Source organism: Vigna umbellata, chromosome 1 (assembly GCF_029865625.1).
Source record: "Vigna umbellata cultivar VRB3 chromosome 1, Vumbellata_1.0, whole genome shotgun sequence".
Taxonomy (NCBI): Eukaryota; Viridiplantae; Streptophyta; class Magnoliopsida; order Fabales; family Fabaceae; genus Vigna; species Vigna umbellata.
The window spans coordinates 47,363,717-47,469,604 of record NC_142165.1 but is presented as its reverse complement, the minus strand read 5'-3'; the positions used below and the strand labels follow the sequence as shown (position 1 = coordinate 47,469,604).

The following is a 105,888-nucleotide window of genomic DNA, read 5'->3' as shown; positions in this document are numbered from 1 at the left end:
ATGTCTTTCTACTTTAATACTACCATTTGGTCAAGACCATGATAATATGAGAGCATATGTGTTTTCCAAGTTAGCAAGCACCAAAAAGAAAGGACGATACAAGTCGCTACTACAACAAGTGTTTTTGTCACCACACACCAAAAAGAAGCACACAAATGCATGCAAGCCTGCAAAGAGGAAACAACCTGGATGACACCTTTTATTTATTATCTCAAGACTGGAGACATTCCTAAAGGAGAAGACAAGGGATGGGTAAGGAAAGTTTCCCAATACACACTAGGGGGTGACTAGTTGTTCAGAAAAGGTTATAGTCACCTCTTGCTTAAATGTATCACTTTAGAACAAGTTAAGTATAAAATAAGGAAGTTGCATGAAGATATATGTGGATATCATTCTGAGGCAAGAACCATGGCAACAAGAGTATTGAGGGTTGGACACTTTTGGTCAATTATGGAAGCAGATTGTGTCGAGTATGTTAATAAACATATACCTTGTTAGAAGCATGGCAATGTCATCCATAGTAAACAGGAAGAACTACATCATATTTTCTCCTTGTATCCCTTTGCAAAGTGGAGAATAGATGTCATTGGACCTTGCGCTCTAGGCAAAGGCCAATTCAAACTCCTTCTAGTTGGTATGGATTACTTCATGAAGTGGATTGAGGCAGAGTCCTTGGCAACAATTATTGCTCATCAGGTGCATATATTTGTCTAAAAAAATATAGTATGTCGGTATGAGTTGCCACATACTATCTTCACTTATAATGGTAGGCAGTTTATATACAAAAACCTAGTTAAGTTCTATATTACCTTGACATCAAGCACATTACAAGTTCGGTGGAGCATCCCAAGTCAAACGGACAGGCTGAGGCCACTAACAAGGTTGTACTATTAGCATTGAAGAAGAAACTAAACTCGACAAAGGGCAACTGGTTAGAAGATTTGTGGGCATAAAGGTGAACCCCTCAGTCTTTGACCAAAGAAATGTCTTTTATCCTTGTATATGACACTAACACCATAATTCTCGTGGAAATAGGAGAGTCGTCTCCTCAACGAGAACAGTGTGAGGAGGAGCGCAATGAAGATTGTCTTAATATTAGCCTAGACTTGTTGGTTGAAAAATGAGAAAAATCTCGAATTCATGAGACAACTACCAAGGAAAGGGTTTCCTGAAGATACAATTCCAAGTTACACCCAAGGGTCTTTAGGAAGGGTGATTTGGTATGACGTATGGCTAGAAACGCAAGGAAGAATGACGACAAGTTCTATACTAAATGGGAGGGACCATTCTAAATAGTTGAAGATATTCGTAAGGGAGCTTACAGGTTGGAACATTTGTCAGGACAACCTATTCCTAATACTTAAAATGTAACCTTTTTGAAAATCTATTTTAATTAGATGCTTGTAAGTAGTTGAATGCTTGTAATCTGCAGTGTACTCTTTCCTTACTCGGTCTTTTTTCTCTAAGGAAGGTTTTGGCCAAGAAGGTTTCAGTGAGACACTCGATCAATAAAATGAAGGGTTTTTACCTATACATTGGACTACTTTACATTCTCTTAACTTTTAAACATTTTGCAAACATTCAAATAGTTCCTTATTGGCTACCATGTCAGTCATGGTTGAACTCATCTTAATACTCCCCTATCGGCCACCATATTAGTCCTAATTAAAACTCATCTTAATAGTTCCTTATCGACCAATATGTCGGTCCTGATTGAACTCATCTTAATAGTTCATGTTGACGTCCATTCTGGTCCTAGTTGAACTTATCTTAATAGTTCCTTATTGGCTACTTAGGCAGTTCTGATTAAACTCATCAAATCTGTCAGCCACCATGTTGGACCTAGTTGAACTCAATTTAATAGTTCCCTCACCTGGTAGATCCGGTTGAACTTATCTTTATAGTTTTATTGTTTGCTATCTGGCTGGTCCTGGTTGAACTCATCTTAATAATTCCATATCGGTTATCTAGCCGGCCCTGGTCGAATTCATCAAACAGTTTATTGTTGGCTACCTATCCGGTCCTAGTCGAGCAACTTGAAAATTGTTAAGAAATGAACTTTAAGCCTAACGCAACCTTACAAAACCAACTTGTAAGGTGAGGTTTGCACACACACACACACACATATATATATACACACATATATTATAAATTGATCTTATCTTTAGTTGATGTGGAACTTCCAACAAAATAAATCTGGTTGAGCAAGAAAAATTACAAGTCTTTACTTAAAGTTACTATCATGTTCATTATGGTTAAAATCTAACAAAAACTAAATTATGCTCGACCCAACACATGTCAACATCAACATTCCCATAATAGAAAAACTAATAAAGTATTCATTTTTAAAATCTCGTCATTCATCAATGTTCACACACATACACACATATATAAGACTATAGAGACAGAGTGGCAATTCAAAGTTCAAGAAAACTCTTTGAAGTGCTTATGATTTCTGACCAATTAAGCATTCTGAATCAGGGGTTTAATAGTTTGATTTTAATTTATCATAGATTCTAGCCAACTAAAAGCAACAATAGACTTAATTTGGAATCTTGTTACTGTATGTATTTTCATCTGAAATATATTTGTCTCTATTTGGTTGAGGATAGTGAGTTTTGTTAAATGAGTTTTAACGTTGTTAGTAAGGTGTGTCACATGTCAAAATCTTAGCTATTATCTACCTTTGGACCCTTTTGTTTTTTTCCTCCCTCCACCTCCTACCACCTTTCACCAGCCTTTTCATATTTATCTTTTGTAGGATTCTGATTATTCATGGTTGTTGTTACTTGGGTTGGAGTAGAATGTGTTTCTAGAAGTTTGTTGATTACTATTTACTTAAAATTTGGGTTCATAAAATATGACATAAGATGTTTAATGAGGTTTTTGTTAGTATTTAGAAAGATAAAATGAGATGAAATGGTTTCTAATCAATGATGGTGAAAGGCAGTGAGATGTAGAGAGAAGTGAAAATGTAGTAAGAGACCGAAAAATGTGAAGGAAGATGGTTAGAGAAAAAAAAACATGAACTGCAAACATGACTTAAATTTTGACATATAACATGTTGAGAATAGACAACAAGATCATATTAATTCTATTTTGAAAACAATAAGATGTAAATTAAGTAAAAATACATATATAAAAACATATGTGCATAAACCTAAATATATATAAAAACTTGCTAATGTGAAATTTCTATAAAAATAATATTTTTTAATTAGTTTAATAGTTAAAATTTATAGCTTTTAATAAAATATTAAAATCTGAACTTAATTAACGCGACCCAGTCCAATTCAACTCTCACTCAATTAAGAAAAAGAAAAACAAGTGGGTATTTTTGAAGTAGATTTGGTTGAATTGAAGGCTGGAAAGGGTGGGCATGTGTTAGTAACTGAAATCCGGGTTATGTGAGAGAAATGTATGAAAAGGATATGTGAACATAAGAATGAGTTGAAGAAAAAAATAAAAAAGATAAAAAATAAAAAAATAAAGGTAGGCACTGAGATTTCCTTCTTCTCATGACACTCACCACCACCGTTCCTTCTTTCTTTCTTTTCGATCCACACTTTTCCTGCGCTTTCTTCCACCAATTCCCAACACTAACAAATCATGGGCCCCACCACCTTCCCTCTCCTGGTCCCCTATCTCCCTAAAATATTCCCCTTCATTATTATTTCTCAACTTTATTAATATCAATATTTCAAATTATTCTTCTACATTATTTTTTAACAAATAATAAATAGAAAAAATCACTCCCCATAACAACGTATGTAGCCTGTCCATGTATTTGATTGACATATCTCCTTTTTTTAATGCCTAAATGTACTGCAATAATAATTAAATTATAGATAGTAAAGAATAAGAATGAAAATAGTATTGAATGTTTAAAATGTCAATAAATATAAGAAGAAGAAATTTAAAATGATGATACTTATATGGTTTTAATAAAAAATATTCATTTTTAAATCGTTAAATTTATAAAAAAATGGTCACGTGAAAGGTAAAATAAGAAAAAAGAATGAATAAAAAAAATTCTCTATATATATGAGTTTATGAGTTTTTATGAGTATATTCATAAAATATTATTTTTTTTATTATAATATGACCTTTAAACTGAGTTTCTTTTAACAATTGTGGTAGCGAATTTTTTAGAGAAATTTTTTTATCTTGATTTCGTTAGACAAAAACAAACTTGTTTAATAAAACTGAATTTATTATATATACTGTCTTTATTTCACTACTGCGTAAAATTTATAAAAATTGTATATTCATACTCATTATTTTTAATTCGTTAATTTGCTTAGTGAATTATCCAAAAAATTATAAAAAAAAAATTCATCATTTTCGCTCCAAAATTAATCGTGCTATTTTCAATTCAAATCAATATCAGTTACAGAATATTTAACTTACGATACATATTGAACCAATACCATAACTTAAAATATAAATATCATTTAACATTTAAATTTTACCATACCCCTATAAGCAAATTCTTTCATAAATAACTACACCTTTGAAACAAATAATAGAAAAGGCAATAATTACATTATTCATCTTTATCTTTATCTTCAAAGAAATTAGTCAGTGATTATTAATAAGGATGTATGTAACATACCTAAAATGCATTAGGAAAGGCAATGATTGTTAACCCTTTTCTCTTATTTGGTTTTTAAAAAAAGTGGAATAAAAAATAGAAGAAAAGAAAATAAAAAAAAGTAAGATGTTTTTTTGAATTATCTAATATGAAAAATTGATATTAATCTTCAGTTCAATCATTGATATATTTTTTTTAATTCGATGTGATATTTTATAACACTAAAACTGATCATTATAAGACCTAAAATTTTATTAGAGATAAAGTTTCAAATAATAAAATAATCATTTCATTGAAAAAATTATCTCTTTGAACTTTACACTTTAAACTTACAAGTTTTAAAAATTCTTTTTCTTCTGGGTTTTTTTTTCCACCAATAATGTAATTATAGTTTCCTCTTCATTCATCCTCTTCCATCAATTTAACCACCAAACAAATGTAAAAGAAAGAATCTATGAATATACAATTAGAGCAAAAAAACAAAAAACATTGTTGTTGCTATTGTAAAAAAAGAAAAGTTCTGTTTATCTATTTATGGAAAAAGGATCCTTTCAAGATTCTATAGTCAAAAACCCACGTTAAAACCTAATTTTCTTCTAAAAAAAAGCAGTTCAAAGATATTTTCGTTTGACACGTTAGACAAAACATTAAAACTGAGGAAGACATGAACCGAGGATTGATAAAGTCCAAAGTTGGAAACATCTTTCTAAACAAAAACGCAGATACAATCAAATCCAGATACATACACAATAAATACACACCTTCTACCAACTATACAAGTTATTGTCTTCTTTTAGTTACATTTAGTATCATGTGAATATTTTTAAATCTAAATAAATATAAAATCATAAATTGGAATAATTTGAATTAATTAAATATAAAAACCAGATGAACTTTAGGAAGTGTAAAACCGTAAATATTAATTTTATTGATTATTATAAATATTATTAACTAAATCAAACATAGTATAGGGTTTTGAAAAATCAACCTAGACCTGCCAACCAGATACGACTTAGCTTTTAGGAAATACTTATTAAAATAATTTTTAAATTCTAAGAAATTCAAAATCCGTGAAAATTTAATTGCTTCGATTTTTTTTAAATGTTTCATTTCAATAAATCAATTAAATTTCTTATGTTCCAGATTTTTTTAAAAAGTGATGTAGTTTTCATCATGTGAAAATTTACTAGTATGTATTTATTTTGTTACAATTTCTTTACAATTATATGATGTGTATAAAATTTTTCAAAAAAACATCACAACTATAAGAGGAACTACCAATTACTAAATATGTACATATACAATTTAGACTATCATTTCAGTGAGTTGTAGTCTTACTATTGCTCACTATTATAATTTACATGATCACTACTCACGTGTATCATAGGATTAATGTAAGTTAAAGATCACTAACACAAAAGAAAAGAAGTAAATTAATGAAAATTAAAACATGTTATACATATATTATCCTCATCAAAATCAATAATTCGTGAATTAAATGTCTATAAGACAACATAATCTTCTTAGTTCAATCCTCATAATTCAATTATAATATAAATATCTGACTCTACTTTCAAAATATTCATATATTTTTTTCAAAAAACTCATATATTGAAAAAACTGAAAAACTTTACACTTATCATAACTCAATTATAATATAAATAAAATATAATATTTAAAACACGAACATTAAAAAAATTATAAGTAGGGAATTAGCAATTAAAACACGTTATGAAATACATCAATGCTTCATAATTTAAGTAATATTTTTTAATAAGATAGAGTAATTTAATGAATTGAAGGGGGCTAGAATTGGTTCTACACAGAAAGAGAATAATTGTACTTCTCGTGCTGCATGTGCACTGAACAGCAAAACTAAGCAATACAATACAGCTTATTTTAAGTTCACCAATTCCATACTTAATCATCTCAAAAGTATACATTGTACCATCAATTCAATTTTACAAAATTACTTTTTTTCTCCTCTCTCATTTTTGTACTATCTAAAGGGCGAAATAGAAAAGGTTTAAAATACCTAAAATACTTTACCTTAAGGTTCATGTCTCTCACTTTAATGTCTAGCTTAAAGGAAAAAAAGCACAAAGGAAGGAGAAAAACGTTTTTTTCTTTAAAGAGGGAAAAAAGACAATAAAGAAATATTAGGAATGTTGGGTTTTCAAAAAAATAAAAGAGGAAACCTTTTTATATTTAGCACCCTTTGTTGTCTAGCCTCATACCTCCACTTTTGATTTTAGTTAATAATTTAATCATCACTTTTAAAAACTATTCACACTCTTACTTAAAGTAAAAACACAAGTATTTAAATTTTAACACCGGTTACTAAACAAATCATTATTCATATAATAAACAATATAAAAAGTAATTTGATATTCATATAAAAAATAATTAAATAGTCCTAAATGTGATATTTGAAGTTGTGATGAGGTGTCAGATAAGCCTTTCTCCAAATTTGTGTAAGCAAGGCATGGCTCTGACCTGACCTGTCCATGCTCCTCCACCTCGTAACTCGTAACTTCTATCCCATTCATTCGCCTCTTTCTTCTCTTAATTGCACACTCATAACCACCCTCCGCGACTACCAAACTTCTCTACTCGCCTTTCTCACGCTCAAAATAGTCAACCCTCGTTGACTCCCCTTCTCTGTTTCACCACGCCAACGGAAGGGCGAGTACGCATCGTTGTCCTTACCCGACGTGCTTCTCGGATCAAAACCTTCCTACCACTTCAAACCAATTACTTCCTGCCATGTGTCACTTTCCATCTTCTTATATTATTCCTATATATACTAATTCTTTTTTCATATTTAATTATTTCTCTTCTTCTTTTTAATCTTTTTTATGTGTACCCAAGAAAAACAACTCTGGGATTTTTCATGTATACACTGTTCAGCTCGCACGTTGTTATTTAAGTAAAATTTAGTAAAGAGAGTGATCATCATCAAAATCCATAAATTAAATTCATGAAACTATATGATTAAAAACAATTTAATGTAAAACTACATACATTCTTACCATTTTTATTTATTTTTTCTCAATTATATATTATATCTATACTTTTTTTTCTTTCCAAAAGTATGTTTGATAAGGAGAAAAAAGGTAACGACATTTCTTTTTTTATTTTATGAAGAAAAAAATATACTAAATATTTCTTTTTCAACTTTTCTTTCGCTTCAAATTTAAAATTTCAGTTTTTCCTTCCTTCGTCACCTTTTCCTCCTCGTCTCAAACAAGCTTGATGTAACCCATATATATATATATATATATATATATATATATATATATATATATATATATATATATATATATATATATATATATATATATATATATTAAATGTGTAAGTCTTATTATGCTTAAAACTTTTACGAATTCCCTTATTTGTTAAACACTTTTAGTTTTAAGCTTTGACGTTGTCATATCTCAATAAAGTAATTTTTCTCTAATGTATATGAAATTGTACCTTTTTTTTTCTTCTTATAAGTCAAACTAATTTATTTATCAGAGGAGTGAAATTATTTTAATACGTTATACATGTATTGTAATTTTTAATATGTGAGACAATTTTAAAGTGTGTAATCATGGTAAAGAGGAGGAGGAGAATGAGAATATAATATTTTTACATATAAAATATGAGTTCAATGACGTAAAATAAGACATAATGATATATAAATAATTATTATTGGCAACATTCTGTAATTGTTAAAAAAAAAACTAATTTTGAAAATACAGTATAAAATAGTTTTTTTTATAAAGATTGTGGTTATGAAGAAAAATATGTTATGTCATCCCTAATAAATTATACCTACCTAAACTAAATATAAATTTCTGACATACAAAAGTCCTGTGTCTGAGGGCATAGTGACAGTCCAATTGTAAATTGCAACAAAGGCATCAAAACCCAGAACCCAATCATCTTTTATTGCAAGCTTTTGCGCATTGGAATTTGGAGGCCTTAAAAAAGATGCGATGCTACACGCAAACTAGTAGTACAAGTCCAATAAGAAAAGCAACATAGAGAGATTGGCCAATTCTCTGGCTAGCTCACATCTCATTTAACACAATTCCCTGTTGCTGATACTTACACACACTTCAATTCAAGTTTCAAACTTGCTTAACCATGGAACGGTATGAGATAATCAAAGATATTGGGTCAGGGAACTTTGGTGTCGCAAAGCTCGTCAAGGAAAAATGGACTGCTGAATTATACGCTGTCAAGTTCATTGAGAGAGGCTTCAAGGTTCTTTTTTCCAACATCATTTCTCTCCCTACCAATCTTCTTTTCTGCTTTCATATTTTCTTTTTCTATTGGGTTCTGCAGATTGATGAGCACGTGCAAAGAGAGATTATAAATCACAGAGCTTTGAAGCACCCCAATATCATTAGATTCAAAGAGGTACCAAATTCCAGACTTTTTGGTTTCAATGAGTATAATATCAAAGCTTTTAGTGCAGTTATTCTATATCCTTTCTCCAAAACCAAATCCTTTGCTTTCTTTAGCTACTTCTTACCAACTTTTGCGAAAATGAATATGCATCCAGTGCTATATGCTCCTGAATTCAGTTTTGTCCCAGAATGGAACAACTATTCCAGGCCAATTATGGGAGCATGTTTTCTTTCATTGTCCTTCGTAACTCAGCTTTATTCTCTACCATATATACAGTTCCCTCAGGCATCTCAATATTCACTCTCATTTATTTCTGATTTTGCTTATTCCGGAATCTTTTAAGGAACTAATCAACAAATCTTTTCAATTTGATTTGTAAAGATCATTTTTTTCTTACAAAAGTAATGCATACAAGTAAAACTAATATCTGGAGAAGAGGAACAGTCATTGCTCCTTTTCAATTGCAAGAGGTAAAAGTCATGTTCTTTCTTCTCCGTATATTTGTTTTCATTTTGCCATCCATCGTTTATATACATTGTTATTACTTTATTATGAGACCATTTTTTGTCTGTAACAATTGTTTCTTGCCTTTCACTCTGGTTTGAGACATCAAATGGAAATTCAATGCAGGTGTTACTTACTCCAACTCATCTTGCAATAGTCATGGAATATGCTTCCGGGGGAGAACTGTTTGAAAGAATATGTAGTGCTGGGAGATTCAGTGAGGACGAGGTAGTGCTTTTGTCCAACATGGCCATTGTATTACTTAATTTTTTAGATTCCAAAACAGTAATAAACTAAGATTGTATCAACTGTACACTCTGCATGAAACAAAATAGGAGTACTGTTTCTTCTTTAAACAAATACATATAATTCTAGTGCATGAACTTTCCAATGGCAAGTTGATGGCATGTTAGCTGCTTTTGATAATTAACATATTTTATTCATACAGTTTCGATTTTTGCATTTAACACACTGTTATTATCTAATTACTTGACTTTGTTCCTTTTATCTTATTTTATGCACAGTATTTCGAATGCTAGATACTTTTAAAGAGAATAAAATGCTGTCTTAATTTCTCCTTTTCTTTGCACAGGCAAGATATTTCTTTCAGCAATTGATTTCTGGAGTCAGCTATTGCCATTCAATGGTAACATTTTCTTGTCCAATCTGGATCTGAATGGTTTATTTCTCAACGACTGTTTCAAATTCAGTCTGATTACTTTCATCAGCTGAATTGAAGAAGTAATTTTGTTGCAGGAAATTTGCCATAGGGATCTTAAGCTGGAAAACACACTTCTAGATGGAAGCTCAGCACCACGACTTAAAATCTGCGACTTTGGTTACTCAAAGGCAATAAATAACTCATAACTTAAATTTCATTCAATATTTGAGAGTCTGGTTCATTACTCAATGTTGTTCCTTTTCTTTTTTCAGTCATCAGTTCTGCACTCCCAGCCAAAATCTACTGTAGGAACCCCTGCCTATATTGCACCAGAGGTTTTGTCAAGAAAAGAATATGATGGGAAGGTAACTTAACTTTACATCTAAATTTCCCTTTCCAATCATGTAATCGTGTATTCACTCATTTGGAACTAATTTTTTGGCCACTGGTATGTTCTTATCCTCGAGAATGATTAGGTTGCAGATGTTTGGTCTTGTGGGGTGACCTTATATGTGATGTTGGTTGGTGCATATCCTTTTGAAGACCCAGAAGACCCAAGAAACTTCAGAAAAACACTTCAGGTTTGTTCGACCAATAATAATAGGAGTTACCTTTATTTGTCCAAGTGTACACACTTAATTGTCACTGATTATCACTAATTAATCACACAATTTATTAATTCAGTTTGGATAATTTTGACAGAGAATTCTTAGCGTCCACTATTCTATTCCAGACTATGTACGTATCAGTAAAGAGTGTAGACACCTTTTGTCTCGAATATTTGTGGCCAACCCAGAAAAGGTACCATCGGTTGAATGTGGTAATAGCATATATATTTGAGTATCCTAACTATGGTTTCATCGTTTGAAGCAGAGAATTACCATACCAGAGATAAAAATGCACCCTTGGTTCCTGAAGAACTTACCAGTAGAATTTATGGAGGAGGGAGAAGGAGTGTTGCAAAATGACATGAAGGAATCGTGTGAGACTCAAAGCATTGAAGAAATACTGTCCATAATTCAAGAGGCTAGAAAACCGGGTGAGGGCCCAAGAGTTGGTGAGCAATTTGTTGGGGGCAGCATGGACCTTGATGACATCGATGCAGATGCTGACATCGATGATATTGAGACAAGCGGTGATTTTGTCTGTGCTTTGTGAACAATGATGCCTGCAATGTTTTTGCACTCTGCACACCAATTCTCCCTGAAAAGCAGTTTAAGATAAGATGTTCATTAACGAGATGGATAGGGAATCAAACAAAACCTCTCTACCATGGTTTTTGATTTTCCTTTCATTGCAAGTTAGCTTGTCTTCTTCTTGCTTTAGTGTTTTCGCACTTGGCCAAAATAATCACACTGTAAGATATGTTATATTCACTTTCTCTCTTTATGTATAAAAAATAATTTTCGAATGCGATGTCTCTTCTTTTCAATTATTATAATCCTCGAATGCAAATTCACGTTTGAATATTAAGTGATCTATCGTTGTCACTGTATCGGCATCCGTTAAAAGCTCCGAGCGATGCTGATGCATCATGCTCTTCACGAACCTCAAAAATTAAAATATTATATTTTTCTTCATTTTTTTATCTAACGTATATTAATTCAGGTTAACTTTATCTGTTCACGAAGGATGGGACTGTTAACTTTATTCTTTTATTTAACGTATATTTACCTTTTGACTTTATATTTACTAAATATTTTTAAAGTGCCTTGAAATTGTTTTACTTTTTAGTAAAGTTTGTGAATAAAAAATAAATGGTAAAAAAGTTATATGCCTTTAGGTTCAATCGATTTAAATTAGTCGAAGTTTACTATGATTTGTAAATACTGAGAATCTTGCGATAAACTTAACAAAAATGAAGGGATCCTATATTTTTCGTCGGGTGCATTAATGAACGGTAATTAATTTTGTTAAGCCACTCTGTTTTTAAATATATGTTTATTTTAGGGTTATATATTTCTATTTATTTTTATCATGAGTTTAATATGGTTCTCCATGTCCATATTTTATATTCTTTTATTATTTTGTAATAAATTTTCATATGATAAGAAATAATTTATGAACTTTTGAGTGTTACAATGAGATGCCTGACCTTATTTGAAAATATATCTTTATTATTTATAAATATAACTTTATTTTTTAATTGTAATTTATTTAACACAAAATAAATGAAAAATTAATATTGTGTGTGTTTCTTAGTAGGAAGTATTGGAGGTGAAATGTGTTTAGGAGGAAGTATTGGAAATGAAATGAGATATTAAGAGAGGTGAAAATTATTTTATAGAGATGTTTAAACGCTATTTCTAAGAAGAGAAATAAAATTGTTTATTGATATGAATAACAATATAGATTTGATGTTTTTCATTCTAATTAAAATTCATGAAAAATACGAATAAATTTTATATTATTTTGTCAAATATTCTAAGTTTATATTATATATAGAGATTTATCTTTTTGATATCTTCATTTGTTTTCCAAATTTATCTTTTAAATTAAAGTTTTTCAAATTTAAAATAATTATTTTATTAACTTTATTATTTTTTAAATTTTACTTTTTTTTTTTTCAATTTGATAGTTTATAAACTTAACCACTTTTTTTAACTATGAAAACTACCTATAAACATTATTTAAAATAAAATTATAAAAATTATTTATATTTTATATATTACTCCTCTATTCCTATTCTACAAGACTCGTGTAGTTGAACGATTCATTAATTATTTTGTAACAATAATTTCAATTAATTGAGATATTTTTACTAAAAATATTATCTAATGTCATTACCATTTTATGACGTTAAATACTCATTTTTGAAAAAAGAAAAAAAAAAAGAAAGTTCAGTGTGTATGGGAAGGAACTTGGAGATAAAGAAGTTGGGGACGGTTAAGTGCATTTGGGTCAAGCGTTAAGATACAAAGCCCAATAAGTGTTAACCGCAGGATTTGCCAAAACCCTACAAAAAACTGAACGGCGTAACCGCCCGGCGAAGCAGAAGCAAGCGGAGACGACAACCATGGGGGGTGGTGGGAGAGGAGGCAGGTCCCGCACTCAAAGAAAGCATTTCCGCCAGAGCAGAGAGAACGTGTGGAAGCGTTCCAAATCTGATCCTGATCCTTCTTCAACAGAAAACAATCCTTCATGGACTCCTTTCGCCACCGAGAACGCCGCTTTCGATTTCTACTACAAAGAGCAGGGAATAGTCGAACCGCAACAGTGGGACCAATTCGTTGCTGTTCTCCGAACTCCATTGCCTGCAACCTTCAGAATCAACTCTAGGTAAACCAACACTAACAATTTCAAACTCTCATATTCGACTATGTTCTTTCTTTTGTATTCTCTTTCTCATTCAGATGCTGTTCTCTTTCGCGATTGCAGTAGCCAGTTTTCCGACGACATTCGTTCTCAACTGGAGAATGATTTCGTGCATTCTCTTCGCGACGAGGTATGTTACCTCATACAGTTTTTCTCGTTCTTTTTTTAGTTTTAGTGTTTATTGTTTTCTTGTGGATTATTCCCTGTAGGTTGGTGAAGGGGGTGAGACTGAGGCTATTCGGCCGTTGCTGTGGTATCCTGGGAATTTTGCTTGGCATTCAAATTTTTCTAGGATGCAGCTTAGGAAGAATCAAACGCTTGAGAGGTGAATGCAATTTCTGATGTTCTATAAGTTACATGCTTTTTTTTCCTCTAGGGAAGTGTTTAGGGACCAATCAATACACATTCTAAAATTAACAAATATGTAACTTAGTTGGTCTTGTTACTCTTGAGGAAATGATTGGGCATTCTTCTTCTTGTATTATCAAAATACATGAAAATCCTACTGCCAAGCCAACCAATAAATTGAAATTTTATGTCTATTGCTGCTCTGATTATGTTGATTCTTGCAGGTTCCATGAATTTTTAAAGCTAGAAAACGAGATTGGAAATATCACAAGACAGGAAGCTGTCAGTATGGTGGGTCTCTTTATATACTCTTCCAATCTTAATGATCATACAGAATAATTTTATTTTATTTTCAGAATTTTGAATGCTTTAGTACCTGAAGATTACCATTGTTCTAACCTTTCAAGAGTTTAACTAATGTCAGTCTAATGGTTGTTGGAAACTTAGGTTCCTCCTCTCTTCTTGGATGTGCATTCAGATCATTTTGTGCTTGATAGTAAGCAACTTCTAGTGCATAAAATATTTTTTGTTGTTTTACCTACCCATTTTTTATATTGTTTAATCTGGAATTCAAACTTCAGTGTTTCTTATTGTTTAATCTTCCCTTCCCTTTTCAGTGTGTGCTGCACCAGGTTCAAAAACATTCCAATTGCTTGAGATTATACACCAATCAAGTAAATCAGGATCACTGCCTGATGGAATGGTTTGTATCATTTAATTACAAAACGTTGCTTCTGTTTCTCTGCCCTTATTCATTGTTTTTATCACGTAGTGTTTAGCAGCAATTTGAGTTTCTGGACTACAAAGTTATTTAAATCTGACCTGTAATGATTGGGCAACTACATATGCAATACTTTTATTGTGTTTTTTATTACTTTATAATTAGGTTACAGCAAATGATCTCGATGTCCAAAGATGCAATCTTCTCATCCACCAAACAAAAAGAATGTGCACAGCCAATCTGATTGTTACAAATCATGAAGCACAAAACTTCCCTGGATGCCGATTAAACAGAAATTATGAAAAGATCGAGTTAGATCACAATATTGGCCAACTATTATTTGATCGTGTTCTTTGTGATGTCCCATGCAGTGGAGATGGTACCCTTCGCAAGGCACCTGATCTCTGGAGAAAATGGTAGTTTTTATTTCTTTCTGTGGACTCTAGCTCCACTTCATCTTCTTTTCAATCACTAAATTATTTTCTACAACTTATTTTACCTTTCTGCAGGAACACAGGGATGGGACATGGTCTTCACAGCCTACAAGTTTTAATTGCTATGCGAGGTGCTTTTGAATTCTTTTCTCTAATTTGCTGTTTGGTGCTTGCCATCATTAGTCTTACATTTTTGTTTCCTTGTATTGTGCAGTCATCATTCTCATTTTACCTTTTCAGCGAGAAAGTTATTGATAACCAAGAGGGGTTGTCTCACATTGACCATTTTCTCGAAGACACTTGCTTTAGGCATTATAGTATTTCTCTAATCGCTACCTATCTCTGCTATAGTTGGCAGTCCGTCCTTGCAATGGATTTAGGATAGCCTCCCTTCACCCTGAAAATTTTGTTACCATCATAAAACAAATTGATAATAAGATCACTTAAGTCTATGATATGCTTGTTAAAGTTTTGTTAACTAGCAGATGATTATAGATTGAACTCACCTAGATTTATCTAGCTTGGGCAACTGTCAACTAGTTTGGGTTACAACTTGTTCATTCTGGGTTGAACTACTCCATACATATTTTTAAAATATTTGACCAGTATCATTGAGTGAAATTTTGTGCTTATAGGTTTAGTTTACTTTTAAAATGATTGTCATATGCTTTGTCTTAGGAAGTGAACGCCCTATGTTGGGCCTTAGGGATCAGACTAGTAATTTCTGAAGAGAAACGAGACACTGTTGAACTCAAGAATTTAGAAACACAATAGATTTTGTATTTCAGAAAATCTGGTTTTGATGATCAGATTTGTGGGCACTCAGCAAGGTGTTCCCTCCAGAGAAGTACTCTAAGCAAATAACAACTACATTGAATATAATCCACCTTCATAACTGGAACACAAACGAAATACTTAAGATTGAAAAGAAATAATTCTTGAGGGCTTAATTGATCCCTCTCACAATCTTCTATTTATAAGAATAAATTGATACACAAATACATGATAAATAGGGTAACCCTAGACACAATATAATCATGATAAATAGGGTAATCCTAGACACAATATAATCATGATAAATAGGGTAACCCTTGACACACTATAATGATGATAAAATAGGATAAATATCCTAACACTCCCCCTCAAGCTGGAGCATACAAATTGTATGTACCAAGCTTGGAACAAATAAACTCAATCCGAGGACCCCTTAATGACTTAGTCAATACATCTGCGAGTTGATCGTTTGACCCAATAAACTCAGTACATATTTCTTTGGTCAACAACTTTTCACGAACAAAATGACAATCAATTTCTATATGTTTAGTCCTCTCGTGAAACACTGGATTTGATGCAATGTGGAGAGCAGCTTGATTGTCGCAATACATCTTCATAGTATGGATGTCACAAAATTTAAGCTCTTGAAGGAATTGTTTCACCCATATAAGTTCACATGTTAATGATGCCATTGCCCTATACTCGGCTTCCGCGGTTGATCGAGCTACTACATTCTGTTTCTTACTTTTCCATGAAATAATGTTTCCTCCCAGAAAAACACAATATCCTGTTGTAGACCGTCTATCAATAGGTGAACCTGCCCAATCTGCATCACAATACCCAGAGACATGAATGCTTCCTTTATCTTCATATAACAATCCTTGCCCGGGAGCCTTCTTTACATACCTTAGAATGCGAATGAGAGCATTCCAATGGTCAACACATGGAGCCTGCATGAACTGACTAACCACTCCAACTGCAAAGGATAGATCTGGCCTTGTAATAGTGAGATAAATCAGTTTGCCAACCAGCCTCCTATACCTCTCTGGATCGGAGAATAATTCACCTTCTTCTGTCCTTAATTTCTGGTTTGGGTCCATGGGACTGTCTACCGGTCTACAATCAATCATGCCTGTTTCTTGTAATATATCAAGAGCATACTTCCTTTGGGAGATTACAACTCCATCTTTTGATTGCGCTACTTCAATGCCTAAAAAGTATTTGAGACTTCCAAGATCCTTGGTTTGAAAATGTCTACACAAGTACTCTTTTAGTTGAGATATTCCAACAGCATCATTTCCTGTAATGACAATATCATCAACATATACTATTAAGTAAACACATTTCCCGAGAGAAGAATGACAATAAAAAACTGAATGGTCTGCTTCACTGCGTTTTAGCCCAAATTTTTGAACAATGGAGCTAAACTTTCCAAACCAAGCACGTGGGGATTGCTTAAGGCCATATAGAGATCGATGCAATTTGCATACCATACCAGACTCCCCCTGAGCAACAAACCCAGGAGGTTGCTCCATATAAACTTCTTCCTCAAGATCACCATGTAGGAAGGCATTCTTGATATCCAATTGATGAAGTGGCCAGTGACGAATGGCTGCCATGGCAAAGAAGAGACGAATAGTAGTCATCTTGGCTACAGGAGAGAAAGTGTCACAATAATCAAGACCATAAACCTGAGTGTAACCTTTGGCAACAAGCCGAGCTTTGAGCCGATCAATTTCACCATCAGGGCCAACTTTAACTGCATACACCCATCGACAACCAACCGCCTTTTTTCCTGGGGGAAGGGGCACCAGCTCCCAAGTATTACTGTGCTCAAGAGCCTGCATTTCTGCAATCATAGCTTGTCGCCATCCAGGATGATCAAGTGCTTCTTTCACATTCTTAGGTATAACAACAGAGGACACTGAGGATAAAAGAGAAAAATAGGAGGGCGACAATCGATGATAGCTTAGAAAATTATAAATGGGATGAGGGTTCCGAGTGGAACGAGTACCTTTTCTGAGGGCAATAGGCCATGCTGAATCATTTGCACCAGGAGGCGTGGGAGGAGGTGACGAGGGAGAAGAATCTGAAGTAGGAGATTCACCATTGTCTTGGGGAGGTGGACTATCCATTGAGGCCCTGTGTGGGATGATCTCAGTATGTGGAGAAACAGGTGTAGAAGGATTGTGATCAAGACTTGGAATGACAGAGACAGTGGAGCTATTTGACTCAACCATTGGAATAGGAAGGACTTGCTGGAGGATAGAAACATCCTGAACAGATGGAGAGAAGTAAGGAGTCTGTTCAAAGAATGTGACATTGGCAGACATGTAATACTTCTTAGTTTCAGGAGAGTAACACCGATATCCTTTTTGAAGTCGAGAATAGCCTAAGAAGACACATTTGAGAGCGCGAGCGGAGAGTTTGTCTAGACCTGGAGACATGTCATGAACAAAACATACACAGCCAAACACTCGGGGAGATGTATGAAAGAGAGGATCATTAGGAAACAAAATGGAGAAAGGGACTTTATTATCAAGAGAGGAGGAGGGCATCCTATTAATAAGATAACATGAAGTTAAGATGGCATCCCCCCAGTGATGGACAGGAATATGGGCACCAAGCAAAAGGGTACGAGCAGTTTCAACCAAGTGTCTATTTTTTCGTTCTGCTATACCATTTTGTTGTGGTGTATGAGGACAAGTAGACTGATGTAAGATACCATGGGAACTCAAGATGGCAGAAAAGGAGGATGAGAAATACTCTTTTGCATTATCAGTTCTTAATATTTTGATTACTTGACCAAATTGATTCTTGATTTCATTCAAAAAGGATGTAAAGATAACTAACAATTCAGAACGATTTTTCATAAGATAAACCCAAGTACATCTTGAATATTCATCAATAAAGGTAACAAAATATCTAAAACCAAAGGAGGAGATACGACTAGGTCCCCATATATCAGAATGGATGATGGAAAAACTAGAATTACATATTGATTGAGACCTTTTAGGAAAGGAAGATCTAACATGTTTTCCTAATTGACATGACTCACATTCTAAAGTTTGGAGACCACTAAGTTCAGGACACATCTTTTTTAATTTGGACAAATGAGGATGGCCAAGTCGATCATGTAGCACTTTAGGATTAGGAGCAGCAACACAAGACACCCTTGGACGAGATCCAAAATGGTATAATCCGCCAGCTTCATATCCTTCTCCAATCTGTCTCCCCGAACCACGCTCCTGTATAACAAAAGATTTATGATCAAAGGTTATTGAACAATTTAACATTTTAGTCAACTGGCTTAAGGAAATTAAATTAAAAGGACAATTAGGGACAAAAAGGACTGAGTTGAGATTGAGGGAGGGAGACAAAGAAACATGACCGACTCCTTTGGAAGAAGTTTTAGATCCATTTGCAAGGGTTATGAAATGAGGTTTTTCTCGAAAGGAAATAGATGAGAACAAAGAGGTATTACCAGAAATGTGATCAGAAGCACCTGAGTCAATTACCCATGAATTTTGACATTCCATAGATTGAGAAACGCAGGCTGTTGATGTATTGGGAGATTGAGATGGTTGTGCCAAGCTGTTAGACTTTAACCTTAAATACTCTTGATATTCATCCTCAGAAAACATAGAAGTGGAGGTTTCAGTTTTCGAAGTGGAAGTTTCAGTCTTCGAAATATTGGCGGTTTTGGAAGGGAAACCATGTAAGGAGTAGCAATTCTCTTGAGTATGACCCATCCTTTTACAATATGTGCATTGAGTACGTCCCCGACCTCCTCGTCCTCCTCCGCTAGTGCCACATCCTCCTCTTCCTCGTGTGGCAACCATGACAGATGGTTCCACTAGTTCATGCGCTTCTTGAGTTTGAGATACCGGGACACGCAGAAGGCGAGTGGTCAATGTTTCCATAGAGGGAACCTCATGACTAGTTAGAAGTTGATCTCTGAGATGATCAAAATCGGGATGTAGGGCACGAAGGATCAACACCATGTAAAATTTGTCTAGTTTCTTTTTGATATCCTCTAATGGATCTACTTCCAAAAACATCCTAAGTTCTTCGACAGCAGATTGGGCTTCAGCCATGAAGGACACCATATCATGGTCTGCCATTTTAAGAGATGCAAGCTTGTTCGTAGTGTCATAGAGACGTTGAATATCGTTGGCATAAATGCTTTGGGCTTTCTTCCAAAAGGAGTGACAAGTTTTGAAAGCCCTCAAAGATACAAGAAGTTTGGGTTCCACTGATTGCCATAACAGGGTACACAACTGGAAATCTGCTTGTTTCCACTGATCAGCTTTTTCAGTAGGCACATGGCTTCCATCTCGCTCAAGGTGGTCATAATGCCCTTGGCCACGGAACCACATTTCAACAGCAGCAGACCATGATAGATAATTTTTTCCATTTAGCTTCTCGGAGGTAATTGATGGACTTCCAGAGAAGGAAAGAGTACTGCCAGACGCCATCTCTGAAGAAGACAAATAGTACTAGCGAGGAACAAGAAAACCCTAAGGGTTTAGACGAAGGAAACTGTGACAGTGATGGACGACGGTGGCCGGCAACGGCGGGCGGTGAACGGCGGCCGGCGACGGACGACGGTGGCCGGCGGCGACGGTGGCCGGCGGCGGCGACGGTGACCGGCGGTTTACGGTGGCCGGACGGTGGCCGGCGGCGGCGACGGTGGCCAGCGGTTGACGGCGGGCAGCGGCGGGCAGCGGCGGGCAGCGGCGGGCGACGAAGAGCTATGGCGCCGGATAGATATATATTACGAGACAGAAACCAGAGCGGGATCGACCCGCTCTGATACCAACTTAAGATTGAAAAGAAATAATTCTTGAGGGCTTAATTGATCCCTCTCACAATCTTCTATTTATAAGAATAAATTGATACACAAATACATGATAAATAGGGTAACCCTAGACACAATATAATCATGATAAATAGGGTAATCCTAGACACAATATAATCATGATAAATAGGGTAACCCTTGACACACTATAATGATGATAAAATAGGATAAATATCCTAACAGAAATAATAACTGTCAAACCCAAATGCAAACAACTACCAAATAAGCCACACAAATAACTGCCACATAAACCTCTTTTAACAATTCAGCAATGAAATGGATAATATATGCTGAAACCAATTTCTTTTTTCTCCTGACACATACTTCCGAGTTTCAAAGGCTCATGTCCCTCTATCAATCTCTCTAACTCATTCTATTATATACTGAAATTTATTGGAAACAATGAAATTTACTTGGCCCTTAGTCCTTAATGAACCTTCCTTTTGATTTTGGAATTTCTAATTTATTGCAATCAATAATGTGTGTTGCCTACACTTCTCATTTCTACACGTGTTATGTCTGTTATGTGTCTTCTGAAGAAGAAAGACATTCTTACACTAAGCAATAATTTCAAATTATCACTTTAAACTGATTTCTCTTTTTGCTCATTGTAACTTTTGGAGACAAATTACTGGAGTAAGAAAACCTACTCTTGATTGGCTTAGCGAATAGAAATGAACTGGGGTTTGTGATATACTGATGTTTGTTTAGGATGATTTTGTAAATCTCAACAGAATATTCATATTCTCAGGTATATCTTTACTCAAAATTGGTGGAAGAATGGTTTATTCAACTTGCTCAATGAATCCTATTGAGAATGAAGCTGTGGTTGCTGAGGTAATATACCTTGAATGCTCTTTACTTAGATAATCTGTGCTAGTTCTTATGTTTACTTATAAAATTACTTTGATATATATTAAGATCAGCAAAATTGACTTAGATACTTGCTTTCAGAAAAATGACTTGAATATAGACATGCAAAATTTGCCCAAACAGCGGAATATGGCCCAAACAGTTCTTTTCTACCTTTTCTTGTTTCTTGTCCTCTCTACATCGAAGGCATCCTATTCCTCATTGAGTAACATGGTTGTTTTTATTCTAGTGTCAACAAGCACTTGTAATGTCAATTAAGTCCATATTTGAACAAAGTTGATGGAAGAACTTTTGTATTCACGTCCTCTAGATTATTATGGGTATCTTTTGCTACCAAAACATCATCTAGTTATTGATTAACTAAATTGTTATTGATTAACTAAATTGCACTCTAATTGTCATAAAAAAGCACAATAAAGTCCTCTTGACTTACACCAATATCACCAACTAGACTTCTAAGTTACAGAATTTCTTTTACTACTTTTATAGCAATTATATTTACTTTGTTTCCACAGTCTTACAAGGCTACAATAAATTGCAAGGTCGGATGCCAAATGTTAGTACTACTTTCAATTGTCTCAAATAACCATTCAAAGACCACTTCCACTGAAAGATCATTAGCATAGCTAAGTGGCAAACTCTACTAACGTGATCAATAACTTCATTCCCTGACAAACACTAGACCTATGATATTTGGACCTCTTAATTGTATGAGAATCCACTTCACTACTTGTTGATGCGCCTTCCCTAGATTAGTCATGAGTTGACTAACAACACTCATTGCGTATGCAAAATTTGATTTAGTACGAATCATGACATTCATTAGTCTTATGGTTGGATTAGAGTAAGATACTTGTGACATGAAGTCTGCCTTTATTTATGGTGACATTTTTGTTGTTAACTTAAAGTATGTAGCCAGAGTATCATTTGGCTTTGTATTCCAATTTTTTCTTTTTCTCAACGTAATATTTTTTATATGAACATGTCCTGAGTTTTTCAATCTCACATTATCTCCATAGTCAGTATTCTTCTGTTGGATCTAAATTCTTCGTTTCAAATTCATCACTCAATTGTGCCATCACCTTGTTGATCTCAATTTAATGTTTATGTGCGATTAACATATTAACAACAAAAGGAACCAAGTAAAGGAGTTGCCAAACAAATTTTTATGATAAATAGAATTTTCTATGAATTGAATTGTTTATATCATTGTTTGAATGACTAGTTCAACCCATACAATGACTTCTTAACAAACATACATGGTCTTGTTTTTTCAGTATGAGGAACCCTTCTAGTTGTTGGGTAAAATTCCTTTACTGCAAACCACTATGGGAAAAGGTTGTTTTCACATCAGTTGTTCTAATTCCTATTCAAGTAAATGTTTCAAAGCAAGGAACACTCTAAAGTTTGATCTATGTTATCCTTAGGAGGATTGAAAGGATCTATGAAATTTCAAGTGTCTTTTCAACTGCAAAACTCAAAAGGAGCTCTTAGAAGTACCATGAAGATCACAAATCATCAAGTGAGATAAGGAAATGCAAGGGTTAAAACTGAAAATGTTAAGGAGATTTGAGATGGAGGAGAAACACACCACCTTCAATGGGAGGAAGAAGGATAGGTGCCATTGTAGATTCCCTACTAGAAAAGATTCTTCAAGATTAGAACCAAAGTGAGAGAAACAAACTCTTAAAAAGACTCTAATATCACTCTTAAACTATAGGAAAGAGAGAGACATGTGTTTCCGAGATAACACAAATACTTTATTTATATTGAGAAAAAATGGAATCAATACAATAATAGAGGACATCTGATATCCTCTAGTAATAAAGATGTTATACGGGAATAAATAAAAAATGTTTCTAATAATACATATATAATCTAGATATTCTTGATTATGTAGGATCTGCTTCTTATTTTTATGATGAACATGTCCTCTCAAGTTGAAGCATATAAGTTGTACGTGCCCAATTTGCTGCAAATATGATTGATCCTTGATCCTTTTAGAGACTTGGTGAATATGTAAGGCAATTGTTAACTAGAATTGACAAATCTAGTGGTGATATCCCTAGATTCCAGTTTTTTTATGAAATTACAATTCACCTCGATATGTTTTGTCCTCTCATGAAAGAGGATGAGAGGCAATGTGTAATGTTGCTTGATTGTCACATGCATTTGGGAACTTTCTTCAAATTGAAAATCTTTGAGGAGCTGTTTTAGCTATATCATCTCAAAGTGAGCAATGTCATCCAAAAGATTTTGGGATCAAGTCAAGATTCCAAAAATTGAAAAGAGAAATGGACAGGTCATTACAGCATTCTGCCCTTTTTCGAAGTATATAGTTGTAAGCTGTGTCGAGCCACGCTCTTTGAAAATTAAAGAGAAAACATGTCAGACATGTAATTGAGCACTTCCATACCTGTAACTTGCAGTGAAGATTACTAACATTTTGGGCACATTTTGATAAGCTTCTTAAGAGAGAACTTCTCCAGAATATGCTTTTTAGCGTTTTCAAATCCTACTCTTTCTAGTTTCTAACTAATAGAAAAGGTACTAAACTTTTAGGGACAATTTTTTCCATAACAAAGCTTTTTTTTAGAAAGAATGAATGAGAATATGAATTGAAGCTCTGCATAGTCTTTTTTATCTTTCGCCCTTTTTGTCATGTTGCAGGTTTTGCGGAGGTGTGGAGGTTCTGTTGAACTTGTTGATGTCTCTAGTGAGCTTCCACAACTTATTCGTCGGCCAGGTCTCAAGAAATGGAAGGTGTGTTTGTCGTGACTAACTTACCATTTATTTATTTTTAGGAAGTTGGAGTTTTGGAGAGAACATGTAAATTTAAGAAAGAAATTTGTACCATACCTATACATGCCAAAGTTTTAGTGCGTATCTCATCTTTTGTGGATTCTCCTGGAGACAATGCCCTATAAAATTATGTGAGTTGTCAATATGGTGGTTAGCTTGCTTATGTTTCTCTGTTCCATTGTAGTTTACTTTCTTATGGTAGCCATGGGTAAAAGAACTTGGTGTGGCCAAGCAGCTGTCTCTTCTAATACCCATTCCAAACTGCCATGCTGAAATTGTTTGCTTCATCATTTATAGATGTCATTACTTGCTATTTGAATTTTGATGGATTTGAAATGCTGTTTTACTGATTTGTTGTTTGGAAAATGACTGAAAGTGATTTCTTTCTAATCAAATTTCTTCTATTTGATTTTGATCTGTTGGATGTTCTGTAAAGTTATTCCCTCCATCAAACCCATGGTATAAAATCAAGTTTTAAACTTTTGAAACCGAAAATTTGAAGTTTATCCTACTTGAACATGTATTCTAAATAAATGCTGTTGGTTCTGACTCTGATTGAAATATGGAAGGGGTTAATTTTGTTTGTAGCTGCATGCATTTAAGGTTTTCTAAATGTGTTTGATTTTTGGAGATGCAGGTATATGACAAGGGCTCCTGGTTTGTCTCGTATAATGGTGTTCCTAAGTTTCGTAGAAGTGTAATTCTTTCCAGTATGTTTCCTTCTGGAAGAGGACATCCCGATGTTGTGGATAGTAGCTGTAATGTTAACGTAGAGGTTGGTACTAATGGTATTAATGAAAACGTTGGAGATATTAATGAAGACGCTGGAGATGGTGTTCAACCAGTACTGAATCCTGTGATGTCTGAATCTGTTGAGGAAGTTTCTGATTTCCCTCTAGAGCATTGTATGAGGATAGTGCCTCATGATCAGAATACTGGAGCCTTCTTCATTGCTGTTCTGCAAAAAGTTTCTCCTTTGCCAGGTAGTATTCTTATTATGATTTATGATTACATTTGTTTGACTCTGTCTCCTACTCTTTTATAAGTTTTCGTTTCTAATAATTCCAAGTTTTACCTTTCTTCCTTGTCTATATTCATTGTCACAGACCTTTCTTTGCTTGCCATAACAGGTTCTTAACTGTTTATTTTCTTTCAGTAATTCCAGAAAAACCAAAAGTAAAAATTCATGTGCAATATGTAGATCCAGCAAGCCAGAGTCTTAATGATGCGCAAGTACAACAGATAACTTCACCGGAAAATGCACATGAAGAAGACTTCAAAGCAGTTTCAGAGGAAAATGCAGATGACAACGAACCCAATACCCAAGATATGGAAGATGATCCTGTTGCATGTGAAGAACAAAAAACTAAGGAAAATCTAGAGCCTGATAATGTGCAAAACACGATGAAGAGGGTTCCAGGAAAGAGAAAGCTACAAATTCAAGGAAAATGGAGGGGTGTTGACCCTGTTGTCTTTTTCAAAGATGAAATAATAATCAATAGTATAAGGGATTTTTATGGAATTGACGAGCGTTTTCCATTCAATGGTCACCTTGTTACAAGAAATAGTGATACAAATCATGTGAAAAGAATTTATTATATCTCGAAGTCAGTCAAGGATGTTCTTGAGTTGAACTTCAAAGTAGGGCAGCAACTTAAGATAACCTCAATTGGCCTGAAGATGTTTGTAAGTATATTTTGTTCTGAATTGAAAGATATTGTTTTTGTTACTTTAATTTGTAAGTATATTTTGTTCTGAATTGAAAGATATTGTTTTTGTTCGTACTTTCACTTTATGTGATTGATTTATTTATCTTCCATGCTACTAATTGTATGAATGATTGATGTTGATGTAAATATTTTTTATTAGAAGCTATCCAAAAGTATAGGTAAGTGGATAATCGTTGGGGCATAGGAGATCAATCTAGTCCTGGGAGACAGATTTAGTCAGAATTTGATTAGTAAAAGTAAATTGTATTTTATTTTACTTTTGATGTTAAAAGAGGGAAATGAGATTTCAGTACCTAGGCTTTTCTAGTTTTGTTTTGTTGAGTCGGTTTCTAAGTTCATGTGATGTTGATTTATTGATCTGAATTATAGTCATCTGCTTATTTAATTTTCACATATGCTAAAAATATATTTCGATATAATAAGTACATAATGCATGTAGAACTGTTTTACAAACTTAATTTCTTCTTGTGGATCATTCTAGAATGTCCCAAGCGGACTGTATTGGCACGATCTAGACCATTTTGTGATAAAAATGGTCAGTCCCATTGATTAATTCTTATGACCCAGTGATTTCATGTTACAGGAAAGACAAACAGCACGAGAAGGTAGCTCTGCACCATGTGCTTTCCGGATATCATCTGAAGGATTGCCCCTTATTCTCCCATACATAACCAAACAGATTCTGCATGCATCTCCCGCAGACTTCAAGCATCTTCTGATGAACAAAGAAGTAAAATTTGAAGATTTTACTGATGCCAAGTTTGGTGAAAAGGCAGCAAACCTATTGCCTGGCTGCTGTGTGGTAATTCTGAGTTTAGGTATGTATCACCACGCCATAGAGAAGTTTCATTCCCATTGGCATCGACATATTTGTTTATATGGCCTTTTTGTGCAGGAAACACAGCTGCTGTAGAGTCTCTTCAAGTGGATGAGTCAACGATAGCCATTGGATGCTGGAAAGGAAGAGCGAGGTTGTCTGTGATGGTTACTGCAATGGACTGCCAAGAACTACTTGAAAGGCTTTTAATACGTTTTGACAATGTAAATGGTTCCTCTGGGCATGTCCACAAATCCTCTGATGATGAGGAAGAAATACGACCTGTGCAAGATTAAAGCAGTAAAATGATGACAATGATGGTGTGAAAGCTGCTGGGTTAACAGATATTCTTCACTCTGTTGTAACCAATATTTATGTTATTTATCACTTACAGAAATGGTGATTTGTTCTTCACCTATGAAACGTTAGTGAAAATTTATTTGTTTTTTAATTTAAGCCCGTCATTATTTCAAAGATAGATAGACGTCGGCCCATATTTGTATCAATAGAATTATTCTATAGTTTTGGTTTCATAAATTGTTTCTTCGAACTTTTTGGCTATACGGTTTAGAGCCTTGGGCTGTTAAACTTTTGAAATGTTATTCCCTGCGCGATCATGTAACTGGTCAATTTTAGACGAACTCATGCAATTTATACCTACGGGTAAAATTCAAAATTATTTAATAATTTTTCCGTAAATATTTATAGAAGAAAAGTAAAATGTTTTTCTATAAGCTATAACTTATGTACTTTGTAAAAGTTCTTTTATGTTGAGTTCTCCAAAAATTGAATTGTAATTTATATAAAGTTATTAATTTTAATTATGAAGTTTATTTCATTTATAGTTTTGGAGAACATGTCGAAAATGCATGCACCATATTAATTTATATATTGTTTTCCTGGTAAGTTTTTAAAATGCATTTTTAGAATCTAGACTTGTGTTACTCTTAGTTAAAATCAGTTAGTATTTTGGTTAAGCAGTGTAAGTAGGTTCAGTAATTTAATCTAATTATTTAATCAGAGTTTATGTATTTCTTAGTTAGCAATTACATCCAACTCAACCTAATTATAAATAGGTTAGACTAGGTTGGATAATCGGATAGAACCATTTAAATTATAAGACTGGATATTTTTTTGTAATATGTGTAAACAAAATCAATTTTTGTTTTAATCTCTTAAAGAAAAGTTTGTTTTGGTCCTCATATTTTTTAAAATTACAAAATTTGAACATTTTGATCAAATATATATTGGCATTTACTAGTGTTATTAACTTCTAATGGTTATGTTATAGTCATTTTGAATAATTTTGATTGATTTACTCATTTTTTATACCAAATGAAACGTAAAAGTTAAAACGATCTCTGTTATTGGTTAATGATTCGATATATATTGAGATATACCTAGCCTATGTTATTATTTTGAAATAACGTGACATAACACATTTAATTGCATGTCACGTTACCAATAAATGAATAATATTGAACAGAACTAAGAAATAATAATTTAAACTCATTGTATTTAGTAAACGGTCAAAGATATTAATTCTAATTCAAATTAAATGACTACGTGTTTTATTGCAATAACTGCCTTTTTAAAAGTAGTCTCCATTTATATTTATTTGTACAAAATTATTTTAAAAACACAGTTTTCAACAAATAAATGTTTTTCAATTTCAACTCTTTCAACAATTAATTTATCAAAATCTAATTTTATGGACGGTTGAAGCTATAATTGAAAAACCCATTATCTGCACATACGTATCTCATGATCGCTTTGCCGTACCAACAAAATGTAGCCATGTCAAAACTACAAACAAGAGTGATGACATTATCAAATGCGAGAACGTTCCAAGTTCCACCAATTCACCTACAAAAATCACGTATATATTGAACCACGCAATTGTTCATTTTAGTGGTTTACTCGGCAACCAAAACAAATTAAATTTAAATGTACAAAAAGCAATGCGCCAAAACCTTTAAAATTTGGTAACAAGAACACAAGCATGAGATACACTATAGAAATTAATTATAAATAAGTCAAGATGCTTGACAACACATATTCCTCCTAGCAGGAAGTTCCTGTGCAGGGCCTGGAACGATAATCTTCTGGCCAGACAAAGATGCGGAGTTACCATTTCCCTGACTTTCATCAGCAGTTAGATTCTTCTTGTTGAGGATGTTGTATATTTCTGTCAAGACAGTTACGAAGGCTGTTTCAACATTAGTTGCCTCCAGTGCTGAGGTCTCTAGGAAAAACAACCCTTCTTTCTCAGCAAATTCTTTTGCATCCTCGGTGGGTACATCACGCTGGTTCTCAAGATCACATTTGTTTCCTATCAGAATTATCACTATGTTCTTGTCAGCATGGTTGCGCAGCTCTTCTAACCACCGGGGTATGTGATCAAAGGTTTGGCGTTTAGTGATATCATAAACCAACATTGCCCCCACAGCACCCCTGTAGTATGCACTTGTAACTGCTCTGTAGCTGCATCATAAACCATTCATATATGAGGCTAAACTGACATTTAATGTACTTGTAAGTCAACCATTCCAACCAATAAATAAATAACGAGAAGAAACACTAAATAGATATAATTTGCATGCAAGAAAATATATCTCTAATCTACATGCTTCATAACAAATATGTGAGAAACAGGAAAACATGTCCAAACTAAATATGTTGGTCAGTATAATTTATAAGTGTGGAAAATTTATGTAATACGGTACCCAACATTTGTTGTAAAAACCTGACGAAATCACGAAAAAAATAATACTTCCTGATGCGTACACACTTGTTGCTGTATTGTGCAATTCTATCAAGATACAATAAAAACTTCTCATTCTTTGAGATATTTAGAATCTAATAAGATAAACTCTTAAAGAATAAATATACCCAGAATATTAGAAGAAGAAAAAAAGAAATGAGCTATGTGAGGGAGAGATAGAAGAGAAATGAGTTGAGTGATTTTGAAGGAAGCATTAGCGGAGTGGTTCATGATTGTCCAAAATTCCCAAGGTTTGCTGGAAGAAAAATCCAGCAACAACTCAAAGTTCACAACTTGCAGAAGAAGAAAAGAATCCAACAACTGTTGGACTAAGGTCTTCGACGGACGTAGCTTCCGTGAATCACGACATCAAGAATAGGGGTTTTAAAATTTGCAACTAACTGTTTGTTAGCTTTTGCAATATACTCGCAGCCCTTTATTTTACAACAACATTGGCATCCACTTCCATGGATGGTCTGTCGCAGGTTCTTCCGTGTTTATGTATGTGGTAAATATCAATGTTTAAAAACTGAGGTTTGATGTAGTTCATATTGGAAAAATCAGTTGTTATTGTAAAAGCTCAATAAATGGAGAATATTGACATCTAGTTGACTAGTTGAGAGCGGGAAGTATAACGAGATTCTATTTCTATGTCTTATAAACAAATCTAAGCAAACGCATTTCTCTAAACTCTGTAAAACATGAGATCGTATTACATTAAACAACTTATGCAATAATTCATGCACTACAATCACTCCATTCAGTTGGAATCCCTCCCACAATAATACCAAATATGTTCCAAATTCAGAATTCATTTTCCTTTAGAAAAAATTATGGTTTTATATAGTTCGAGAATATAAAATGTTAGAAATGGAGTAAGAAGAAAGTCAGCATCTTTATGAAACTAACAATCAATCAAAAAAGGCATAACTATCAATTCCGGTGAAGTTGATCTATAAATTTATCAATACTTAGACCATAACAGCGACGATTGACCAAAATGAAGAAAGACAAAGGCAGCAATGAGAAACGCAGACTTAACTAAATCTACCAGGATTACATATAGCTTTGAATTTTGCATAATAACTACACATTCACAAAACAAATGCTGCAAGACTATGACATGGTGGCCATAAACTCGTTCCACAACAGTTTTTCACGAAAAAAATACCGTTGCAAATTTAAAAAAAAAAAATCACTGGGGTAATTAACTAACAGCAACCCCACAATTTCGGCGACCAATAGCATCAACACAAATAACTGATTCTAATGCACAACCAAAACTATAAATCTAGCCACAAAATCAAGAATTTTCAGGTCTTTGCAACCATATCACAATATTTGTCCATAGTTTTTGACAGTATCAACGAGAGTGGTGACCACACCGCAGCTACTATTGGAACCATAATTACAATCCCAATATCAAGGTTTTCCGAACATAAGTTAGCCTAACATAACTATAACTCCAAACTACCGGTTTAACTGATAATGTTTCACACAAGTTAATACACACTCTTGGTTATATTTTACATTTTAATATAATTAACTAAATTGGAAATTAAGTTTTCTTTATGATTAACGAAAATCACGGTGACGAGTTATGTCAAGTGTTCGTCCAACAACACAAATTCTCTCGAATAAGCAGTTTTCCTTGTTTCGTGGTAAATTCCAGATATTTATTAAACCTAGCACATGCTCTTGAATACGGCGTGCTATTCGTTTTGCTGCTTCTGTCACTCATCAATCAGGAATCCAGAACTTGATCGTGATGATAAGCTTAGTTAATAGAGGATCGCTGGCGGCGGTGATGAGATCACGCGCGAAACGAGGCGGTGGTGCAGATGACAGATTGAAAGCGAAGCTAAAAATGAAGAAAGTAGGGAAAAGGAAAAGAGATAGCTGGAAGAGCAGTTAGAGTACCGTTCTTGGCCAGCCGTGTCCCAGATCTGAGCCTTAACGGTCTTGTGATCGATGAGCAAAGTCCGCGTCTGAAATTCAACACCGATGGTGGACTTTGAGTCCAAGCTGAACTCGTTCCTGGCAAACCTCGCTAGAATCTGTGACTTCCCCACCGCAGAGTCACCAATCAGCACCACCTTGAAGACGTAATCTATCCTCTGGTTCGCGTCCCCATACCCTCCTCCTGCACCAGCACCTGCCATTTCCACTCTCTTTCTAACTGTCTCCTTCCCTTTCACCTCAAAACTCGAATAAAAGGTGACGATCTTTTTTGTTCTTTTTTTTTCATCAATCATAGGAGAAATTTATTTCTTCATCGTTTACATTTATTGGTATTTTTTGGAGGGACACGTGTCAGGTGACACGTGTTGGAATGAGGTGGAAGCGTAGAGACGTGTTTCCCCACACCAATTAGAAGTTAGTTGGTTTGGTTTCATAAAACAGTGTTTGAAGAAGAGTGAAACGGTTGTTGAGGACAGCTCCTTCTATCTTACTTTCCTCTGATCCCACCACCATTTTACGCGTTGCGGAATAGTTGTCTCAAAAATGCATACAAAAAAATAATAATATTTATATAATGTAATAAGTTTATTACAACATTATTTCTTCTAAATAAGTTAACTTCAATTTTGTCTGGAGTTGAATAAAACAATATCCACACTCATTGAGTTATTAAAAATATTGTCAAAATAAACATAGCTGTCGCTCCATGTATAATAGAATAATTTTTGTGTATATGTCCTTTTCTTTCTAAATCAACCGTGTAATATGAAGTGTTTGTTTTATTACAACAACGAGAGACACTAGAGATCAGGTTTATGATATGATATTTCTTTTGGTTTGTTAGTTTATATATAAATAGAATACTCTGGTATTGTTTTAATAGTAGGTTTAAAATTAAAAAAAAAACAAAAAGTTTGTACATAGATTATACATTATTTTTTATTGTATTTCTTTAAATGTTATAACTCTTGGAATATAAGTATAGTTTAATTTCCATAGGTTAAGGTTTTGATATGATAAAAATAATTAATTTTACTTTGATTTTATTTATTTATTTTCTTTATTGGATGGTTGAAAAGGAAATATTATTGATGTGGAGTTGATTTTTTGGATATTTACCTATATAGTTGGGATTGTGAGAAAAACATTATAAAGAGATCGTTGATTAAAACACTCTTTAATCCAAATAACTATAGTTAATGTTGTAATTTTATAATGTAATAATTGTATATATATTTATATTATACAATATGTAAAATTTGAATATATGTGAATTGTATACATTCTTGAATAAAAATATTGTTTTGAATATATGCGAATTGCATAAATTTTTATGATTGTTTAGTGTGACTTTTAGGTCAAGTAATATCTTATTCCTTATATTCGAGTGGTATGTAATAATTAGAAACAAACCAAAAGAAATATCTAAAATAGTATGAGAATAGATGTGATTTCTAAAATAGTATGAGAATAGATTAAAAAGGATTAAAATGACATTTGTAAGTAATAAAGTATATTTTTTTTATATAAAGGTAAATTTTGTATAATTATAAAAACTAAATAAATAAGTAAACCTAATTTTTTGAAATTCAGTATAGATATACTGTCTAACTACTCACAGTATATTTGTTTTAAAGGCCTCTACATTGTTTAAAAATGTTTAAATTTATTTATAGATCGATTTTCTTGAATTTAAACAAATAAAAATAAGATTGTTATTTAATTGAATTAGACTATATTACTTCAAAATAATTTAACTTCCAAATTTATGGTTACGGTATAACCACTTCTTTGATGATCCATTATAATATTTAATTTTTTCAATCAAAAGAAAGGGATTACACTGGAATTTTAATTTTATTTTCAAAATAAACTAGTATTTGAAAAATATTTCTAAAATAAACAAATAAATAAGGTTGATGAATTTATAAACTATTATTTTAATTTTGATCAATTTTTTGTTAGTTTTTTTTATGTGGTTAGTAATGTGTCATATTTTCAAGATACATGTACAACAAACTAATGTCACATGTTTAATTTTATTATTTTGAATTAAAATTAAAAAATGCGTAAAAGATTAGTTCCTACACCCTTTTCATATCTTTTATATATCTTTTGTACACAATTTGTACACTTTTTACAATTTTCTACATCCTTGTACACGTTTTGTACACTTTTTCTACACCATTTCTATACCACTTGTACACCACTTATATATCATTTATAGAAAGACGTAGAAAGCGTGTACGCCATTTTGTACACACTTTATACACCCTTTGTAGAGAGATGTAAAAATGGTGTATCCCATTTGTACAAAGGGTGTACAAAAGGTATATATCTTTCTATATCTTTGGTAGAAAGATGTAGAAAATGTGTATAAAGGGTGTACAAATGATGTACAAAGGGTGTATATAGGGTGTAGCAAAGGTATAAAAAGGTGTACGAAGGGTGTAGAAATGATGTAAAGAATGTGTAGCAGTGTACAAAGAGTGAAAAAAATGTGTACAAATAGTGTGGAAAGATGTAGAAAGAGTGTAAAAAGCACTATGCCAAAAGGTGTAAATGTGTAGAAAGGGTTTAGGATAGTGTTAGAAATGTGTAGAAAGGTTATTTGGAGGTTGTAAGAATGATATGGGAAGACTATAGTCCCGATTTATTAGGTTGTAGAAAGGGTGTAGAAATGATGTAGAAAAGGTGTAACAAGATGTAGGAAATGTTTACACTCTTTCTACAACCTTTATACACTCTTTCTATACCCTTCTCCATCCTTTATACACCATTTCTACATATTTCTACACTCTTTCTACATCTTTCTACATCATTCTACAACCTTTCTACACCCTTTTGTAAACTCATTATACATACTCTGTATACCCTTTCTATACCCTCTATACACTCTTTATAGACCCTTTGTACACCTTTTTTACACCCTTTCCATATCTTTTGTAGAAAGGGTGTGCACCCTTGGTTTTCTACAATTTTCTAAATCGTTGTAAATGCTTTGTACAACCTCTATACATCATTTGTATACCCTTTTAAAATTCTTTATACAAATCTTGTACACCCTTTCTACACCATTTCCATATCTTTTGTAGAAAGATATAGAAAGGGTGTTCACCCTTTGTACACCTTTTTTACACATTTTGTATACAATTTCTACACCCTTTTTATATCTTTTGTAGAATGATGTAGAAAGGGTGTACACCTTTTGTACATGTCTTTACACACTTTGTAGAAGGGTGTACATGGGGTGTACAAAGAGTGTAGAAAAGTGTAGAAAGAGTGTGGAAAATATATAAAAAAAGTATAGAAAGAGTGTAGAAAGATGTTGGAAAGTTGTAGGAAGAAAGTACGAATAATGTAATAAATATGTAAGAAGGTTGTTAGGAAGGATCTAAAATGACGTAGGAAGGAATGAAAGAGGTGTGTAAATGGTGTAGCAAGGGTGTAGAAACGATGTAGAAAGGATGTAAAAATGATTTAGGATAGTGTTAGAAGTGTGTAGAAAGCTTATCCGAAGGTTGTAAGAATGATATGAGAAAACTATACCCCCGATTTATTAGATTGTAGAAAGGGTGTAGAAATTTTGTAAAAAGGTTTTAGAAGGGGGCTAGAAATGTTTTAGATAAGGTGTTGAAAGGATGTAGAAAATATATAGAAAGGGTGTGGAAAACGTGTGGAAAGGGTGTAACAAGATGTAGGAAAGTTGTACACCCTTTCTACAACCTTTTTACCCTCTTCTGTACCCTTCTCCATCATTTTTACACAATTTCTATATCCTTCATACATCGTTGTACACCATTCTACTTCATTCTACACTCTTTCTACAACATTTGTGTATCTCCTTAGATCCTTTGTGCATCCTTTGTGCACCCTTTATACACCATTTGTACACCTTTTCTACACCCTTTTCATATCTTTTGCAGAAAGATGTAGAAAGAGTGTTCACCCTTTGGTACACTCTTTCTACAATTTTCTACATCGTTGTAAACCCTTTTTACATGTTTTGCACAATTCATGTACACCTTTCTACATGTTTTGAACAATTCTTGTACACCCTTTTTACACCATTTCCATATCTTTTGTAGAAAGATGTAAAAAGGGTGTTCACATCCTTTTTACACTCTTTTTATATCTTTTGTCGAATGATGTAGAAAAGATGGTCAACTTTTGAACAAACTTTTTACATCCCTTCCCCAAAGTGTGTAGGAAGGTTATTGAAAAATTAAAAACATAAAAGTACTAAGATAAAATTTGAAATATAAATAAAAGTTATTAAATCAACACTTGATAATAAAATTTATAAGAGTTTATACAACATTTTCTTTTTGTTTTTTTCTTTTATGTATACACCGTGCATACGGAATTTGTATATTATTTATCCGTTTTTATAAATTTTCCAATGGCTGAAAAAAAAATATATTTTTAACAATATCTCAAAACTTATGTGTTTATCTTTTTAATTACTCAATTTAAAAAATATTTTTTAATTATTTGGTTATGATATATAAGTATATATAAAAATTATAATAATATGTATAAGTTGCTCATTATAAACAACTTTTTTATGTAATTGAGAAATATATATATATATATATATATATATATATATATATATATATATATATATATATATTTGTTAAGTTTTATTTTCAATAACAAGTAACAAGTTTTTGAATCTAAATTTCTTTCCACACGTTTTTTTCTAAGAAATCATTCAAATTTCTCTTCAACTCTCTATTATTTTAATTAATTTTTAACCTGATAAGATAAATATCTTGTGTCTCTTTATTCTATTAATTAATTAGACATTCTAAACATACTTCCCTTTACACATAAAAACTATGTATATAAGTAGTCAAATTAATCATTCTATTTATGTCAAATTATCTCATAGTTTATGTTTAGTTTTCTTGATATTTTTTTTAATTTACATTTTTAATTTGAATTTCCAAAGATTTTTTTAAAATTTATCAACGATAAAATTCAACCTCACATCACAAACTAAACTTTTCATCATATATAATTTTAATTTTTTATTATATATAATTATAATATCATATATTTGAATATACTATTTATTTTGACTTAATTATATGAAAATTAAATTTTATGATAAGTGCTAAAATCGTAGTAAAAGAAACACTCTAAACAACATAAGACAACACGGTGCTCTCGTGTAATTTCCCAAATCAAACACGTAAAGTGTATTATAATTATAAATAAATAATGAAGAAGTAGAAGAACCCTAATTTTCATTGCAACAATTGTGTTGTTGGCAGGGAGTGTATTTGTTGCATTTGGTTTTTCTGGAATTGTAAGATGGAGGAGGAAGAGCACGAGGTGTACGGAGGAGAGATCCCCGACGAGGGTGAGATGGAAGGAGACGTAGACATGTCCGCCGCCGACGATGACGCCGCCGTCAAGGAGCTCGACGAGATGAAGCGCCGATTGAAGGAGATGGAGGAGGAAGCCGCAGCGCTTCGCGAGATGCAAGCCAAGGTCGAGAAGGAAATTGGCAGTGTTCAAGGTTTCTCATCACATCTTTTCATTCAATTCATCAATTTTATCTCATCATCTTTTGATTAGCCAGTATTCTTTTTCATTTCGAACTGATCCTCGAGTTTTCTCATCTCGCCGTTCTCTGATCTTGTTCAATCCCTGTTATCGGTTTGGTCGCGCTTGAGAGTACTCCCATCATTATCGTTATGCAATTCTTTTGTGGAACGTTAAACTCTTTGGTTACCAGAATGCGTTTCTTATGAGCTTTGTCCACAGCTAAATACCAGTCTTCTTTAAACTCGTCCTTTATGATTATGATTAAAACCTAAAGCGTACCAGAACTCGAACAATAACCTCTTCCATCTCATCTATCGTCATTTTTCATAAAACCTAAAACTCACCAGTTTTTTTTAGTAAATTTGATGTATTGATAAACCTAAAAACACCAGAGCTTGAATAAAAATCTCTCTGAACTCGTAGTCGAGATCAAAGTTTCAAAATTGGAGTCGTGGTTCCGTCAAATTTCCTATAGTGTTTTTTGCGGTTGCCCCGCATTTCACTATTTGCCATTGACAACTGTGATTAATTCTTAGTTTCTAATCAAGTAATTTTATTTGAAGTATTCTTATTTGTATACTTGTCTTTGGTTAAAATTTTGGTAAAACATACAATGTCCTTTGCTGAACTATATTCTGTGAAATATATGGATTTTACCAAATCGAGTGACTATTGTCTAAATAGAGTTCCCACATATTGTTTTAAACTTCAAGATTGAATACCTTTTGCAGATCCTGCTAATGCAGCTGCTTCTCAAGCAAACAAGGAGGAGGCAGATTCTCGGTCTGTTTTTGTTGGCAATGTATGAATCACATCATATCCTCTTTTTTTATTTTACTAGTTTTTCAATTTGAATCATGATTTCCCTTCTCTGCCGTATTTATGTGGAAGTTTGCATTCGACTACTCTTTTTAGTTGGATACAAAATCGTTACCTTTTTCCTAATCAACTTAAATTACAGGACCTGATTTGGTTAATACGAACTGTATTTAGTACATATTTATTAGTCCTATTTAGCTCAAGTTGTGGAAGTTAAAACAGTCCGACTGGATTGATTAGTTGGACCAAAAACCAAAAACTGATCTGCCAAATCGTTAGCTCCAGCCTTTGAACTGATAGCTTACATATTAGATAATAAACTACCTAACTAAGTATAAATCGGTCAGAAGAACTGCAGGAACCGTTTACATTTTACTTATAATTTATGGTCTTTATGCATTGCTGCAAAAGAATATTAGTTTAGTTGGACACACACATAGAGACATGGTGTTTGTGAGTGGTTTAATTTCCCCATAGTGTTTTATGAAGCTTATACTGTTAAAAATATCCTAATCCTATGTTATTTGGTGCAATATAATATTCAATACACTCTTCATAGGTTCTGTAACCAAGTTGCACAATTGTGAAACACTTTATGTAATTGGGAGATTGTAACTTGCAATAACTTAACTTTCAGTTTGTTATTTATTCCCTTATAATCCCAAATTTGGTTATACATTTTCCACTTTAATTGTAACATTATTTATTTTAATCAAATTGATTAAGACAACGTGGGACGCCATGGCAGTGGTTATAATGTTTTTCATATCAAATTTAAATTTTCCAATTTTAGATATGGATGTGGTACACTAGGCATTACTCGTATGTCAGGGTCGCTTTAAATGTTAACCAATGTGAAATTGTGGAGATTATACTTGGTAATGGCATTATGTTTCAGTTTCTTTGAGCATTAGAGTGCTGCTCTATTGTGTATGATGCGTAGCAGTTATACATTGATTACATATTTAATATTTCATGCAATCAAAAAGGAATACTATTATCATCCATAACTGTTTAAGTTGGAAGGAATACTATTATCATCCATAACTGTTTAAGTTGGATAAACATATCTTCGTGCTTTTTCCTAAGACAAGTTATAGGGCCCATAAACTTTGGATCAAATTGTCCTGCCGATCCTTTGTGTTTGTATGTGATACAAGGAAAAAGTAGTGAAAAACATGCAAGAGATCTTGGTAGTTGGAGTCTATTAAATTGCAAATAGAAATAAGTCTATTAAATTGGAAATTTGAGTACCATTGAGTAGTTTCTTTAGACCTTACGGGGAATAATTTTTTTTTTCTTTCTAATCTTAATGTTTTACCAATGCTATGTTGGAAATTAGCAGTGATCTATGAAAGATTTCATATAAGGTATTTAGCAAAGCTTCTCCTTCATGCCCTTTCTGATTGACATTTGATAATTCTAAAATTTGAAACTTCTTGCCGTTGTTTATCACTGGGTATAACGCACATGTCATGTCTTGGGCTATCTATTAATTTGGCCGCTTTTAAAGCATTCTTTTATTTGTTTAGTTTTTTCAGTAGAAACCTTGGTTGAATGGGTCTTGAGTTTAATTCTAGATGTTCTTTCTTATGCATTGTATTTTTTTTATTATGATATATTTGAAAATGCATATTCTTTTTGTTTTGGAGTGTATACTGTTAATATTCGGAGACAGGGTTTGACTTTTGTCTGACTATCATCGCAGGGTCATTCTTATTACTCAGGTTCTATAATTAGCGCTGGGATGCTTGCATTGTATTTTGTGTGTGGGGCAATGTGATTGGTGTCTCTTAGGGTTGTTCTAGAGGGAAAAAAGAAAGTATGTTATGCTTATGAAATTTAATAAGATACATGAAGGAAAACAAAGACAAAAGATTGAGGAGGAAAAAACTAAGCTTCTGAAAAGAAAAAAAAGGAAAAGAATGAAAAATTATACAGAAAGAAAAAGATCATGTTGAGAAAAAAAGAAGAAAGAAATGAGTAAATAGAAGAGAAAAAGAAAATATGTTGGGGAAACTATTAGTGACATTTCATGGATGGCTGAAACTGGTACAGCTGGAGTAGAATGTGTTAAAGATGCATCAACTTCACCCTTGGAGGAGACAGCTTGTGGTTCTTTTGGAAGAACATTCTGTAAGTGCTGGGCATGCAATCCTAGTGTTAGAGCCCTATTGTTGATTGCAGTGTGGTCTGTAGTGCCTTTGTTGTGTTCCATTTGGTTAGCATGCCCATTGGCATGCAGCCACTGCTTACCTGCTGTCTTTTTATCTCATAATTGTTTTCATCTCTTTAAAATAAGAGTAACTGGTGTTTTAGGTCTTTCCTTTCTCATATTAAGTGTTTTCACAAATCATCGAGTTTCAAGAGAATGATTATTTTGCATTTTTTCCCCTTTATCCCTCTTCTAACATCATGCAAAATTCTAATAGTGAAATTTTTACATAAAAAGTTAGAATTATGACCAATATGTTTAGGCTTTTCTTGTACATCCTTTACTGGTGATGCATTACTACCTTGCCCATTATTGGGAGTAGCTTGTATGCCAGAGAAATGTTGGTGCTATTGTAAAGGCTATAAAGAGGCTGAAACCAAGGAGTAGAAGGAAAAGGGTTTTATCTAAAGTTTGAGAAGAGCCTGTAAAATGACTATGGACATAAATTAAAATTACATGAATACGGTGCATAGCTCGGTAAGGCTTTATGCTTTGGACGTCCTGTTGATAGGAATTGGTAGTTTATGGAGTTAGAAATTTTGAAATTCTTCTGATGTTTGAGGAGTTGGGAAGATGGTTGTCTCTGCATGTTGTAGTTATAAATAATAACTCTTGATCAGATTGAAAGAGTTTATGAAGTAAGAACTGGTGAGGAGTTGGTAAATACATATTTGTTAATGAGTTGCACTTACGTTTGTCACAGTAGGAAGGTGATCTGTCTGCCGTCGTTTTCAAGAGGTCTAATGTTAGATAAAAGTAGTGATGTAAAGGTTTCAATACACAAAGGTGATAATGTGGAGATAGAAATGAAGGATAAGAGAAATTATGCTCCAGAGTTTCTCAATTGAATTGTCCTTAGATTTATGCAATTCCAAGTTAAATAGATCATAATTCAGCTGTACACTTTTTTCATTTTTATTAGGACTGTTTTAACTGGATATATTTGTGTAATATTATAATTTTTTACTAGAACAATGTTATTACATATATGATGTCAGGATGTAAATCTGGAATCTATTTTATTTTTTAAGATAACTGAGTGTAAGCCCCTTTCTGATTAACTTGATACTATCGGCATCAAAATCCCTTGAAATTGATTTGGGTTTGTGCAGGTTGATTATGCATGCACACCAGAAGAAGTGCAGCAACACTTTCAATCCTGTGGTACTGTGAACAGGGTCACTATCTTGACAGACAAGTTTGGCCAGCCTAAAGGTTTTGCTTATGTGGAATTTGTTGAAGTTGAAGCTGTTCAAGAGGCTCTCGTCTTGAATGAATCTGAACTGCATGGCAGGCAACTGAAGGTACGCTGTGTCCATTGAGTTATTATTTGAACTAGGTTACTATTGTTTGAATCAGCCAAGTGATCATTAAGTTAATTTAGTAGTATTTAATCATTTGCATACTTGTATATATAGGTTTTACCTAAGAGGACCAATGTCCCTGGAATGAAACAACATCGTCCTAGACGGTTTAATCCTTACATGGCATACGGCTTCAGGAGGCCATATACTCCTCCTTACTTTTACTCCCCTTATGGATATGGGTATGTTGCACCCCTAATCTCAATTTGCACCTGTTGTGAACTCTGGTTTTGATTGATGTTTTATGTTTTGATTTTTTATTTATTTCATTTTCATCAAATAACCTGCAGGAAGGTTCCTAGGTTTAGAAGGCCAAATCGTTACATGCCGTACTACTAGAAGTTTCATACGAAATGTGTTAAAGTATGAAGATGGTGCATCCTGGGGCAATAACTTTTTTTTTTTTTTTGGGCATTGACACTGTCTTCATTCAGTATTATCTACTCTGCGATTGAGTGTCCATTTGTCTTAGTCTTAGGATGCTTGAACTTTTTTTACTTTTCTTGCGTAGTTATTGGATGATGGCTGACAATAGCCATTGAATATTATGTTATGTTAGTGACTTTTTTTTTCAGTCTTCATAGTTCATACTAACCAAAGATGTACCCTTTGGTAAACTTACCGGTCTTTGTCCGGTCGCTCGGAAATTGGATCAAATCACTAATTTAAATTTATATATAATCGTATTATAATTGTATTGTGAATGGCGTTTTCTGGAGCATTTTGGTTTACGATTTATGACGTATAGGTCATTAGACAATTTCTATATCTTCCCCCTCTTATACTGGGATGTTCATATTAACTGGTTTATAAAATTCAACAATAATTATATTTTTAGTATAATAAAAATCAATTTAAATTGAACATAAAACTAACAAATTCATTTTTTAAAATTAAATTTTGGTTATTTATTTTCTTGAAATGGTTGGATTACCGATATAATCAGCTATCTATATGGTATAGGCCCCTAAAAAGCCCCCAGTTTATTGTTTTCCTTCTTAGAATTCTATCTATCCCCGTAATTGTAATATCAAAGGTTTGAACCGTAGATCCATAATTTCATACCTTTCTATGGATTGGTTCTGGTTTGAACCGCTTTCTGATTAGTTCGTGTTTATCCAATAGAAGAGAAAACCTGTATAAATTGTTTTAACGATCTGTCTATGTGAAAACACGCTTCGTTGCAACTTCTGTTGGCTGTCGACATGCAATGACCTATTAAGTGTAATGACAATGAATTGTTTTCATTTGGGTGAGACTACTGCGAAGAAAGACAGATCCGGGGTTCTGATTTCACAGTTATAAGTTCTCTTATTATCCTGCTAATATTTCTATTTGCTAGTATTAAGTACAGTAAATATTAGACGTTTTTTTAACATGAAATACTATTTATGTTTTCATTTAATTCCTCCTTATAAATAATTAAAAAATCATTTAAATTTATGAAAAGTAATTAAAGACAACACTTTAACAAGCAAAATGATAAGCTCACACTAATCCCGAAGTAATATCAGATTTTCCATTTTCGAAATGGTCTTGAATGAAAGAAAAAAGCTAGATAAAATGATGAAATCAAATCCTAGTTCAGTTACTGAGGAGCGGTGATGTGGAGGTGCTGCATATACTGAGTCCTCGAAGGTATCGTCACCAAAACTCTTAAACCAACCATGATATGATATCTCTACTACTATAACTATACCATAATCAATGTTGCTTCTTCTACTCCATACACATTAACGAAATTTGCAACTTTCAACAAACCATGCTACTCACGTGTCACCACCACCCTTTCTTACTCAGCGCAACCACCACTAACAGAAACCACAACCTCTCACTCGCCCTCTCCATCATAACCTCGCGCCCCCTCTACCTCACCACCCCAAACCTCAAACTTACCGCTCATCGCTTCAATTCTCTCACAGTCAGCGCCGACTCCTTTCCCCTCCGATTCCAACATGTCACTGCCGATTCCAATTTTGACTCTCTCCTTTCTTTCCTCGAGTTCTCTTGCCTCCTCTCTTCCGCCGTCGCTTCCTCCGCTGCCACCGTAGTTGCGGCTTCCAAAAACGACCTACTGGCCGGGATCGGCACCAGAGCCGCTCCGTTTGGCGTCACGATGCTTGTGATCGGGGTTTTGATCGGCGTTTGGATTCGGAGGCGCCAGTGGAGGCGCGTTTGTGTGGAGAACGGGAAGGGTGGGTTGGAGGTTAACTTTCTCCAGAGGATTGAGAAATTGGAGGAGGATTTGAAGAGTTCCCTGACGGTTGTGAGGGTTTTGTCAAGACAGCTCGAGAAATTAGGGATTAGGTTTAGGGTTACGAGAAAGGCCTTGAAGGATCCCATAGCTGAGGTAACTAATCTTTCTCTTTAAGCGCGTGATTTTTTTGAACCTTTGGAATATAGTTGTTTGTTGAGTGAATTAGCTTGTATTTCATTCAGCGATCACTGTGAGGATCATATTTTTAATGCATAATTGGCAACTTCCGAATGGTTAAAATTTCTGAATAGTGACAGCTGAGCTTTAGAAAGTGTAATATGGTGTGAGTTTAGGATTTTGGTATGGTATGAAGTGAGTTGGTCGGGTGACACTAGCACATAGGTCTAGTAGTGACAGGAAAGCCCCGTGATACAATAAGGCTGATAGCATAATAGCTATAACGATTACAACAATGGTAATTTGCAGCAAACATTGAAGATTATGATTCATAACCAAATTTGCTACCCGTTCAAATTATTGTTCATGACAAAAAGACATAAATATCCTTCATTTTCTGGACGAAGTTCTTATTTGGAAATTAGATTCGTAGAATCATCGCTGAATTCAGTTCTATAGCTGCAGTCGAGTATCAACTCCTAAAATCTTAAGCTGTTCCTGATATGGTTTTTACATCTTCAACACTTGCTTATACTAAAACCCTTTGAGCTCTTAATGTGTGCTTGGGCAACTATGCACAGGTTTATTTTATCTTACATTGAAATTTAACCGATTTAGAGTTGGGGCGGGAAGGATTGAATTGCAATACTAATTACTTGCAGTGTGTTTGGTTGGCCATCAAAGATTAGAGAAGATTGATGACATCCTTTTGAAGGTAATTCTAATAGCTTTTGCTTCAAATTCATGGATTGGATGTTGAAAATACTGGCATTGTTGAAGCGCAAAAAGGCACACTTCTTTGTAGATGCTTTGGATAATGGGTGTTGTGGTAGGCCCAATCCAGACCCCCAATGCCGACTGGGATAACTAATTTAAATGCTTAGTGGGTCGTGTTGGATCTGGTTATTTATTGGACATTATGGTGAATGTTATAGAGAGTTAAAAGAGGTGTTTAAATGGAATGACCAGTGAGAGGCACGTAATAAGAGAGGGAGAATATTTGTTAATCTCTTAAATACGGGGACCAAAAGGTCAGAGGCCGATTAGGATAAAGGAGGCCGGATGAGGCAAAAGGATGACACTTGAATGCTTTAGCTGATCGGGGTCGTACACCTTTTGGCTAGAACAATTGCAACACAAAAACTTCTACCCAAACCTTAAGTTGTAAGGTGGAAGCCCTGTAATTGTCCAAATATTCATTTTCTTCTTCATTAGATTTGGGTCTTTCTTAAGCATCTTTTTATGTTTCATCCGAATTAAGCTTCATGTCTTCAGTATCCTTTTGCTCCTTACCGCGCCTGTGTTAGCCATTTAATTGAGATCTGAAGTACTTTTACTTGCTTCTTATCCCCAGCTGCCCTTGCAGTTGCTGTCAACCGTGTCAGTTCTTCATTGTCATCCCCCAAGGAGATCTCATCTTCAACACATTCATCAATATCCGTTGATGGTGATCCTCCACTGTTCTCAAATTTGATTTGTTTACAAAATCCCAGGCTGCTAATAGTCAGTGGGTGCTTGAAACCAATTATTTTTGTTTACATTATGTTTATACACCATAGCATCACAATTAGCAAGTTAGCTTGTCTTCTTGTCATTTTACTAGTATCAACAGTCAGCACTTAAGTTAAATTTAGCAAGGCACTAAAATTGACCAAGTGCCTTGGTGAATTTGATGGGTAGTGTGGTAGTACCTCAACCACCAAAAGGAACTGAACCTGTGTCTCTTGTGTCTCAGATGGGCCTTTGGATTCCCTTTAATATAGTGATTTACTTTGACGAAAATTATAGCCACACTGAGCAGAAAACAACAATTTACCGCCATATGGCCTGATCAGCATAGTAATATCGGAGTGGGTTGCTGAGGTATTTGGAAGTATTATTCCTGGTCATTGAAGTATAGCTGAATTTGAATGTCTTTGGTTCTTCTTAAATGAAATATATTGTAAAATATACTGTAATAACTATTCATATTTTAATTATTGTTAGCATTTATTCGTTATGCCTTTCTGTACACTTTTTTTCGTAAAAACAAATTTGCATTGGCATTTATATATCATATTGACACATGGAAATACCTTATTTTGAGTGAATGCTTGAAGTTTAATGTATGAAAAACATAAATAATTATTTGTTCATTTCTTGAAGACTGCAGCTTTGGCCCAGAAGAATTCTGAGGCTGCTAGAGCATTAGCAGTGCAATCAGACATTTTAGAGCAGGAACTTGGTGAAATTCAACACGTTTTATTAGCAATGCAGGTAATCCTATCCCCTATGTTATTTGAATTATGGAGGACAGTGTAGGCACCATTGTATATGACTGGACTTTGTTGTTTGAATTATTTTGTTTGTAATTTTATTATATAATAATAATCTAAGTTAAAGCGTTTTTGGTCTCTTTTGTGTACTTCAATTTTGGTTTTTGGTCTCTATTTTAAAAGTTTGTTTTTTAGCCCTTACAGTTGAAGTTTTTTTCTACACTTTGTTTGGTTCCTATAGTTTCTTTCCCTTTAGGTTTTTTAATTCTTATATAGTTGACTAGACATTGATCTTGATATAGCTATGTCTTGAAGGTTAAGTGGTATTTGCTGCTAGCAGAAACTAAAACCTAAAAATATTAAATTTATGTAGATTATAGGAACAAAAAATATATTTATATTTATGTATTTAGTTTATGCAGTGTATGTTAGCTAGCAACAATGGGGGATAAGATATACTCAAATTTTAGGGGTATGTTAGCAAACTTTTGGACTCCTGGCCTGTTTTTGTTTCAGTTGGTAGAATTTGTTTTGGATCACCCAGTATAATTGGGACATGAATTCAATGACGATGTCTCAAATTTTGCAGTTGAAACATTTGTAGTGTGGACAATTGGGTGTACTTTGGCAACCTCGTACAAACTACTAAATCTTTAGCTGCGTTGCAATAGAACACCTTGTTTTTTTTTTTTTCTGGTAATGTAAAGGTTATACTTTGACCTTGGATCCAATTTGACCTTAACTGGCTAATAAAAAACTTTCTTGACTATTTTACTTGCCAAAGTATCCTCATTCTTTTTGTCATCAGTTTGAATTATGTTGGTTATGTCTGATCGTTCACGTAGGAACAACAGCGAAAACAACTTGATCTGATTCTTGCAATCGGGAAGGCTGGTAAGCTATGGGAAAGCAAGCCCGAAATCAGTGATCGGCAAGATACATTAGAAATGTCAAACTCGGCTGAGGGTGTGGTAAAACAGGAGGTGCATCAAATATGATTGGGTTAAAATAGGAGGAAGTTCCTGAAATTTTGAAGTGGCAAATCATGGTGAAATATTGTATACTTTTTTCTGTGTACACTGAATCATAGATTTTTACACAATCGAAATTACCAAAATGTTATTAGCACATAATTAATGGTTACTCGTTTTTTCCAGAATACCTCAAATTTGCTGTGGATACAGGTGAGAGGAGATTACTCGAGAGGTAAGACATACTAAGGTAGGAGCATTTGTTGAACTCTGTCCAGTTCTGTTAGGAAAGATCCGCTGGTTCTTCGTGTCTGTGCATGTACTTTGAAATCAAATTTATAAGCTGTTCATCAATTTTGTTTTTAAATGCTTATATTGGTGGTATAAGGGTTCGGTACAACAGTTTTTGTCCCTTGCATGTTTCTGTGTCATATATTGAAATGAACCTTCAGTATTCGTTCATAATTTTTGAAATGTCTATTGGTCAAGGTGAATTACCCAAAACAAATTCTATTGGAGGCTTCGGCACCTCCTATACATTGAAATCTAATGTTGAGACCCAGAAAAAACTACGGATATTGTAAGATTTATAGGCCGAGGATCTTTTTATCCCTACAATATAAGATGTTTTCTGAAATCAGCATTTCAACGACTGCTCAACCTATCGGGGCCTGCTACTTCTAAACTGATTGATCCTATCTAGTTTATTTTCTGTGGTAATTTGGACGACTACTCCAATATGAAATCGTCCAGCGGTAGATATAAAAGTAACTGTGTCTTATCCCCACTCCCCTCCTTCTAATGAACAATTTCTGAAACTGAACTGTGATAGGGCTGCGAATTTGGAAATTCACGAGTATTCTTCAGTTTGTAATCCCTGGGATCACCTTGGCCATTTTATTAGTAGGTTAGTAGGTTGGACGTCATCTTTGGGATCTTGAACTGTCTTAAAGGTGGAATTTTAGGGTATTTATAAGGGAATGGGACTACAGCTCACAATCTACGGGTTTCAAGAGAATTTTAGGGGAGATTTATTCTCTGTTTTCATCATTCTAATTACCAAAGGTTGGCATCTGCCTCGTCCTTGCTTCTATATGGTTAGATCTATTTGGTATTTGCTAACAAGTTATTTAAATATCTTGGGCACACATCTATCGAGGCAAACTTTTCAGCTGATGTTCTTGCCTGGATGTTGTCCCTTTGAGATAGAAACCAGAATACCCCACTCACTTTTTCTTTTTCGTATATCCCCTTTCTAGCGGTCGGTTCAGCCTTACGTTTCTTGCCTTGTATGGTGTCCCCTTGATTTTTTTCTTTTTTTTCCTATTTCTCTTTTCAACTTATTTCGTTTCTATTTTCATCTTCTATATTTCTTTCCACTAAATCAAATACACTGATGATATTGGAGAAATAATTATTTGTTTTTGTTAACTTTAGAGTATTTTTAATGCCCTTTAGTTGAGGGAAAAATGAAAAAATAAATTGGAAAAAGAAAAATAAGTAAAAGATAAAGTTGAAACAAACTATAAAATAAATTATTGTCTAGAGCTTTTGAAAAATGTTATTTAAAAAAAAAAACTCCACCCAACGTTCTTATTAATTAAGATAGTAAAATGTAATTGATTTGCTTGCGCTGTGAAATTAAATAAATAGTAGACCGATCTTGCCTATTGTATCCTCATTATAAGCCAGCTTGTCATAGTTAAAGCTCTTATGGGTGTTCTTCAAAGAACAAAATGGAATGTGGTATAGATGTTCTAAAATTGTAGACAAGGTCAGTCGGCAGAGAATGTTTTAGGTTTCAAAGTAATTCACGGGGATATGGTGTAGCCCAATCTGTGCTTTTGTCTATCTATGTTCTCACATTTCACAGGGCTGATTATAGTTTGGGATTTTATACTTATCTTTTTCTTTTTCTACGTTGTTTTTTATGTATTTAATTTAAAGACTCAAATTTACCCTGTATCAATTGATTCAATGATTAATTGCATGGAATGTTAAGACCTCGTTAATTATTTTTAAATCATAAAGCCTTATTTTAAAACAATGATAAAGCCTTATTAAAAAATATAATAAATCATAAAACTTATGGAGGCAAAGAATAAGGAGCTTTAAGTTTTAATTTAAAAACATGGCAAAACTGATGAGGACGTCAACTGTGGTTTTACCTTTGATCTGAATTTAACGAGTGAAAAGGAGAGGTTAAAATTCAGATACAAAAATAAACATTTTTTTCGGGTACTACGCAAAACTGGATTGGGTTACCTAGAAGGCTACAATACACTTTGCAATTATTCATTTCCTTGTTTGTGGTCACAATTGTCGAAACTATCAACGCCACTAAATCAGGGATTGCATGTGAATGTGAACCCAACTCATGGTACTTTTTTTTCAAAACAATAATAAAATTTATGTTCAGTATTCAGAGCAAGCAAGGAATTTGAAGGTACATTAAAATAGATGTAAGAGAAGCAAAGCGAGAGTGTCCTTGTCTTTTGCGAGACCTTTGTACTCCGCTAATGGTAAAAGTAATCGAATCCTCGATTAGAAACCTCGGGGGGAAAAAGCAATGAAAAAAGAGAAAATATCTCGAGTTGTTTTTGATGATGATCAGCACATCATTTGATTAGTGACTAGTGTGGAGTTTAGAAGAAAGGGTAAAGCTGTAGAAAATGGAAATATTTTTTATCTTTGCAGAGACATCTTTTTCCTGCTCAGTGGTAAGAAAGATGCGTAGGTCTGGTCACTCCCACAGTCACAATCCCTCTCACCCTCTCAGTGCAATGTCAATACTCTGATGGCAGCTTTGACTAATTGAAAGCTGTAGAGTCACAGCAAGGAATCCCGAAACCTCGAAAAGGAAACTGAAACGAGAATAGTTTCACATGCCCCTTAAACTTATTGGGTGTGAAATGCTTTCTTGATGCGTGCTAGATCAATTTTAGAAATCCACCTTTTAGGATATATGACAGCCATCCAATTCATTTCCAAAATTTTCACAAACACCTTCTGTTAAAATCTCTCTTTACTGTTTTTCGTTACAAAGTATGATAATTTTTTTAACCTACGTACTACAACGGACGGTGTTACACTAAAAGCATTAAGTCAAGGATAAAGGAAAATATTATCTTGCTCGACTCACATCATACAGTGTGTGCATAGTGCAGAGAAATACAGTGAAGTATTTGCTTTTGTTTTTCCAACAAAACTGTACTGCTTGTTGCTGTAATATCAGTTTTTGTGTGTACATAAAGCGTTGTTAATTGCAATTTGTAAAATGCCTGAAGTTATATTTAATACGAGTCCCCTTCAAATCAATTTAACATGATATTAACTAAGGGACCACTTCTGTAGGGAGTGCTCCTTGAAGGAAAATAGGTAATAAATACAAGTACTTAATCATTTAATTTCTTGGTCTGTATACGAACTTGAGGGGTCAGTAATAATCCATGCTTTTTACTCACTGAACATCTAAAATCTTACATTATAGCCAAAACATTACTCATTAATTTACAGCACATTTTTCTGAGGGCAAACACAAGGCACACAAAGGGTTTGCACTAGCAGCCATAATCAGGTGCAAAAAGTCCAGAATGTAGGTAATAGAGGTCAATGACAGTCAAAGAGATGAATCTTTAACTGAGAACTGAGACAAAAATTAGTTAGCATAATAAATGCCAATTTGAACTACCCTCTCCTGTCTGTGATATTTTTAAACACACAGAAAGGACAAAGCCATTTGTTATCCAAGCAGTTTCTAATAACTAGGTTCAAAGTCTCAAGTCTCAAACTACTAATAGAACGCTGTCCAAGGGGGGGCCCTTGATACTGATGTGGATTCTCCCAATTTGCTTAACTCTCTTGAGTCGTTCCTTTCACTTTTCTGCTACACTCTGCACTCTGCACCTCCCTTTCTCTCTCTCCCTCTCTACTTGTTTGCTGCCAACACATCTTCCAATTTATGTACCTCTCTTCTCTTCCTTCAGGCTATACGCCATGGCAAGAAAAGCACCACTCTACTCTGGAAAATAAGCAAAACCCTTCTTCCTTTTTTCATCTTTTCGCTTTCTGCTTCACTTTGCTTCTCTCTCTCACTCTCTCTCTCTCTCTCTCGCTTTGCTTCTCCACAAGTTGATAAAGTTTCTTCAGAGGACTGCCATCCAGATCTCAGTTAACTTTCATTAATTTCTGCCACCTAGTTTTCTCTTTCAGATGGGGAATGACTTTAAGGGGTGATATGATATGCATTCATGGCTTCACTTAATTCATATCATTACTACACAACCACCTCCTTGCTCATCGTACTTTTGCTTCACAATTTTCTATCTCTCGTTTCTGCCTCCAATCACCCTCGCACTGCAATCTCTCCAAGAGTAAGCTCTAATCTTAGCCATCTTTGTTTTGGTTTCCTTTCCACAACATCACTGCTTCAAGTATGTGTAAATGGTCTAACAAGAATCTGCACAAAATGTGTTTTCCATGTACAGGAACTGTTATTTGAGGAGAAAAACAGGCTAGGTTCCATTCCTCCAAGCTGTCACAACAAGTGCAATGATTGTCATCCATGCATGGCAGTCCAAGTGCCCACTTTGCCTAGTCATGACTCTAACCGTCCAGATCTTACCAAAACTTCTGCCATGGCAACTTTTTTTAACCCTTCTTCTCCCCAAGGTAACAACAGGTACTCCAACTACAAGCCATTGGGGTGGAAATGCCATTGTGGTGACCACTTCTTCAACCCTTAAAACTTCTAAAATGGATATTGGCACTCCTATTTTTTGTTGGTTAAATTCATATTTTCTTGTTTAGGGGTCAGCTAGGGTAACAGATTTGCTATCACTTGCGTCAGCATGGATAGTATACATTGGAGTTTGATACACTTGTACAGAGTTTGTTACAGACCTGAATTCCAACTTTTATTATTATAATTATTATTATTATTATTATTTTGCCCCTGAATTTTGAGAAAATTTTGCTGTTGTTGCTTTTGTGTCTGTTTCTTGAGGGGTTCCTTATAATTGGCTAAGGATTAATTGCTAATTTTGTGTCCAACAAGAACAGACAGGAAGTGGGGTTTGTCTTGTCCATTGCTAAGGTGTTTTCTACTCTCTCATTTCTTCTGAATCTGTCTTATAAACCTTTTTTTCTCTTATCTTGGAATTTTCGTTGCCTACTTACTAGACACAACATCTTCATTCCTATGCAAACTTTGGACTCATTTATCTGTACATTGTTTAGTACGTTAACTATGATGTGTCGAACTTATTGATTTCCATGTTTTTGTTTTAATAATACTTATTATATGGTACAGATTAGATCAACAACAAATTTCCACTCATTCTTCCTTATGTCCTAGATACTGTATTAAGTCATCTCATATACACTTCAAAATAACTAGACAACTATATTTAACTTGTTAAATAATTTTGACAATTTTACAGTTCATGATCACGTGGCAATATTAAAAATACAATTTTACAGTTCATGATCACGTGGCAATCTTAAAAATACAATTTTACAGTTCATGATCACTAAGTTTTCACTTTGGTTTTTCTTGGACTGCCTAGTTGTATTCGATTTTTAGTAATTCATATTAAATTAAATTGTTTGTGTTTATTTATTAAAAGAATTCGATTATTTTAAATCAATATTTTAAGCATTCATTGTCCATAGGTCTAAATGCATACTATGATGAAACAAAAGTATATTTTTTCATTAAAAAATATATATTGTATGAACAGTTTTAAAACAAATTAGTATCTTCTCTGAGTAACTAAGATCAATGATCTTTTTTTAATTTTGTTTTAATGGTAGGAACAAAAATTCGGAAACAAAAGTAATTGATGGATAGAGTATAATTTATATTAAATTTCTCATATTATATTCTCAAGCTTTTATCTTAAATAATTATGAATACGATTCTTTACTGAAAAAATTAGCTAAAAACATGATATTGAACAGAAAACTTACATAATTTTATTAATTAAAAATTAACCTGATAGTAATAAAATTTTGTCCACGCATGGATATGCTTAATCAAAAAGAAATATTATAAATGTATATTTAAATTTTATCGGAACATTTATATATAATAAAGGAATTATCATAATGTTCTCAATTATTTACATTAAGATATTTTATTTATTTATTGTATTTTCCTGAAGTTTAATTATTTTAATAATTCGTTTTAAATACTTTATTAGTCTTTACAACTTATCTACTTCAAGTATTTTATTTTGAATTATTTACTTTGTATACATGTGTCCCCCTCTTATACTTCCAAGTAATATATTTATAGTTATCTATTTATAAAAATTTAATCATAAATTTATGACAAAATACCTATTATATTATTTAGAAATGTTGATTCTTAAATAAATATATTTCTTGTTACACTAATATTTTATTATGAAACTATATTTATTAATGAGATACATTATTAACACCCTCATAATTTTTTATACCTAAAATGATTATTAAACAAGGTTGAATCATAAAAGAATTCGATACTCTGATACTTCTTTCAATTAATATTAATTACTAAACGAATAATGTAACATCTTAATTATAGAAGTATATAATATAATAAGTCTACATTTTAATATAAGAGAACAATTAGAGTAGATTGTAAATAAAGTTATTAAGCTTATAGTCATTCCAAACTGAGTCATAATTTAAAGCTTAAACATACTAGAGTATTTCAAAATAATAAGGACAACTGAGAGTTCTAACTAACTAAGCAATATCGTTAACTTCCTCCAAAGCCTGTTCTAAAGGCACCTCATTCATCTCTACTCAAATCCAAGTGGATGATCATTGCAAAAGAGAAGCATACCAAGCAAAACACAAACATAGAAGCAAGGGTGAGCTAGATATACAAAAATCATGTTATAATAGTCACAGGAAACATGCAAGTAAAGATAGATACACTACACAAACATGACTTGTTGCACTTAAACTTGACTCGTCCGGACTTAGAATGATTGTCGAGCTATGGCAGATCATGCAATCGTGGTGGTCTCTATTGCTTTGCAAAGTCATTGCCAATGGGTTTCAACCTACCACACTCACGAGGTTAATCCATTATCACTCACCTTGGACCATACTGGAAGCACCCAAGACTATAACCTCCTACTACTACTCACGACATGGTTCAATCATCTTTACTTGAGAATGATTGACCATTGTAGTTTCAGGATAACCCCCAAGAGTGAGCTTCCATGCAAATCATTCTAAACATACTAAAAGGGCACCACCGTGTATCCCTCCCTTGAGGATCATGGAATTACGTCCAATACTGATACTTTTCACTTTCAACACAACAATACATCATACCTTCCCATACTTTCAATTTAACCACATTACAACAATCATACTTTACACGAAAATCATCACACACACATAATTTACCCAAAACAATAGCTAAAGAACTTGAACCGAACGCTAGGAGCTTTGGCCGAACACTTAGAGCTTTGGTCGAATGCTATGAGCTTTGGTCTAGCACTTAGAGCTTTGGCTGAACTCTATGAGCTTTGGCCAAGCACTTAGAGCTTTGGCTGAACGCTATGAGCTTTGGCCGAGCACTTAGAGCTTTGGCCGAACACTTAGAGTTTTGGCCGAACACTTGTTGCTTTGAGACCGAGTGCCAATACAAGACCGAACACTCATTAAGAGACCGAGTGCCAGTACAAGACCGAACACTCTTTAAGAAACCGAGTGCGAGTACAAGACTGAACACTCTTTAAGAGACCGAATGCCAGTACAAGACCGAACACTCTTTAAGAAACCGAGTGTCAGTACAAGACCGAACACTCTTTAAGAGACCGAGTGTCAGTACAAGATCGAACACTCTTTAAGAGACCGAGTGTCAGTACAAGACCGAACACTCTTTAAGAGACCGAGTGTCAATATAAGACTGGACACTCTTTAAGAGACTGAGTGCCAGGACAAGACCAAACACTCTTTAGGAGACCGAACGGTCATGAACTAGTAAGACTCAAAAGAGACCAACCCAGTTATGATCGAGAGCAGCACAAGACCGAACGGTCAACTGCAGCGTTCTGCATAATTCTGCAGAATGTTGCATAATTGCGAACATAACCCAACATGACCATTTCTAACCATTTTTACTAACTTCTAACACCCTTAATTATTGTTTTATACTTAATTAAACTTATCTAAATGATTCTAAACATTCCTACTACCATTCTAAAGTGATTAAGACTCAATTTCAACTCTAAAACACCAATTTTCCCAACTTAGGGATCCAAAACCCAATCCTACTGCTTTGCACCTATTTTGATCAATTTAGTGACTGAAATAAGTCACAATACACTAGCTAAGATTGCCCTAACACCCCAATTGCGCTTTAGGCCTCAAATGCCCAAAATCACTACCTCACTTCCCCCAATTTGCCCTAAAACACTAAAATTTCACCTAACTTTCCATTTCATTCAGGCTATAACAGATTTATCACTCCAAGCACTTCCAACACGCCCAATTACAGCAGCTAGATTCAACCAATGCAGTTTACAGACCTCACGTTACAATTTCATACATCACACGCATCAACATGTATGACCAACTTAAATTAGAGCTTAAACAAACAAACCAAACAGCACACCCATTAAGGAATATAACATACATACAAATACTGCAAGTAAATTGAAAATAATATCTAGCTCCCCTTACCTTAGGGTTTCACAGCTAAGCTCACAACTTGATTCAATAGTGCTTGACTCCGCAAGAACTCAACCAAACCCTACAAACTACCCAATGGGTGATAGAACAACTCTTTAGAGCTAATTTTTGACAAGAAATTGAAGGAGAAAGTTTCTATTACATGCCATAGGTTCCCAAAAGAGGAGGAAAAAGGGGAAACAACTTACTCGCTGAAGAACGAGAATATAATCGAATGGTTGCGAAGCTCTCTATGCCGCGATCACTTGAGCACCACCTAATCAAACATGTAATGACTGAATGTGAGGGAATGGTAGAGAGAAGGCAGAGAGAATAGGAAGCAACTTTTTAGGGAGAGAGAGTGTGGTTTTAGAAGAAGTGAGCAGAATTTAGTAAAGTTGCTAAGTTGTACGCTTTTCAGAATAAAAGAAAAAGCTCTTCTCTTGATTTTAATCCTTTTTTTTTATTTAATATATATATATATATATATAATATATATATATGTGTGTGTGTGTGTGTGTGTGTGTTTGAGGATCCTTACAAATAAATTAAAAGGGTAGTAATAATTTTTCAACTTTGAGGATCCATATATTATATGTAGTTTCTATGTTTTTGGATTTTTTACAAATTAGTTCAATTTGGTCCACACATGATATCTAGGTCTAATTGAGTCTAATTAAGTTTATTAAAGGCAAGTTGGACTAATGTCATGTCCAATTGAATTGGGCTCACATTAAGTCAAGTAAAGTTAAATTCACGTTGGTTTAAGTTAAGTTAATATTAAGCTCACATTAAGTTGAGTCAAGTGAAACTCATCTCATATTGGCTTAGCTTGGTTCGATTCATTTCGGCTTGTCTCAGTTCGCTTTTGTTCGGTTCGACTGGGTGTGATTTGGTTTGGTTTGGTTCGGTTCAGTTTGGTTCGGCTTAGCTCGGCTCGATTGTGTTATGCTTGGTGCAGTTCAGTTTTGTTCGGTTCGGCTCGATTAGGTTCAGCTCGACTAGGCTTAATTCAATTCGCTTCAGTTCGATTTCGCTCGACTTGATTCGGTTCGATTTGGTTTGGCTCGGCTATGTTTTGTTTGTTTCGGTTCAACTCTTTTCAATGTATTTCGATTTTGTTTGGATTAGTTTGGCTGGACTCAACTCGTTTTGATTTGGTTTAATTTTTCTCGACTCAATTCGGTTTGATTTAATTCAATTTTACATAAAATTATTCACTGTTTGTTTCTCTGCGTGAAAAATAAGCCAAAAGAAAGAAATGTAAAATGTGGTATGAGAAACCAATAACTAAAATGGTTCCAAATGCAATATCAGCAGGTTAGTTAGTTGAGATCTGCATGCACAATTAACACTTGGTTTATCCAATTTAAGCATTTTGAGTTTGATTAAACTGAAGTTTTTGTAAGGGGCACTTGGATTATCTTTATAGGTTGAATTTCAAAAATGTATGTTCTTTTCTAGGATACTTGAACTGCGTAACATAAACTTTGGGCGTAGAGTTGAAGCACATGTCTAACAAAATTTTAATTAAGATTTTAATTACATAATAATATGAACATTTTGCTTTATTATCATAAAATATTAACTCACTATATGAGAGGAGCTTAATGTAAGAATATACACTTAACTAAAAACAACTTAATTGAATTCTCCATATATATATATATATATATATATATATATATATTATATATATATATATATATAAAGGTTTTTACCTTATTTTTATATAGTACAATAAATACTAAAAAAAGGAAAAGGAATAAATTTGTTTAAATGAAATGAAAGAATAGATAAATAAATAAAAAATTTGATATTTTATTTGTTATAGAAAAATTATTTAACATTATTACAATAAAAAACAAAAAAGTGTCCATAATTTATTATGGAAAAAATACATGCAATTACCCACTTTTTTTTTCATAAAAAAATGCAAAGGTGGTTGAAGAAATTAAGAAATTAAACTAGTTTAAAAACTAACTTCAAATAGAATATTTGCAAGTTAGTTAGTTGAGATTTTTAGAGCACAATTAACACCTGATTTATCCAATTTAAACATTTTTAGCTTGATTAAACTGAATTTGTGCGATAAACTTCTTTTGAGGAGCAAGTTGTATTCGAAAAATATGAACTTGATACCTACATTATTAACTCGAAATATGACTAATAAAATAAATTTTATTACTCATTTCAATTTGATTTAATTATATATGGTGGGAAACTATGAAAAAGGTTGATTCCTCGACTGTTTCTTTGATCATACGTAACATCGAAGTTTCTTACCACTAAATTTGCCGTCTTCTCCACCATATAAGTTAATGGTAACCACTCAAATTTATCTTTGAAATCAACTAACAAGAAAATATGACGTAGCTGGGTTTTAAACAATGATCTTTTCAAAGCTTAAAAATAAGAGTTTCATACAACAGATAATATATTAAAAAAATTACAACTAATTCGTTCATTAATCCTCGTAATTTTTACATAATATACATTAATTAAAATAACCATTTTAGGTCAAACCGAGCTGAATCCAATGTGGAAAAGGTCCAAATTACATCTCTGAATTGTAAAAGACATCATATAGTTGGTTGAGTCCCAAAATAGTTGACTATAAACAGAACAAGTTGAAAAAAAAATATGTATGTATTTTAATTAAGATATAAAATTTGATTTTTAAACAAACTTAACTTTTTCTTTTAGTATTAACAAACTTTTCTTCTCTTATATAAGTCTTGACGATGGAAACTTACAATTAAAAAAGATAATAAAAACTAAAGTTTTGAAGCATAATATATTGCAAAAACCTCTGACATAAACATCTTGCTCTCGAATATTTGGAGTCATAAAACGTTAGGCACCGACAAAAAATGGGTGGCAAAGGTGTTGTTGGTCATTTCATTTAAATAAGGAAACGATTATTCAAAGTCAAAGTCTTCTGAAAGTGCAAACTGTGTATTTCCACGAAAGTAGAATGAAGAGGAAATATCTGTTTATAATGAGAATACGATAATATGCAATCAGAATTGAAGTGAGTGTTGAACATGGAGAGTGAGAGAGAACAAGTTAAGCAGAATCTGGGAGTCTTTGATATCCTCAATGAAGCTGTAACATTCTATGTCAAAAACATCAACTTTATCATCTTCACCTGTCTAACTTCCCTTCCTTTCTTTCTTCTTATGGTTTACTTTGAAACCTTGTTCCAGAAAATCATAGTTGAGATCCCACAAATTATATCACTCCTACCCTTTTTCGAACCAAGATATGCATATGTCTACTATATATCTGAAAATGGTGGCTTCGCCCGCGTAGACACACCTCATAAAAGTTTTAGTAATGATTATTTGCCTGTTTTGATTCAACTTGGATTGATTTACTTGGTGCCTCTTCACGTTCTAGATATCTGCTCTGCGGTTATAACTATGGATTCGGCTTCAAAGCTAAAGTCAGAAGGGAATTACATGAGTCTGAAGGATATGTTTAAAAGTTCCATTGACATGTCAATAATGAAAGGCACATTTATCACTTCTTTGTACGTAATGTTTTGGTCAACCTGTTTCTTGATTGCATTCCCATGGATACTGAATAACTGTTATATGCTCTTCAGGGATTTTGGGTATTACATATTTTTTACAGTAATCTGCTTTGTAGCATTTACAAAGCTGTTGATGGTGTATTTGGAATGGAGTGCTATTTGGAATATGAGTTTTGTGATATCGGTTGTGGAGGGTATATATGGTATTGGGGCTATACGAGTTTCATATTTCTTCAGCAGAGGAAATCAGCAGAGAGGATTACTTTTGATGTTTGTTTTCTTTGCCTTGGGGCTTTGTTTAAGGTTGTCATGTGTCTCCCTTCAATGCTATAAAAGAGGGTATGGGATATTTATGCAAATTGGGCTATTCACTGTGGTGAATACGCTCAAATGGGTGTCGTTTATGATTTACTTCCATGATTGCAAGGAGAGAAAAATGGAGAAGAAAATAGATGAGGAATCGGGTAAAGATCTTGAAAAATGATTCATGAAATAGTGAAACTTGGAGAATGGAGATAACTTGTTGCTGCTTCTATTTTGGGTCCGAAATATGTAGCACTATTATTATCTCAACTTTTTATCAGAAATAAATTGTGAATAAGGATTTTCCTCAATAAATCTATTTTATTCTTCGGTGTACTTTCTATTTACTTTATAAGAGTTAAATATATTTTTGATATTTAAATTTTGATATTTAAAAGAAAATGTATGATTGATGGAAAATATAGTAAAAGTCATAATTTGTGACAGGTAAAAATGGTAAGAAAATTTGGAAGATGATGGTTAGAAAGAAAAGAGAGTAGAAAGTTTGGAGAATGGCAATGCACAGAGAGCCACACAAAATATATTAGAATGATGGATGTGATGAGGAACACCACTTCTTCACATGGCTTCTTCTACTCTGGCACTCACTCTCACTGCCACCACAACCACCACCACCACCACCACCACCACCAACTCCTACTCCTTCTTCCCCAGAACCAAACACGCCTTTGCATATCCCAGAATCAACTTTTTCTCTTCCAAGAACCGCGCTTTATCCGTCTCTGCTTCCGCTTCCTCTTCTTCACGTTCGCTTCAGGCTCTCATCTTCGACTGCGACGGCGTCATCCTCGAGTCTGAGCACCTGCATCGCCAGGCCTACAACGATGCCTTTGTTCACTTCAACGTTCGGTGCCCCTCTTCTTCTTCTCCGGGCCCTCTCAACTGGGACGTCCAATTCTACGACGAACTCCAGAACCTCATTGGTGGAGGCAAACCCAAAATGCGATGGTTCTTTTTCTTTTCTTTTTTCTTCCTTATTCCTTTATCTTTTCAATGCTTCTTTACTGATTATACCGTTTCGGGGATTTTAAGGTACTTTAAGGAACACGGGTGGCCTTCGTCCACGTTGTTCGAGACGCCTCCGACCAGTGACGAGGATCGTGCCAAGTTGATTGACACTCTTCAGGTTTTTGTTTGTTTGTTTTCTTTCTTTTATTACTTGTCTGTCTTTGTGTCACATTGCTTCATGACATGGTTGTTATCGTTCCGATGAATTGAGTTGCCATGTTTCTCGTTCTCCGCGAGCTCAGACTCGGTCTACTGAACTTGGCAGCCTCCAAGATGGATATACTTAGAATTTACTTAGAATGCTTTTAAGGTGTAAAATTTAAACTGACATCTGACGGTAGATTACTTGTTATGGTAAGATTGTTAGATTTTGTGATACTTACTTTAAAACTCATGTTGAACATGTTTTCTAATTGGTTAATGGTGGAAATATCTTTACCTTACTCTTATGGGAACATTAAACTCTACTTATTTTGTGTGCCTGTGCTGCATTCATGGAATAACTGGTCAAGACCCTTTCAACTGTCATTTCCTTTTTTGTGGATCGACAAATATTAGCCCTTAACACGTTAGATTCATTAGTAACGACTCAAACCCTTTCAACTGTCATTCACTGCTGTTATGTAGGATTGGAAGACTGAGAGATACAAAGAAATAATCAAGTCTGGAAGTGTGAGTGGACTTCCGTTTATTTCTTGTCCTTGTGTTCCACTTTCCTGAACTGTGGAATTGGTGTTTGTGTTGTTGTTGCTAAATACTTGTACATTTTGACACAGGTAAAACCCAGACCTGGAGTTCTGAGATTGATGGATGAGGCCAAAGATGCAGTAAGATAAAGATAACGCTATATGTTTTCTAGCATTGTACTGATCTATTGTTTTTCATTACCTGAAGTATTACTTTATTTACTTGTGATGGGATTTTTGTTCTATCTGATTGTTGTTCTAACTAATGTTATGTTGGTTAGAGAGATGTTAGCTTTCAAGTCTGTCATGTTTTGCCCAATTTCTGTTGCAGGGGAAAAAGCTAGCTGTTTGTTCTGCAGCAACTAAAAGTTCAGTTATTCTGTGTCTTGAAAACCTTATAGGACTTGTAAGCCCTTTTTCTTTATACTCTCACTATTGGTAGTAAAAATTTATTTATTAATTTGCATTCAACCAAGTTATTATCTCTGTTGTAGGAGCGCTTTCAAGGCCTTGATTGCTTCCTTGCTGGTATACTTTCTTTGATTGATCATATAAACATTTCTGACTATTATTTCCTGATCAAGAATAATGAAACAAAACTTATACCATGCTGCAGCGCCAGCTGAGGCTTCAAAACTCAATTAATTTGCATCTAAATTCATTTTTCATCCTATAAGAAAATTGGATAACCCTTTTTCTCATAAAGTTAGTCCTAATATGTATGTGCAGAAAAAGGTTTCCTAGTCGACAGCATCCACTTTGCTTATCATCTTTTTATCTGGCAATACTTTGCTACTCAAATTTAAATGCATCTGTTCTTTTATCTGATCTTTCAGGTGATGATGTGAAGGAAAAGAAACCTGACCCATCAATATACCTGACAGCTTCCAAGGTTTTAAATCTTTGAAACCTGAAACTCTAAAATTTCTTTTATACACTAACAGAGTGAGCATAATTTACATGAGCATTGCAGAAGCTAGGTATATCAGACAAAGATTGCTTGGTGGTAGAGGATAGTGTTATTGGATTACAGGTACATTTTCTTTTTAGTGTCAATTTTCTACTTCCTTTGAGATTTAACCAATCTCAAGAAAAGAAGATTAACTGAATGAGCTCAGAAATACCACTACACGAGCTTTTAGACATATGGAATTTCGTTTTGTTCCTTAATTTGCCAAATTACATTTAGACAAAATGCTCAAACTATCATCTGGTCTAAATTAACCTCTGCAGGCAGCAACACAAGCAGGGATGTCATGCGTGGTTACCTACACACCTTCCACAGCTGATCAGGTGAGGCAATTAAGTAAACGTTGAAATAAGTTTAACAGCAAAATGCCAATAACTATCCATTCAAACTAGCTGCATGATGATGTACCTGGATTTTATTTTGGATGTATTGTAGGATTTCAAGGAGGCCATAGCACTCTACCCTGACTTGAGTAACGTAAGGTATGATACGTTGCTGCTAACAACTTAAGATATTAGGTTTTGTTCATTTATGATCAGATACTAAAATTGTGTGAACCATCATGCAGATTGAAAGATTTGGAATTACTGCTTCAAAATGCAGTACCTGCAAAATAAAAGATTTGCGTGTAAATGTTACCGTTTCTGCTGACCTGTAGAGGTTTCTATCAGGAAATTGGTATCTCTCTAAAAACAGACATTTTTCATATATTTCACAGCGGATGTATACATGTAAGTTAAAATATGACAACAATTCTTTGCAAAATGTGGTAAAGATCACAATGTATTGTTTATGTGTTGTTGTCGTTAAATTGGAATGGTTGCCATATATTTTTTTATCACGTCCAGTGCTACAAAAATTGAGATATTTTGGTTAGGATCAGTTTTTTTTCAACATAAAAACAAGCAAGGAAAAAAAATAATTGGGGTGAGAGAGGCTCGAACTCTCGACCTCAGGATCACTCAGAAGCTATGAGACCTACGCGCTAGCCAACTGCGCCACCACCCCATGTTGTACAACTACTGTTTTTCATTATAAATTTTGTAAAATATTGATTAATTTTGCATCAGACTTTCTTAAAAAGTTTACATATTTTAACATTATCTATATTTCTATTTCATAATCCTAAAATTTATTATTTTATTTTATAATTTCGTTTGTATTTATTTTTATTAGTTGAATATAATATTTTATTATGAAAAAAGGTGTAACATCCCAATAAATGATAATTACCATAAATCAGAATACAAATTACATTTACAGAAATTACAGTGCAGTCTTAAGATTTACAGTAGCTGCTCAAAATTTAAAACTGAACATACAGCACTTTACAATGTTCAGAATTTCTGCAAAATGCAAAACAGATCTGCATGAACAATTCTGCAGAACTATATATACAGACTACCAAAAATACAGCACATAAAACTAACTAATGCTGCTACGGAGACGAGCCTCTACTGTTCAGCTTTAACTTCAACTTCCACAAGATTGGCATCCTCCAAATTTTCTTCTTCCAGCATAGTTTCAAGGGGTGTCTCACCATCTGCTCACATCCACAACGGATGATCATTCCATTGACAAGACGGACATACAGAAACAGTAGACAACACAAGGAAATTGCAAGGGTAAGCTTAGGTAATTTAATTCAATACAATCAACATGATTTAACATATAAAATCAGTCATATAATTCATACAATATTAAACACATATCCACGCATACAGTAACTCATCCAAATTCTCATAATTAAAGACTGTCCGGACTGTATGATCCATGTATCTACAGGCGTTCCTGCACCCGGGTGATGTAGTAACTGGGATACCCTCAACAGCTGCCACCCGAGGTTAACCCTTATCAGCCCAAGTACTATAAGGACTAGGGCCTCCTGCCATTCCCACGCATGAACTACTCTCCTCTACCTAGGATGAGCAATCACGGAATATCAGGATGAACAGCCATCAGTAGCTTAATCCATGGTCATACTACACTACTTCTCATATTCACATCATGGAGACGTTCCTCCTTGGAACGCTCATTCACAATCCAAATCTCATAAATCCATTCAAATCATCATTCGTACACATTCACAATTTCTCTTAATCAAATTTTCATTCTGTGATCCACTCTCTTAATTTAACTACAAGTTACTCTTTAATAGATCAAGACAACTGTATTACAGTGCACTGCAGCCTCGTTTCTGAACGAAAGAAACGAATCTTTATCCATTCACGTAAGTTAAGAACACTTAAGAATTTAATTGAGATTGAATCAAGAAGATCTGAATAATACTTAGGATAATTCTAAGTATAATACTGGAGATTGAATAAAAAGGATCATTATAATTTAGATATATTTAAATAAATAACCAGAATATGATAAGATTCAGATACGAACACTGCCATTGAAAAACCGAACGTTAAATAAGAATTTGGACGAACACCATATACGTTCGCTCACGAATCAATGATAGGACGAGCGTTCAATTATAAAACCGAACACTGCTTAGGACGGACGCCAGTCAATGACCGAGCACCAAATAGAACGAACGCGCATGGGAACGAACGCGCATAGGAACGAACATTCAGTATCAGACCGAACGCTAACTGGAACGAACGCTCAATCTAAGATCGAGAGTTCCTTTGGACGAACACTCAGTATAATACTGAGCGCCACTTATGACGAACGCTGGTGAACAAAACCGTGCGTACAAATACTCTTCAATTTATTTTTAAATGGTTGGACACGCTAAGCTGAGCCGAACGCTCAAACCTAACTCTGCACACAAATAACGCTCGTTCTCGATCCGAATCCTCTCCAAATGAAAGAATTCTTACTCTAAGTTATTTTCCAGTGAAACCGAACGGTATAAGACCGTTCGATGACGAGCGTACACCATCAATCAGAGAAGATCAGATTTTCCAGATTTTCAAACACGGGAATTTCACAGTTTTACATACGATTCATAACTTAGAATTTATCTTTAACATAAATCTCATACATTCCATAATTCATTCTATCAATCCATAAATACAGAATCTTCCATGTTCCAGTTTCAAACATATCATTATCAACATACAATTCAGATCATTATCATTCCAAAATTATGCAGAAATCAATCACATTACAACTCATACATCTCATTCACTGCATAATTTCACACAACATTCCTGATATACATCCATTTCAATTCTGCTCAATCACGCATATTCAAAATTCATATATTGCATACATTTCAGACATCCATCATAATTCATTACTGTCATACAGGTCAAACATATATTAAATTAAATTACTAAAGCTTCCCTTACCTGTTATTGCAGTGTACTTCCAATTGCTTAGAATTTCACTCTTGCACTCACGGCTTTCTATCCAGAAGTTCACTCAACCACTTCCACTAAATCTAATAAACCAAAATCATAACAGATCAGATTTCTAATCATGCATGCAACCAGAATTTTGGTTCGCATGAACTAAATGGATAATTATGCAGAACGAGAACTTACCAGCTCAGTTCTCAGTTCTGTTCGGATCAAATTGATGCTCACGGTGCAGGGAAAGTTTCTACTGGGTCTGAAATGAGATTAGAAGAGATTATGGTGAGTTACTTCGGAGAGGAGATGAAAGAGTTCGAAGAGAATGCAGAGATGGAGAAGGCTAGAGTTTCGTGAGAAAGAGAGTGATTGCGTGCAGAGAATGGGAAGAGTTTTTCTGAAAATTCACTCCCTTCCTGCACAGAAACTAACTCCCACTCTCCACAAACCACTTGTCTTCCACTAACGTCCTCAGAGTGCTATCACTGTGACACTTGGCAAACGCATGAAGTGGGAGTGTGAGTGGAATTTGACGTGTCCAGGTGCATTAATAGTGTTGATCAGAGAATGAATTAGTGTATTAATTATCAGGTTCTCACATTCCCCCTAACTACAAATATTTTCGTCCTCGAAAATTCTAAAGCTTACCAGGGAATAGATGTGGATACAATTCTCTCACAGCCTCTTCAACCTCCCATGTTGAGTCACCAGTCTTTGCATTCCACACCACTTTCACGAGACGAACATCCTTTCCCTTGTAGAGTCTGGTGCGGCTGTCTTCCACACAAACAGGTTGCATCTCCAGTGTTCTATCTGGCCNTATTTACCTTGGATTAAAGTAAAACCTATACTTCGTTATCTTAAGGGTATGAGTTTATTTTATCTAAATGATTCAAAATTGAATCTAATAGGTTATGCAAATTATTTATTAGATCCTCTCAATGGTTGATAACAAACATGATATTTTTTTCACATGTGGTGGCACAGTGATTTCATGACGATTTGTGAAACAAATCATAACAACAACATCCTTAAATCATGTAGAACTTTTTGCATTACATGAGGTAATTCGTAAATGTATTTGATTAAGATTTATAATTCAATATGTACGACAAACTTGTAGTCTATCTTTAGAAAAAATGGAATCAACAACCATATATGAAGGTAATAGTGAATTGTTCAATAAAAATCTGGCGTATCTATTTACAAAATCTTTGTCCATTCGAGTTTAATACATAAAAACTTGCACTTAAATTTAAACGTTTATGCTAAAAAGAATTATTTGATCTTTCTTTCTTACACCTTTAGTTACCCTTTCTTACTAAGAGTGCTTGACAATCTATATATATTTTTTCGGTGAGTATTTTTGTTGCAAATTAAAATAAAAAACTGTGCAAGTTATTATTTATACATCATATAATGATATGATTTTCAGAATTTTTTTTGTGATTTTTAACTACACAGAATTACGTGTTGTTACATTAAAATATTTTCCTTACTTAATAAAATAAAACACATAAATATATATTTTGTAACATCCTAAAAATATAGCTTTAAACTATATTCAAGAGTACTTACATTTACAATAAAATAGAACAGTTACAGGAAGATAAAGTTTAACTTACAGTTATCCTAAAATAACCATAAATTAAAAACTTTACAGAAACCTACACTTATACAACCAAAAAGGGCAGACCGATCGGTCATACAAGAAGTGTATTAACCGAACGGTCCTATACTAAATACCAAAACAAAGTCCAGACCGAACGGTCTTACACTTAGCGGAGACCATCCTCTTCTGCCAACGCCTGCTCCAGAGAAGCTTCTGCACCATCTGCTCACACCCATAGGGTGATCATCGCAAAGACAAGGACGACCGAACGGACAACATGACAAGACAAGAAAATAAGGGTAAGCTAGTGTAATTTAATTAACTATGCAAATAGATAACTAACATAAATATGGTATAAATCAATAATTCCCTCATGCAACAAACAATCATACATTTCCAACCATAATCATACAACAATGCATGCCTTGACTGTTCATTTTACTCTGACTGTCCGGACTGTATGAATTATGTAGCTACGATGCTCTTGCACTCGTGGAAAGGTAATTTGGAAAATCATCAGAATTACCATAGCTGGAAACCCAAGCCGCCACATGAGGTTAGCCCTTCATCCCTCACTGTAGTTGGAAACCCAAGTCTACACATGAGTTTAGTCTGATATCTGGAACCCCAAGCTATACGCAACCAGGCCTCCTGCTATTCTCACCACATGCGCCACCATTCTCTACTTGAGACTCGGTGACCATTAGAATGTTAGGATGAACGACAACTTAGTCTGACCATATTCATACTTTACCATTCAATAACCAATCTTGAGATATTCCTCCCTGGAATACTCTTTCATATCCATATGATTTCATTCATATCACAATTTAAATACCATACCTCATTAACAACATATTTCCTCATTCATCATATCTTTAAATACATATCCCACATCACAGTGAAAGGATAATTCCACCATTGAAAAGGACCGAACGTGAAAGCTCAACATAACTTATGAATAAGACCGAACGTGAAAGCTCAACATAACTTATGAATAAGACCGAACGTGAGAACACTCCCAATATGAGAACATGACCGAGCGATCATTTAGAGAATAAGACTCAAGCAGGAGTCGAACACTTGAACTCACATCATACACTTATGATTTAGAACGAACAATATTGGCTTAGACTGAACACTATTAACTTTGTACAAGTACGATATCGAGCATTGGTCCAAGACCAAGCACTTACCAAGAACGAGCACTAACATTAGCCTAACGGCTAGTACAAGACCGAGCGTTATCACTAGCCTAATGGCTAGTACAAGACCGAGCGCTTAGTGCATCACTGAGCACTACTAAGACCGAGTGTTGGCATATGATCGAGCACTAACGTCGAACGGTCATGAACTGGGAGGACTTCAAAGACACGAACCCAATTAATAACCGATCACAGAAGAAGGCCGAACGGCCAAATCAGAGCATGGCCAAGTGGTCAACCATGAACCCTCAGTTTCTGCATAATTCTGCAGAAACTTCTGCAGAATTATGAACACATCAAATTTTACCAAAACTAAACGTTTTTACAAACTCCTAACCCTCCAAACATGAATCATACACATTTCTAAACTAAATTAAGAATACCTAAACCTTTCTAACATCATTTAGAGAGTTTCATCTCAGATTTGAGAGTCAATTATGCAGGATCATCAACTCAAGGACCAAAAATCATATTTCCTAACTTTATTATAGTTTTAAGTAACTCAAGGGTTCTAACAAGTCTTATACCACTTACCCAAATTCTATATACCGACCACATTCACAACGAACGTTATTTCTCAAATTTTACTATCCCACTTCTTCACAATGCTTTCGGCAATGAACCAGAAACTCAATCATAAATAATCATCATGAACATATTCATTTAACAGTCCACATCAATTCAATCGAACACAAATCATTCCCTTTTACATTCATACAGAATCATCTAAATCAATTTCATTCACATGCATAATCATCAAACAATATATTCATACATCAAACCAAGTAATTAAATTAGCTAACTTCCCTTACCTCGAATTCAAGAGACCACTTTTACACGTTTCAATCCAAGAACTTCTACAACAGCCACAATTTCTGGTTGGTGCAGCGAAACCAACCGAAGAAACCAAAAGAGAAAAGACTCAGGAATAATGCAAGAACACATGCAAGTTGATCAATTCTTGCATGTACAGAAAACGCAGAGAATTCTCAGGAAGAAGGTTTGGACCTTACCAGCTTCAAGAGAGGATTTTGATCGATGAAAAAATGAAGTCCTTTATACCAGAAGTGCTCAAGCACCAACGGATTGCTGATCGGAAGAAGAAAGAAGGAGAAAATTTAAAGAGAAGATGGAGAAATAAAAGAAAGTAGAGAGAAGGAGGAGAAAAGAAAAGGTTTGAGTTTTTAGAAAGATGTAGATTATGAGAAAATGGGATGAGTTGTGGTTTGGAAAATTCTATAAAATGTTCAAACTCTTTTAGTTGAGACACCTCTCCCTCTTTTCCAAGTGTCATTTTTAGAGTTTTACATATTTTTTCAAACTAAGGAGTAATTGCATAACAGGTTAATTAAAAGCAACTGTATAATTTCTTAATTTTTATCTTTATAAGATTATTTCTATTTTATTTTTTAAATTGTTTTTTAAGATAAAAATGTGGATAGATACTCACAATTATTTTTTTTTTGCATTGTGAATATTATTAAGAGAAAATTGTTTTCAGCAGGGACATTTTTTGAAATAAAAAATTACAAACAATATTTAGATTAAAAAGAATAATAATTACGATGAAAATAACATTATCTTTTATAAATAAATTGTCTATCTCACATTATAACTGGACGACTTGGTTAGACGAATCAGATAAATTTAGGCTGATTGATTCACAAAATAAATTTAGGTTGATCGGTTCATAATATATTTGCATCATACAAATAAAAAAAATTAGCTTCTGTTTTATACTTTTATAGTTTTAATCATATTTGTAACATCCCAAAATACAGTAATTACCATAATTGAGAATTAATTACAATTAACAGTAACATAAACAGTCTTTGCATTAAATCAGGATTAAAAGCCGAACGGCTTCAGTACAAAAGAACGCGCATAGCGCATACAAGGGAAAACCTGGAACGAACGTTCTTTGATATATAAAACAACGTACGTCAAAATAGAGGAATATAAGATTAAGACGAACGGCCTAACAAAATACTTGGCCGAACGTTCAAACTACACTAACATTTACAGTCCTGATCTAACGAGCACTCTAAGGCTCTGCCTTTACTTCAACTTCCACCAGATTAGCTTCATCCAAATTTTCTTCTTCCAGCATTTGCTCAAGGGATGCACCACCATCTGCTCACATCCACAACGGATGATCATTGCATTTTGACAAGACGAAAGTACATGGACAGTAGACAACACAATGGAAATGCAAGGGTAAGCTTATAATATTTAAATTTATAAAATCAACACATACATTTACATTTCAATTCACACATACAACATGTAACTTATCCAATAAAAATCACAGAAATACGTATATAAGACAGACCGTCTGGACTGTATGAACCATGTAGTTACAAGCGTCCTTGCACCCGAGTGGTGTAGTAACTGATCAAATCTCCCAGCTGCCACTCGAGGTTAACCCTATCTGTCCGAAGTACTCAATGGACTAGGGCCTCCTGCCACTCCCACGCATGACTACCCCCTTCTACTTGAAGAGGAGTATCACGGAATATCAGGATGGACCGCGAGGCTTAACTTATCCAGGTTCATACTTTACCAAATTTCACATTCAACACGTCTGAGACGTTCCTCCTTGAAACGCTCGTTCAAATTCCACAATCATATAATTCATTAATACAGTGTTCGAACCTCTTAACATTTCATGTTTATAATATTCTCATTCTTTGTTCCACTCTCTGAAAAAGACGGACGTTCAACTTTCTGAAGGAAGAGGACGTACGTTAAAACCGGATTTAAAAGAACTTCTTAAAATCTCAAAGACTTCAGAATCAAAAGATCAACTCCAGAATATTTTTAAATACTAAGAAGTCAGATTATCTCAATTTAGATGTATAGACATTAAAGAGAATACTTGAATATATAAGGAACTTTGTATTCGGAAGGAACAGGCTACCAGTCAAAGACCGGACGCGCAAAATATAAAATTTTCAAATGTTTGGACGAACGCTATTTACGTTTGGTAAGGAATTAAAGAAAATGACGAACGTTCGGTTTAAGACCGAACTCTTTATTAAAGCGAACGCTCGGTATATGACCGAGCACAAATCATGACGAACGCTTGGCAAAAGGCCGAGCGCTCTTTAGGACGAACGCTCAATATGGAACCGAGCGCTCTTTAGGACGAACGCTCAGTATAAGACCGAGCGTTACTTATTTATAAAGTTTCAAATATTTATAAACATCTAAGCTGTACGAACGCTCAGACATTCAATTGGGGACGCTCGTTCACGAGCAGAATTCTTTCCAAATGAAGGAATCCCATTCTAGTTATTTTAAGGAAAACTGAGCGGTCTATGACCGTACGATGACGAGCGTCATTTATCAAAGGGAAGATTTAAAGTTTCAGATTTTTCGACCTTAACAGAATTTTCCAGATTTCAAATTTATAAACTTTATAACTTTCATTCCAGATTTAATTCACCTTAAATATCATCATCATATAGATCTCAACATTTTAATCATTCCAACTATACAATAACCATACTCCATTCATACGTAACCAAATCAACATGCATTTCAATCAAAATCAACACATATATAATACATACAAACAGTGCTTGTTCATGACAGATCAACCAAAACCAGAAATCATATCAGATATCAGAAATCTTCCATAACAGCTCAAACTTCAGATTTATCATACATGCAAATCAGAACATATAACATACAGTATAAATTAAACATATAAGCTCCCCTTACCTGGTCTAGCAGTGAACTCCCTACGCGAACGTTTGTTAACTTGTCCAAACAAAATTTCCTACCCGCAACGTGATTCTCAAGTGTTTCACTAACTCTAACCAAAAAGAACGAAGGAGAACTTAATGTATATTCTAACATGCAGCTGCATCAAGTTCGCATGCAACTCAGAAAAGGGTTTCTAGGTTTTGAAAGCTTACCGGATGCAGAATTCTAATATGTTCGGTTCCAGTGAAAGCTCACGACGCCGTGAACGTTCCTACGGTTTCAGAAAGTTGATTGGAGTTGAAAGAAATGAGTAATGGTAGAGAGAAGATGAAGGTTCTTAGAGAGAAGTTGGAGAAAAATGGAGGTTTTAGGTTCTGGGGAAGACGAAGTGTGCGTGCAAGTGAGAGAGAGAGTTTCTCAAAACTCAGATTTTGTGGATTTCCACGTCAAAACGGACGAGCGTCTCCCAGCCTGCCACCTGCACACCAAACCCTGCTTTGGAAGCTTCTCCCGCGACACGTGGCGTGCTTGCATGCAAAGATTGGTGTGTTTTTAATGTTTCCAGAGAAATGATTTTTGGCTCAGCTTTCCGTGCACAGCAGAGATGAAATCAGAGTTGGGAGTGGGTTTTTAAGGGGATTAAACATTGATTGTGGTGTGAATTAATTTGATTTGACACAGAATTATTATTGCTAATTATAGAGGGTTTTACAATATTAAATGTGAAAAAAAATCTATAAATTTAATCCAATATTTAAATTAAATCTATTAACTGAGTTTTAATTAAGGTAAAAATAAGTTATTTATGACTCTTTCTTCATATAGGTAAACTAAAAAGTCCCTCTTATTATGTAGTAGCTTAAATGGGCACTCAGTGAATTTGTTAGCGTTGTATTTTGGGCACTAATTAGGCTAATAGAGAGAGCCCCACGCCCTGTGGACAATGAATTTAGAGAGGACAAGAGTGACAGAAACAGTCGAATTTTGAAACTTCCTTGAGTCTTACACTAATAATTGATTAGGTATGATCCATATATAACACAAACTTGTAGGTCTACCTTCCCTCTTTTTGACTCCAGAAGTGAACACTACCAACAATCTTTATACCAAAAAGAACATGTAGAAAAACTTTCCCTCTCTTCCTTTAACCATTGGATTCTTCTTTCTGTGCCTTTTTTTGGTGTGTGGCATCACAACATTGCTAAAGTGAATTTGTGCTCTATTTTTCCCATTTTGTTTCTCGTTCCTGAACTCCGTGTCACTTGGGATACTTCACCTACTCTACGCACTTGAGATTTCAGATTAGATTAACTTGAAAAGGTGACAACAGACAAGATTTCAAACAACTGTCAACTTCTAAATTCTTCTTTTAAATCACTCACTCAATTTGTGCTCTATAAGAAACCGCAAATCATGTCCAATTTCGACAAATGCCCTGTCTCTTAATTAACTCACTTCTACTCTTTCTTTTGTCTGCAATTTTATTTTTTTAGTTAGTGTCAGATTAAAGGTGTCTATAAAATATTAATAAGTAATTTAATAGTGATTTAATAACAAATGAAATCTCTAATAAATATAAATATAGTAATGATAAACGGTAACTAATAACTCTGATACTTTATTGAAAAATAAATTTTAAACTTTAAGTTAATTTTACAAAATTAATTTATAAAGTAAAATCTACGTCCACTTCTACATGTATTATAAATTAACTTTATTTTGAAACGATGTGAACTTTTAACGTAGAAATTTATTATACTTATAGTATTTTTTTTTAATCTTAGAATCAACAATAAAAATTCATAGAGAAGCACGTGTTTGGTGACTTCTATTCCGAAATATTATATTTGTATGACTTGTTTGATAAGGATGTTGACGTTACTGTGAATATTTTTTTTAATATTATTATTAATATTCAGGTAAATAGTTATTTCAAGTATAATTAGTATTATCATATTTTACTTTTAGAGTTATAAAAAAAAAATCAGTGTAAAATTTTTAATTTTATTAAATTTTTTTTCAACTCTTTTGATGATTAAGATAATTAAATTCTTGTTTTAACTTTTAATAGTTGATTGTTAGAGGAGAAAATAATGTTAATACGTGATTAAATTTGAAGAAACATTTATTTTTATTTTGTAATTAAAAATATTTAGTGATTCGTTTTATATTAATTGTGCATTAATATTAAATATTTCGTTCCAATAAATAAATGTGACCATTAGTAAATATCTTGCAATAAAAACTATTTGCTTTTATCACATTATAAACAAAATATATGTCAATATTGATTATATTAAATGAACTATTTATCTTTAATATTTTCTTAATAAAATATAAATGTTTTGATAATATGTTCACATTATTTGTTATATAGAAATATATTCATTTGTATTATTTAATTATTATTTTATGAAAACTTATTTATTTGTGTGATTTACTATTATGACATTTCCCACTCATCATCATAATAAAACATGAGCTGGAAGATGAAAGCCACAAAAGGTATCCTTGCTTTGCCACGTTAATAGCAACATGGAAAAAGAAAGTATTATTTAATAATAAAAAATAATATTTTGATATATATATATATATATATATATATATATATATATATATATATTACTTTTTCTTATTTTATATTTTTTCTATTTTAATTTTTTTTAAATTATTCATTTATAATCATGTTACCTTTATATTATATATAACATGAATATAAAAAAGTATCACTACTCTTAATAACATATGAAAAACTTTGGTCAGTTTAAATACTGGCAATAAAATATTATTTTTTTTTACAAAATGTAAAAAAGAGGACTTTGTTTTCCAGAAAAGAAAAATGTTATTTTCTACACTCTATTTACTTTATGTTCGTAAACAATTAGTGCATTACCATCAAATATTATAGTTATATTGCAAAATAAGTAGATTTAATCATTTTATTTTTTAATAAATTTTCTTGTACACAATCCATAAGCTTTTATTCTGTACAATACGCTAAATCAAGATGATTATTGTAGAAATTTTAATTTATACATAAGATTTTTCATCAACAATATAAAAATAGCAAATATTCCTTTTGCTCCTACAGTAATAATTCTTCCAAAATTTATTTATACATACCACAAATTTATACAACAATGCAAAAGTTTATCTCATCATTATTATTATTATACAGTAATTGATGTAATTTTTTATTAATTAAAAATAATACCAATTTATAATATATAAATAAATATAAATCTTATTTTATAAATAAATTTTATAAAATTAAATTTGAATTAAAAATATATTTTTTAATATGTTATTTAGTGTTAATAACTTAACTATTCCAAAGATTTTTCTTTTTCAAATGTTATATTTCATTTTGATAATAAGTTATCTTGAAACAAAATATAAGCTTATTAAAACGGTGGTTTTAGCTTGTAGCATGAAAGGAACACGATGTTAGAGAGTAGGGAAAGGTTGTACCTAATAAAGCAAGGGAAAATGACTTGTTTGAAACTTATGGCCCAAATTAGACGACTTTTTAAGTTTCATCACATTCAATAAAAAAAACCAAAAGTTATTTAATTTGAAAATGAAAAAGAAGAAAATACATATAAATGGGAATAAAAATGGAAAAATAATATGTGATGGGTCCAGTCGCTGAATGAGGACAATAAACACTCATCAAGATGCAACAACTCCAGATTTTATTGCAGGCAGCAACAACAACGGTTGGGTAGAAATTGTAGCTAAATGTGACCATCCATAAGCAATAAAACAGGTTGTGTGGATGAAAAATAGTGTAGTTTAATCTACGAGACACGCACAGCAGTAATTGAATTTAACCACTCAAAATAATAACACATTTTGCAGATTATTTAACAACCAAGACAGCTGGGAAAATTATGAGATCCAATTATCGAGACGGTTGAATTTGGAAACATAGAAAAAGGTGAATTATTTGGTCGGACATAACTTAGTGGTCACATTCATGTTCATAGATTTCTGGCTCCTCTCCTTCCTTTTTCTATCAAAGTCAACCCATTGAAAAATGCTTCCATTACAACTAAGAATATCAAAAGTAATAGATCCTATTTTCTCTTTTTTTGCTTTTACCAAATTCATAATCCAACTTTTCAACGCAGAATTCAACTTCTATAATTCTGCGATTTTTTCATCATCGTTTTTTCTTGTACTATGATGATGTGGAATTTATATTTCAAGAAAATTCAGAAAAATGTTTAATGCTTCATGTATATTACAGTGAGTCATAAATGAATAATATAAATGCTTGAATGCTAAGTAACTAGCAACTATAAAATCTGTATCTAGACAATTACTGACTTTTAATGTCGTCTTTTATTATATAAGTTAATTAGCTAAAACTTATTGATTAACAATCAACACACAAATATTGTAATGCACTTAAGTTTTGTAATTTAATTAATTTCTTTTTAAGAGAGAGTGCACTTTACAAATTACACTATTGCTATGGTCCTTCATCAGAAAAATCAATGACTAAAAATGTAATAACTCTATAATTTATTACACCTACCAGTTTTCATTATATATTATAGTAATTGTCTTGGTTATGGGTCAATGTTATAAGTATTATAGATTATGTATTTTCAAGTGTTTGTTTTTGTATCATTTGTCCGTCATTTTTATAGTAAAATTGGAAGAAGATACTTCAATGTTAAAATTTATTTCTACTATTACGTGAATATGATCATGCACCTATACAGTATAATAATTTATAATTATCTTTAGAAAATTAGTTAATAGAACTATGTTTTATCATTTATAATATACCATGATGATTTAGATTATTTTGATATACAAATATTACAGAAAATAAAGAAAGAACAAAATGGATTATAATTTCGATAAATTAAAGTATTCTAAAATAATTTTAAACTATCATGGACAAACATATTATTTCAAAGCATGCTTTCAATTTCATAAATTAAAATTTAATTTAGTTCAACCAATTTTATTTAAGAGAAAATTAGTTTAATTTATTTAAAAATAATGTACTTTTTGCTCATAATTTAGCTAATTAAGCGCCACTTATTTTTTCTTGACAAACCCAAACGTACCATAGTTGATTATTAATTTACCGAAACTTTTCATTCCTTTGTTTCACGAGTTCCAACCCAAATTCTTATCAATTTAAAAAATAAAAAATGTCATTATTTTACTTTATTTGTTATTTGCAAACAGACGATAAATAGTTACAAGTATTAAAATAATATTGTTTATTTGCGTAGTATCAAATATACATTTTGAAACTAAAGAAGATCAAGACACTAATTACAGTATAAAACTTTAAATTAATATATTTATTGATTATTTTATTCAGATATTGATCATCTTTCTTATTTGTATTTAGTGGAAAACTTCCTAACTCGTGATTTCTACGAATTTTGTACAAGATAGTAACCATCCGAACTGCATGATGTAACTTGGGAGGTGGTGGCTATCAAGGTTTGGTTTTCGATTGTGCTAGGGATACAGAATAATGATGTCAACCAAGTCACATGATGCTTGTCCACTTCTCAACTTGTGCTAGAGATACAGAACAATTTTGGCACATTATATAACCACAATTATGCATATTTCTGACTATTATTATATTTTTTAAGTGAAGCTACAAAATAAAAACACTTTACTAGGTAATTTCTATATATGTCATCAAAAACCTTTTTGGCTACAATCAAACACACCCCATTGCCATTTTTCAATCTCATTTTCAAACGCGTCAAATTAATAAATTGACTACTTTAACTTGGACTTCTTCAAAACTCATGATTCACCAACTGAAATAGGAGGAAAAAGAACGAAAGGCAAAAGATAGATCATTACAAGAATCCCAGGTCCAATGTCGAAGTTCTTCTTCCCAAGTTCCAATCTCGGATTTTTTTTTCAGTGGTTGGACATGTTCTCGATTATTATAAGAATTTTCCAATCTGGGCACGTTGAACCAATCAAAACAAAACCAAACAACACTGTGAATGGTGACATCATTCACCAACTGCTAGGGTGTATTCTACTTCATAACCCAATTATTAACTCATATATATGCCTTTGCGAGCAATTAGAGAATGATTAACATTTTGTTTCATATCATTGGCCACATTATGCACAAATCTTTACGCACCACCACACTTAACAACACAAGTTTAAAATTTTACACTAAAAAACACAAACCTTTCAAATGCGTGCCAGTTAAAAACCTCAACTTTTACTTTTCAATTTAAAGGTTTTGTTCATATTTTTCATAATTTTTTTTCAATTTCTCTTACATCAACTATTAATAAAGTCAATTTATAACATATAAATAATTACAAATATTATCTTATAAACATGATGATGTAAAATTAAATTAGATTTTAAATTCAGTATCATATTAAAAGTGTTATAATATTAACATCAATTATTAATTTTTATATATTCGATGTATTGTCGTTTTAACTTTAAAAAGTATCTCAAATAAAAAAAATATTTAAAAACTATTTTAATCTCAACTCATAAACACTATAAAAATTGTTGTGTACAGTAAGAAGAAGAACTATAAATATATATACTCTAATGTGAGGTTTCTATCAATTGTAATTGCTACATACTGAAAATGACATATAACTAAATTCCAAATTAATGGATATCATGATGAATGAATCAAGGTCCACCACTCAAAAACTGCATTTATGGTGCAACGAATGGACGATGCATCAATTTAATACGAGCCAACGCAGCCTGAACAGATATATATTGAGAGAAGAAGGTTCGCCATTAGTTTGACACAGCGAAAATAAATAAATTAGTTTCATTTGGTGCCAGCAAATAACTTCAAACAAACAGTCTCTATCTTTGGTTTACCAAAGCAGTTTTTCTTTATTCAAAAGCATACCTGTATTCCAAACTTTGACTATATTTTTTTTCGTAAAAAAGAAAAAAAGACAGTACCATACCTACGAGTAAAATAAGGGTAATAATTAAGTTTAATGTTTTAAAAATTCTGAAAAAGACACCAGACACAAATGTTTTTCTGAGCATATTATTCCTTCTCTTACTTAATCTGCTACAAGTAATTAATTAACTGGTTATAATAAAATAATTTCTGTCCCCAAACACGAAAGAGCCAACCCTATAGCAAAGTTTGTTTTGGCTGATGTTGTTGGGATTTCATTTGTAAGGTCGTGATTTTTCCAGTTTTGGTCCTGGTTTTGCCATTGCTTTCACCTCTCACGTAAAAAAAGAACAAAAATGAAAATGAATAAATCGGTCGCTCCTCAGTACAAAAGCCAAAATAAATTGGCTGGAAAGAAAGTCCCTTCAGCAAATAATCCAAAATCCAAACACTATCATTCGATTATCTCTCAAACAGCGAAAAAGCAAAAGCGAAATAAACAGTAAATTCCATTTTTTTTTCTCTCTCGGAATATTCTAACATCTAAGATATTATAAATATATGTTAGAGGCATACACTTTCTATTTATAAAATTACACGTATCTCTCGTTAATCATAATTATTTTTCAAATTAGATATGATTAGATACAACTGCCACCAGTAATAATACACTTCTCATTTCAAATATTTAATACAATCACAAGTTTAGAATTCATTAATTAACGAAAACCAATTTTATGTTATTGTTTATAGACAGGTTTCTATTATTGTTATAATTTTTAATTTTTTTCAAAAGAATAAGTCAAGCAAAATGCTGTTTTTTTAATTATGAAATATTCATTAACTTTGTGGATAATTGATATCTATGAATAATCTGAGTGATAGAATTTCTTCCTCAGACCCATTAAACATGAATGAGTTATAATATTGCTAATTTGAGGAACATTAAATTATAATGTGATTAGAATATACATTAAGACGATAAAAGAAATATATAAAAAAAGTTATTAAAAATGGTTAATTAAATGTGGTTTGTAAAATTTAACCATTTGTAAAACTAATAGATGTATTTTGTAATGAAAAAATGAACTTACAAATAGTCATTAACATGAAATTTAATAAAATGTTAATGTTTATAATTAATGCAGTGTAATAATAATAAATAAAAAAACACATGCACATAGCGTTATTTATAACATTAAATATTAAAAATTATATTATATACTTTTCTTACACAGTCTTTGGCAAACGAAAAGCGTAACCGCCCTCTTGAGTGTTCACCGTTTCTCTCTTTTTCCGACGCCCACACACACAAACGCGCATTTCGTTTCTATTTTCCGGTTAGCACTACTTTCTCGAATTCTCCGATGACCGGCGGCGAGGAGAGTCACCGGACGGGGACCTAAGAAGGCTCTCTCTGTCTGATTCTCTGGAAGGCATGTCCGAGGACAAGGAGCGGGCGCTGCAGACGTTCCGCGCGCTGGTGGAGAGCGCGGACAGGAAGTTCGGGCGCGTTCGAGACGTGGCGGCGTACGGAGGCGGCACGAGCCGACAGCAACAACAGCAGCACGCGTTCCAGAAGGTGTTCAAGGCGTACACAAGGTTGTGGAAGTACCAGCAGGAGAACCGCTCGAAGCTGGTGGAGTGCGGGCTGAAGCGGTGGGAAATCGGCGAGATCGCGAGCCGAATCGGACAGCTGTACTTCGGGCAGTACACTAGGACGAGTGAGTGCAGGTTCCTCGTCGAGGCCTACGTCTTCTACGAGGCCATACTCAGCAGAAGGTACTTCCAAGGATCCGAACCCAACGCCAAAGATCTCGGTGTTCGCTCCAAGGAGTTGCGCTTCTACGCGCGCTTTTTGCTTGTTTCGGTCATTCTTAACCGGACCGAGATGGTTAACCACCTCGTCGAACGCTTTGGGGCTTTGGTTGAGGATTGCAAGAGCACCTTTCGGGTAATCTATGCATTTTCTCGTTCGCTTCTCAATTTGCTTTAATTTCTTGTTTCAGCTTTTGGAGAGGAAAGTGAGCTGATAATATTCATCTTCTTTTTTTATGTGCGTGTAGTTATTTTATTTTATTTTGTTTCTGCCAATGAAGTAGTTAGGAGTGAAGCGATGTGGGTTGGTGTTTCCTTTCTTCTGAAAAATGAAAATGCTTTTATCTTAGGGATTAAGTTAGAAGCTGCTCCGTGCAGATCAATTGTTACTGGTCATTGTGTGATACTTGATTTAGATTCCGTAGGTGAAAACCTGAGGATGATTAGATTAGCTTCTTGTGTTTTGGGCTATGTGATAGAACAGAACAGCGATCATATGCTGGCTTGATCTGTGTAGTGTACCGGCCCCACCTAACCTTGTGTGTTTTTGCATGTAATATGGTAGAATTCACGGTTTTTGGGATAGAATCCGTGTCACTAAATTACGTTAGTTTCATCGTTTGATGGCAATCCCACTGTAGGAGATTTTTGAAATAAGTAATTCAATCTTTGTTTCATTGACATCTGATTCCATAGGATAAAATCGATGGGTTATCTAATGGATATTAATTTAAGCAAAATTTTGCTCCCTTTGTTTTACGATAGGTTATTTTCATAGCTTAGCCGCAAGATTCAGGTTTTTTTTTTTTTTTCTGTTATAGCTGACCTGACTATTGTATGAACTGTGGAAGTGATCACTATGGTGTTCCGGAGTAGGATAAATATCAAGGTTATTGAAGGTTCTCAGTTTTACAGTACTGAAGAAAAGCAAGTTGTAGTTTTTCTAAAGAAATGGCCTCCCATTATAGAACCATAGTAATGCTCTGGATCAACTGGATTTCAAGTTGTACATGTGGGGGCCAGTTTTTTTTAGAATAAATTGTTGGTGCATTGATGAAATTACTCTCAGATGGCAAAACAAAAATAACGATTCTGAAGATCCTTAATATACATATGTTGATCAATTTATTATACTGATTGCAGGGGAAATTTTTTGTAGAATAACATTGTTGGTACAGTTGTGATTTTCTTCTGAAACCATATTTATAGAGTTATTTAATGAGAGCGTGAGATGTTGGAGTTAATCTGGACCATACCACTAAACATGGACAGTCAAAATTGTTTTACTTAAATCGAATATTGATTTTTATTTATGATTTTATGGTCAAAATCAGTTTGTCAAACAAGAGCATACTAATAAAATTTCTGTCAGTTTTGCAAAACAAAACACGAGGTTCCGAATTTCCTAAATGCATTTCATGTGTTGATTTGATAAGTTTATCAAATGATCAGGATAACAAAAGTGTTTATGCAGAAAATAATGATACTTTATTATTCGCATGATGACAACAGCCCTATAGACTATGATTGGTATTTCTTTGTAAAATTACTCTATCTTTTTTATCTCTGGCCCGATATCATGATCATCACTGCATTGTTCTGCTTCAGGTGTTATCAATTACCTATAACTTTACATCTTTGGTTGTTGTTCTTTAGGATTGGAAATCAAGCCTCCACTTCTCAATCTGATTGTTTTATACTTTTTAATTCATATTGTTCAATATTAATATTTAACTTCTGTTTTTTCTTTAAAAATAGATCTCATTAATTTTGTTATAACAGAACTTGTTGATGCTTTGTATTCCTTTATTCAACCTCGAGAAAAAATTATATGTACTATATTGCATGCTTGACTTATGAATGTGAATAATTTCTTTTCAGGAAACTAACTTTAAGGAATGGAAGCAAGTGGTGCAAGAAATTAACCGTTTCACAAAAGTTGATAAGGGCTTTAATTTCAGACCCATGCGATATTGTGCCACATTTGATACTCATCGAGCATCTCTTCCTTATGTAGCTCGTTTTCATGCTAAGAGAGTTTTAAAATTTCAAGATGCCCTGTTGACAAGTTATCATCGAAATGAGGTTAATACTGGTTCACATTACTGTGATGATTCTTAAATTTGGATTGTTGATTTACTTTAGTGGCTAAAAAGGAACTGGAGCTTATGAATCTTTGTATATTCTCTCTTTCAGGTCAAGTTTGCTGAGCTTACATTGGACATGTATAGAATGATACAGTGTTTAGAATGGGAGCCTAGTGGAACATTCTACCAAAAGCATACATTTAAACCTAAGGAGAACGGTGACACAATTGATCACTCAGGAGCTTCTGGGATAATAGACATGAATCTCACTGCAGATATGACGGATCCAAATATACCTCCTAATCCTAGAAAAGCTACCCTGTACCGTCCATCTGTGACACATATGATAGCAGTGAGTTTTCAAGTGTACTGGAAAGATTATATTACATACTTGCTTGTCTGCTTACTAAAATTAGTAAACTGTCATGTTAACTAGACCTTGTCAATATCAGATGATATTGCATGACAATTTTATGGCTTCTCCTATCATCACTTGGATATTTTGGTTTGCCTTTGGTCTGCTTCGTTAGTTTAGTGATTTTTATAATACACTCTCTTATCTATTTGTGCACACATACATTCGGCATTTCTTTTGTGTTGTATGATCTGATTTATGAACCAATGCCAAAAATTTGACTTGTTGAAAACAAATGGCTTTTTACATCCTATTTATACGCAATCTTTCACTGGCCGTTGAACACAATTTGTTGTTTCTTATATAAGCTTCATGATGTTATGCAGGTAATGGCTACAATTTGTGAGGAACTGCCACCAGACAGTGTCGTGCTAGTATACCTTTCAGCCTCAGGTTTACATTTTCTCTTTCTTTTTCAAGTATAAATAGTCTTCCTCTCATGCCTGTTATAATAGGTAAGTTATCTTAATGATCATTCATGCAGGGAACGCTGGTCTTAATAATGTCTCTCAGGTAGAAAATTCTGGAGGTTCATCCAAATCTTCAAGACACAGAGTCTCTTCTCAGACTTCCCATGGACAGAATTCTGGACTTTCTGAAACTCAAAATAATGGCAAGAGAGAAAGTGGCTATTATGACAATTATCTGTGGTTTGGTCCCAAGGGAAATAGTGGTAAGTAGATGCTCTGATTCTATTCTCTATAAAATTTCTGTTCAGATTGTTCAAGGAAACGTTAAAAGAATTTTATATTTTCTCAATTTTTGGGTTAGTTTAAATGAAATGATATATAGAATAAGGTATATCTGATGATGCTGCATTTACATGTGCTTTATTCAAATTATCAGGTACAAATAATCTCTACCCTGGCGATCTTATCCCCTTCACTCGGAAACCTCTTTTTTTGATTATTGACAGTGATAACAGCCATGCATTCAAGGCAGGTTTGTCATAACTCAGAACTTGTGTATGAGTTGCGTGAGAACTTTGTTAGGTTGAGCTGTTCAGGATATTCCCAGAATCTAATTGTACTTTTTAATGGCTTAATAAAACTTGTAATTAGTTTATTACTGTGTAGTCCAAGGTTTGTCAAAATCCTTGAAATTGAATTTTAACTAACCAACCACAGAAACCCTGCCTTGTTGAACTTCTACAATTTGAATATGAATGTTTAACTTTCTTCAAGGACAGAGTTAAATGGATGGAAAGAAAGGACCACTATCAATGATTCGTGTGTGCTTACCAAAAAACTGACAAATACAGCATCTTTCTGGGTTATATAATGATTTTATAGTTCGTTTTAGGCGTAGGATATTTGCTTGTTGGCTTCTTCCATAGCAAATGTGTTGGAAGTTGGAATTGGTAGGAAATTGGATGCGGTTAATCTTAGGCTTGAGAATTGATTGACCCATGGTATTTTCTTTGACAAGCCTTGATTGATTGTGTACATCACAAATTTTTGCAGGTTTTACATGGCGCTGAAAGGGGTGAAACGGCTGCTTTATTCCTTTCACCCTTAAGACCAATTTTCAAGAATCCATCTGATGTAAATTCCAATAATGGAAGCCAATTTACCTTTTTTTTGACTTGTCCTTTGTCAGCATTCTGCCAAATGATTGGTGTCTTCCCTAATGAGGCTGATACAGTAAGCAACACGAGTAATCTTTAACATATCTGTAGTTAACTTCAATTATCGTTGGTCTAATTGTGTTTTGTTAACCTGTAGGATGTGTACAATGAAGCAGAGAACATAATAGATAATGCTTTCACTGAGTGGGAAATAAGTCTTTGCTCATCAACTACCATGAATTTAGTATGGGCGCAGGTTATAAGTGATCCATTTTTGAGGCGGCTTATTCTAAGGTGCTTATTCTTTACTTTTTAGCCTATGTAGTTTTTTCTTTTTTCTTTTAATTTATAATCGGTGATTGATTGGTCTCGGGGGATGTCAACTGCTATTTGGACTTTAAGCGCTATTAAAATTATTGAATGGACATACTGTGTGACATCTTGGTATCATTTATGTACACAGATTCATATTCTGCCGATCCGTGATCTCTTTTTTCTGCCCGCCTGAGGAAAGTGAACAGTATCTGCCAATTTGTTTACCCCATCTACCCACTTCTGTTGCACCATCGTCTGAAGCCGTGCGTTCAGCTGTCGTGCAACTTGCCGTGCACTTTGACGTTGCTGACTCCTTTCACTTTACTGAAACATAAGATTGGATCTTAAAAAGTAACGACTAAACTGTTAGGGTTGCATGCAGGCATTGGAAGCTAAGGATCCTCAGATCAAAAGCATAATGAGTTGACCTTTCGGGCGACAGGGCAGAGAGTATTTATGTGGGGTCCTGGGCTGTCTGGTAAAAAAAGTTGTTGGTAATGGTTGCCTCTGCTTGTTGTGTTGCGTACTTCGACCCCACCTGCTTCATTGATCTCTCTCTCTCTCTCTCTCTCTCTCTCTCTCTCTCTCTATATATATATATATATATATACTGTATTTGGTGGTTTGCTCTTTACTCTGTCAAGGTTAGGTCATCATGGATGCCTGGTGATTTTTCATTTGTTTGGCCGTGGCAAGATAATTTTGTATTTTTAGTGTGGCAAGATAGTTGTTAGTTTAAAGTTAGTTGTATTTGTTCATACTTCATAGCTTTGAAAAGGAAAAGAAGAAAACAGAAACTCATTGTTAATTTTATCTTTTTTAGCAGAATTGGACGGTATTTGAACATCATCATTGATCAAGGAGGATGTATTTTAGGAAGAACGAATTCTTTCAAAATTCCAAAGTAGATTACCTATCTTGTATATTCAATTTCAGAGCTCCATCATACTTACATAGAGAAATGTCACACGAAATACAATAACGTTATTATGATAATACAATCTGATAGACGGAAAATAACTATCTCATGTCGCAAATTCTATTTCACCGATATTTTTCAAAAGAAACAAATAACAATGTTTAAAATACTAACAAGGGACAAGTCGAAGTATTAAATAACAATCTTAAAAGTGTTATCATCTTGTGTTCAGAAAATCTTTGAGAATCAAAATCAAATAACATACTAATGTAAGTCTAAATCAAATTATTTTATTTCTGTTGGAGCCCCAAGGCCAATCTATCATCATCCTGTATAAACGGTTACTCTAAAACATTTTTTAAACATTGTTATTTTCTTGTTAGGACTGAAAATCAAGAAAGCACCAAAGTTTTTATTAGGAGAGAATTTTTGGTAATATTGAAGGCCTTTTTCTGATTAGACAATGCTCATTATTCTTTAGTCAAATTAGAAAGAAAAATAAAATTCAAAAGCTTAAACCCATGTGGTTTATTTTACTAAATCACCAAAAAGAAATTTTATAATATCTTGATTAGTGAATGAAAAGACCTTGGATAATTACTGTAAGATATATTTGGCAGATACAACGATATAAAACAAAAGGAACTACAAAAGTTGGAGTTGCAGAAACTCCATGCTCACTGGTATAGTCTCAGTTTCGCTGACAAACCCAATCTTTGCACGACGACACTCCCTCTTTCTGCTTGCCACGCTCTTCTCCTCCACTCGCGATGTCTACCTCGCCAATCTCAAGATCACATCCCTCTCACGCGCTGGAAAAGTCGACGCCGCGCGCAAACTGTTCGACGAAATGCCCACCAAAGACTTTGTCACGTGGAACTCCATGCTCTCCGCCTACTCACAAAACGGCCTTATCCAACATTCCAAAACACTCTTTCACTCCATGCCGCTGCGAAACGTCGTTTCCTGGAACTCCATCATTGCCGCGTGCATCCAAAACGACGACCTCGATGACGCTTTTCGCTACTTCGCCGCGGCGCCAGAGAAGAACGCTGCCTCGTACAACGCCGTGATCTCGGGACTAGCGAGGTTCGGACGCGTGAGGGATGCGCAGAGGCTCTTCGAAGAGATGCCGCATCCGAATGTCGTGTCGTATACCGCCATGGTCGATGCGTACGCCAGAGTGGAGGGTGGGATTGGGCGCGCGAGGGCACTGTTCGAAGCGATGCCTCGGAAGAACGCGGTGTCGTGGACTGTGATGATCAATGGGTTGCTGGAGAATGGGTTGTATGAGGAAGCACGGGAAGTGTTTGGGAGAATGCCGCAAAAGAATGACGTGGCGAGGACCGCTATGATTACTGGATTTTGTAAACAAGGGAAGATGGAAGAGGCCAGAGCTTTGTTTGAAGAGATTCGATGCAGAGATCGCATATCTTGGAATATAATCATAACGGGTATGCGAACCTGTAATATTCGAAACATGTGTAGCATCCGCTAGTTCTTAGCTTGATGCCGAACAGTGTCCGTGATTTTAATAAGATAATTTATTATACCTTATAGGGCATATCATTAGGTGTCTTACTCCTTGAGAAAACTGTTTGGTTTTTAATTCAGTAAATAGATAGAGACACAAACGAAATAAGGTAGGTTATTAGGATTCTAGTTATTTTGTTATTGATTTCTTTTCTAGAACAAGATTAAGGAAAACTTTACCCTGCAAGAGCATGTATTCTAGCATGCCTTTGGTTAAGTCTGAGTTTGACTCTATAAGGTATTGGGAAAAAACCTACTCCTTCCTGCTTAGATTAGAGATAGAAGTTGAAAATAATCTAAAATCACATTGGATCAGGTAATAAATTTTAAGTATAAACAAACGAACCTAAGTCTCTGATGTAAAAAGTGTGTCAAAAAGTGTGTAAACCCCTAAATTTCAGTAAAGGCACCTAGATCACAATATATTTTTAAATTAAATCAAAGGGGAGTGTTCCTGGCTTGCTCTAAAATTAATCTCAATTTGAAAAAGCCTTATCAATTTATAGCACATTTTTTTATTAACTGTAGAAAAAATAAAATAATAACATGTATTCCTAGGAGAAGGAGGAGGTTGTTTTCTTCTACTCTGTCATTGCATATTTTTTCTTTTATTATTCCATCTTTTCACAATCGATTCACCGTTTGTAGGTTATGCTCAAAATGGGAGAGGGGAAGAGGCACTGAATTTGTTTTCACATATGATGAGGACTGGTATGCGACCAGATGATGTGACTTTTGTTTCAGTTTTCATTGCCTGTGCCAGTCTCGCATCACTTGAAGAAGGAAGACAGGTGCATGTTCTTGTAATTAAGCATGGCTTTGAGTCACACTTGTCGGTGAGTAATAATCTGATTACTATGCATAGCAAATGCGGTGGCATTGTTGATTCTGAGCTAGTTTTTGGACAAATTTCCCATCCAGACCTAATTTCATGGAACACTATCATTGCTGCCTTTGCTCAGCATGGTCTCTATGACAAAGCACGCTTCTACTTTGACCAGATGGTGACAATCAGTGTTCAACCTGATGGCATAACTTTTCTGAGTTTATTATCTGCGTGTTGTCGTGCTGGGAAAGTCGATGAGAGCATGAATCTATTCAGTTTGATGGTTCACAATTATGGCATTCCATCAAGGCCTGAACACTATGCTTGCTTAGTTGATGTGATGAGTCGAGCAGGTCAGTTGCGCAGAGCTTGCAAAATTATCCATGAAATGCCATTCAAGGCAGATTCCAGCATCTGGGGTGCTGTGCTAGCGGCCTGTAGTGTTCATTTAAATGTAGAATTGGGGGAACTGGCAGCTACAAGAATTTTGAATTTGGATCCTAATAATTCTAGTGCTTATGTTATGCTGTCCAATATATATGCTGCTGCTGGCAAGTGGAAGGATGTTCATAGAATCAGGGTTCTGATGAAAGAGCAAGGAATTAAGAAACAAAGTGCTCATAGTTGGTTGCAGATTGGAAACAGAGTCCATTATTTCGTTGGAGGAGATCCATCACACCCTAATATTAATGATATTCATGTTACTTTAAGGAGGATAACATCACATATGAAAGTAAAAGGTGACTGAAGATTTTTTATTGAGAAATTCTACAAGTAGTGATCCATATTAAGCTATCTCACCATAATTTCCCAAGTTATATTGTCTATACAACATTATTTAACAACACTATTTGTTAGTTCCGAATTATTGCATGCTACCCAAAAGGAGTGACATTGTCATTAACAGGATCTACATAAACATAACAACTGAAAAAGAAATGAAGAACAAAACATCAACCATAGATCAATTAAGCTCTTCATTTTTTTTTGTCTTGTTTATAATATTACTCTAGTTTATACTTCTCTCTTTTGCTCTTATTTTTCTTAGTTAAAAGCAATGAGATAAATTTTACAATTATTTCTCAAGCAATTTCGTAATTTGAATGTAGCAAAGTATTTTTTCATCATCGTTATTATTAAACATTTCTTATATCATTGAATGCTGAATTTCCCATTAAAAAAATTTGTTTTGAATATTCAATAGAACATACATTTTGTCTGGTGGCAGGGGGCAAATATCATTGAATTGTGAGATAAGAATACAAATTTTCTGCAAACAGCATTTCAAAAAATTGGGGGATCTTGTCTTCCAATAAGATATCATGCTCTCTTGTTCTCTCCTCTCTCTTGATAATTAATCATTTCTAGAATCAAATTGAAAACTGCAGGATGTTAATGATTTGAGATTATGAAATATTATCCCTTCAAAATATTAGCTGAAAGTGTGGCTCTGGTAGATGCTAGCAATTTTTTGTGTAACTGAAAAACGCGTTTTATTTGAGATGAAGAAGCTCTAGTTGAATAACACAGACTTAATTCATAGTTATAATAAACAGATAAATTTCTGATAACTGTTATAAATTTAAAATTTACTCTCTAAACACCCCATTAATTTAAAAAATCCAAATCCAACTAATACTACACTGGCAAAGATTAGCATTAAAAATTGAGTTAGTAGTCGTCATGACAAACTTCACTTTCCCCTTAATGAGGTTGGACAATCTTATTAGGCTTACCCAGTGTGGTGAAATTTTGCAGATTGTGTTATCACCATTCAAATGTGTTAACTTCCAAAAAAAAACGGCAATCAATCATTCATTGCAAACTCGACAAATTGAGGTTTGTTGGATATATGTTGCAGACTAAATAGTACAATATGATCATTGCAATCTACAATGAAATGAAGACGTAAAGAACTCAAAATTATTGGGAAAGATGTCATATCATTTACACCGTTATTTTTTCAGAAAGAAAGGAGAGATTTAGGATAAACTAATCTAATTTCTATATTTTTTTTTTGGGAAAAAGAAAAAAAAAGAGAGAAAGATAGGTTTTTCTTTAAGACCGACAGAATATCACCACCCCAGTTAGTATAAAATGATAAGAAAATCAACCTTTTTTTATATCTGAAAAAGAAATACTTTGTATGACGTCAAATTATTTTATTTAAATTAATTTGATGTTAAGAAAAAATAACATAATATATACTTTATTTCTTTAATTACTAAAATTATGTTAAGAAAATAAATACTTTTTTGGTTCTATTCATGTAAATAAAGTATTTTTATCATTGTGTTTTATTTACATTTTAATTTTCTTATTTCTCTATTTTTATTTCATTTTTCGTTATTTTATTCTTAATCTAAAGAAAACATTAGCCGTGTGTCCGTCTAATTTTATTTGTGTAGATTTTATGTCTAATTTATAAAAGTCTATTTTATAACTTTATTTTTCTAACGAAAAGCTAAAATTTATGTTAATAATATCCTTAATACCACTTTTGGTCCCTATTTTCATCAACTTTATTCAATATGAGACTCATTTTTTTTTATATTCAATGTAATTCTTAATTTTGTAATTTATGTTTAATTTGGTCCTTTTCGCTGACGAAGTTTAAATCATTAACAACAAAATGTTCGCAGCACCAATCAGTAAATTACATGGTAGTTATTGACAGTTATGGTTTAGTGTTTAAGATTTAGGGAATGTTGTATGATTTAGGGTTAGGGTTTCATGCTTAGGGTTTAGGGTTTCTAGAAGGATAAAAATGACTAAGTTAATTAGTATATAAATGGATGGAGACTGAGGGTCACAAATGGTTAGCTATGAACATTATTTTGAATTCCTACAACAAGTGTAGGGACATTGTTAGGATTTAATATGTGTCAAAAGTTCCAACAGGAAATAATGATAAGATCATTGATATATAAGAAAAAAATGATTTGTAAACCTATTGATGGGAAGATTGTTAGTATTCAATGAGTTTGAAATCTCATATCGAGTAAAAATGAGTAATATGAAAAATATATAAAGAGAAGGGTATACAATTAGGGGGTTTAGGGTAAAAGTGAGTAAGATGACAAATATATAAGTAAAAGGACTTGAAAACCTATTAAGGGAAGCTTTGTAGTATTCAATGAGTCTGAACTACTACACATAGGAAATATGAGTCAAAAGATTAGTACATAGGTAAAAAGGATAAAAAGAACCTATTGAGGGAGAGATTGTTAGGATTCACTAAGTCTGAAACCCCATATATGAAAAAAAAAAGTAAAATGACCAGGATGTAAGTAGAAAGACACATTGACTTATTTAGGGGAGATTAGTATGATTAAATGTGAGTCTAGAATCGCACATTAGCTAAAAATGAATAAGATGATTATTATATAAGTAGAGTGATCCCATAAACATAATGAGGTTTTGTAGAGATTCAACGTTGGAATGAAGTCTCACATCAGTTAAAAATGTAAAAGATCACTAGGGATTGGTAAGGGTTTAGGGTTTAGGATATCATAGAAGGATAAAAATGAGTAAGTTAACTAGTACATAAATGGATGGACATAGAGGGACACAAATGGTTAGGACTGAATGTGAGTTTGAATTCTCACATCAACCTTAGAGAGATTGGTAGGTGTCCAAGGTCCCACATAGAAAATAATGATAATATCATTGATATATAAGTAAAAAAGATCCATAGACATATTGATGGGAAGATTGTTAGTATTTAGTATGAGCTTGAAACCTAAAATGGGGTAAAAAAGAGTGATATGAAAAGTATGTAAGGATAAGGGTTTAAGATTAGGGTGGTAAAAGTGAGTAAGATGGCAAATACATATGTAGATGGACTCGAAAAGCTATTAATGGGAGAGTTTTAGGATCTCATTTGGGTTTTTGAACTCTCAAACCGGGTAAATATGAGTAAGAAGGTAAAAAAGAATGAATAACCAAATGAGGGAGAAATTGTTAGGATTCACTAAGTATGAAACCCCACATCGGGTAAAAAATTGAGTAAGATGACTAATTTATAAGTTAAAAGCCCCCACAAACCTATTTAGGAGGAGAGTGGTATGATTAAATGTGAGACTGAAGCCCCACATCAGATAAAAGTCTATAAAAACTAGTATATAAGTAGAGAGACCTCATAAACTTATTGGGGGGATTGTGGAGATTCAATACTAGTATGAAATCTCACATTAGTTAAAAAAGAATAAGATCACTAGTTGGTTAGAGTTAGGGAGATTGTGAGAATTCAATGTTGGTATGAAACCTCACATTAGTTAAAAAAGAGTAAGATCACTAGTTGGTTAAGATTAGGGATAGGGAGATTGTGAGAATTCAATATTAGTATGAAGCCTCACATTAGTTAAAAAAAAAAAAAATCACGAGTTGGATAGAGTTAGGATTACGGGAATTGTAGGGATTCAACATTGGTATAAAGTATCGCATTAATTAAAAAAGAGTAAGATCATTAGTTGGTTGGGATTGAGATTAAGGTTAGGATTGATGTTAAGACTATCTTTTTTAACAATTATAGATTTATAGATTTATGTGTGTAGATATCTTGTGTTTAAAGTTAATTACTTAATTAATTAAATTTTAATAACTATAATAGAAAAGAAAACACAATAATATATAAAAAAATTTAAGTAATGACGATTATAAAAAATTTCGATGTAAAATAAATTCCAATTTACATAAAAGAGTGAACATTATTCCTCCTACCTTATGAAGTGAAGCATGATAATGAATAGTGATGAAGATTTAAAAGAAATAGAGACTACTTCTCTTATTTTTCTCGGAAGAGAAGTCACGGTTCTTCATTCCTTTGTTTTAAAGTTTAATTACATTACTTAAGTGTATATTTTTATGAGTTCCTATAAATGTTTTGGCTCAAGATATGTTAGTTTAATTTGTTTACCCCAGTTTAAGATTTACGATCCATTTCACCAAAATCATGTAAAGTAATTCTCAGAAAATTTACAAAACTTATTATAAATAATTTAGAATGTTTTTATAATTTAAAAATAATTTTTAAAACTCTTTGAATATCAGTCCATTTCATCATCTATACGTGTTAAGTTAGTGATTTTCCGACATTATCTAAATCTTTTCAATTGCGCCGTCATTGACGAAAATTCAGTTGAACCTGATTCTGAACTTTTCAAAAGCGACAGAACAACTAAGATTCATGCACTGGAGAACGTGTTCAAGTTTCATTCATTATATCTTATGACGTTTTCAACATTAGTTATCACACTTGTTAACAATCAATTACAGACTTTAGAAAATCAAATATTTAAATTAAATATTTGTAATCCTTTTAAAAAAATTAATGAGACATTTCTATTTTCTATTTCATTTTTTTATCAGTTTTTATTAATTTCCTTTTCTCCCTTACTGTTATCCATATTTTTTTTATCTATATTTCCTATAAAAACACTCCGGTAACTAACTAATATCAACTTTGAGAAACCCCTCATTCTTGTTTGAAAGGAAAAATAATATTCCATAATATACGATACATCTTGAGTAGAATTTCTAGCATTCCGTTCTATCTCTGATTTTGTTAATCACTCGCATTATGTATAACTTTACAAAATATATTAAACAATTTTTTTTTTAAATTAGATAAGACCATGTATGATGCACTACTACTACATAAATATTTATGATAATATAAAGGCTAAAAAATCAATACGAAATTAAAACACAATAAAAATATTTAAATTAAAATATAAGATAATATGGAGAGTAAAAATATAATAATTTTAAGTGTAATCTCTGATATTTTAATATTAAATTTTTAAACGAATTATATATAATATTTATGTAGAGGACACTTCACTCGTGTTAATATAAGATTATCTCTGAACTAGTTATATCGATCAATTGAATCGAAATGTATCTAGTCCACACGTATTTGGCCAAGAATGGATCATATCAGCCAAATTATCCGTTATGATAATCCACAATTAAGCTAAAGACAAAAGGATAACTTAAGATTAGTAGAAAATTAGGTCACATGACCTAAGTCTATCGAGGTAAGACCCAAATAATGGCCTAAGAACAATAGTATACATAACTATGAAATGTATTAATTACGTTCATTAATTACAATATTCATTACGATTTAACGCACTTGCTTGACTTGAGTGTTAGCAGAAATCGCCAACATCCCTTTGTTGATGGTATCACATATACCTCACTCCTCCAAGAAGTGGAAGGCCTTAATGATGGATCGGTATGATGGTAGCATTGATCCAGACAAGCATGACGATATGTATATAACTCAAGTCATTATATATTAGACTAACGATTACTTTGACAAGAGCCATCCTGGAGTGGTTTATCGCCTACCCCCGTACTCTATCGGTTGGTTTGACACCTTGACATTGTCCTTTATGACACAATTCGTCACTAGTCGACGTTATCACCTCATCTCCCTGACACTTCTCAGTGTTAAGGAAGAGACATGAGAATCTTTATGAACTTTCAATGACAGGATTAGTAAGGTAGATTTGAAGATAAGGAACCTAAATCTCGAAGTAGTTTTGCACTATATGATCACGACATTGAGGTTGGGACCCTTAACGGATGATCTATGTGTGATACAACCCATGAGCACAGACGAGTTAAGGCAACGAGCCGCCAAATTTATTCGACTAGAGGAGATAAGAAAGTATAGAAATAAGATCATAGTCGAGACCATACTGGCTAAAAATAAAGGGGTTAACCGAGATGCTAACCAAAAGGGAGGATTTCATTAGAAGGAGTCGAAGTCTATGTGATTCTCACGGTATACGCCCTTGAATGCCAAAGCTCTTGTGTCCTTGAGGAGGCTTTATAGACGGACCTCTTGCACCACCTAGGAAAGCCCAAACACCACCTAATATCTATATGGAGAAACATTGCAGATATCATCGCAATTACGACCACACAACATATGAGTGTGCTATCCTAAAAGACAATATTAAGGAGCTTATCCAGGTTAGCCATCTTAAGCAATTTGTGAGGCTCAATGATGCGAGAAGCTCATGTGCCAGGTATCAAAGGTATGACAATAGGAAATGAAATCATAGGGATCAGAATAGGGAGGAAAAGAAAGAGTAGATGACTCAATGTGACAAGAGACGTTCTGATACCAGAAACCCACTAAGGAATACCATCAATATAATATCTGAAGGGTTTGCCGAAGAAGGCTCATCGGTCTTAGCCAGGAAGTGACATCTAAGAGTTGTGTAGTGTGTTAAATCAATATTTAGGACATTCAGAAGGAAGAGGATGTCGACTTCCGACACATGGACCCTGAACAAGATAACTCTATAGTCATAACGGAGGAGATCGAGAACTTTACTGGAAAAAATATCTTGGTATATCAAGGCAGATCAGTAGATATATCGACCTGTATACCACCTTTGGAGAAGGGAAGTTAACAAAGACCATACCTATGTGGTATCTGGTGATAGATGCAAACACATTGTATACCATCTTGTTGGGTCAACCACCACTCAACTTGTTAGGCACAATTGTATCCATTCCCCACTTAGTCACGAAGTTCTCGTCATCGTTAAGAGATATCATCACAGTCATGGAGATGGAAAGACGACATAAGAATGCTACAAAGGAACTTTATGGCTCCCAACCCTATAACTTAGTTTTAATTATGCTGAAACTACAAAAGAAGATGACATCGACCCTAGGAGAGGCAACAATGCACAAAGGAAGCTTATTGGGGAAACCAAGATGTTCTCCTTGCAAGGGGACTAGGCCTGCAAATAGGGGTGGTAGTGGATGAAGAAGGAGAAAAAGTTATTGGCCACATTTTAATTGAAAATGTTGATCTGTTTACATAGATAAAAACTGAACTTCTGGGAGTTAATATGAAGACAACCTCTCATTGGTTGTCCATCTTCAATGAGGTCATGTCGTTATCACAAAAAGAAAAGGAAGTTGGAGAAGAGAAGGTTGGACGCTAAGGCTGAGGCTAAAAAGTTACTATAGATTGAGTTCGTTAAGGAAGCATGTTACATAACATGGTTGATCGATGTTGTCTTAGTGAAGAAGGCTAGTGAGAAGTGGAAAATGTGTGTAAACTACATAGACCTCAACAAGGCTTTCCAAAAGAATGCTTACCTGTTACCCAATATTGATCGATTAGTAAATGGAGTTGTCGGTCACATGGAGCTACCGATCACAACATGTTGAGTTTTTTGGATGCTTACTGAAGGTAGAATTAAATTCTCATGGCTGAAGGAGACAAGCTAAATATCACTTTCATCACAAAAGAAGCCAACTACTACTACAAGATCATGCGCTTTGACCTCAAGAATGTTGGAACAACCTATCAATAGCTCATGGACAATGTATTTTGGCACCTAAGTAGCAAAAGCGAAAAAGTATATGTAGATGACATGGTAGTAAAGTCTCCTACCCAACACTAGCGCAAATTATTTGTTCAACATTTTTTTGGCCTTCAAAGCTTACAACATGTTTCGTAACCCGAAAAGGTACGTATTCGGGGTTGATGGAGGAAAGTTCTTGGGTTTTTTTGTTAAAACACAATGGGATAGAGACAAATCCCAAAAATTTAAGCCTACAATTGATATGAGAAGCCCCAAGAATGTCAAAGAGGTTTAGAGGCTGAAAGGAAGATTGAAAAAGATATATTGTTTCCTGCCAAGATAAGTTGAAAAGACCAAGCCTATGGTCAAACTATTGAAGAAGTTGGCAAAGTTTGTGTTGGATGAAGACTATCAAGTTAAATTTGATGATGTTAAAGTTGTGTTAACCTTCCCACCATATTGCAGAAGCTACATTGTCAAGGTAGAGACCAATTACCCGATATAAAAGATTTTGCATAAGTCAAACTTGGCTAGAAGAATGTTGTTGTGGTCCATCGAGTTGTTAGAGTTTAATATCTACTACGTGCCAAGAGGACCAATAAAGACTCAATACCTAGCAGATTTTGGCAACAATCTCCAAGGAGATAATGTTTTAAAGTAAGAGTGGTGGACCTTGTATATGGACGGTTCTTCTAAACCCAAGGAAGCAAGAGCCGTATAGTATTAGAAAGATCAAATGATATGCTGGTAAAGAAATCATTGCACTTCATCTTCAAGACGTCTAATAAATAGGTCGAATATGAAGCTATAATAGCCAACATTATATTGGCTAAAGATGTTTAAGCCAATAGGATAATCTGCCAAACTAATTCTCGACTAACAATGGGCCATTTTACAGAAGAATATCAGGTAAAAGATGTCTTTCTACTTTAATACTACCATTTGGTCAAGACCATGATAATATGAGAGCATATGTGTTTTCCAAGTTAGCAAGCACCAAAAAGAAAGGACGATACAAGTCGCTACTACAACAAGTGTTTTTGTCACCACACACCAAAAAGAAGCACACAAATGCATGCAAGCCTGCAAAGAGGAAACAACCTGGATGACACCTTTTATTTATTATCTCAAGACTGGAGACATTCCTAAAGGAGAAGACAAGGGATGGGTAAGGAAAGTTTCCCAATACACACTAGGGGGTGACTAGTTGTTCAGAAAAGGTTATAGTCACCTCTTGCTTAAATGTATCACTTTAGAACAAGTTAAGTATAAAATAAGGAAGTTGCATGAAGATATATGTGGATATCATTCTGAGGCAAGAACCATGGCAACAAGAGTATTGAGGGTTGGACACTTTTGGTCAATTATGGAAGCAGATTGTGTCGAGTATGTTAATAAACATATACCTTGTTAGAAGCATGGCAATGTCATCCATAGTAAACAGGAAGAACTACATCATATTTTCTCCTTGTATCCCTTTGCAAAGTGGAGAATAGATGTCATTGGACCTTGCGCTCTAGGCAAAGGCCAATTCAAACTCCTTCTAGTTGGTATGGATTACTTCATGAAGTGGATTGAGGCAGAGTCCTTGGCAACAATTATTGCTCATCAGGTGCATATATTTGTCTAAAAAAATATAGTATGTCGGTATGAGTTGCCACATACTATCTTCACTTATAATGGTAGGCAGTTTATATACAAAAACCTAGTTAAGTTCTATATTACCTTGACATCAAGCACATTACAAGTTCGGTGGAGCATCCCAAGTCAAACGGACAGGCTGAGGCCACTAACAAGGTTGTACTATTAGCATTGAAGAAGAAACTAAACTCGACAAAGGGCAACTGGTTAGAAGATTTGTGGGCATAAAGGTGAACCCCTCAGTCTTTGACCAAAGAAATGTCTTTTATCCTTGTATATGACACTAACACCATAATTCTCGTGGAAATAGGAGAGTCGTCTCCTCAACGAGAACAGTGTGAGGAGGAGCGCAATGAAGATTGTCTTAATATTAGCCTAGACTTGTTGGTTGAAAAATGAGAAAAATCTCGAATTCATGAGACAACTACCAAGGAAAGGGTTTCCTGAAGATACAATTCCAAGTTACACCCAAGGGTCTTTAGGAAGGGTGATTTGGTATGACGTATGGCTAGAAACGCAAGGAAGAATGACGACAAGTTCTATACTAAATGGGAGGGACCATTCTAAATAGTTGAAGATATTCGTAAGGGAGCTTACAGGTTGGAACATTTGTCAGGACAACCTATTCCTAATACTTAAAATGTAACCTTTTTGAAAATCTATTTTAATTAGATGCTTGTAAGTAGTTGAATGCTTGTAATCTGCAGTGTACTCTTTCCTTACTCGGTCTTTTTTCTCTAAGGAAGGTTTTGGCCAAGAAGGTTTCAGTGAGACACTCGATCAATAAAATGAAGGGTTTTTACCTATACATTGGACTACTTTACATTCTCTTAACTTTTAAACATTTTGCAAACATTCAAATAGTTCCTTATTGGCTACCATGTCAGTCATGGTTGAACTCATCTTAATACTCCCCTATCGGCCACCATATTAGTCCTAATTAAAACTCATCTTAATAGTTCCTTATCGACCAATATGTCGGTCCTGATTGAACTCATCTTAATAGTTCATGTTGACGTCCATTCTGGTCCTAGTTGAACTTATCTTAATAGTTCCTTATTGGCTACTTAGGCAGTTCTGATTAAACTCATCAAATCTGTCAGCCACCATGTTGGTCCTAGTTGAACTCAATTTAATAGTTCCCTCACCTGGTAGATCCGGTTGAACTTATCTTTATAGTTTTATTGTTTGCTATCTGGCTGGTCCTGGTTGAACTCATCTTAATAATTCCATATCGGTTATCTAGCCGGCCCTGGTCGAATTCATCAAACAGTTTATTGTTGGCTACCTATCCGGTCCTAGTCGAGCAACTTGAAAATTGTTAAGAAATGAACTTTAAGCCTAACGCAACCTTACAAAACCAACTTGTAAGGTGAGGTTTGCACACACACACACACACACACACACATATATATATACACACATATATTATAAATTGATCTTATCTTTAGTTGATGTGAAACTTCCAACAAAATAAATCTGGTTGAGCAAGAAAAATTACAAGTCTTTACTTAAAGTTACTATCATGTTCATTATGGTTAAAATCTAACAAAAACTAAATTATGCTCGACCCAACACATGTCAACATCAACATTCCCATAATAGAAAAACTAATAAAGTATTCATTTTTAAAATCTCGTCATTCATCAATGTTCACACACATACACACATATATAAGACTATAGAGACAGAGTGGCAATTCAAAGTTCAAGAAAACTCTTTGAAGTGCTTATGATTTCTGACCAATTAAGCATTCTGAATCAGGGTTTAATAGTTTGATTTTAATTTATCATAGATTCTAGCCAACTAAAAGCAACAATAGACTTAATTTGGAATCTTGTTACTGTATGTATTTTCATCTGAAATATATTTGTCTCTATTTGGTTGAGGATAGTGAGTTTTGTTAAATGAGTTTTAACGTTGTTAGTAAGGTGTGTCACATGTCAAAATCTTAGCTATTATCTACCTTTGGACCCTTTTGTTTTTTTCCTCCCTCCACCTCCTACCACCTTTCACCAGCCTTTTCATATTTATCTTTTGTAGGATTCTGATTATTCATGGTTGTTGTTACTTGGGTTGGAGTAGAATGTGTTTCTAGAAGTTTGTTGATTACTATTTACTTAAAATTTGGGTTCATAAAATATGACATAAGATGTTTAATGAGGTTTTTGTTAGTATTTAGAAAGATAAAATGAGATGAAATGGTTTCTAATCAATGATGGTGAAAGGCAGTGAGATGTAGAGAGAAGTGAAAATGTAGTAAGAGACCGAAAAATGTGAAGGAAGATGGTTAGAGAAAAAAAAACATGAACTGCAAACATGACTTAAATTTTGACATATAACATGTTGAGAATAGACAACAAGATCATATTAATTCTATTTTGAAAACAATAAGATGTAAATTAAGTAAAAATACATATATAAAAACATATGTGCATAAACCTAAATATATATAAAAACTTGCTAATGTGAAATTTCTATAAAAATAATATTTTTTAATTAGTTTAATAGTTAAAATTTATAGCTTTTAATAAAATATTAAAATCTGAACTTAATTAACGCGACCCAGTCCAATTCAACTCTCACTCAATTAAGAAAAAGAAAAACAAGTGGGTATTTTTGAAGTAGATTTGGTTGAATTGAAGGCTGGAAAGGGTGGGCATGTGTTAGTAACTGAAATCCGGGTTATGTGAGAGAAATGTATGAAAAGGATATGTGAACATAAGAATGAGTTGAAGAAAAAATAAAAAAAAATAAAAAAATAAAAAAATAAAGGTAGGCACTGAGATTTCCTTCTTCTCATGACACTCACCACCACCGTTCCTTCTTTCTTTCTTTTCGATCCACACTTTTCCTGCGCTTTCTTCCACCAATTCCCAACACTAACAAATCATGGGCCCCACCACCTTCCCTCTCCTGGTCCCCTATCTCCCTAAAATATTCCCTTCATTATTATTTCTCAACTTTATTAATATCAATATTTCAAATTATTCTTCTACATTATTTTTTAACAAATAATAAATAGAAAAAATCACTCCCCATAACAACGTATGTAGCCTGTCCATGTATTTGATTGACATATCTCCTTTTTTAATGCCTAAATGTACTGCAATAATAATTAAATTATAGATAGTAAAGAATAAGAATGAAAATAGTATTGAATGTTTAAAATGTCAATAAATATAAGAAGAAGAAATTTAAAATGATGATACTTATATGGTTTTAATAAAAAATATTCATTTTTAAATCGTTAAATTTATAAAAAAATGGTCACGTGAAAGGTAAAATAAGAAAAAAGAATGAATAAAAAAAATTCTCTATATATATGAGTTTATGAGTTTTTATGAGTATATTCATAAAATATTATTTTTTTTATTATAATATGACCTTTAAACTGAGTTTCTTTTAACAATTGTGGTAGCGAATTTTTTAGAGAAATTTTTTTATCTTGATTTCGTTAGACAAAAACAAACTTGTTTAATAAAACTGAATTTATTATATATACTGTCTTTATTTCACTACTGCGTAAAATTTATAAAAATTGTATATTCATACTCATTATTTTTAATTCGTTAATTTGCTTAGTGAATTATCCAAAAAATTATAAAAAAAAAAATTCATCATTTTCGCTCCAAAATTAATCGTGCTATTTTCAATTCAAATCAATATCAGTTACAGAATATTTAACTTACGATACATATTGAACCAATACCATAACTTAAAATATAAATATCATTTAACATTTAAATTTTACCATACCCCTATAAGCAAATTCTTTCATAAATAACTACACCTTTGAAACAAATAATAGAAAAGGCAATAATACATTATTCATCTTTATCTTTATCTTCAAAGAAATTAGTCAGTGATTATTAATAAGGATGTATGTAACATACCTAAAATGCATTAGGAAAGGCAATGATTGTTAACCCTTTTCTCTTATTTGGTTTTTAAAAAAAGTGGAATAAAAAATAGAAGAAAAGAAAATAAAAAAAAGTAAGATGTTTTTTGAATTATCTAATATGAAAAATTGATATTAATCTTCAGTTCAATCATTGATATATTTTTTTTAATTCGATGTGATTTTATAACACTAAAACTGATCATTATAAGACCTAAAATTTTATTAGAGATAAAGTTTCAAATAATAAAATAATCATTTCATTGAAAAAATTATCTCTTTGAACTTTACACTTTAAACTTACAAGTTTTAAAAATTCTTTTTCTTCTGGGTTTTTTTTTCCACCAATAATGTAATTATAGTTTCCTCTTCATTCATCCTCTTCCATCAATTTAACCACCAAACAAATGTAAAAGAAAGAATCTATGAATATACAATTAGAGCAAAAAAACAAAAAACATTGTTGTTGCTATTGTAAAAAAGAAAAGTTCTGTTTATCTATTTATGGAAAAAGGATCCTTTCAAGATTCTATAGTCAAAAACCCACGTTAAAACCTAATTTTCTTCTAAAAAAAAGCAGTTCAAAGATATTTTCGTTTGACACGTTAGACAAAACATTAAAACTGAGGAAGACATGAACCGAGGATTGATAAAGTCCAAAGTTGGAAACATCTTTCTCAACAAAAACGCAGATACAATCAAATCCAGATACATACACAATAAATACACACCTTCTACCAACTATACAAGTTATTGTCTTCTTTTAGTTACATCTAGTATCATGTGAATATTTTTAAATCTAAATAAATATAAAATCATAAATTGGAATAATTTGAATTAATTAAATATAAAAACCAAATGAACTTTAGGAAGTGTAAAACCGTAAATATTAATTTTATTGATTATTATAAATATTATTAACTAAATCAAACATAGTATAGGGTTTTGAAAAATCAACCTAGACCTGCCAACCAGATACGACTTAGCTTTTAGGAAATATTTATTAAAATAATTTTTAAATTCTAAGAAATTCAAAATCCGTGAAAATTTAATTGCTTCGATTTTTTTTAAATGTTTCATTTCAATAAATCAATTAAATTTCTTATGTTCCAGATTTTTTTAAAAAGTGATGTAGTTTTCATCATGTGAAAATTTACTAGTATGTATTTATTTTGTTACAATTTCTTTACAATTATATGATGTGTATAAAATTTTTCAAAAAAACATCACAACTATAAGAGGAACTACCAATTACTAAATATGTACATATACAATTTAGACTATCATTTCAGTGAGTTGTAGTCTTACTATTGCTCACTATTATAATTTACATGATCACTACTCACGTGTATCATAGGATTAATGTAAGTTAAAGATCACTAACACAAAAGAAAAGAAGTAAATTAATGAAAATTAAAACATATATACATATATTATCCTCATCAAAATCAATAATTCGTGAATTAAATGTCTATAAGACAACATAATCTTCTTAGTTCAATCCTCATAATTCAATTATAATATAAATATCTGACTCTACTTTCAAAATATATTATATTTTTTTCAAAAAACTCATATATTGAAAAAACTGAAAAACTTTACACTTATCATAACTCAATTATAATATAAATAAAATATAATATTTAAAACACGAACATTAAAAAAATTATAAGTAGGGAATTAGCAATTAAAACACGTTATGAAATACATCAATGCTTCATAATTTAAGTAATATTTTTTAATAAGATAGAGTAATTTAATGAATTGAAGGGGGCTAGAATTGGTTCTACACAGAAAGAGAATAATTGTACTTCTCGTGCTGCATGTGCACTGAACAGCAAAACTAAGCAATACAATACAGCTTATTTTAAGTTCACCAATTCCATACTTAATCATCTCAAAAGTATACATTGTACCATCAATTCAATTTTACAAAATTACTTTTTTTCTCCTCTCTCATTTTTGTACTATCTAAAGGGCGAAATAGAAAACTTTAAAATACCTAAAATACTTTACCTTAAGGTTCATGTCTCTCACTTTAATGTCTAGCTTAAAGGAAAAAAAGCACAAAGGAAGGAGAAAAACGTTTTTTTCTTTAAAGAGGGAAAAAAGACAATAAAGAAATATTAGGAATGTTGGGTTTTCAAAAAAATAAAAGAGGAAACCTTTTTATATTTAGCACCCTTTGTTGTCTAGCCTCATACCTCCACTTTTGATTTTAGTTAATAATTTAATCATCACTTTTAAAAACTATTCACACTCTTACTTAAAGTAAAAACACAAGTATTTAAATTTTAACACCGGTTACTAAACAAATCATTATTCATATAATAAACAATATAAAAAGTAATTTGATATTCATATAAAAAATAATTAAATAGTCCTAAATGTGATATTTGAAGTTGTGATGAGGTGTCAGATAAGCCTTTCTCCAAATTTGTGTAAGCAAGGCATGGCTCTGACCTGACCTGTCCATGCTCCTCCACCTCGTAACTCGTAACTTCTATCCCATTCATTCGCCTCTTTCTTCTCTTAATTGCACACTCATAACCACCCTCCGCGACTACCAAACTTCTCTACTCGCCTTTCTCACGCTCAAAATAGTCAACCCTCGTTGACTCCCCTTCTCTGTTTCACCACGCCAACGGAAGGGCGAGTACGCATCGTTGTCCTTACCCGACGTGCTTCTCGGATCAAAACCTTCCTACCACTTCAAACCAATTACTTCCTGCCATGTGTCACTTTCCATCTTCTTATATTATTCCTATATATACTAATTCTTTTTTCATATTTAATTATTTCTCTTCTTCTTTTTAATCTTTTTTATGTGTACCCAAGAAAAACAACTCTGGGATTTTTCATGTATACACTGTTCAGCTCGCACGTTGTTATTTAAGTAAAATTTAGTAAAGAGAGTGATCATCAAAATCCATAAATTAAATTCATGAAACTATATGATTAAAAACAATTTAATGTAAAACTACATACATTCTTACCATTTTTATTTATTTTTTCTCAATTATATATTATATCTATACTTTTTTTTCTTTCCAAAAGTATGTTTGATAAGGAGAAAAAAGGTAACGACATTTCTTTTTTTATTTTATGAAGAAAAAAATATACTAAATATTTCTTTTTCAACTTTTCTTTCGCTTCAAATTTAAAATTTCAGTTTTTCCTTCCTTCGTCACCTTTTCCTCCTCGTCTCAAACAAGCTTGATGTAACCCATATATATATATATATATATATATATTATATATATATATATATATATATATATATAATATATATATTAAATGTGTAAGTCTTATTATGCTTAAAACTTTTACGAATTCCCTTATTTGTTAAACACTTTTAGTTTTAAGCTTTGACGTTGTCATATCTCAATAAAGTAATTTTTCTCTAATGTATATGAAATTGTACCTTTTTTTTTCTTCTTATAAGTCAAACTAATTTATTT

The 105,888-nt window shown here is 33.3% G+C and overlaps 10 protein-coding genes and 1 non-coding gene across 12 annotated transcripts; 9 read left to right on the top strand and 2 right to left on the bottom strand.

Annotated features, from left to right (window-relative positions):
* The first annotated feature begins 8,486 nt into the window (after nucleotides 1–8,486).
* LOC148205550 (serine/threonine-protein kinase SAPK2-like) lies at nucleotides 8,487–11,598 on the top strand. The gene is made up of 9 exons (XM_088103467.1): nucleotides 8,487–8,851; nucleotides 8,933–9,007; nucleotides 9,629–9,730; nucleotides 10,095–10,148; nucleotides 10,259–10,351; nucleotides 10,436–10,528; nucleotides 10,640–10,744; nucleotides 10,866–10,964; nucleotides 11,037–11,598. Exons 1-9 carry the CDS (start codon nucleotides 8,732–8,734, stop codon nucleotides 11,319–11,321), a joined length of 1,026 nt encoding a protein of 341 aa, XP_087959593.1. The 5' UTR covers nucleotides 8,487–8,731; the 3' UTR covers nucleotides 11,322–11,598.
* A 1,445-nt stretch (nucleotides 11,599–13,043) lies between these two features.
* On the top strand, nucleotides 13,044–27,399 carry LOC124828169 (uncharacterized). The gene is made up of 14 exons (XM_047301400.2): nucleotides 13,044–13,442; nucleotides 13,542–13,608; nucleotides 13,688–13,803; nucleotides 14,051–14,117; nucleotides 14,274–14,322; nucleotides 14,444–14,529; nucleotides 14,713–14,963; nucleotides 15,057–15,112; nucleotides 21,368–21,453; nucleotides 24,160–24,252; nucleotides 24,929–25,274; nucleotides 25,448–25,977; nucleotides 26,605–26,839; nucleotides 26,917–27,399. Exons 1-14 carry the CDS (start codon nucleotides 13,180–13,182, stop codon nucleotides 27,132–27,134), a joined length of 2,463 nt encoding a protein of 820 aa, XP_047157356.2. The 5' UTR covers nucleotides 13,044–13,179; the 3' UTR covers nucleotides 27,135–27,399.
* Nucleotides 27,400–28,638: 1,239 nt separating this feature from the next.
* LOC148205549 (ras-related protein Rab11A-like) lies at nucleotides 28,639–31,865 on the bottom strand. Its single transcript, XM_088103465.1, has 2 exons — nucleotides 31,523–31,865; nucleotides 28,639–29,322 (listed from the first exon to the last, which is right to left on the bottom strand). Exons 1-2 carry the CDS (start codon nucleotides 31,855–31,857, stop codon nucleotides 28,875–28,877), a joined length of 783 nt encoding a protein of 260 aa, XP_087959591.1. The 5' UTR covers nucleotides 31,858–31,865; the 3' UTR covers nucleotides 28,639–28,874.
* Nucleotides 31,866–36,775: 4,910 nt separating this feature from the next.
* LOC148205548 (polyadenylate-binding protein 2-like) lies at nucleotides 36,776–42,225 on the top strand. The gene is made up of 5 exons (XM_088103466.1): nucleotides 36,776–37,094; nucleotides 37,855–37,925; nucleotides 41,270–41,461; nucleotides 41,576–41,703; nucleotides 41,812–42,225. The coding sequence occupies exons 1-5, from the start codon at nucleotides 36,887–36,889 to the stop codon at nucleotides 41,858–41,860; spliced, it is 648 nt and encodes a 215-aa protein (XP_087959592.1). The 5' UTR covers nucleotides 36,776–36,886; the 3' UTR covers nucleotides 41,861–42,225.
* A 943-nt stretch (nucleotides 42,226–43,168) lies between these two features.
* LOC148205547 (uncharacterized) lies at nucleotides 43,169–47,586 on the top strand. 2 transcript variants are annotated; one of them, XM_088103464.1, is made up of 4 exons: nucleotides 43,169–43,871; nucleotides 46,041–46,151; nucleotides 46,996–47,208; nucleotides 47,308–47,586. In XM_088103464.1, the coding sequence occupies exons 1-3, from the start codon at nucleotides 43,284–43,286 to the stop codon at nucleotides 47,146–47,148; spliced, it is 852 nt and encodes a 283-aa protein (XP_087959590.1). In that variant the 5' UTR covers nucleotides 43,169–43,283; the 3' UTR covers nucleotides 47,149–47,208; nucleotides 47,308–47,586. The 2 variants fall into 2 exon arrangements, with proteins under 2 accessions (XP_087959590.1, XP_087959589.1); XM_088103463.1 differs by having other exon boundaries at nucleotides 43,171–43,871; nucleotides 46,996–47,198.
* A 2,761-nt stretch (nucleotides 47,587–50,347) lies between these two features.
* Nucleotides 50,348–52,067, top strand: LOC148205546 (EPIDERMAL PATTERNING FACTOR-like protein 1). The gene is made up of 2 exons (XM_088111245.1): nucleotides 50,348–51,494; nucleotides 51,609–52,067. The coding sequence occupies exons 1-2, from the start codon at nucleotides 51,372–51,374 to the stop codon at nucleotides 51,864–51,866; spliced, it is 381 nt and encodes a 126-aa protein (XP_087967371.1). The 5' UTR covers nucleotides 50,348–51,371; the 3' UTR covers nucleotides 51,867–52,067.
* Nucleotides 52,068–58,764: 6,697 nt separating this feature from the next.
* On the top strand, nucleotides 58,765–59,977 carry LOC148205545 (uncharacterized). The gene is made up of 2 exons (XM_088103461.1): nucleotides 58,765–59,335; nucleotides 59,411–59,977. Exons 1-2 carry the CDS (start codon nucleotides 58,848–58,850, stop codon nucleotides 59,820–59,822), a joined length of 900 nt encoding a protein of 299 aa, XP_087959587.1. The 5' UTR covers nucleotides 58,765–58,847; the 3' UTR covers nucleotides 59,823–59,977.
* Nucleotides 59,978–60,209: 232 nt separating this feature from the next.
* LOC148205544 (haloacid dehalogenase-like hydrolase domain-containing protein At4g39970) lies at nucleotides 60,210–63,167 on the top strand. The gene is made up of 11 exons (XM_088103462.1): nucleotides 60,210–60,610; nucleotides 60,695–60,788; nucleotides 61,298–61,342; nucleotides 61,447–61,497; nucleotides 61,688–61,762; nucleotides 61,851–61,884; nucleotides 62,193–62,248; nucleotides 62,330–62,389; nucleotides 62,590–62,649; nucleotides 62,762–62,808; nucleotides 62,895–63,167. The coding sequence occupies exons 1-11, from the start codon at nucleotides 60,225–60,227 to the stop codon at nucleotides 62,941–62,943; spliced, it is 957 nt and encodes a 318-aa protein (XP_087959588.1). The 5' UTR covers nucleotides 60,210–60,224; the 3' UTR covers nucleotides 62,944–63,167.
* An 82-nt stretch (nucleotides 63,168–63,249) lies between these two features.
* On the bottom strand, nucleotides 63,250–63,334 carry TRNAM-CAU (transfer RNA methionine (anticodon CAU)). The gene is given in 2 exon segments: nucleotides 63,250–63,285; nucleotides 63,297–63,334. It is a non-coding gene; the product is annotated as a tRNA-Met (tRNA).
* Nucleotides 63,335–80,302: 16,968 nt separating this feature from the next.
* Nucleotides 80,303–86,114, top strand: LOC124839579 (uncharacterized). The gene is made up of 9 exons (XM_047315450.2): nucleotides 80,303–81,017; nucleotides 82,763–82,966; nucleotides 83,078–83,320; nucleotides 83,710–83,776; nucleotides 83,868–84,056; nucleotides 84,230–84,321; nucleotides 84,847–85,026; nucleotides 85,108–85,244; nucleotides 85,414–86,114. The coding sequence occupies exons 1-9, from the start codon at nucleotides 80,502–80,504 to the stop codon at nucleotides 85,598–85,600; spliced, it is 1,815 nt and encodes a 604-aa protein (XP_047171406.2). The 5' UTR covers nucleotides 80,303–80,501; the 3' UTR covers nucleotides 85,601–86,114.
* A 636-nt stretch (nucleotides 86,115–86,750) lies between these two features.
* Nucleotides 86,751–89,334, top strand: LOC148205542 (pentatricopeptide repeat-containing protein At5g56310-like). Its single transcript, XM_088103456.1, has 2 exons — nucleotides 86,751–87,638; nucleotides 88,366–89,334. The coding sequence occupies exons 1-2, from the start codon at nucleotides 86,858–86,860 to the stop codon at nucleotides 89,289–89,291; spliced, it is 1,707 nt and encodes a 568-aa protein (XP_087959582.1). The 5' UTR covers nucleotides 86,751–86,857; the 3' UTR covers nucleotides 89,292–89,334.
* Nucleotides 89,335–105,888: the final 16,554 nt, after the last annotated feature.

Excerpts from the sequence above, each read along its gene's own strand:
- LOC148205550 (XM_088103467.1), top strand. The coding sequence starts at position 8,732 with ATGGAACGGTATGAGATAATCAAAGATATTGGGTCAGGGAACTTTGGT. Across the intron at positions 10,352-10,435 it reads GCGACTTTGGTTACTCAAAG|TCATCAGTTCTGCACTCCCA; the intron begins GCAATAAATAAC and ends TTCTTTTTTCAG. Across the intron at positions 10,529-10,639 it reads GAAAAGAATATGATGGGAAG|GTTGCAGATGTTTGGTCTTG; the intron begins GTAACTTAACTT and ends GAGAATGATTAG.
- LOC124828169 (XM_047301400.2), top strand. The coding sequence starts at position 13,180 with ATGGGGGGTGGTGGGAGAGGAGGCAGGTCCCGCACTCAAAGAAAGCAT. Across the intron at positions 14,964-15,056 it reads CCTGATCTCTGGAGAAAATG|GAACACAGGGATGGGACATG; the intron begins GTAGTTTTTATT and ends ACCTTTCTGCAG. Across the intron at positions 15,113-21,367 it reads AGTTTTAATTGCTATGCGAG|GTATATCTTTACTCAAAATT; the intron begins GTGCTTTTGAAT and ends TCATATTCTCAG.
- LOC148205549 (XM_088103465.1), bottom strand. The coding sequence starts at position 31,857 with ATGATTGATGAAAAAAAAAGAACAAAAAAGATCGTCACCTTTTATTCG. Across the intron at positions 29,323-31,522 it reads GACACGGCTGGCCAAGAACG|CTACAGAGCAGTTACAAGTG; the intron begins GTACTCTAACTG and ends TTTATGATGCAG.
- LOC148205548 (XM_088103466.1), top strand. The coding sequence starts at position 36,887 with ATGGAGGAGGAAGAGCACGAGGTGTACGGAGGAGAGATCCCCGACGAG. Across the intron at positions 37,095-37,854 it reads GGAAATTGGCAGTGTTCAAG|ATCCTGCTAATGCAGCTGCT; the intron begins GTTTCTCATCAC and ends TACCTTTTGCAG. Across the intron at positions 37,926-41,269 it reads GGTCTGTTTTTGTTGGCAAT|GTTGATTATGCATGCACACC; the intron begins GTATGAATCACA and ends GGGTTTGTGCAG.
- LOC148205547 (XM_088103464.1), top strand. The coding sequence starts at position 43,284 with ATGCTACTCACGTGTCACCACCACCCTTTCTTACTCAGCGCAACCACC. Across the intron at positions 43,872-46,040 it reads TGAAGGATCCCATAGCTGAG|ACTGCAGCTTTGGCCCAGAA; the intron begins GTAACTAATCTT and ends CATTTCTTGAAG. Across the intron at positions 46,152-46,995 it reads ACGTTTTATTAGCAATGCAG|GAACAACAGCGAAAACAACT; the intron begins GTAATCCTATCC and ends TCGTTCACGTAG.
- LOC148205546 (XM_088111245.1), top strand. The coding sequence starts at position 51,372 with ATGGCTTCACTTAATTCATATCATTACTACACAACCACCTCCTTGCTC. Across the intron at positions 51,495-51,608 it reads GCACTGCAATCTCTCCAAGA|GAACTGTTATTTGAGGAGAA; the intron begins GTAAGCTCTAAT and ends TTCCATGTACAG.
- LOC148205545 (XM_088103461.1), top strand. The coding sequence starts at position 58,848 with ATGGAGAGTGAGAGAGAACAAGTTAAGCAGAATCTGGGAGTCTTTGAT. Across the intron at positions 59,336-59,410 it reads GGCACATTTATCACTTCTTT|GGATTTTGGGTATTACATAT; the intron begins GTACGTAATGTT and ends TATGCTCTTCAG.
- LOC148205544 (XM_088103462.1), top strand. The coding sequence starts at position 60,225 with ATGGCTTCTTCTACTCTGGCACTCACTCTCACTGCCACCACAACCACC. Across the intron at positions 60,789-61,297 it reads AGTTGATTGACACTCTTCAG|GATTGGAAGACTGAGAGATA; the intron begins GTTTTTGTTTGT and ends GCTGTTATGTAG. Across the intron at positions 62,650-62,761 it reads CACCTTCCACAGCTGATCAG|GATTTCAAGGAGGCCATAGC; the intron begins GTGAGGCAATTA and ends GATGTATTGTAG.
- LOC124839579 (XM_047315450.2), top strand. The coding sequence starts at position 80,502 with ATGTCCGAGGACAAGGAGCGGGCGCTGCAGACGTTCCGCGCGCTGGTG. Across the intron at positions 82,967-83,077 it reads CAAGTTATCATCGAAATGAG|GTCAAGTTTGCTGAGCTTAC; the intron begins GTTAATACTGGT and ends TCTCTCTTTCAG. Across the intron at positions 83,321-83,709 it reads CTGTGACACATATGATAGCA|GTAATGGCTACAATTTGTGA; the intron begins GTGAGTTTTCAA and ends GATGTTATGCAG.
- LOC148205542 (XM_088103456.1), top strand. The coding sequence starts at position 86,858 with ATGCTCACTGGTATAGTCTCAGTTTCGCTGACAAACCCAATCTTTGCA. Across the intron at positions 87,639-88,365 it reads TTGGAATATAATCATAACGG|GTTATGCTCAAAATGGGAGA; the intron begins GTATGCGAACCT and ends CACCGTTTGTAG.